The sequence below is a fragment of the Apodemus sylvaticus genome, chromosome 6 (genome assembly GCF_947179515.1).
Source record: "Apodemus sylvaticus chromosome 6, mApoSyl1.1, whole genome shotgun sequence".
NCBI lineage: Eukaryota > Metazoa > Chordata > Mammalia > Rodentia > Muridae > Apodemus > Apodemus sylvaticus.
Genome location: NC_067477.1, coordinates 87,711,536 through 87,855,714, shown reverse-complemented (window position 1 = coordinate 87,855,714; position 144,179 = coordinate 87,711,536). Strand labels below are relative to the sequence as shown.

The 144,179-nt window shown below is 40.5% G+C and overlaps 3 protein-coding genes across 3 annotated transcripts; 2 read left to right on the top strand and 1 right to left on the bottom strand.

The window, feature by feature from the left end:
- The first annotated feature begins 4,611 nt into the window (after nucleotides 1–4,611).
- On the top strand, nucleotides 4,612–26,859 carry Agr3 (anterior gradient 3, protein disulphide isomerase family member). Its single transcript, XM_052184734.1, has 7 exons — nucleotides 4,612–4,720; nucleotides 16,013–16,076; nucleotides 24,751–24,803; nucleotides 25,459–25,535; nucleotides 25,734–25,797; nucleotides 26,218–26,301; nucleotides 26,810–26,859. Exons 1-7 carry the CDS (start codon nucleotides 4,612–4,614, stop codon nucleotides 26,857–26,859), a joined length of 501 nt encoding a protein of 166 aa, XP_052040694.1.
- Nucleotides 26,860–81,035: 54,176 nt separating this feature from the next.
- Nucleotides 81,036–89,117, top strand: Agr2 (anterior gradient 2, protein disulphide isomerase family member). The gene is made up of 7 exons (XM_052184733.1): nucleotides 81,036–81,174; nucleotides 81,433–81,496; nucleotides 81,613–81,665; nucleotides 83,015–83,088; nucleotides 84,300–84,363; nucleotides 86,943–87,026; nucleotides 89,068–89,117. The coding sequence occupies exons 1-7, from the start codon at nucleotides 81,036–81,038 to the stop codon at nucleotides 89,115–89,117; spliced, it is 528 nt and encodes a 175-aa protein (XP_052040693.1).
- A 12,029-nt stretch (nucleotides 89,118–101,146) lies between these two features.
- Tspan13 (tetraspanin 13) lies at nucleotides 101,147–128,717 on the bottom strand. Its single transcript, XM_052185931.1, has 6 exons — nucleotides 128,455–128,717; nucleotides 110,246–110,413; nucleotides 109,064–109,144; nucleotides 108,189–108,302; nucleotides 106,889–107,002; nucleotides 101,147–102,363 (listed from the first exon to the last, which is right to left on the bottom strand). Exons 1-6 carry the CDS (start codon nucleotides 128,515–128,517, stop codon nucleotides 102,289–102,291), a joined length of 615 nt encoding a protein of 204 aa, XP_052041891.1. The 5' UTR covers nucleotides 128,518–128,717; the 3' UTR covers nucleotides 101,147–102,288.
- Between the last annotated feature and the right edge of the window lie 15,462 nt (nucleotides 128,718–144,179).

Here is a 144,179-nt window from a genome sequence, read left to right as displayed (position 1 = left end):
AATCATGGAAGTACCACCTTTCTCAATATCCTCAAATAAGATAAATTATCTTGGGGTAACTATAAACAAGCAAGCTATATGATAAAAACTTTCAAGTATTTGAAAAAAGAAATTGAAGAAATCAGAAGCTATAAAGATCTCCCTTGGTCAAGAATCAGTAGAATTAACATAGTAAAGCATTGTCATCCTACCAGAAGCAATCTACAGACTCAATGCAAGCTCCACAGAAATTCCAACAAAAATTTTTACAGCCCTTTAAAGGGCTGTTCTCAACTTAAAATGGAAACAAACAAACAAACAAAAAGCAAGACAGCTAAAACAACCTTGAACAATAAAAGAACTATTGAAGGTATCATCATTCCTGATTTCAAGCTTTATTACAGAGCTATAGTAATACCAATAACATGATATAAAACAGGCATAAAAACAGATATATTGATCAATGGAATTGAATTACTGATGCAGACATAAATCTGCACACCTGACTTTTGATGAAGAACCCAGAAACATACACTGCAAAAAAGACAGCCTCTTCAACAAATGGTACTGGTCAAACTGGATGGCTGCACATAGAAGGCGGCAAATAAATCCATATTTATCACACTGATAAAATTCAAGTCCAAGTGGATCAAAGACCACAACATAAAACCAGACACACTGAACCTGGTAGAAAAGAAAGTGGAAAATAGCTTGAATGCATCGGCACAGGAGACAACTTCCTGAAAAGAACACCAACATCTCAGGCACTAAGTTCAACAATTAATACATGAAACCTCAGGAAACTTAAAAACTTCTGTCAGGCAAAGGAAACCTTTGATAGAAAAAAAAAAATAAGCAGCAGCCTAAACAATGGGTGAAGATATTCACTAATTTCAATCTGATAAAAGGAGGATATCCAAAATATATAAAGAACTCAAGAAGCTAGATATCAATCAATAAATAATCCAGTTTAAACATTGGATACGGAACTAAACAGAGTTCTCGATAGAAAAGTCTCCAATAGCTGGAAAATATGTAAAGAAGTGTTCAATATTCTTTGTCATCAGGGTCACTCTCATAGATTACAGGGAGTTTCTCCTGTGCTAGATGGTCCTTGAAATGCCACTCAGTTCCAGTAATCTTGCCCATTTATCTCCCTCCATTCCTTGCTCCCTCCTGTCTCCATCTGTTCCTGCTGGCTGCCCATTCCAGGACATCCTCGTCGAGCTTGAACTGAACTGAAAGCTTCTATCCCCAAGTATTCTAAAAGAAACTTTCAAGACTTGCTGTCTCCAGTTAGCCAGTGTTACAAAATGGACAGTGTCGTCATACTAGAGACTGGAGGGACAGATGGCATTGGGGAGCTCACCTGCCCACACACTGATCTCATTGTTCAGCTTTCAAGAATTTCACTGCAAGTCAGTGGGACACAGCTATTCTCTAAAACTATATGAGATAAAATCACAGTAAATAACAATATTAAAAAACAAACAAACAAGGGTTGTAGAAAATAACTAAATCATTATTTGGATATCAAAACATTAAAAAATTTTAAAACATCTCTCTCTCTCAGCAAACACGAAGGAAGGAAAGAAAGCAACCCTGATCTCTTTAGCTCCGTATTACATTCCTGCAATCCGAGGCACCCTAAAGAATTTCTCTTTTCATTGGGTGTCATCCGCAAAGCTTGCTGAACTCCCACTGGGAACAATGGTGTACACACGGGTTTCTGCATTCATCACCCTGCCCCTGCCTTTTCGCCCGTTTTCTTTCCTTTTTCTCGCAGTGCTGAAATCCAGCCAAATGTCCAATTACTTCGGAAAGTAAAAGGCAGAGAGAGAGAGAAAAAAGTACAAAGAAGTCTTTGGTGTCATCTTATGAAGACATGTGATCTTAATTTAGAGCGACGAACGCTTCCCCCTGCAAAGCATGAGACCTGGAAAGTGGCCAAGTTCTCTGGCCAACCCTCTGTTTGTGAGCACAGGTGACAGCGCTCTGGTTGCCATGCAGGTGAAGCTGTAGGTCAGGTGTGTGCGTCTATAAATCCACACCCCTTTGCAACGAGTAACATCCAAAACACGTTTCTAAGCAGAGCGCTGGGCAGCTCAGGTAAGCAGGCAAAACTTCTAGACTACTCTTTGTTCAATCTCGCAGCCTCTGCTGTATCTAAACGATCGATTTTTTTCTATTTAAAAGTAAGATTCCTAAGAAAGTGAGGAATATGAAGCGATGCTGCTGCTGCTACTTATTCGGCTTCCTGGGCTGGCTTCACAGTTGTACTCTCAATTTGTATTAATAATAAAATAAACGACTTAATCTAAAACGATCTCTTAAAAATCTGGATGCTAACAACAATGCTTCCTTGTAATTTTTAAGGTTTTATTTTATTTTTTAATACTTTGTTTTTTATTTACTTACCTTTATTTCATGTGAACTGGTGTTTTGCCTGCTTGTATGTCTGTGTGAGGGTGTTAGATGCCCCTGGAACTGAGAGGTGTGAGCTGCCTTGTGGGTGTTGGGAACTGAACCCAGCAGGTTTTGGAGAAGAGCAGCCAGTCCTCTCTCAGCCACTGCACCATCTCTCTCAGCCCTAACGTTTTACTTTAAAATACAGATAATTTCAATATTGAAGTAAATGGATTGTGTTAAATTACTTTTCAAAATTACAAACATATGTTAGAAAGTGCTAATTGGTCAATGCTGATAAAGCCCATTGGTAGAAGGCAAGGTTGGTGCTTCCTAATGCATCTGCTGCTGCTGTAATGTAAAAGTCATCTGAATTCTTCCCAATGCCTGTCCCTCCAATGAGAACTTAATGACTCTCAGCAAGACACACTCAGACCAAGGAAAGCATCGCAGATCCCAAACAACAGGAAACAAACCACATTGGTTTGAATACTGTCAGTATGGTTTTTTTTTTTTGCAACATCTAACAAAGTTTCTTTGAATATAAAAATGTGCTTGACAATAGTACACAGATATGCAATAAATACATAACTACTAGAAATTAGGGATTATTGGGTTCATCTGCAACCATGAACTTGACCTAAAATAGCACAAATTATGACGTTGTACATCTCTCTCTTTTCTTGATATAGATTCTGCCTGTTCATCTCTGTTTGTAACATCAAGAACTTTCCAACTATTTTCTGCAAATTAACTCTCTTTAACTCTTCCTTCTAAGATCCTAAAAGAATCTAAAGTAGTTTTGGACCTTCTCAAGGAAGGATGACAAGACAATCTCTGGGATTTTTTTTTCCCCACATGTAGCTCCTTTGTAGACCTTCTAGAAGCTGGTAGGACTTTCTTGTAGGTAGTTTTTCAACATCACTACTGCACCTTGCAGCCTGACTGAAGCTGACCCTCCCAAGTTGGCCTTGTTAGCCCAGGCTGTCCTGTTCCCTGCTAACACCTACCATTGCTTTCATTTCATTGTTCAAGTGCAAAATGACCAAACTGTAAAAGAACAAGATGACATTCTGAAATGTTTTATGCCTTAATAATGTATAAGAACTGAAATTGATAGTGTTATCAGACATGGTTACTGTTTAACATGTTTTTAGACCCTACATACAAAGAAGGCAGTAAATGGTTCTGCTGGCAATTATGGATTGAAGTATTTTCAATAAGACTAACATGGGGTGGCAAACATCATTGATTCAACAGGGACATTACTGAAAATGAAAACATATGAGGAGCAGGACAAATAAAGTATCTGGAGAAACCAGGGCCTATAAACCTCTATTGAGCTGTTGCCCTACAAGATCTCAGATACTGTTTTGCAGTTACCATCATAGTCACCTCTTGTTTACCTGGGACCAAATTATTGTATCTTGTGAATCTTTCCATTTTCCTCACTTCTTACTGGAACTAAATATAGCCACATTCAAGCAGAATGGGAAAGCAGTTGTTGATTAGATTTGGGCTAGGAAATGACATTATTATGGTGGCATTCACTACCAAATGACACAAATCTACAGTCAAAATGTTTTAAGAAATTTTGAACAAGCACGGAGGATATCTGTGCAACAATGTCTACTCTGTTATCCCTAAGTGTCATTTCAGTAATGTGATAATGCTTGGCATTTTTTAAAGAGAAGAATTTTAAATAGAAGGCTAAGCGACTGTTGGAGCTATGCGCCTACAGAGCACCAAAAACAAGAGGCAATCGCTGGGATTGTCCATAGCTACTTTGCTTCTTATCTGTAGCTGAAAAAATAGATGTCCCAGGCCCAGACAGGTGAGAAGACAAAGAATCTCGGTGCTGAGAGTCAATTTTGCTCTGCACACGAAGTCTGAAAGTGATAACGAACAGGAGGATGTTGTTTGAGTTTCACTGTGGAGCTACACACAGCACAGTGACCTCACGGACAGCTCGGTACCTTTAGCCTGCTCTCAAATGTCACTCTGTGTCAGGATTTCCAGGACCTTCACAAACTTAATATCTACTAAGATGGTCCAGTGGGTTTTAAAATGTTTTTTTTTAATGATCCCCTGAGATTATCTAATGTGAAATCTGAAAATGAACTGCCAGTGTAATGATTTTCCAAATATCTTTAAATAATAGACTGTCAAAAATGACCAGTTCTGAAAATTATCTTCTAGCTGACTCCGAGTGACTCTATAGAAGACATGATGCTACACTCCGCTCTGGCCCTCTGCCTCTTGCTGATCACAGTCTCTTCAAACCTTGCCATTGCTATCAAAAAAGAAAAGAGACCTCCTCAGACACTCTCAAGAGGTACGTAATCTCATTGTAGTTTCTAAACTCAGTCATTTCAACTGTTCTCGACATATTTGGTGTATCTGTCTATAGTGTGATGATAAGCAAAAAGAAAGTCTAGATATTTGTTATGTATGACTTTAAAACAAACTTTTCTAAGGGGAGGTCATTGATTTTTAGACAATAAGTAGTCAAATTTCAAAGAAATAACAACACTTTGAGGGTTGGAGTTTCTGTTTTGTTTTTGAAGCAGGGTCTCTCCACGTAGCCTCGGCTCGCTTGGAACTCTGTTATGTATAACAGGCTGGCCTCAAACTCATAGTAATGTGCCTGCTGGAGTCTCCTAATCACTATGCCTGGCTTAATAAAAATGTTTTGATTGATTTTTTTTGTAGATGGTATAAAGAACTGGCTTGATGTGTATAGCTTTGATTATCAGAATCTTAGAAAAAAAATGGCTCTTTGATGCCAAAATGTTGTCCTGACAACAATATAAGACTCTGCAAAGTTTGCTCAAATTTCCAGGTCCTTATGTAAGGCAAGAAAATGACTTATTATTTTATGCAAGGCTACCCAGGAAATCATGCTTTCTCTCATTTTCTGACAACGTTGGATAACCAAGGCTTTCTTAGGACTCCTATAAACAGGTGCACTGGCTTTAGACATTTGCCATTGGTTTTGGCCTCAGAAATTTTTCTATTTTTTTTATACTTTCAGTTTTACTTTGGACTAAGAAAAAAATAAAACCTCATATCCAAAGGGATGACAAAGACATGGTTGCTTCTAGGTTTAGAATTGCTTTTAGGTTTCTAGGGAAACAGTAAATGCTGAGAATTATTTGCCCCAGCATGATAAATTCAAATAAGCAGGATATGCATACAGTGTTTGGCCACTCTTTGAAATGGTGCTTTGAGCAGAATGATCAGTGCATACTGCAGGGTATCTAAAATGCTAAAGCAGACTGGCTTTCGAGCCATTCATTTCTTTGCATATATAGACCACCAACTATGTCTCCATAATTGTTTACCGACGTGAAGTAATTCAACTTTAGCTCAGCAATCGCAATCTAAATGTCTAGAAAGGCAATGTATGCTGCAAAATAAAGGACAAAAATAGTTCCCTGGATATAATTTATCACATAGCTCTGCAAACAAACATAATAGTTATTAAATAAATAGCTTGGTAACTTTAATTTTTTTTTAAAGTTTACCATTTTAAGTTTACCACCCAAGGACATGCTGCTAATTGTTCTTAAAATGCTTCCATAGTGGAGCTGGGTGGCATTGCTATAGCTGATGTCTAAGACATCAGCATCCTGTGAGTTCATTTAGATGTTGATCTAAAACTCTGCAGCAAAGTTTTACTGCATGTATTTATTTACATGCTGAGGTCAGAAGACAATGTGCTGAACTTGCTGAATTCTGTTTTCTCTTCCTCCAATTTGGGTTCCAGGCATCAAATTCAAATTATTAATTTTGGTAGTAGGAGCCTTTACCTGGAAGGGGGCCATGTTTATGGCCCCCTTTCTGGCAAACTTCATGAAAACAAATTGGAGTATATGTGGCTTACTTTGAACAATTTGGTTCTACTACTTCAGTTATTAAGATACTGCTTTAATAGAGAAAAAGACCACTAATATTGAGAGTCACCGTCCTGGGGGTTGGCTTACGTTTGCTGAACCTCTGGCTATCTATTTCTCTGTTAGAAATGGCTGAGAAAGTGAGGATGAAAGGCAGGAACAGGCGGAGGGAGTCAGAGTACTGTGTGCCCAGTGCAGCCCCATAAAGCGAACAACAGTTCCAAACAGTGAAAGACAGAGACCAATTGGAAGAAAACAGAAAATTAGTGAGGAAAAGAAATAGGTGGTTAAAAAAATACCCACACACAAATATTTTGTGACCAAAACATTTCCTAGCATCCTTATCAGTGAGATAAGGATCCTTATTCACTGAGAACTAAAATGAGCATGATGATGCTTACCTAAGGTGCCTCCCAGCACTCACTTTGTGAGTCCAGCATGGGTCATGAAACAACAGAACGCCAGTCAAGTGTCTAGAATGCAGCAGATACTCAATAAATGCATAGCTTATGAGGGAATAAAATAATTCACAGAAAACCAAAAAGCATAGCCAAAGCTAGAGCCAAAACAATAGCAACAAATCCAGACCTGGAAGAGAATGTAAGTTCTGTCACATTTGCCCCACTGTGAGTCTGACCTAGACTCCTTGAGAGCAGTTATGACACAGTATGTCCCCTGCAGAGCTATTGCTATTTGGGAAATTATATTATTCTTCCTTTGTATTCTCAGAGACTAGGGAACTAAAACAGAACAGGTGACGCTCCTTTAATGTCTGTGGAACTAGGCTGAGTAGAAAAGAGAACTGGAATGTTTCCACTGATGAAGCTCTAGTATTTGAGTGGCATTTACCACAGATGGAGGGGCTGGAGAGATGGCTCCACCGTTAAGGTCACTTGCTGCTCTTCCAGGGGAACCTGGGATCACGTCTCAGTACCCACATGGCAGTTCACAACTATTTCTAAATCCAGTTCCAGGGAATCTAATCTAACCTCCATAAGCTCAAGGTACACATGTGGTACATATACATACATGCAAGCAAGTATCACAGGATTCTAATACTGAAGCAATTTCTAGGCTATAAAGGGAGATAGACAAGAACACACAGAAACAGAACACCAGGCTTGCTGCACCCAGTGACGTCAAGAGACAGCAAACTAGAAGCAGGACAAGGATAGAAACTCTCACAGACCAAGGTTCCATGTCCCCAAATTTTCATAACCACAACAAACAGCAGCACCAGCCAAGGACCATCTGTTCAAATGCATCATCCTTGGGGAAAATTCCTTATTGACACAACTATGCTGGGAAGCAGGACTCTTGATTAGCATAGCACACTGTGATTGACACTATTATTTCTGAACAATTGTTCATTCCTGTGATTAAAATCTAAGGTGTAGAATGTTTCAAGTGATACAATTAAAGGTTATGCTGGGCAGATAATCTGCTTATATAGAGGGAGTTAATTTTTGTGAAGAGTTAAAATATTGTTACACTTACAAACATAAATGGATCATAATACATAAGGAAGACAACTTAGCTCCTATAAAAATTTGTCTGCAGGTTGTTGGTTGTTTATTTGCTGTCTTTATTGGTTATTTCATTTATTTACATTTCAAATGTTATCCCCTTTCCTGGTTTCCCCTCTTCAATCTCTTTATCCCATCTCACACACACACACACACACACACACACACACACACACACACTCCCACCTCACTACCCCGGCATTCCCCTATGCTAGGGCATGGCATCGAGCATCCACAGAACCAAGGGCCTCCCCTCCCATTGATATCAGACAAGGCCATCCTCTGCTACTCTGCAACTGAAGCCATGGGTCCCTCCTTGTGTACTCTTTGGTTGGTAGCTTAGTCTGTGGAAGCTCTGGAGGGTCTGGTTGGTTGATAATGTTGTTCTTCCTATGGGGTTGCAAACCCCTTCAGCTCCTTCAGTCCTCCCCCTAACTCTTCAGTTGGGATCCCCAGGCTCAGTTCTGTGGTTGGCTGTGAGTGTCTGCATCTGTATTGATCAAGTGGTGGCAAAGCCTCTCAGGGGACAGCTATACCAGGCTCCTGTCAGCAAGAGCTTCCTGAAATTAGCAATAGTGTCTGAGTTTGGTGTCTGCAGTTGGGATGGATCCCTAGTCTCTTCATGGCCTTTCCTTCAGTCTCTGCTCTGCTCTTTGTCCCTGCACATTCTTTAGACAGGAACACTTCTGGGTTAATATTTTTGAGATGGGTAGGTGGCCCCATCCCTCAACCAGAGGTCATGCCTAACCTCTGCATATAGTATCCACAGGTTCTCTCTCCCCTTTGTTGGGTATTTCAGCTAATGTCATCAACATTGTGTCCTGAGAGCCTCTTGCTTTCCTGGCATCTGGGACTTTCTAGTGGCTACCACGAGTTCCACATCCCCCATTATTACACCCCTATGTTCAAATGTATGACCCTCTGTATATTGTCCTCATCTCCTCCCATACCTGATCCTACCCCCCTTTCCCCCTCCCCTTCCTCTCTTCCTCCCAAGTCCCTCCCACCTTCTACCTCCCATCAGTAGTTTGTTCCCCCTTCTAAGAAGGACTAAAGCATCCACACTTTGGTCCCACTAGCAATGGAGGAGTGTTCCTCTTTCTCCACATCCTCACCAGCATCTGCTGTCACCTGAGTTTTTTATCTTAGCCAATGACTGGTGTGAGGTGGACTCTCAGGGTTGTTTTGATTTGCATTTACCTGATGACTAAGAATGTTGAACATTTCTTTAGGTACTTCGCAACCATTAGCAGTTCCTCAGGTTTTGCTTACTGGCTTGCTTCTCACGGCTTGCTCAATTGGCTTCTTTATAGAACCCAGGACCACCAGCCCAGGGGTGGCACCACCCACAATGGGATGTGCCCCTCTCATCCATAACTAATTAAGAAAATACCTTACAGCTGGACTTTATGGAGACATTTTCTCAATTGAGGTTCCCTGCTTTCTGATAATTCTGACTTGTGTCAAGTAGACATATAACCAGGCAAGATAATTGATCCCATGCCAACTTGATACTCAATCGTCATTGACACAACCTGTCATTGATAAGCCATAATCACTTCTTTCTTGTACAAAAACTGGGCACCTCACTTCCAGAAGATCCTGCTATACCACTCCTGGGCATATACCCAGAGGATTCCCCACCATGTAATAAGGATACATGCTCTACTATGTTCATAGCAGCCCTATTTATAATTGCCAGATGCTGGAAACAACCCAGGTGTCCCTCAACAGAAGAGTGGATGCAAAAAATGTGGTATATCTACACAATGGAGTACTATTCAGCCATTAGAAACAATGAATTCATGAAATTCTTAGGCAAATGGATGGAGCTAGAGAACATCATACTAAGTGAGGTAACCCAGTTCTAAAAGATTAATCATGGTATGCACTCACTAATAAGTAGATATTAGCCTAGAAAATTGGAATACACAAAACATAATCCACACATCAAATGATGTCCAGGAAGAATGGAGGAGTGGCCCCTGGTTATGGAAAGACTCAGTGTAGCAGTATAGGGCAATACCACATTTTTTGTATCCATTCCTCCATTGAGGGACACCTGGGTTCTTTCCAGCTTCTGGCTATTATAAATAGGGCTGCTGTGAACATAGTGGAACAGGTATCCTTATTACATGCTGGGGAATCCTCTGGGTATATGCCCAAGAGTGGTATGACAGGATCCTCCGGAATTGATGTGCCCAGTTTTCTGAGGAGCCAACAGACTGATTTCCAAAGTGGTTGTGCCAATTTGCAACCCCACCTGCAGTGGAGGAGTGTTCCTCTTTCTCCACATCCTCACCAACACCTGTTGTCTCCTGAGTTTTTAATCTTAGCCATTCTGGCTGGTGTAAGGTGAAAGCTCTGGGTTGTTTTGATTTGCATTTCCCTAATGACTAATAATGTTGAGCATTTTTTAAGATGCTTCTCAGCCATCCGAAGTTCTTCCGGGTGAAAATTATTAGTTTAGCTCTGTACCCCATTTTCAATAGGGTTATTTGGTTTTCTGGGGTCTAAATTCTTGAGTTCTTCATATATATTGGATATTAGCCCTCTGTCAGATGTAGGGTTGGTGAAGATCTTTTCCCAATTTGTTGGTTGCTGATTTGTCCTTTTGATGGTGTCCTTTGCCTTACAGAAACTTTGTAATTTTATGAGGTCCCATTTGTCAATTCTTGATCTTAGAGCATAAGCTATTGGTGTTCTGTTCAGGAACTTTCCTCCTGTACTGATGTCCTCAAGGGTTTTCCCCAGTTTCTTTTCTATTAGCTTCAGAATGTCTGGCTTTATGTTGAGGTCCTTGATCCATTTGGAGTTGAGCTTAGTACAAGGAGACAAGGATGGATCAATTCGCATTCTTCTGCATGCTGACCTCCAGTTGAACCAGCACCATTTTTTGAAAAGGCTATCTTTTTTCCATTGGATGTTTTCAGCCCCTTTGATCAAGTGGCCATAGGTGTGTGGGTTCATTTCTGGATCTTCAGTCCTATTCCATTGATCCAGCTACCTGTCCCTGTACCAATACCTTGTAGTTTTTAACACTATTACTCTGTAGTATTTCTTGAGGTCTGGGATACTGATTCCCTCAGAATTTCATCTATTGTTGAGAATAATTTTAGCTATCCTGGGTTTTTTGTTATTCCAGATGAATTTGAGAATTGCTCTTTCTAACTCTATGAATAACTGAGTTGGGATTTTGATGGGTATTACGTTGAATCTGTATATTGCTTTTGGCAAAATGGCCATTTTTAACTATATTAATCCTGCCAATCCATGAGCTTGGGAGATTTTTCCATTTTCTGAGGTCTTCTTCCATTTCCTTCTTCAGAGACTTGAAGTTCTTGTCATACAAATCTTTCACTTGTTTGGTCAGAGTCACACCAAGGTACTTTATATTGTTTGTGGCTATTGTGAAAGGTGTCATTTCCCTAATTTCTTTCTCAGCTAATCCTTTGAGTATAGGAAGGCTACTGATTTGCTTAAGATGATTTTATAACCTGCCACTTTGCTGAAGTTGTTTATCAGCTGGAAGAGTGGAGTTTTTTGGGTCACTTAAAAGTCTTGGAAAGAACAGGAATTCAAGGCCTATATCTAAACCTAGTAAAAGCAATATACAGCAAACCGGTAGCCAACATCAAACTAAATGGAGAGAAACTTGAAGCAATCCCACTGAAATCAGGGACTAAACAAGGCAGCCCCCTCTTTCCATATCTTTTCAATATAGTTCTTGAAGTCCTAGCTAGAGCAATTAGACAACATAAGGAGGTCGAAGGGTTACAAATTGGAAAGGAAGAAGTCAAACTATCAGTATTTGCAGATGATATGATAGTATAATAAAGTGACCCAAAAAACTCTACCAGAGAACTCCTACAGCTGATAAACAACTTCAGCAAAGTGGCTGGTTACAAAATCAACTCAAGCAAATCAGTAACCTTTCTATACTCAAAGGATAAGCAGGCTGAGAAAGAAATTAGGGAAATTACACCCTTCACAATAGCCACAAACAGCATGAAGTATCTTGGGGTGACTCTAACCAAACAAGTAAAAGACCCATACAACAAGAACTTTAGATCTCTGAAGAAGGAAATCAAAGAAGACCTCAGAAACTGGAAAAATCTTCCATGCTCGTGGATTGGCAGGATTAGTATAGTTAAAATGGCCATTTTGCCAAAAGCAATATACAGATTCAACGCAATCCCCATCAAAATCCCAACTTAGTTCTTAATAGAGTTAGCAATTCTCAAATTCATCTGGAATAACAAAAAACCCAGGAGAGCTAAAACTATTCTCAACAGTAAAAGAACTTCTGGGGGAATCAGTATCTCAGACCTCAAACATAACTACAGAGCAATAGTGATAAAAACTGCATGGTATTGCTACAATGTCGGGCAAGTGGATCAATGGAATAGGATTGAAGACCCAGAAATGGACCAACACACCTATGGTCACTTGATCTTTGACAAAGGAGCTAAAAACATCCAGTGGAAAAAAGATAGCCTTTTCAACAAATGGTGCTGGTTCAATTGGAGGTCAGCATGCAGAAGAATGTGAACTGATCCATTCTTATCCCCTTTGTACTAAGCTCAACTGCAAGTGGATCAAGGACCTTCACATAAAACCTGACATACTGAAACTAATAGAAAAGAAACTGGGGAAGACCCTTGAGGACATGGGCACAGGGGGGAAAGTTCCTGAACAGAACACCAATAGCTTATGCTGTAAGATCAAGAATTGACAAATGGGACCTCATAAAATTACAAAGTTTCTGAAAGGAAAAGGACACTGTCAAAAGGACAAAATGTCAACCAACAGATTGGGAAATGATCTTCACCAACCCTACATCTGACAGAGGGCTAATATCTAATATATACAAAGAACTCAAGAAGGTAGACCTCAGAGAACCAAATAACCCTATTAAAAGTGAGGTACAGAGCTAAACAAAGAATTTTCACATGAAGAACTTCAAATGGCTGAGAAGCACCTTAAGAAATGTTCAACATCATTAGTCATTAGGGAAATGCAAATCAAAACAACCCTGAGATTTCACCTTACACCAGTCAGAATGGCTAAGGTTAAAAACTCAGGAGATAGCAGGTGTTGGCGAGGATGTGGAAAAAGAGGAACACTCCTCCACTGCTGGTGGGATTGCAAGATGATACAACCACTTTGGAAATCAGTCTGGCGGTTCCTTAGAAAACTGGGCATGACACTTTCGGAGGACCTTGCTATACCACTCCTGGGCATATACCCAGAAGATTCCCCTGCATGCAATAAGGACACATGCTCCACTATGAATATAGCAGCCCTATTTGTAATAGCCATTAGCTGGAAAGAACCCAGGTGCCCCTCAATGGAGGAATGGATACAAAAAATGTGGTATATTTACACAATGGAGTACTATTCAGCCATTAGAAACAATGAATTCATGACATTCTTAGACAAATGGATGGAGCTGAAGAACATCATACTAAGTGAGGCAACCCAGTCTCAAAGATCAATCATAGTATGCACTCACTGATAAGTGGATATTAGCCTAGAAACTTGGAATACCCAAGACATAATCCACATATTAAATGATGTCCAAGAAAAACAGAAGAGTGGCCCCTGGTTCTGGAAAGACTCAGTGCAGCAGTATAGAGAAATACCAGAACATGGAAGTGGAAAGGGGTGGATGGGGGAACAGGGGGACAGAAGAGGGCTTATGGGACTTTTGGGGAGTGGGAAGCCAGAAAAGGGTAAATCATTTGAAATGTAAATAAAAACATATCTAATAAATAAATAAATTATATATATATACAGTCAGTATCTCAACCCTGGGCTCCTGTAAAATAAAAAACAAATTAAATGCATTCTTACTTCAAGAGGAAAGAACCAGCAACCTGAACAAAGCAAAAACCAACTCCAAACGTGTAAATAACCTGTCCAAATTCATTCACAAACTTCTAGACACCTCCAAATAGCTTGGGTTACTTCTCTAGCTCCACCCTCTACAACACATGTAGTTTGTTGGCTCCAGCTGGCTCCACCCCTCAGCTGCTGATGTTCTTAGTGGTCATTCCATGGCACTGGCATCTCCAAAGTGCTGGGGCCTTCGGATGCAACTGAGCTGCACGCCCAGGCCTCAGCTTTTCATGCCCAGGTCTTCAACTGTCACTGAGCCTGCACCTTCCCCAAAGGCCATTTCTAGCCACGCACAGTGCCCTGCCTCAGTTCTCTCCATAGCTCCTTCATGCCATCCAAACCAGTGCCACTTGGGTGACTCTTACAGTACCAACTTTGGCTGTCAGCACGAGGTACAGCCTTGACCACATTCTATGTGCTGGCTCTCAGGAAACACTTCTCAGAAGATTTCACCTCAAGAGTGCTGGGCTCTTCTTAATCACTGCTAATTTCTCAGCCCCAGCTGACCAGCATGGGGTATCCTAGCAAAGTAAAACTTGATACTTCCGCCCAGCTAACCAGACCACCACAGAATACACACACACACACACACACACACACACACACAACCTGACAAGAGTTGCTGCTTCCCTCTAAAAAGGCCAAGCCTCCATTGTCTATACTGCTCTCAATATTCTTACCTCCCAAGCTCCTACAGAACAGCCCACTGAGGTCTCAGCAGCAGTGACTTTTCTAATCCAAAGTCCCAAAGTCCTTCCACAGTCCTCACCAAAACAAGATAATCTGGTCTGTCACAGCAATGCTGCATTATACTGATACCAACTTCTTTCACTGCCTAAGCCTGGCTCTATGTGATGGAACAATATTAAGCCATAGGAAAGTCATTAACTACTAACACATGACAGAGCATAAACTTTGAAAATGTGCTAAGTGAATAATTCAATCACACAGATCACATAGTGCATATGTGGGCGCTAGTCCACGTACATGAAATGTCCAGAATATGCAAACTACAAGGGTTCAAACTACATTAAGTGTTTCTGAGAGCTGCAAATGATCTAAAAAATAAAGCATGGTTACCAGATAAAGTGCTTAGTGCCAAGCCTGGTGCGTGAATTCCATCCCCAGCATCCTTATATAGGAAGGAGAGAGCCCACATGGTCCAGAAGCCCTCAGACCTCCACATTGGTGCTGAAGCACATTGTGCCCTCGCACCCTCACACACATAAATGAGTGGATAAGCAAATGTAATTAGGTGTTTTTTTTTTAACAAGAGTTTACTTTGAGGTGGTAAAGATTGGAGTGTTGGCCATGTAGCTCTGGGACTAGTATCAAAGTATCATACACTTTCTATGAGTGAGTTGAATAATATGTGAATAATATCTCAATAAAATTGCTATCAAAGAACAAATAAATGAAACAAAAAGAAAGACAAAATCACATGTATCTTAGTATATGGCTCTACTTTTAATTTCTGGTGTTACATATCCGTGGTATCAAATGTAGATGCTGCAATCTGACATTTTATCACACAGTAAAACCTGAGTCTCTAACTCACATATTTCATGTCAGTCTTTCTCATCCGTATCTGGCACAAGTCCTAAACACTCTGCAGTGTTCCTGGATGCCCCGTACATTCTGCTTCCTGAAAGCTTCATTCTTTAATCTCTAGAGTACATTCACAACTACTGCTATCTCCTTTCTAAGGCTAATGATTCTCCCTGTAGTCACAGCTTTCTCTTTTCCTGTATTTCACTGTTTAGAAGTTTCTAGGACACACACACACACACACACACACACACACACACACACACACACACACACACATATACACATTTTCCAAGCAAAAAAAGTGAAAGTAGAATTTGGAATTCCTTTGCCCAAACATACACTACATAGAAGCAGTCAGTCAGCATCCTTTGACACTAAATATTCAAAGGGCACTTGGTAGAATAGTGGAAAGGTTCTTGGCAGTTCTTTGAAAGTATGCTAAGATAACTGTTGTTTCATGTACATTTTAAAAGCTAGAACTCTTACATGACCAGAGATATCTTCTCAGCCACCGCCCACCGATTTTCTGGCCCTCATCAGTGCTGAATATGTTTAAGGCTGGTCTTGAGCTTGGACGTGCATTCCCAAATCCTGTAACATACAATTTGTATCCAGATATAACTTACTATCGTTTATAGTGCATGCCTCTCAAAAGCTTTGGGCTATTATAGGTTTGTAGGTTAATTAATCTATTAAATAAGTCAATAAATTCATCAATCAAAGAAATAATACAAGGATTTATCTCTTCTTCAGGGTGGGGAGATGACATCACATGGGTGCAAACTTATGAAGAAGGTCTCTTTCATGCTCACAAAAGGTAAATTCCCTCTCAATTTCTCTTCACATGCCATCTGTCATGCCTCATGGAAAAACCAGAAAGAGTTATGTTAGCTTCTGAAAGAAAGCCACAGTTCTTGTGTCATATTGTAGACTGTGTGAAATCACAACTGCTATCACAATGCTGTTTTAGCTACTCTTCTCATTACTGTAACCAGACACCTCATGGGAAGCTAAAGGAGGAAGGATTTATTTTGAGTCAGGACTTGGATATAGAATCCATCATAGTGAAGAAGGCACAGCAGTAGGTTCCACTGCGCTGACAGTCAGCAGAGAATGGGGCCAGAACCAGAGTCAGGTATATCCTATGAGGACTGTCCACCAGCCCCAAGTCTCTCCACCTTCTAAACTTTGAAAAGCTATAATACCACCATCTGAGAACAATTGTTCAAATAAACTAGCCTGCAGGTAATATTTCTCATTCAAATTATAACAAGTGGTATTCTTTATCTGTAAAAGTTCTAAATCCCCCAGTATGAATTTCTTTATTACACGGGCAAGCTTTAAATATAAAGTTGTATGAATACAGTGGTGTCACTCACTAAGCACTATGCAAGCTTAGTAGGAAAGCTACTTACAGGAACAGTTCTCCAGAGGTCTGGTGAGCCGGACACCCTGGGGACCTTCATTTCTCACTCATTTTCACAGTTAAACATCCAGGTATTACTCGATCATCCTCTGTTATGTGCCTGGCACTGATCAATAATCAAATGTAACATAATTTTTATCCTTAAAGATTAGAAAATCTCCTGGAGAACTTGTCATATATCTGCAGAAAATTCATTTTCAATTCTCAGATTAAAGTGAAAACACAGGAAATTAAGTGAAAATGGAGTTAAATACTCTCAGAACTGAATAAATATTACAGAAAAAAATTTCATTTCCAAATATGAATGTAAGAAACAGCATATGGACAAATTACAGCTTCAGACCACTAAACATATCCATCCAGGTAGGGTAAGATTTAATATGGAAATTCTGGAATGAATAAAAACTAAAAATTAATCTATTAAATAAGTCAATACTTAGGGCAGCTGATGTGGCCCAGCTAGTAGAGTTCTAGCAGAGGGAGCAAAAAGCCATTGTCCCATAAAATGGATGTGACAGTGCACACATATACTCTCAGGACTCTGGAAGTAGGTGCACGAGGATCACGAGTTCAAGGTTATCCCCACTATATAGTAAATTTAAAGCCAGTCTAAAATCCGTGAGACTTTGTGGAGACAGGTGAGTTCCAGCAGCTCCCTGGACAGCCAGCCTAGATGAATTAGCACATATCCTGTTCTGGGAGATACCCTGCTCAAGAAAATAAAGTAGAGCGTTGATGGAGGTTGACAATGACATCTCGCTTTGGCCTCATCATGAACTACACAGGTGCTTGCAACCATACACTCAGGTGCATAAACTGCACACACATACAACACATACCACTCATGTGCATGTATGTACCATGTACACAACACATACCACACACAGCTTACACACAGGCACCCACAGACACACACAGACACACACACACACACACATATTTATTTATGTGTCAAGTGGGTCTAAAGGATATTAAAAGAGATTTTTAAAAATAATTTTATTAATTTACACTCCGGCTGTTGCTCCCACCCCTCCCACAGTTCCTCCTCCCCCTTACCTCCCAGAGGGTGCCCCCCCACCAGGAATTCCCCTTCCTTGGGGCTTCAAGTCTCTTAAAGATTAAGCCCATATTCTCCCACTAAGGCCTGACCAGGCAGACTTCTGATGCCAGGGGCCTCCAACTGACCTGTGTATGCTCTTGGTTGGTGGCTCAGTCCCTGGGAGCTCCCTAGGGTCTGGGTTAGTTGAGACTGCTGTTCTTCCTATGGGGTCCCTCTCCCTTTCAGCTTCTTCAATCCTTCTCCTAATTCAACTGTAGGGGTCCCTGACTTCAGTCTAGTGGTTGAGTATGTGTCTGTCTCAATCAGCTGCTAGTAGAGCCTCCTAGAGGACAGCCACGCCAGGCTCCTGTCATAAGCACATCAAAGCATCAGTAATAATGTCAGGCCCTGGTGACCTTCCAAGAGCTGGAGCCCAAGCTGAGCTGGTCATTGGACCCCCTTTCCTTCAGTCTCTTCTCCATTTTTGTCCCCACAGTTCTTTTAGACAGCAATAGTTCTGGGTCAGAAATTTTGACTGTGGGTTAGACTGACCCTCCGCTTGAGCCCCTCAATCTATACAGAAGAGGTGGGCTCTTCAAGTTCCCTCTCCCCAATGTTGGGTATTTTGAGCATCAAGTCTTTAGAGTCTCTCACCTCCTGAGTCTCTGGTACTTTCTAGAGGGTTCCCCCACCTCCTACCCCTACCCCCATGTTGCTTATCTCCATTCACTCTCTTGAACCTCTGGGCCTCTCTCCTGTCTCCCCAAATACCTAATTTTTTTGGTCTGTGTTGTCTCACTCAGGGTGATATTCTCTAGTTACATCCATTTACCTGCAAAAATTCCTGATGTACTCATTTTTAATAGCTGAATAGTATTCCATTGTATAAAGGAACCACATTTTCTGTATCCATTCTTCAGTTGAGAGACATCTGGATTGTTTCTGGGTTTGTCTATTACAAATAAGGCTGTTATGAACATGGTGGAGCACCTGTATGTATCCAAGAGTGGTACAGCTGCGTCTTCAGGTAGAACTATGTCCAATTTTCTGAGTAACCGCCAGATTGATTTCCAGGGTGGTTGCACCAGTTTGCAATCCCACCAGCAATGGAGGAGTGTTCCTCTTTCTCCACATCCTCACCAGCATCTATTGTCATCTGATTTTTTTAGATGTCATCTGATTTTTAGATCTTAGCCATTCTGCTTGGTGTGAGGCAGAATCTTGTGGTTGATTTGATTTGCAGTTCACTGATCACTAAGGATTTTGAACATTTCTTTAAGTGCTTCTCAGGCAGGCCATTTAAGATTCTTCTATTGTGAATTCTCTGTTTCCCTCTGTATCCCATTTTTAATTGGGTTGTTTAGTTTTTTAGAGGTTAAGTTCTTGAGTTCTTTATATATTTTGGATATTAGCCTTCTATCGGATGTAGGGTTAGTGAAGTTTTTTCCCAAACTGTAGGTTGCTGATGTGTTCTATTGATGTTGTCTTTTGCCTTACAGAAGCTTTTTAGTTTCATGAGGTCCCATTTATCAATTGTAGATCTTAGAGCCTGAGTCATTGGTGTTCTGCTCAAGAAATTTCCCTCCTATGCCAATGAATTCAAGGCTCTTTCCCAAGTTTTCTTCTAACAGATTTAGTGTATCAGGTTTTATGTTGAGGTCTGTGATCCATTTGGACTTGAACTTTGTGCACGATGATAAATATGGATCCAGTTTCATTCTTCTATATGCAGACTACCAGGTAAATCAACACCATTTGTTGAAGATGCTTTCTTTTTTCCACTGTGTTTTGACATCTCTGTTAAAGATCAAGTGTCCATAGGTGTGTGGATTTTATTTCTGGGACTTCAATTCTATTCCATTGATTAAGCCCTCTGACTCTATAGCAATACCATTCAGTCTTTATCACTATTACTTTGTAGTACAGCTTGATATCAGGGATGGTGATTCTCTCAGATCTTTTATTGTTGAGGACTGTTTTGTATATTTTAGATCTTTGTTTTTCCATATTAAGTTGAAATTTTCTCTTTCCATGCTGGTGAAGAATTGTGTTGGAATTTTGATAGGGACTACATTCAGTCTGTAGATTGCTTTTGGTAGGATTGCCACTTTCATTATGTTTATCCTACCAACCAAAGAGCATGGGAGATCTTTCAATCTTCTGAGATCTTTGATTTCTTTCTGCAGGGATTTGACATTCTTGTCATACAGATTTTTCACTTGCTTGGTAAGAGTTACACCAAGATAATTTATACTATTTGTGGTTATTGTGAAGAGTGTTGTTTCCCTAATTTCTTTCTCAGCCTATTTATCATTTGTATAAAGGAAGGCTACTGATTTGAGTTAATTTTATATCCTGCCATTTTGCCAAACTTGTTTATCAGCTATAGGAGTTCTCTCATGGAATTTTAGAGGTCACTTATGTATACTATCATATCATCTACAAATCATGTAGTTTGACTTCTTCCTTTGCAATTTGTGTACATTTGATCACCTTTTGTTTAATTATTGTAGCTAGAACTTCAAATACTGTATTGAAAAAATAAGAAGAGAGTGAGCTTGTTGAATAAATAAGAAGAGAGTTGTCTTGTTCGTGATTTTAGTGGGATGGCTTCTAGTTTCTCTCCATTTAATTTGATGTTGGCTGTTGATTTGCTATGTATTGCTTTTATTTTGTTTAGGTATATGACATGAATTCCTGACCTCTTCAAGACTTTTAACATGAAGTGGTGTTGTATTTTTTTCTAAGGCTTTTTCAGCATCTAATAAGGTGATCGTGTGACTTTTCCCTATGATTTTGCTTATATAGTGTATTATGTTGATGGAATTTCATATATTGAACCATCCCTGCATCCCTGAATGAATCCTACTTCATGATGGTGAATGATAGTTTTTATGGGTTCTTGGATTCCGTTTGTAAGAATTTTATTGAATATTTTTTTCATCAATATTCACAAACGAAATTGGCCTGAAGTTCTCTTTCTTTGTTGGGTCTTTGTGTGGTTTAGATATCAAAGTAAGTGTAGCTTCATAAAATGAATTAGGTAGTGTTCCTTCTGTTTCTATATTTTGAATACGGTGCCAAATTGCACTGGCTTCTGTTGCTTATGTTCTTTTCTCGCCACCTGGTTATCTCTGGTGTTAACTGATCTGTGTGTCTCTGACTGGAGTGGGCATCCTTGGAGGCAGGTAGAGCCTCCTGGGAGGCTCTGGTTAAGGAGGACCTCCTTTGTCTCTGGTTAGAGCAGGCCTCCTGTGTCTCTGGTTACTACAAGCCTTCTGTGTTCCTGGTTGGGGTAAACCTCCTGTGAGACAGGCAAGCTTTGGGTTCCAGAGCCAGGATCTGCCCCAGGGGCAAATGGAGGTGCAAAGTAGAAGGAGTGTGTCCCTGGCTACTGCAGTCCTCCTGGGAGACAGGCAAGCTATGTCCCTGGTTACTGTAGACCTCCTGGGAGGCAGGCAGACTGTGGGGTATAGGAGGGTATTGAGCTCACAGATCTGACACAGGTGGAGAAGCAGAAGAGAGTTTTTTCATTATTATTGTTTTAAGGAAAATCAAAGAGGAAAGTCAACATTCTAAAACTTATGCAATCCACTGTAAACAGATTAAAACTGGGAATTTTCTGAATAATTACCTTTATTGATATAATGTTTCAATAAATATCTATTTTATCATTTGAAAGAAGAAAGTTTCAAGTAATCTAATATTTTTATCCAGAATTTTAAAAGAATTTCTAAAGTCTTCCATTGCTAGGCATTGGTAGTACATACCTTTTTATCCCTGCACTTGGAAGACATAGTCATATGGATTTCAGGGAGTTTGAGACCAGCCTGGTCTATAGAACAAGTTCCAGGACAACCAGGATAAACTATGTCTCAAATAAATAAATAAATGAATAGATAGATAGATAGATAGATAGATAGATAGATAGATAGATAGATAGATAATTAAAGTCTTCCATTTATCTCATGGCTTAACTGCTAGGTTTTACCAACTTCTAATTTTTTTGTTTATTTTTGAAACAGTATCTTATACATCCCAAAGAATGGCCTCAAATTATGTTCCTGCCTCAGCACCCCAGATGCTGGTTTTATAGCTGAGTGCTAACACTGCCTGCTGTGTATTAAACTATTAAAGAACTAATACTAATCCTGAAATTCATTTAAAAATCAAAGAAAACAATATGTTTCAACTCCTTTATTAAGGGTATCAATACCCAAGTAACAAAGTCAGGTGGACATTATAAGAAAAGAAACTATAGGTTATAGCCTTTGTTGTGCTTTGAATAAAAATGGCCCCCATAGGCTCATAGAAAGTAACACTATTTGAAAGGATAAGGATATATGACCTTCTTGGGGTAGGTGTGGCCTTGTTAGAAGAAGAATGACACTGGGGGGCCTTGAGCTTTAAAAGCTCAAGGTAGGACTAGTGTCTCTCTCATCCTGCTTCCTGTAGACCCAGATCTAGAATTCTCAGCAACTCTCCAGCACCATGACTGCCTGCATGCCCCCCAGCGTGATGATGGCCTAAAACTCTGAAACTGTAAGCAGACCCCAAAAGTTTTCTGTTACAAGAGTTGCCATGGGCTGGAGAGATGTCTGTTCTTAGAACCTATTTTTACTTTACATTTTTGAGAAAATAAAAAAAAAAACAGTATTCTGTAATGTGAAATTGACACTAAACTCACATTTTGGAGTCCACAAATGAAGTTGTGTTGGGACACAAGCACCCTCTTCTTCCCTATAGACTACTTTTAGCTACTTCTATGTGATAATGGCAGAATGAGGAGCTAAAAATGAAAGCACAAACACTCAGGTATTTACCCTCCTTCGCTGAAAAAACACAGCAAAACTCAACTCAAAGCCTTGCTTTAGACTGTTGCTACTTCAACTTCTGCCATCGTCTCCGTCCTTTTCTTTAAATGGAATAACTGCTCATTTAAGAACTGTTGTGAGTAACGTTTTCTAATTGCTGTGATCTGGATCTCCAATGCTGGAGTCAATGTCTTAAGACCGTCCTCAAGCCTGCGTAAGCACGGCTGCCCCTTTCAAGAGGTCTTGAAGGTACTGGGAAGGAGTGATGGCCAGTCAGAAGAGCAGGGTAGCCCATGCCCCTGACAGTGTGTCTCCGGATGCCTACTCCACTGAGCTCAGTCAGAAGAAGAGCCATCTAATAGAAAACTTCCTTGGCTGATGTTTACAAGGCTGAGAGTAGACCTGCCTGATAGAGCATCATTCAACATCTCAGGCTCAGGAGGCCTGAATCTAGTTTGTCCTGCCCATGAAAGCCTCATTGAATACCTTTACTCTTAGCATATTACTCACAAGAAATGGGAATAACATTTCATTCCTCAAACTCAAGTGCACAGTTTTATCAATGTCTGATGTTGGTCTGAAGCTTTCTCTTTTTCCCATAAACCCTAAAGGTAATTTGGAAGAGTTTTATACAAAATGTACTTCTTTTTGTCGCTTTTATTGTTGTTTCATTGTTGTTGTTGTTGTTATTTTGTTTTGTTTTTCAAGACAAAGTTTCTCTGTGCAATTGCACAGTCCTGAAACTCACTCTGTAGATCAGGCTGGCCTTGAACTCAGATCTGCCTTCCTCTACCTCCCAGGTGCTGGGATAAAAGGTGTGTACCACTACCACCTGGCTCCAAAATGTACTTTTAATGTTTGATAAGTTAATAAAGTTATCCATTCAAGGTTGGTACTTTAACCTTTACTAAGACTAAAAAACAATGCTGGATGCAGCATTTTTCTGTAGTTATGTAACAACTGAATTTATATGATTATATTTTGTACTTGGTTTTGAACAGATTGATGCTGCCTGGGAATGTAGCCAACCAGTAGTGTACTTGCCTAGCATGTCCAAAGATTGATTACCGGTATCAGCAAATTAATAAATATTAGATAAAAATTTTTGTTGAATAAGCCTGTGTCCAAAATTTATCTTTTTATGTCTATGATTATCTTAGTATTAAAGCCATATTTGAAAATAATATCCAATATATCTTTCTTAGCCAGTTTCGTGTTGTTAATTATAATCATGAAGTTGGTTTACTTTGTAAACCGAAGACGTTTACTTGGCTCCGGAAGTTCAAGAGCATAGACATCAATATTTGCCTGGCTCTGATGAGGCTTCATAGCAAATAGCATCCCAGGATATGATTGTGTGCAAAGAGGATTAGAAGATCCCAACCTCACAGCAAAGCATCCTTGTGGGAACTGATCTAGTCCCAGGAGACCAGACCATCTCCCAAGAGACATAGTGACATATTCTTGAGGGCACAGCCAGTATCTAACAACCTGCTACCCTTCAAGTTTCCACCACCTCGTCATCCACTAGGGACCTTGCTTCTACCACAAGAACTTTTGGGAAAAGTGTGAAACATAAACCATGAAAATATCTACACCATAATAATTTTATCTCTTCTGCAATTACTATTCTCATTTTATTCTTAGACTAGAATTGGGAAGTGACTTGGTATTACATCTTTGTTCAGGGTTAAAATCAAAATGATCCTGAAAAACATTTTAATAAGGGACTCTGACTTATTTGTAAATTTAGGTTGACACATGAATAAAATGATATGAAATTGATCAAATATGACTCTTTTGTAAAAACTTAAATGAAAAACTAAGAATATTTTAAGTTGACTCTCCTGAAATCATATATCACAGTTTCATTAAAAGTAACTGTTGGTTATATAAGTCATGGAGATAATGTGGTTTTCTAATCATCTATACATACTGTAGTAGACCAAAGTGCCACCTGCTACTTTAAGCTGTGTTTCCTGTAACCCACGCCAACAATCTGATTCAGTATGCTATGCAGCCTGGGAGCTGACACCTATAATATTGTACATGGTGTGTTCTGTGACCTACTGTAGATTTCATTGCCATGAAGTATGAGCCTAAGATATTTGCTTAAGTCTTCTCAATAGTACCAAAACTTTAAATATAATTCCATTTTATAACTTGATCCAGCATTAATTTCACAACTTCACTTTATGTTTTCTCTGTTTAGTAACAAGCCACTGATGGTCATTCACCACCTGGAGGACTGTCAGTACTGTCAAGGTAACTTTAGCTCCTAGGATCTTACTGCACATCCAAATATTAGATAGAAGTTAGCTGGTAAGAATAGTTAAGAAAGAACCTAGAAAAATAACATTTAAAAAATGTTTTAGCATTTGAAATGTAAATGAAGATTATATTCAATAAATAAAATAAAATGAAAAAATGTGATTACTAAAGTACCACCTTTTCTACAAATATGCTTAAAGACCAAGACAGAGCCACCTAGGGGCACTGTCTAGTAACTGCAGCAGAAAGATTATGAATCAGAGGTATAAATCGTTATATTACAATCCAGACAAAAGATTGTAATGGTTGATCAAATCTGCTGAATGTGAAACCACAATATGCACTTCGAGATGTGATATCCACTTCTTAAAAATAAAAATGAGTAGAATATCTTGAGACAGGAGATTTTCTAACCAATGAGTTACTACATAACGTATATGATAAAACTCCTGTGTTCATTAATGTCTGTTGAAATCTCCATAAACAAACTCTAGCTTATTACTTCCCAATGATAGACTAAGCAGTAAAAGGACAGCAAACCATTTATACCCACACCATTGACACAGCTATAGAAAACACACTAATTTTGATATTATATTGACAATGTCTTAACCCTTTAGGCAAACTGACATTTTGTTCTCTTTCACAGCACTAAAAAAGGAATTTGCCAAAAATGAAGAAATACAAGAAATGGCACAAAATGATTTCATCATGCTGAATCTCATGGTACATGAACCCAACAATGTTGTCTTAATGTCATACCTTTATAGAAATGTTGAACTCTTTTATTTCCCCAAAACATTCGGGGTCAAGTATTAGTTACTACAGAATTTTAAAAGACTCGAGTATAACTCCCTGGAACTTTAGCTTCCATAAAGAATGCTACACAATCCAATGACATTCATTTATTTCATCTTCTGCTAGCATGAGACCACAGACAAGAACTTGTCGCCCGATGGGCAGTATGTGCCGAGGATCATGTTTGTTGGTATGTGTCCACGTCAGCTTTGCTAAATTAGTAGGAACCTTAGCATTCTTGCTTTTATTTGCTTTAAGATTCAACTTAAGCACTGTTCTTATTAAAGAGGACCCGTTTCTAACCCAATCAATAACATTATGCTCTTGTTAGATCTACATCAAAATGCATTATGTTGCTAACAAATGTTAAACATTTAAAGGGAATGTATGCTATTAAATCGACTTAATCATGCACTTTCAATGCAATGCCCCAAAATGGAGCCATGCCTCTTTAAAAGAAGTGAAGGCTAATCCATCATGAATTCATATGATGAAAACTGATTTGGCTTAGACATTTTCCTGACCTTGGTCTTAGAGTGGGGAGAAGGAACAACTTTAAGAACATGTTAAGTAATGTTTGAGTGACTTTGTTGTGTGTTGTTTTTGACAGACCCTTCTTTGACTGTCAGGGCTGATATAACTGGAAGATACTTTAACAGACTATATACGTATGAACCCCAGGACTTACCCTTGTGTGAGTAAATTACATCATAAATTACATTAATCAGGGGTGATAGCTGACTCTGATATACCCTAAAAAAGACACGAACATTAGGAGAGATAATGTTTCCTCCTAGTGTCAAAGACCCAATACGGATTTTTTTCTCAGATGACAATAATGATGATTTTGTCTTCCTTAAATGCCTAGAAAATTTACTTAAGACTAATTATTTTTAGTAACAGTCACTATCAGTCATATCCAGATCTCACAATACTGGATTAATTCAATACCTCACTTAAAAGAAAACACTCTCTCAAAGATCCTTTAAAAAAGCTGCTTATTTTCAATGAATTTGATGAACCTCTTCTGATTGATGTAATCCACAAATTTACAAATATTCATTTAGCTTATTAATATGGTATGCTAATGAGCCAACTAATACAAAAACATAAACAATCCAATTTTATTTACTATCATTTAAGTTCTAACACTTACTACTTTCATTTACTAAGAGCACAATATCTGTTTACTCTTATTTCAGTGATAGACAACATGAAGAAAGCACTAAGACTTATCCAGTCAGAGTTGTAGGAAGTGGTGGAAAGATGCTTCCACTCTAAGAGGTCAAACGTGTGACACAAACATCTGGTTCACTAACACCGAATGTGCAAGTACATGGATTTTGTAACATCACTGTTTGGCTTTGTGACATATCTATGATAGTTTATGAAGGTAAAATCATATTTTAATAAACGTTAAACTGTGTCATCATGCTGTAGTTTGATGCTTACCTCGATCTGAAGCAAAGACAGTTTGCCATGAGCTCAGAGTCGCTATGCTTTGTATAGCCAGTATCTTCCCTGCCTCGTGTCTTGATGGCTTGGTTCTCAGATAGAAGAACCAAGAAGGTCTGGAGACTTTAGAAGGTGCGATCTAGCTAGAGGTCATAAGTCATGATGGGTAGCATATTGAGGGTATCTCATCCCTGCACACACACACACATACACACACACACACACAAACACTCCCCACTATAATTGTTCTTCCCAAGTCTATGGTACCAACTGGCCATGGACTAGACCCTCTGAGTCTTCCTACCTTATGTTGCTAAGTCAGACACTTTAGTTACTGCAGAAAGGACCTAGTACATTTCTAGTGGAGGAAGAAGGGCCTCAGTAAGAAGCTGGTGGTTCCTTCGGCTTCCTCAGCTCTCATTCCCTTTGTCCACTGATGTAATTTTACACTTATCCTCTGCAGCATACCACAAATATGCTGTTGTAAATGATAGATGATCTCTTTATTACATATTTAAACCTTTAGAAGAATATTTCAAAGTTAACCACTTATTTTTCCTTTTAAATTAAGATAGGTGATTGAAAGCTAATTCAAATAAACTTAGAATATATTTTAAAATTCAACTACATATTTTTCTTAATTATTAGTAAGAAAATTTTAAATTTTTAATGTTTCCTAAAAAGTGAAATCGTCTCAATAGTATTAAAGAGTTTCTACAAATAATTATCAGGGAAGGGTGGTACTCCCTTCTAATATTATCAGATGACCAATAATTCAGCTTTTCACAAGAATACTGCTAAAAGTATCAGAAGGCTGATAAAATGTTTCATCTTCTTTTAAATAATAAGAAAATTTCTGCCAAAAAGAACCCTACAGTCAGGAAGGGCCAATTATCAGAAAGCAGGGCACATTTGAATAGTTAGCATTCCTAACCTACAGAATCTGGTTGTATTTCTGAGGTGTCTCGAGTCAAAAAACAAACACTGACCATGTGTTGGTCTGATAAATATGTCTGAAGGACCCTGAGATTTGATGAGTCAGAGAGAAATTGCTTCAGGTGTCATTTGATGACCATCCTGTTGGTTTTAAATTATGCTTTCAGGAGCCTGATCTTTGAGTTTGTTTATGTACTGGATTGCATTGATGGATTTCTGTATATTGAACCATCCCTGCATCCCTGGGATGAAGCCTACTTGATCATGGTGAATGATCATTTTGATGTGTTCTTGGATTCAGTTGGCAAGAATTTTATTGAGTATTTTTGCATTGATGTTCATAAGGGAAATTGCCCTGAGGTTCTCTTTGTTGGATCTTTGTGTGGTTTTGGTATCAGCATAATTGTGGCTTTGGAGAACCAGTTGGGTAGTGTTCCTTCTTTTTCTATTTTGTGGAATAGTTTGAAGAGTATTGGTGTTAGGTCTTCTTTGAAGGTGTGATAGAAGTCTGTACTAAAACCATCTGGTTCTGTGCTTTTTTTGGTTGGAAAACTTTCTATGATACCATCTATTTCTTTAGAAGTTATGGTACTGTTTAGATGATCTGTTTGATCCTAATTAGTTTTGGTATTTAGTATCTGTCTAGGAAATTGTCCATTTCCTCCAGATTCTCCAGTTGCATTAAGTATAGGCTTTTGTAGTAGGATCTGATGATTTTGTGAATTTCCTCAGTTTCTGTTGTTATATCTTCCTTTTCATTTCTAATTTTGTTAATTTGGATACTGTCTCTGTGCCCTTTGGTTAGTCTGGTTAAAGGTTTATCTATCTTGTTTTTCTCAAAGAACCAGCTCCTGGTTTTGTTGATTCTTTGTATGGTTCTCTTTGTTTCTACTTGATTGATTTCATCCCTGAGTTTGATGATTTCCTGTCTTCTTCTCCTCCTGAGTGAATTAGCTTCTTTTTGTTCCAGGGCTTTCAGGTGTGCCGTTAAGCTCCTAGTGTATGCTCTCTCCTATTTCTTTTTGGAGGCACTCAGGGCTATGTGTTTTCCTCTTAGCACTGCTTTCATTGTGTCACATATATTTGGGTATGTTGTGCCTTCATTTTCATTAAATTCTAAAAAGTCTTTGTCTTCTTTCTTTATTTCTTCCTTGACCAAGGTATCATTGAGTATTGTTCAGTTTCCTTGTCTATGTGGGCTTTCTGTTGTTTTTGTTGCTATTTAAGACCACTCTTATTCCATAGTGATCTGATAGGATGCATGGGATTAGTTCAATCTTCTTATATCTGTTGAGGTCTGTCTTATGACCAGTTATATGGTCGATAATGGAGAAGGTACCACGAGGTGCTGAGAAAAAGGTATATTCTTTTGCTTTAGGATGAAATGTTCTATGTATATCTGTTAAATCCAATTGGTCCAAAGCTTCAATTAGTTTCACTGTGTCCCTGTTTAGTTTCTGTTTTCCTGATCGGTCCATTGAGGAGAGTGGAGTGTTGAAGTCACCCACAATTATTGTGTTAGGTGCAATATATGCTTTGAGCTTTAGTAAAGTTTCTTTTACAAATGGGGGTGCCCTTGCATTTGGAGCATAGATGTCCAGAAATGAGAGCTCTTCTTCGTGGATTTTTCCTTTGACCAGTAAGAAGTGTCCTTCTGTGTCTCTTTTGATGACTTTAGGTTGAAATTCAGTTTTATCTGATAATAGAATGTCTACTCCAGCTTGTTTCCTGAGACCATTTACTTGTAAAATTGTCTTCCAGCCTCTTACTCTGAGGTAGTATTTGTCTTTGACACTGGAGTGTGTTTCCTGTATGTAGCAAAATGTAGGGTCCTGTTTACATATCCAGTCTGTTAGTCTATGTCTTTTAATTGGGGAATTGAGACTCCAGAGAACCAAATAGCCCTATTAAAAAATGGAGTACAGAGCTAAACAAAGAATGTTCACCTGAAGAACTTCAAATGGCTGAGAAGCACCTTAAGAAATGTTCAACATCATTAGTCATTAGGGAAATGCAAATCAAAACAACCCTGAGATTTCATCTCGCATCAGTCAGAATGGCTAAGATTAAAAACTCAGGAGACAGCAGGTGTTGGTGGAGAAAGACGAACACTCCTCCACTGCTGGTGGGAATACAAGTTGGTACAACCACTCTGGAAATCAGTCTGGCGGTTCCTCAGAAAACTGGGCATGACACTTCTGGAAGACCCTGCTATACCACTCCTGGGCATATACCCAGATGATTCCCCAGCATGCATTAAGGACACATGCTCCACTATGTTCATATCAGCCTTATTTATAATAGCCAGAAGCTGGAAAGAACTCAGATGTCCCTCAATGGAGGAATGGATACAGAAAAATGTGGTATATTTACACAATGGAATACCACTCAGCAATTAAAACAATGAATTCATGAAATTTTTAGGCAAATGGTTGGAACTGGAAAATATCATACTAAGTGAGATAACTCATTCACAAAAGAACACACATGGAATGCAGTCACTGATAAGTGGATATTAGCCCAGAAGCTTTGAATACCCAAGACATAACTCACATATCAACTCATTCCCAACAAGAAGGAAGGAGAGGGTCCTGGTCCTGGAAAGGCTTGATGCAGCATTGTAGGGGATTACCAGGACAAAGAAGTAGGAGGGGGTGATTGAGGAATGGGCGGAGGGCAGAGACTTATGGGACTTATGGGGAGGGGGGGAACCGGGCGAGGGAAAATCATATGGAATGTAAACAAAGAATATAGAAAATAAAAAAGTAAATAAAATAAAATAAGAAAAGGAGCCTGATCTACTTGGATATAAATAGAATTCATGACTTTTAGCACTATATTTCTATGTACACTATCTGTTTATGCAAAAGATATAAACACACATGTCTTAGTCAGGGTTTCTATTCCTGCACAAACATCATGACCAAGAACCAACTTGGGGAGGAAAGGGTTTATTGAGCTTACACTTCCACATTGCAGTTCATCACTAAAGGAAGTCAGGACTGGAACTCAAGCAGGTCAGGAAGCAGGAACTGATGCAGAGGCCATGGAAGTATGTTTCTTATTGGCTTGCTTCCCCTGGCTTGCTCAGCCTGCTCTCTTATAGAACCCAAGAGCACCAGCCCATGGATGGTACCACCCACAAGGGGCCCTCCCCACTTGATCACTAATTGAGAAAATGCTCCACAGTTGGATCTCATGGAGGCACTTCCCCAACTAAAGCTCCTTTCTCTGTGATAACTCCAGCCTGTGTCAAGTTGGCACACAAAACTAGCCAGTACAATTGACCCCTTGTCAACTTGACACACAAACACATCACTATTAAGCCTCAACCCTTACTTTCTTACTCATCTCCAAAATCTAAATAACAGTCTTTACATATTAAAAGTTCAATCACTTTAAAATGTCCAATATCTTTAAAATTCAAAGTCTTTTAAAAATTCAAAGTCTCTTAACTGTGGGCTCAACTAAAATACTTTCTTCCTTCAAGAGGGAAACATATCAAGGCACAGTCACAACCAAAAGTAAAACTCAAACTTCAATGGTTCAATGTCTGGGATCCAACTCACAATCTTCCAGATCCCTCCAAGGGCTTGGGTCACTTTTCCAGCTCTGCCCTTTGTAGCACACAGCTTGTCTTCTAGGCTCCAGCTGCCTGTACTCCACTGCTGCTACTGTTCTTGGTAGTCATCTCATGGTACTGGCATCTCCAAAACGCTGCTATCTTCTACTGTAATTAGGCTTCACCAACAGCCTCTCATAGGCTCTCTTCAGGGTGACAAGCCTCTGCTCCTATGCATGACCCCTTCAAGTCCTGGGTCATCAATTGCAACTGAGGCTGCACCTTCACTAATGGCCTTCCATGGCCTCTCACTGTGCCAAGAGCTTCAGCTGCTCTTCACAACCCCTTCATGCCTTTAAAACCAGTACCATCTGGGCGACTCTTATACAGTACCAGCACAAAATACAGCTGTGGCTATCTCTGGAACACACTCTCTGTGCTCTCAGAAAACACTTCCAAGAAGATTTCATCTCAGTGATGCTGGTCTCTTCTTAATCACCACTAATTTCTTAGCTCCAGCTAACCAGCATCAATAGTCCCAATAACACAAAGGTTTGCTTTAGTGGTTCTGGTATCCTGTTACAGCTGATTCTTCAGCCTCAGCTAACCAAAACCACAGAATCTTCACAATCAAAACATGGCCACTGTAAGAGTCTTTAATCTTCCCTCTGAAATTTCACAAGCCAGGCCTCCATCTTTTGCACTGTTATTAACATTGTCTTCCAAGCTCCTACAGAGCTTTACACTTAGCTCTTAATATTCTAATGGCTTTTCTAACTCAAAGTTCCAAAGTCCTTCCACAGTCCTCCCCAAAACATGGTCAGATTGTCACAGGAATACCCCACTATGCTGGTACCAATTTGTCTTAGTCAGGGTTTCTATTCCTGCACAAACATCATGACCAAGAACCAACTTGGGGAGGAAAGGGTTTATTGAACTTACACTTCCACATTGCAGTTCATCACTAAAGGAAGTCAGGACTGGAACCCAAGCAGATCAGGAAGCAGGAGCTGATGCAGAGGCCATGGAGGTATGTTTCTTACTGGCTTGCTTCCCCTGGCTTGCTCAGCCTGCTCTCTTATAGAACCCAAAAGCACCAGCCCAGGGATAGTACCACCCACAAGGGGCCCTCCCCCACTTGATCACTAATTGAGAAAATGCTCCACAGCTGGATCTCATGGAGGCACTTCCCCAACTAAAGCTCCTTTCTCTGCAATAACTCCAGCCCGTGTCAAGTTGACACACAAAACTAGCCAGTACAACACATATTAATGCTCCCAAATTAGAGAATACCAGTGCATTTTAATATCCTTAGCATTTATTTAAACACTAATTTGACTTTGATCTAAAATTAAAAATAAGATGTAGGATAAAAATAAGATACTTAATATTCTTTTGATAGATAAAGATTAAAGTAATACAGTTGATTAAAGTTATCCATTACTGAATATATAGGAAAGAGAGAAATGTCATGACCTACAGAAGGAATTCATTGGTAACTTAGTCTCTAGAAATAAAAAAGAAGCTTTGTAATTTTATGAGGTCCCATTTGTCAATTCTTGATCTTAGAGCATATGCTATTGGTGTTCTGTTCAGAAACTTTCTCCCTGTACCGATGTCCTCAAGGGTCTTCGCCAGTTTCTTTTCTATTAGCTTCAGGGTGTCTGGCTTTATGTGGAGGTCCTTGATCCATTTGGAGTTGAGCTTAGTACAAGGAGACAAGGATGGATCAATTCGCATTCTTCTGCATGCTGACCTCCAGTTGAACCAGCACCATTTGTTGAAAAGGCTATCTTTTTTCTATTGGATGTTTTCAGCCCCTTTGTCGAGGATCAAGTGGCCATAGGTGTGTGGGTTCATTTCTGGATCTTCAATCCTGTTCCATCGATCTGCCTGCCTGTCATGGTACCAATACCATGCAGTTTTTAACACTAGTGCTCTGTAGTATTGCTTGAAGGTCAGGGATACTGATACCCCCAGAATTTCTTTTGTTGCTGAGAATAGTTTTAGCTATCCTGGGTTTTTTGTAATTCCAGATGAATTTGATAATTGCTCTTTCTAACTCTGTGAAGAATTGAGTTGGGATTTTGATGGGTATTGCATTGAATCTGTATATTGCTTTTGGCAAAATGGCCATTTTAACTATATTGATCCTGCTAATCCATGAGCATGGGAGGTTTTCACATTTTTTGAGGTCTTCTTCCATTTCCTTCTTCAGGGTCTTGAAGTTCTTGTCATACAGATCTTTCACATGTTTGGTAAGAGTCACCCCAAGATACTTTATACTGTTTGTGGCTATTGTGAAGGGGGTCATTTCCCTAATTTCTTTCTCAGCCTGCTTATCCTTTGAGTATAGGAAGGCCATGTAAGGCAAAGGACACCATCAAAAGGACAAATTGGCAACCAACAAATTGGGAAAAGATCTTCACCAATCCTACATCAGATAGAGGGCTAATATCCAATATATATAAAGAACTCAAGAAGTTAGACCCCAGAAAACCAAATAACCCTATGAAAAAATGGGGTACAGAGTTAAACAAAGAATTCTTACCTGAAGAACTTTGGATGGCGGAGAAACATCTTAAAAAATGCTCAACTTCATTAGCCATTAGGGAAATGCAAATCAAAACAACCCTGAGATTTCACCTTACATCAGTCAGAAAGGCTAAGATTAAAAATTCAGGAGACAGCAGGTGTTGGCAAGGATGTGGAGAAAGAGGAACACTCCTCCACTGCTGGTGGGGTTGCAAATTGGTACAACCACTCTGGAAATCAGTGTGGCGGTTCCTCCGAAAACTGGGCACCTCACTTCCAGAAGATCCTGCTATACCACTCCTGGGCATATACCCAAAAGATTCCCCAGCATGTAATAAGGATACATGTTCCACTATGTTCATAGCAGCCCTATTTATAATTGCCAGAAGTTGGAAATAACCCAGGTATCCCTCAACAGAAGAGTGGATGCAAAAAATGTGGTATATCTACACAATGGAGTACTATTCAGCCATTAGAAACAATGAATTCATGAAATTCTTAGGCAAATGAATGGAGCTGGAGAACATCATACTAAGTGAGGTAACCCAGACTCAAAAGATGAATCATGGTATGCACTCACTAATAAGTAGATATTAACCTAGAAAACTGGAATACCCAAAACATAATCCACACATCAAATGAGGTACAAGAAGAACGGAGGAGTGGCCCCTTGTTCTGGAAAGACTCAGTGAAGCAGTATTCAACAAAACCAGAACGGGGAAGTGGGAAGGGCTGGGTGGGAAAACAGGGGGAGGGAAGGGGACTGATGGGACTTTTGGGGAGTGGGGGTCCAGAAAAGGGGAAATCATTTGAAATGTAAATAAATATATCAATAATAAAAAAAAGAAATAAAAAAGAATAGTCACTTGTTTTTATTTAGAGTGAATGGTGAATGTGTCACTGAATAAGGAATTGACTATTCTTTGTAATAAATGTATATTTCTTTATATATTCATATAAAATTGTATTATGCATACATAATAACATTTCAATTTAAATTGTAATTTTGTAAAAATTATATTAGGAAATATAGCTTTGGAATGTGTTATTTCCTCTTAACTCATTTAAGATTTTAAACTCTATAGCCTACTTAATATTTCTATTTAATATCATTATTTCACAAAATGACTTGCTTAGATCCGATCACTTCTGGATTTACTCTTACATTTTATGTTTAGAACTACACACCAGTATTGGGGTGAGGGGACTGCTGGAAGAAGGAAGGTACAAGCATAAACCTCATTCCCATTATTTATGTCTATAACTTCCATTTTTTTCCTTGATATACTCAACATTAAGAAAATATTACTAATATCAACTCTCTGAAACTATGTACAATTCTGTGTGAATGAAATTTGTATAGATGATCTTTCAGGATTCATTTGCATTGCAAAGAGATACAGTAGTCGGAAAGTTAAGTATTCAAAGTTTAAACAGTGGGGTTGTGCTCTAAAGTACAGGGTACCCAGTTAAATTTAGATAAGCCGCTGTTCCAATGGCTATATCTACAAAGCCACTATTATACCTAAAGCTCAGGAATCGTTGCAGAAGGGGGAGTAGAAAGACTGTAAGAACCAATGGATCAGGTAGCTTGCTGTGAGATTATGTCTCCTAGTAACGTTAGAAGCTACACCCATGAAGACTCATCAACATGATTGCTGAACAAGAACAACAGACATGCCAAACTTGATGGAGAAAGCCCATGAGTCTCAATCCCACACAAAGATGTAGACACATCTAAGAAAATCTGGTTGTAGTAAAAATAGTCTCCACAGAAGAACACACCCATCGGTTAACCAACACCAAATGGTCAGCTCTGAAAACGTAAATACAACAAACATCATGCAAACTGAACAGGTTGTATTAATGTATTTAGGAATGTGTGGGGGGGGAGGGAGAGGGAAAGGGAAAGGGAGCAAGGGACAGAGAGAGAGAGACAGACAGAGAGAGAGAGAAATGAAAAAATAGAGAAATAGAGGCCATGAATTTTAGAGAGAGCAAGGAAGTTGCTCCTATTGGAAGGTTTGGAGGGACGTAAGAGAAGTAGAAATGATGTAATTATATTATAATCTGAAAAATAAAGGACATAACTTTCTTCTTTTGCTGAAAATAGATTTTTTCATACAATATATTCTGATTATAATTTCCCTCCCTCTTCTTCCCCCAGTTCCTTTCCACTTCTCTTCTCATCTGGATCCACACCTTTTCTGTGTCTCTCCCTAGAAAATAATAGGCATCCAAGAAATAATAATAAAACTAAACAAATACAAACAAATAAGAAAAGAACAAGACAATCAAACAAACAAAAAAGAACCAGAGGAAAAGCACAGAAAATACATAGAGATTCAGAGGCAGATACACTCACATACATAGGAATCCCATAAAAACACAAAATGGGACATATATACACAGAGGACAAGTAAGATTTAATAATAACAACAATAAAGCCCTGTCTTAACCTTACTCAGTAAAGAACCTCCAAAGATGCTGTTGGATTCCTTTTGTGTTGGACATCTACTGCTGGGAATGGAGCCTACCCTTAAGAGTTGAAGTCATAATTTCTGATTTTGGTACAGAATTTATTTTGATACAGAATCAAGGTTATCATTGGTACAAATTTCTTCTATTGATCCAAAATTTTTAAAGTACAAGGCTTGGACCCAGTTCTTCTGCAATATCACTACAAACTGATCTGAGCTGTTTAAACTCATGAGTTAAGGGCCAAATAGCAAATTCATAGTTCTGAATCTATTGTTAGGGTGTTTTTAGATAATTTAATTAGAAACAGCTGAAAGTATTTAATGGACGCAGTCCAGATTACTTTATAAAGATAGTTGATTTTCAAAAATGTCAGAAATCCACAGAATGTGACATTTAATGTTATTTGTTCTTTTGTTTTTGAGACATATCTGCTCCTAGTAGCTCCCTTTTGTGGATTCAAAGAGAAATTGTCTATCCTGCAGACCTGTACCATTCTTGAGAGGACACAGTTACAGATTAGGGCAGCTTAGTTCTGCAGACAGAATAAGCTAGTCCTTAATAATTCCTGCTTTTCAAAGGTCAGAAGGCTGAAGACTATACTCCAACTTTCTGACTTACTGGAGCTTTACAGGTAGGCAGCTGTCTCTGGAACTTGTCTCAGTTTTGGAAGCTGAGTTATGCTGCCTATAATTTCAGATAATGTTGCTCATTCTCAGATTTCTGACAGGGTTGAAAGACTATTTATAGTCTCATAGCCAATCCAGTCTATTTAATATTGAGAAATATATTTGAGAAGATAGTTCTCAGATAGTATACAAGCTAAGCCAGAACATAACATATGGATTTATAAATCCTTTAAGTTAGGATAGATGACAAAGTGATCTATTTAATTGTCAAAGTTGATGGACTGAATGGTAGGTGTATCTTATACTTTATGAATTACAAAATGGAAAAAAAAGAAAAAAAAGAAATTAGTCTGCATAAGATAGTAAAACAAAACAACAACAAAAAAAGTGGTTTATTTTCCCAGTGAGACTCCCTTGGAGAAAACTGTTTTCATTTGCACATGTCTATCAGTTGGAGATAGTTTCTGGGTCAAGGATGAGGGCTTTTTTTCACATCTACTTTCAGTTCTTGGGTCCCATTTGACCCCATGCAGGCCCTGTACATGCTGCTTCCGTGTCTGAGTTTATATATACCAAGCTCTGTTGTGTCTAAAAGGTCTTGATGGTGTCCTCCATTCCCTCTGATTCTTACACTCTGTCACATCTTTTTTTTTATTGAATATCTTCTTCATTTACATTGCCAATGGTAAAACCTTTCCCAATTTTCCCCCTCCCAAAAGCCCCCCTCCCAAAGATTCCCTTCCCCTCCTCCCACCCTCTGCCTCCATGTATGTGCCCCTCTACCTGACAGACTCCCACCTCCCCCCTCAATCTCCCCCATGTCTGTTTCCCTTTGTTGGGGCCTCTATTGAGCCTTTACCTGACCAAAGACCACTCTTCCCACTGATGCCCAACAAGGCATTCCTCTGCCACATTTTTTGGCTGGAACCATGTGTACCCCTTGGTTGATGGTTCAGTCCCTGGGAGTCTTGGGGTGTCTGGGTGTCTGAAGTCATTGTTCTTCCCATGGGGCTATAAACCCCTTACGTGGAGGTCCTAGATCCACTTGGAGTTGAGCTTAGTACTAGGAGATAAGGATGGATCAATTCACATTCTTCTGCATGCTGACCTCCAGTTGAACCAGCACCATTTGTTGAAAAGGCTGTCTTTTTTCCACTGGATGTTTTCACCTCCTTTGTTGAAGATCAAGTGGCCATAGGTGTGTGGGTTCATTTCTGGATCTACAATCCTATTCCATTGATCTGCCTGCCTATCACTGTAGTTATGGACCAACTGGATCTAACAGATATTTATAGAACATTTCATCCTAAAGCAAAAGAATATACCTTTTTCTCAGCACCTCATGGTACCTTCTCCAAAATTGACCATATAATTTGTCACAAAATAGACTTCAACAGACACAACAATATTAAAATAATTCCATGCCCCCTATCAGATCACCACGTCCTAAGACTGGTCTTAAGCTCAAACAAAAACAATGGAAAATGCACATACACGTGGACTTTGAACAATGCTCTTCTCAACGATAGCTTGGTCAAGGAAGAAATAAAGAAAAACAATCAAAGACTTTCTAGAATTTAATAAAAATTAAGACACATCATAATAAAACTTAGGGAACACAATGAAAGCAGTGCTAAGAGGAAAACCGATAGCTCTAAGTGCCTCCAAAAAGAAAATGGAGAGAGCTTTCCCTAGTAGCTTGACAACACACCTGAAAGCTCTAGAACTAAAAGAAGCAAATACACACAAGAGGTGTAGACAGCAGGAAATAATCAAACTCAGAGCCGAAATTAACCAAATAGAAACAAAAAGAACCATAAAAAGAATCAACAAAACCAGGATCTGGTTCTTTGAGAAAATCAAGAAGATAGATAAATCCTTAGCCAGACTAACCAGAGGGCACAGAGGCACTACCCAAATTAATAAAATCAGAAATGAAAAGGGAGACATAGCAACAGAAACTGTGGAAATTCATAAAATCATCTGATCATACTACAAAAGCTTATACTCAACAAAATTGGAAAATATGAATGAAATGGACAATTTTCTAGACACATACCAGGTACCAATATTAAAACAGGATCAGATTAAACATCTACATAGTCCTGTAAGCCCTGAGGAACTAGAAGCAGTCATTAAGAGTCTCCCAACCAAAAAAATCCCAGGACAAGATGAGTTTAGTGAGGAATTCTATCAGATCTTCAAAAAAGACCTTATACTGATACTCTTCAAACTATTCCACAAAATAGAAACACAAGGAACACTACCCATTTCATTCCATAAAGCCATAATAATGCTTATACCTAAACTAAACAAAGACCAAACAAGAAAACAGAACTTCAGACCAATTTCCCTTATGAACAAAATTACTCAATAAAATTCTTGCCAATTGAATCCAAGAATACATCAAAATGATAATTCACCATGATCAAGTAGGGTTCATCCCAGGGATGCAGGGACAGTTCAATATATGGAAATCCATCAGTGTAATCCACAACATAAACAAAATCAAAGAAAACACATGATCATTTAATTAGATGCTGAAAAAAGCATTTCACAAAATTTAGCATCCCTTCATGTTAAAAGTCTTGGAGAGATCAGGAATTCAAGGGCCACACCTTAACATAGTAAAAGCAATATACAGCAAACCAGTAGACAACATCAAACTAAATTGAGAGAAACTTGAAGCAATCCCACTGAAATTGGGGACCAGACAAGGCTGCCCACTCTCTCCCTATCTATTCAATATAGTACTTGAAGTTGTAGTTAGAGCAATTAGACAACAAAAGGAGGTCAAAGGGATACAAAGTGGAAAGGGAGAAGTCAAAATATCACTATTTGCAGTTGATATGATCATATACTTAAGTGACCCCAAAATTTCCACCAGAGAACTCCTAAAACTGATAAACAACTTCAGATAAGTGGCTGGATATAAAATTAACTCAAACAAATAAGTAGCTTTCCTCTACTCAAAGGATAAACAAGCTGAGAAAGAAATTGGGGAAATGACATCCTTCACAATAGTCACAAATAATATTACATACCTTGGTGTGACTCTAACCAAACAAGTGAAAGATCTGTATGACAAGAACTTCAAGCCTCTGAAGAAAGAGTTCGAAGAAGATCTCAGAAGATAGAAAGATCTCCCATGCTCATGGATTGGCAGGGTTAATATAGTAAAAATGGCCATCTTGCCAAAAGCAATCTACAGATTCAATGCAATCTCCATCAAAATTCCAAATCAATTCTTCATAGAGCTAGAAAGAGCAATCTACAAATTCATTTGGAATAACAAAAAACCCAGGATATCAAAAACTATTCTCCACAACAAAAGAACTTCTGGGGAAATCACCATCCCTGACCTCAAGCTCAACTACAGAGCACTAGTGATAAAAACTGTATGGTATTGGTACAGAGACAGGCAGGAAGATCAATGGAATAGAATTGAAACCCAGAAATGAACCCACACACCAATGATCACTTGATATTTGACAAAGGAGCTAAAAAAGCATCCAGTAGGGAAAAAAGACAGCATTTTTAATAAATGGTGCTGGATCAACTGGAGGTCAGCATGTAGAAAAATGAAAATCAACCCATTTTTATCTTTTTTGTACAATCTCAAGTCAAGTGGATCAAGGACCTCCACATAAAACCAGATACATTGAAGCTTATAGAGAAGAAAGTGGGGAGGAGCCTTGAACACATGGGTACAGGGTAAAATTTCCTGAACAGAATACCAATGGCTTATGCTCTAATAACACGAATCAACAAATGCGACCTCATAAAACTGCAAAGCTTCTGTAAGGCAAAGGACACTGTCAATAGGACAAAACAGCAACCAACAGATTAGGAAAAGATCTTTAGTGAGCCTATATCCCATAGAGGGCTAATATCCAATGTATACAAAGAATTCAAGAAGTTAGACTCCAGAGAGTCAAATAACCCTATTAAAAAATGGGATATAGAGCTAAACAGAGAATTCTCAACTGAGGAAAGTGGAATGGCTGTGAAGCACCTAAAGAAATGTTTAGCACCTTTAATCATCAGGGAAATGCAAATCAAAACAGCCCTGAGATTCCACCTCACACCAGGCAGAATGGCCAAGATTAAAAATTCAGGTGACAGCAAATGTTGGAGAGGATATGGAGAAAGAGGAACACTCCTCCACTGCTGGTAGGGTTGCAAACTGGTACAACCACTCTGGAAATCAGTGTGGCAGTTCCTCAGAAAAATGGACAGTATTACCTGAGGACCCAGGTAATACTCCTGGTCATATACCCAGAAGAAGCTCCAACAGGTAATAAAGACATATACTCCATTATGTTCATAGCAGTCTTATTTATAATAGCCAGAAGCTGGAAAGAACCCAGATGTCCCCCAACAGAGGAATGGATACAGAAAATGTGGTACATTTACACAATGGAGAACTATTCAGTACTCCATCAATTCATGAAATTCTTAGGCAAATGGATGGAGTTAGAAAATATCCTGAGTGATGTAACCTAATCACAAAAGAACACACACAGTATGCCCTTGCTGATAAGTAGATGTTAGTCCAAAAGCCCAGAATACCCAAGATGCAACTCACAGACCACATGAAGTTCAAGAAGAAGGAAGACCAAAATATGGATACTTTGATTCTTATTGGAAAGTGGATCAAAATACCCATGGCCCACAGCTAACCAATAGAATGAGCATAGGGTCCCCAATGGAGCAGCTAGAGAAAGAACCCAGGGAGCTGAAGAGGTTTGCAGCCCTGCAGGGGGAGCAATAATTTGTACCAACCAGTACCCCCAGAGCTCCCAGGGACTAAACCACCAACCAAAGAGTACACATGGAGGGACCCATGGCTCCAGCTACATATGTAGCAGAAGATGATTATTTCAGACATCAATGAGAAGAGAGACCATTGGTGCAGTGAAGGCTTGATTCCCCAGTATAGAGGAATGCAATTCAGGAAATTGGGGGGGGGGGGATAATCAGGAGGATGGGAGATAGGATAGGGAATTTTCAGAGTGGACAAGGGAAAGGGGAGACCATTTGAAATGTAAATAAAGCAAATATCACATTTAAAAAAAAAAACAGTGAATTCATGAAATTCTTAGGCAAATGGGTGGAACTAGAAAGTGTCACATCCTGAGTGAGGCAACCCAATCATAAAAGAAGACATATAGTATGCACTCACTAATAAGTGGATATTATCCCAAAAGCTCAGAATAAACAAGACACAATTCACAGACCACATAAAGCTCAAGAAGAAGGAAATCCAAAGTGTGGGTGCTTCAGTTTTTATGAGGAAGGGAACAAAGTATCACAGGAGCAATTATGGAGACAAAATGTGGGGCAGAGACTGAAGGAAAGGCCATCCAGAGACTGTCCTACCTGTGGATTCATCCTTTGAACAGTCACCAAATCCCGACACTATTGTGGATGTCAAGAAGTGCTTGCTGAAAGGTGCCTGTTACGGCTGTCTCCTGATGAGCCCTGCCAGAGCCTTACAGATACAGAGGCAGAAGCTAGCAGACAATCATTGGACTGAGTGAGAGGTCCGCAATGGAGGAGTTGGAAGGAGGACTGGAGGAGCTAAAGGGGTTTGCAGCCCCATGGGAAGAATGATGATGTCAGACAACCAGACACCCCACTGGGCTCCCAGGGACTAAGCCATCTACTGAGTGGTGCACACCATTCCTGCCACAATTGTGGCAGAAATGCCTTATCTGACATCAGTGGGAGGAGAGGTCCTTGGTCTTAGAAAGGCTCAATAGATGCCCCAGCGTGGTGAAATTGAGGGAGGGTAGGTGGGAGTGGGTTGGGTGGAGAGGCATCTTCTTGGAGGCAGGGGGAGGGAGCATGGATTGGAAGTTTTCTGGGAGGAGAGAAACCGGGAAAGGGAATAGCATTTGAAATGTAAACGAAGAATATATTCAATAAAAAATAGAATTAAAAAATGCATATCATCCCTCATTATCAAGTAGGCTTCATTTCAGAGATGCAGAGATAGTTCAACATCTGAAACAATAAACAGACTGAAAGATAAAAACCACATGGTTGTCACATTGGATGCAGAAAGAAACCTTTAACAAAATCTAATACTCCTTTATGATAAATGTCTGGAAGAGATTAGGGATACAAGGGACATACCTGTATAAAATAAAGCAATTGGCAGCAAGCCCATAGCCAACATCAGCTTAAATGAAGAAAAACTCACAGCAATTCTACTAAAATCAGCAAGAAGACAAAGTTGCCCACTCCTTTTGTATCTATTCTTTATCACACAGTTTTAGCTAAAACAGTAAGTCAAGAGTGAAGGAGATCAAGAGGATACAAATTTGAAAGTAAGAAGTATATTATTTATATATATTTACAGATGATATTATAATATACATAAGAGACCCTAAAAATTTCACCAGGAAACTCCTACAGCTGATAAATGATTTCAGCAAAGTAGCTGGATTAAAAAATTGGCTAACAAAAATCAGTAGCTCTCCTTTATACAAATGACAAATGGACTGAGAAAGAAATAAGGGAAACAAGCACCTTTCACAATAGCCTCAAATAATATGAAATATCTTGAGGTAACTGAAACTACACAAGCGAAAGATTTGTACAATAAAAATCTAAGATATTGAAGAAAGAAATTGAAGAAAATCTCAGAATATAGAAAAACCACCTCCCTGTTCTCCACAAAACAATAATAAGTTCCTATTATTGGAAACAACACGTATACAACTCAATGAACATGGAGAAATTGAGTTGAAGCATATTATAGATCCTTCATCTCTATGTGATGGCATCTTTGGTTCAGAGACACAAGCTCCCAAAGGAGAAATGTAAACACCAATACACCTTCAAATCCTTTGATTTGCAATGGTATCACACTTCCAAGATATGCTAGTGTAATGGTTGCACAAAGCCCGTGTGAGTAACCAACAAATATCTGATTTGACTTAAGACCCACTCAACAAGATGGCATAGATGACACTGGAGAGATGGCTCAGCACTTAAGAGTACTGACTGTCCTCCTAGAGGTCCTGAATTCAATTTCCAGCAACCACATGGTGGCTCACAACAAACTGTAATGAGATCTGATGCTCTCTTTTGGCATGTAGGGGTACAGTGTAAATAGAGTACTTAAATAAACAAATGAATAAGATCTGATGCCCTCTTCTGGCATACAGTTGTACATGCAGATGAAGCATACATAGATAGATAGATAGATAGATAGATAGATAGATAGATAGATGGATGGATGGATGGATGGATGGATGGATGGATGGATGATGGATGGGGATAGATAGATAGATAGATAGATAGATAGATAGATAGATAGATAGATAGATAGATAGATAGACAGAGAGAGAGATAATCTTTTTCAAAATGCTGACATACTTGAGACTTCTTGGTTAGCCAAGGATCTGAGTTTAGACAGGCCAGGGACCTAGGGTAAAACCAAATACTACTGTTCTAAAACAACAATAACAACAAAGAAAGTAAGAAAACGATTCCTGATATTACCCATAGATCTGTGCCATCATCAGAGAAGCTTCCTCCTACAGCCAGTGGGAATAAATACAGGTACCCAGAACTGGACAATGTGCAGAGAGTGAGAGACCTTGAAACAATCAGTGCTAAATGGGATGTCTCCATCAAATCCCTCCCCTTAGGGCTCAAGGAACCTTGCAGAGAGGAGGCAGAAAGAAGGTAGGAGCTGGAGGGGATGAAGGACACTGTGGAGTCCAAGGCCTTCTAGACACAACAGGCCTGACCACCATGTGAACTCAGAGACTGAAGCAGCAGGCATAGGGCCAAAGGGATCTGCACCAGTGGGGTCCTAGAACTGGACAGAGAAGTGGACACATGTCCTGTGCCTAATCCAGAAGCTATTTCTACCCATAACCACCTAGAAATGAAGATTTTCTTTTCTCCAAGGGAATCTTGCTGGGGAAATAAATGACTCTTAAGGGTAGACTGCATGACTGGCAGTACTTGTCCCACACAAAATGAACTCAGGGGCATCTTTGGAGTCTCCTTGTCTCATAATGTGATGTCTAGGCTTGTTTTCTATTATAGTCATATTTTTCTTCTCTCTTTGCAGGAACTTTGCGTAATTATTAGAGCTCCCACTTAGTGTTTGGGTGGAATCCCTGAATGTGCAGATGGTTGGATCTCTGTCTCTCGTGCCTTCTCCTTGGCTCCTCCCTTTCCATTTGTTTGATTTGTCCTGCTCCATCCACTGTGTTAGTTTTTGTTTCTCTTATTTATTTTAGTATTATTTTTTAGAAGTCTGTTTGCTTTCTTGCTTTCTTTTTTGTTGTTGTTGTTGTTGTTGGGTTTTTTTTGTTTTGGTTTTTTGTGTTGTTTTGGGGGGTATTTGTTTGGTTGGTTGGTTTTTGGTTTTTCGAGACAGGGTTTCTCTGTGTAGTTCTGGCTACTCACTCTGTAGACCAGGCTGGCCTCAAACTCAGAAATACGCCTACCTCTGCCTTTCAAATGCTGGGATTAAAGGCATGCACTACCACCACCCGGCTGTCTGTTTTCTAATGAGAGACAGAAAGGGGGTGGATTTAGACAGGAGGAGAGATGGGGAGGAACTGAGTGGAGTAGAGGGATGGAAACCATAATCAGAATGCATGATGTGGAAAAATCAATTTTCAATAAAAGGGGGAAATTTGAGTACAAAGATATTCACACAGAGAATGAATATCAACATCTCAGTCAGAGACTTGCAGTCTCCCACACTGTGAGTCAAATTTTGTTAAAGTCATCCACTGTGTGCTGCTTTGCTTTGACAGTCCTAGAAAACTAACCTAGCTGATTATCCCTCCCCCAGTCCAACCTGCAGAATTTCCACCATGGGTATGGAAATGCCCAAACCTCCCATGACACATTTTGAAAGAAGCCTTGATACAATAAAGCAGCCCTGTCTCACAATAAGTTCATCAGGTTATATTTCTATCCTCCACACACATTTCTGCTCAGTTTTACATTACTGCTGGATCCAGGTTAAATTAGTAAAGTCCATGAAATGCATAAAGCCAATGCTGTAGTTTCAACTCAGAAGCAAAAGTAATTCCAGAGGAGTAGCTGGTTACTCTAGATATCTTTAGACGCAACATTGACTCTTACTATGTTCCAAGCACAATGCTGACGTCTTCCCATGGATTAAAATATTAATATGTTTAATCAAGGAGAAACTGTGTTATCCTCTCTTACCTTGGGAGTTAGTGGGAACTTGACACTGCTCCATCACTTGATTCAAAGGTCACTAATGAGCATATTAGTGGATCCAGGATTCAAATACAGGAAATCTAGATTCTCTGTCCAGGTACTCAACTTGATAGTATTCTGCTTTGAACTTGTATGATATGAGAAGCATAAACTAAACTGATATAGTATATGTATATGTGCAAATGTATGCACATATGGGTATACATATGCAGTTGCCTGTGAAGGTCAGAAAAGGGCAGTGTCCACTGGACCTGTAATCCCAGGATGTTCTGACCCCTAGTGTGGGTGTTAGGAACTGAATCTGGGTCTAAAGAATACATTTAACCCCAAAAGGTGTGTCTCTAGCCTCATTCACCACCTTCTCCTACATCTTTTCCTTGCAAGTCACAAATTGTCCTCATTTAATATCAACCCCTGACCAGCCTCTCCCCTCCACAGACTCACCATCCTTGCCTGCAACTGTCTGCTCTCCTTGGTCTCTCAAGCCATCTGCCCTTTGCCCACCACTCCTTAAAAGGGACTGTGATTGGAGAAGGGATGGAGAAAAGAAGGTTTATGGGACATATGGGGAGGGGGGATCCGGGAAAGGGGAAATCATTTGGAATGTAAACAAAGAATATAGAAAATAAAAATATTTTTAAAAACGTAAGACAAAAAAAAAAAAGAAAGAAATCAGAGAGTAAAACACCAGAATAGCATATTGCCTTACTAAGTAAAATATTCATACTTCATGATGGGCCAACGGCTTCCAACACAGATGTGATATATTACTTACTGATTATTTGTGAACATGAATTAGTTTTATAAAAACAGAATAAATTTACTTTTGATTATATGTTCTCCTTTATCAACACACACATACACAGACACCAGACATACACACACGCCCACACACTCACTCACACACACACACACACACACACACACACACACAGGCAGAGCAACAGAAACCAAGACAGCACATCAGCCATACTACTTGTCAAGGATGCAGAGGGCCTTCTGCTTTAGTCTAGTGATGTCTGTTCAGTATGATCTTGCATTATTCCCTTTCACTGACGATTTGCATACCTTGAGGACTAAAGGTAATGTAGTGGTAAATAATTAATAATAATAAAAAAAGGGACTGTGGTTACAGCAGCTCAGTAGGATGACTGATGCAGGGATTGTGATCAGTGCTGTATCCTTTACAATACCCTGCTTGCTTCTGGTTTGTTGTTGCTCTTATCTGTTTGTTTTTATGACACGGTTTCAGGACTCCTAGGCTGGTCTTGAACTTGCTACACAGCTGCGGATGACCTTGAATTTCTAACCTTCTTGCATCTATCTGCTCCAGAGTGTTGAGATTCTAGGTGCATACTACCACACCCAGTTTATGTAGTGATAAGGATCTAACTCAATGCTTCATGCATGCTAGGCAAGTACCTACCAACTGAGTTACATCCCCAGACTCCATGCTTAACATATAGGAAACCTGGGGTACCAAAGTCTTAGAGGTTTGGGATACCAATACAATAGCTGAATAAAGTTGGAGCCTTTGACTACCTCTCTATAGAGTAGAGTATATACTCTATTATATAAGTAATATATCATACACTCTATAATATATATGTATATACATAATACATTGATATATATCATAGAATATAGTAACTCTAATAAATACTCTTCTATCTGCCTTCATCTAGGTCTGTTACCATGTTGAAATCACATTTTCTTAGTTCTATAAGTCCTATGAAATACTGTTGAATTTCATTTACACTTAGAATTCTTTGGTGTACTTAGAAAGTCTTTCATACTGATTTATCACAAATAATCAAGTCAAGGTTGATGTGTTTTCACACTTGGATTTGACAAAGAACATGTACCAACTTAGAGAAACCAACTGGGAGGAGATCATTTTGTTTCTTAGTTCAGGCATCTTGCTATATTTTTTAATCCCCCTTTAAAATCAATTTTCTGTCTTCATCTTTGGGATTTCCCCCAGAGAAGAAGCATGCTGGAGTTGAGCCTTCCAGGCAATACTGCGCATGTACAGAGCTGAAGACTGTGTCCATTGGAGGCTTCCTTCTGAAAGCAAAGGTAGCTGTTTCAAGGAACAAATCTCCAGTCCAGACTCACTTTCCAGTTCCTGTAAACTCACTCTCAAGTGTCCAGAGCAAACACTTCAGGGTGAGCTGTAAGATTAAGTTAGGTTAAGCATCTACAATTTCAAATGATGGTTACTGATCATTTTAAAGATATACACCACTGTGACTCGAGTGTCTTTTTCTGCTTTCATTCCTCCTGTCTTTGCTAGGAATAGAGCAGTGAAGCTCTCCTCCCCAGAATAGCCGTCCCTTCTAACACTCATAGGGCAATATGCAGAGTTTCTTATTCCATTCTTTACCCTCTGAACGTCAGAACAGAGAATCCACAAAGGCATTGCTTTACCTAAAGCCGATGATAATGCAGCCTCTTTCTGACTCCATTACTGTAGAAAGATTTGTGTAAGAGAACCTGAAAGCAATCTTTATGGGCTGCGACAAATACACACACCCTTTCCGACATTTTATCAGGCATTCTTAGCATGGGGCAGCGCAAACAAACCGGGGCCCCAGAGCGTCAATTGCCTTCTCCCGGAGCAGGAGAAACAGGACACCAGCCTGGATCCGGCTCTTTACAGGTGGGTGTTGGCTCATTGTAAGCAGATGGCGGGTTTATGATTCTAGTGTGCTGTCTATTTCTTAATAGACAAATATTTGCATTGTATCAGAGTAAGTAATGTGGAAAAAAGAACTCCTAGAGCTAAGCTTTCAAAGAATGCCTGAAGTTTAAGGACACCTCAGCATTCAGACGACTGGAGGAAGTGAGTGGTTGAGCCCCAAGCCCTGCCCTTCCTGTTGCTTAGACCTGGAACCTGCCCTGGCAGATAAAAGAAAACATTTGGAAGGCACAAACACAGTGTTTGAGAAGCAATATGTTTCTTCCGTTCAAAGAGATCTGCAAGAAACAGATAGTGCAAGCCTCATAGTTCTAATAAACTATGTTAAGTTACGTTACCAAGTGTACCCGCCAATGTGGCCTATCGAGTTTCTTTCTCTAATACTTAACGCTGTTTCTTTCCATGGTATGATGGTATTCGTTTTTCCCCTGGATATGAATACGCTGCTCAAGAAATCTGAGTAAAGTGTTTAGCTGCTTTATGAGACTTTCTGTTTCCCCTTACACCTTTAGAGCAAGTGTGTGGGCCTGTCTTTTCTAGCTCGTTTTTCTTGTTTTCGTTCTCTGAGCACCTGTAAAAGAGGTGGGCGTTAGTATTTGACCTAGTTTCCCTGTGACATGGGTTTCAGTGGGCGTGGGGATGAGGGCAACATCATGGAAAACACGGGGATCTGATTAACACAGCAATGAAAGAAAAGGAAGATCCAGCCACTGGAATACAGACCTAGTTCATGGATTCAGGGATCGTTTTCATTCCTCTAAAACCTGAAACTGGCTTCTGAAGCTGATAGGTGGGAACTTTTACTTAAAATAAATGTTCTCTCCAAAACCAAAGTCTCTTGAACATAAACATTTTCTCCCAACAAGGCTGAAAAAATTAAAGATAGAAGACAATTTGACTCATCTGTGCTTCTCTGGTTGGGGAGATTCATAAGAGGGAAATAACCAGTGCAGTTTCCAAAAGGTTCCTTGCACTCCCTGAAGAGGTCCAGAGAAATGTAAGACTGAAGTATTTGCATCTGCCTGCCCGGTCCCACTGGGGCATAGCCTTGATCAGTGAACTGCACTGTGTCCCCTGCCCTCCAGTGTCCAGCCCACAACTCTGCCTACATCTCCAATGGCCAGCCTGCACCAGGGATAGCCAGATGGCCAAAGGCCAGCAGCATAAGAACACAATTAACAAAAGTCAGAGCAATATAGCACCACCAGAGCACAGCCATCCTGCTACAGCAAGCTACGGATATCTAACACAGCCAAAGCCTAAGAACACCTGTAACCAATCTTATAAAGATGACAGCTGCATTTAATGAGGAATGAATAAATTCCTTAAAGAAATACAGGAACACACAATCAAACACGTGAAGGAACTGAAAAAAAATATTTAAGACCTGAAAATGGAAATAAAGAAAACACAAATTAAGGGAATCCTGGAGATGGAAAAAAAAAAAAACCTAGGTAAGAATACAAGAACTACAGATGCAAGCCTCACCAACCAAATACAAGAGATGAATGAGAGAATCTCAGGCATGGAAGATATGATTTGAAGAAATCTATACATTGGCCAAAGAAAATGTTAAATCTAAAAAATTCCTGACACAAAATATCCAATAAACCTGGGATATTGTTTTAAAAAAATCAAACATAAGAATTATAGGAATAGAAGAAGATGATTACCAGCTCCCAGGCCCAGGAAATGTTATTAATAAAATCATAGAAGAATATTTCCCCAACCTAAAGAAAGAGATGCCGATAAACATACAAGAAGCTTACAGAACAGAAAATAGAATGGTCCGGAAAGAAAACCCTCCCACTACATAATAATCAAAACACTAAATGTACAGAACAAAAAAAGGAATATTAAAAGCTGCAAGAGAAAAAGGCCAAATACCATATAAAGTCAGACCCATCGTAATTGCACCCGATGACTTCTCAACAGATACTCTAAAAGTCAGAAGGACCTGGTAAGATGTCTTACAGACTCTAACAGACTAGAGATGTCAACCAAGACTACTATACTCAGCAAAACTTTTAATCACCATAGATAGAGAAAACAAGACACTCTGTGACAAAACCAAATTTAAACAATATCTATCCACAAATCCAGCCCTACAGAGGATACAAGAAAAACTCCAGGGGCTGGAGAAATGGCTCAGTAGTTAAGAGCACTGACTGCTCTCCAGAAGGTCCTGAGTTCAATTCCCAGCAGCCACATGGTGGCTCACAACCATCCATAATGAGATTTGATGATGCCCTCTTCTGGTGTTTCATGACAGCAACAGTGTACTCATATATATAAAAAAATAAATAAATCTTAAAAAAAAAAAAAAAGAAAAAAGAAAAAGAAAAACTCCAACCCAAAGAGGTTAACACACACACACACACACACATCACCACCACCACCACCACCACCACCACCACCACCACCACCATCGTCAATGTAAGAGGAATTAACAATCAATTGTCATTAATATCTCTCAATAACAATGGACTCAAGTCCCAAATAAAAAGACACAGTCTAACAGAATGGATAAGAAAACAGGATCCATCATTCTGCTGCATACAAGAAACACACCTTATTCTGACATTAACTTAGTGGAAGGGGCCAGAGAAAGTTTAACAAGTAAATGAACCCAAGAAGCAAGCTGGCATAGCCATTCCAATATTTAATAAAATAGACGTTCAACCAAAAGTAATCAAAAGAGAATGGGGAGGACACTTCATACTCATCAAAGTAAAACTCCATCAAGATTACACTTCATACTCATCAAAGAAAAACACATCACTTCTGACCATCTACACCACAAATACAAGGGAATCCATTTTTATAAAAGAAACATTATAGTGGAAGACTTCAACACCCCACTCTCACCAGTGAGCCGGTTATTGAGACAGAAACTAAACAGAGAAATAATGAAACTAATAGATGTTACAAATCAAATGATATAAGAGATATCTACAGAATAGCCAATATTTAATTAAGTGAAGAGAAACTTAAAGTAATTCCACTGAAATCAAAGACAAGACTGCCCACTATCTCCCTATCTCTTCAATATAGTACTTGAAGTTCTAGCCAGAGCAATAAGACACCTAAAGGAAATCAAGTGGATACAAATTGGAAAGGAAGAAGTCAACATCTTGCTGTTCACTGATGATATGATAGTATAAATGACCCCAAAAATTCTATCACGGATCTCCTACAGCTTATAAACACTTCCACAAAGTGGTTGATACAAAATTAACTCTAAAAATCAGCAGCTCTCCTTTATACACCTGATAAACAAGCTAAGAAAGAAATTCAGGAAACAACACTCTTCACAATAGCCACTAATCCAGCCCTACATACCCTAGCTAAGACTCCTAGCAATAGAGGATCTGGAATCTGAAGTGACCACCTCGTGTAACCAGGCAAGACTTCTAATTAAGGGATGGGGACACCAACCCACCCATTAAACTCAAATTTGTCTTGCTTACAAGATGTGCAGGGATAAGATGAGGGGATGGCCAACCAATGAATGGACAAACTTGCTACCCATTAGACAGAGCCTACCCTAACACTGTTGATGATATTCTGCTATGCTTGCAGACAGGAGCCTAACATAACTGTCCTCTGAAAGGCTTCACCCAGTAGCTGATGGAAATAGATACAGAGACTCACAGCCAAACATTAGGTGGAGCTCAAGGAATCTTGCGGATGTAGGGGAGGAAGGATTGAAGGAGCCAGAGAAGTCAAGAACACCACGAGAAAACCTACAAAATCAACTAAGCTGGGCCCTTAGGGACTCACGGGGACTGAACCACCAACCAAAGAGCAAGTGTGGGATGGACCTATGCTCCCCACACGTATGTGAGTGATGTGCAGCTTGGTCTTCATATGGGTCCTTTAACAACTGGAACAAGGGCTGTCTTTGACTCTCTTGCTTTGCTTTGGATCCTTTCCTCTAATTTGGCTGCCTTGTCTAGTCACAATAGAAGATGCCTGTAGTCTTAACTGCAACTTGATATCCAAGGCAGGTCTTCTTCTGAAGAGAAAGAGAGGGGTAATAGAGGGAGGGGAGGAAGATGGAGGGACTGGGAGGAGAAAAGGGAGGAGAAGCTGTGATCAAGATGTAAATTAATTAATTAATTAATTAATTAATGGAAAAAGAAAAGAAACATAACAAAACAAAGCAAAAACATGTTCTCGTTGGCATACTTCTGTTAACAAGAACAGTTAGCCAAAATCAGAACTACAGAAGAAAAAAATCAAGGTTAGTACATTTAAAGACTTTCTCAGATCTATGAACTTTGAGGGATTATGCCTTTATTTTAAGTTTTGGCAGGAGGTGCTGTCTACATTCTGGGTTCATGATTTGACTGGTATTTTCATCATGGAGTCAGTTATCCTAAAGTCTTGGGGCCTGTTATTAGACTACCACCAGTGAAGGAATGTCTTGGCAACGGAATGGATGAACTTGACAATCAGAATGAAGGCAAGCAGACAAAAAGCAAAAGCTTCCTTCTTCTGAGTGTGTTGAGGTGGGCTGCATCCCCAGAAGGTGTGGCCCAGATGTAGGGTGGGTCTTCACACCTCTAAGAATCCAGTTAAGAAAATCCCTCACAGATGTTTCAAGCTCCTTGGATTTTAGCTGCTTCCAGATGTACTCAAGTTGATCGCCAAGCTCAGCCACCACGGTTGCACATTACAGCTTTGTGTGACACCAGCCAACTAGAAGCATCTTTATATGACTGGTTTCTTCCTTCTGTGTGTGGATGCCATTCTTGTGGCAGCAGTAAATTCTAGCACTCAATGGGTTAGAATTGTAAAAATTGTGTATTCATCAAAATGAGAAAGAGTAGTCTTTTATATGTGACATGAGAAATTAATTAAATGCAATGGTTCAGCTATGACAGATTATCAATCTTAAAAAGCATTCTGACTTTCAAAGCAGATAAAGTGTTGACAAATATGTATCATGAGTAGAAGACAATGTTAATACCAACTTTGACAATTAAATTCAGATTCTGTAATGTACAGTTCCTTGCTCCCAGAAATAGTGCCTATTAAAATTAAAATAACATTTTGTATTTCCTCCTCCACCCTCTCTTCCTCTTTCTATTGGAACCCAGGGTCTGGTACATATCTAGGAAAGTGTCCTCTCACTTAGAAGGACGCCTAGCTGTGCTGTCTTCAGGCCTCCATGTGTGGTAAATGAGCCCCTTCCTGACTGACTTTAGAAACAAAGCTTTTAATTGTACAAATATGGAAGCTTTCTCATAGCTTTAAATGTATGTGTGTTTATACCAACTGAAAAAAAGGAGGCCTAGAAATAAGAGTGCTTGGGGTGGGGTCAATCTTGGTCGTTCAGTTATTTGGTTGAACTATTTGCCTATGTTTTAAACACTTTCCTAAACAACAAACATCTGCACATTAAACACTGGATATTTTAAAGGATATTTACAATTAAGGGTAATCAGTTAAGAATATATTCTTGACTTGGAGAGAGAGCTTGTTGAGTAAGAGTGTTCCCTGCTTAAACAGAAGAACCTGAGTTCAGGTCCCTATAAAAGTCCAACATTGATGTGACCAAACCTGTAGCCCCAGCACCACATGGCATAGAAACAGAAGAACTATGGGACTTTCTGGCAACTAACCCAGCTCCATTAAGAGACCCTAAGTCATAGAGCAAGACATCCTACATCTCCTCTGGCCTTTGTGAGTACATGCAGTGCACACACACATAACACACACAACACACTCAGTGCTTACATACATACATACACACACACACACACACACCTACAACACAGTGGATATATGTTGTTGTCAGTTGCCATCTGAATCTGCCCTCTCCACCAATACCCTTCCCTCCACTCCCATCCTCACCTTATAATGGCCATTAACAAAGTCAGTCCAGTGCTAAGACTTGTTTGACTGATCAACAGATCTAGAACTCCCCTAGATTCCCCTCTCCCCCTCCCCCTGTGAAAATCTCAGCCACTGCATGACTGGAGCGTAAAGTGGGCTACATATAAAGAAACTCAATCCTCAAAATCAGACAGTAACTGAACAAAGTTACCCAACTACCATAAAATCTTCCCATCATGAAGTCTTTCCATCCATCTTCTTTTAATATAGATGATAAACTACCTAAGACACGTTTGTGTCAATCTACTGATGTTTAGTTTTCTTTTAAGCTGTTCAAGTTTTTAATTGGTTTGTTGTCTTTAATTGGTTGAAATCATATTTACTGCCATCTTTTGTCAGAAACTTGCTTTTTCCAACAGCCCACGAAAGCTTAATGTCAACTAGCCAACTATGCATTATCATAAAGTCCAAGTCGATGTTGACAAAGTTCCTTCATAGCAAAATAAAAATCATTGTTTCAAGGTGGGCGTTGGAAAACATCCAGCATCTGGGACTGGTAACACAGACCTAAAATTCCAGGTCCTGAGGAGGCTGAGACAGGAGAATGACAAGTTCAAAGCTTGCCTGGGACACAAAGGGAGTTCAACACCAACCTAGGAAACTTAGTGAAGTCGTTATCAAAACAGGAAGTAAACAGGGCTGAGGCCATCTGTAGCTCACTGATGAAGTATTTTATTGTATGCTTGAGGGGCCATAGATTAAACAAAAATAATAGAGCACTTAACATTTAAGAGGCATTATTAAAAGTGTTCAACTCAAAATTGATTGTTCACCTCTGCCGATCTAACACTTGCCACTGCATTAATTCCACTTCCACACAAACATTATGATTCCAAAATTCATGATTTTCCTTATAGTTGAATAAAATTCATTATGTGTACATATAACATATCCACTGAATATTTAAGTTGATTCCATTTCTTAACTAGTTAAACATTAGAGCAATGAACATGGATCCGCAAGGTATCTCTGTAGTAGGAGATGGAGTCAGCGCTGTATGCCTAGGAGTGGACTAGCTGGTCATATGCTACTTTATCATGAATATTTTGAGAACCCTCCACTCTGATTTCCATGGTGACTAAGCCAGTTTTACTTCCACAAGCAGTAAATAAAGATTTCTCCTTGCCACATGGCTTTGTTTTTTAACATTGACCATTCTCACTGGGAGGAGAAAGAAACTCAGAGCAGTTTTGTGTTTCCCCCATGGCTAAAGATGTCATTTGAGAATACTTTTGTAGAAAGTGTTTGTCCAGTTCATTAACCCATTTATTTCTGCATTTATATTTATTTAAATTTACTTAATTTAGATGTCTGAGTGTTTGATCTGTGTGGTGTGTGCGCGTGCATATGTGTGTGTATGTGTGTGTGTGAGTGTGTGTTTGAGAGAGAGAGAGAGAGAGAGAGAGAGAGAGAGAGAGCATAAGAGGGTATCAGATCCACCAGAATGAGAGTTATAGATTGTTGTGACCCACGAATTGGAACTGAACCCAGGTCCTCTGCAAGATCAATAACTCTTAATTCCCGAGTCATTTCTCCAGCTTCTAGCCCATTTTTGATGTTTAATTTTTGCAAGATTATAGCAGTTAAGGCAACTGTCATAAAGATGATTTAAAATACTTACACTCTTAAACCAAACAGATCAGATAGGATCAGTAAAGAAAGAGAGGAGACAGAAAAGTCACATGGAAATTTTAAAATAATAAACGAAACAAAACCCCCAAAGGGTTGGGCTCAATCAGCAGAATGAAGATCCAGGAAAGAGTTAGTGAATTTAGTAATGAAGGGAGAGCACTCTTATGATTGGCATGTTGAGAAGAAAAGAAAAAGTCAGTACTGAGGAAATTCTAAAAAAAATAGTAATTTAGAAATCTCAAATATTGTAATTGACAGAATAGCATAGATAATTCAAGGAGAAAAGTGCAGAATAAAGCACCAATTGGACAATAATCATATTTCTAAAGACTAGGAGAAAATATTAAAAGCAGAAATAAAACAATGGAACATATTACTTATAAAAGAAAAACAAATGAAATTATAACAGATTTCTTTTCAGAAGGCCTGAGATTAGAGGAAGCAGGTAATAATGATCAAAAGTGAAAAAAATGCATAAACCTATTATCCTGCTGCTTATAAAATAGTCATCAAAAGAAAAACAATTTAAAAGAAGCCAGGCACTCAAGAAGGCAGTGGAGGAGCTAGAGAAAGGTCCCAAGGAGCTGAAGGGGTTTGCAGCCCCGTAGGAGGAACAACAATATGAACCAACCAGTGTCCCCAGAGCTCCCAGGGACTAAACCACCAACCAAAGAGTATACATGGAAGGACTCATGGCTCCAGCCGAATATATAGCAGAGGATGGCCCTGTTGGACATCAATGAGAGGAGAGGCCTTTGGTCCTGTGAATGCTAGTTGCCCCAGGGTAGGGAAATGCCAGGACAGGGAAGTAGGAGCCGGTGGGTTAGTGAGCAGGGGGAGAGGGATGGGATAGGGGGTTTTCTGAGGGGTATCTAGGAAAGGGGATAACATTTGAAATGTAAATAAAGAAATATCTAATAAAATAAATAATAAAAAAGATGATTTTTCCCACACAAATACATGCACAGACACATACACAGAGAGTCAGATTATATAACTTCACATCAAAATCCTGTCTTAAACAAACAAACAAAAGTACATAATTAAAAAGAAGTGTAGACATCATTGTTCAACAAAAGAAACGTAAGAGAACTGGTTGTCTACAGTCAAAAGACTGGCCTTGAACTGGAGACATATTTTCCCAGAGTCCCGGGCTCTGATTTAAGTGAAGTCCTGAGAGCTAAGGCTCTTGAGCTGTGTTGGCTTGTGCTCGAACAACCCCCTACTGTACACAGAGCCAATATTACATTATGCTTTGGTAGAAAGCTATCAACTGTAGTAATGTGAAAACTTCAAAGACATTGTCATACACGTATTACTAACACTAATACCTTTTATTTATTGGACATCTATTACACAGCTGACATCTTATAAATAAATAACCATTAATCCTTAAAACAAGCCCTGTAAGGCAGCTATTACCCAAGCTGTCAGTCCATGCCAGAGGAAGAGATTGTTTCTGACTGGCCCCAACCACTCCGAGAATTTTATTGCTAGATATTAAAACAAAACAAAAAAATAGTTTTCCAGTGTTCTATTAGATCACACTGAGATCTAATAGTGATCTAAGAGGAGATCACAGAAGAAATTCCAGGTTCAAGAATAAACAAATTGATAACGGAATTAGAATGCCCAGAAGAGGCATTTGTGCTAGATGGCTTTTTGTCATCCTGACACAGGCCACAGTCCGTTGGGTAGAGGGAACTTCAATTGAGACTATGCCTCCATCAGATTGGCACGTAGGCAAGACTGATTGGTGAATAATTCAGGAGGGACCAGCACACTGGGGGGCATTGTCACATGAGGGTAGCATAGAAAAGCAAGCTGAGCAAGTCATGGAGAGCTGGCTAGTTAAGGGCATTCCTCCGTGCCCTCTATTTCAGTTCCTGCCTCCAGATTCCTCCTTTGGGTTTCCTTGATGCACTGTACTCCAAAGATGCAAGCCAAAGAAACCTTTCCCTCTCCTTTTGGTCATGGTCTTTATCAAGGCATTGGAAAATTAACTAAGACAGCATTCTAGGCAACCCAAAGTGATTAGTATGTGTGGCTAAGAGAATGGAATCACTGAGAATGGAACAAGAGAGAAATCTCTCTCCCTAGCATGATGTAGGAGAGGAAGAGTCACACTAGCAAGAAATTATTGTACAAGACAACTGTAATCGGCTGAGCCAGTGGTGCCCGCTCATGCCCTGGAACTCATGGGTTGGGAGGGAATTAAACACTTTTGTGGGAAAAAAATATAAAGTGAAGGGTCAAGTTTTACAGGGAGATTTGGATGCAGTGGCTTTGTTTCTCTTCCCTTTCTGGAACAGTCTTCAAATATTTATATAACAGGAACCTTCCTGACCTGACTTGTAACTATCCTGACTCTTTCACTATGGTAGCCTGTCTTGTAGGGTGGAACAAACGATGTGGGGCCTTTCTCGTTTTATTGCTCAAGCAAAAAACGAGACTTTGACAAAACCCCCTTAACTCCTCTGAGTCAGTCTCCCACCCCACACCCTGCAAAATTTGGTACCTAGAATCAACAACATCTAAACTCATTCTCAAGTATAATACCTTAAGATTCCACTAAAAAATACTTTAGAAAAAAACCAGTATGGACATATATTTGAAGACCATCAAGAGTAATCTGTGGATTCCAACAGGATCTAATTGTTTCTATAAATATTAACACAACTTCATATGACCAATTCATAGTTTTTCTAGTTCTTAGCATTTAGTTTTTTTCAACTGCATAGAACACACAACAATGCCACCATTTTCTCACAGGAAAGGTATTTTCCGATTTCAGTTTCCATACAAAGTGGTCTTCCCATGGTAGCTAGATGGTACTTGAGATGCTTTAGATGATGTTTTGTGAGAACCGCCATGGAGGGTGTTGCTAGATCAGCACACACCAGTTTATAATACAACCTGAGCAACCACAGGGCAGAAAGCTACCCTCACACTTGCGGAGCACCGTGGCTGAGCAGCCAGCATGGCTGTGGGTGTCTGAGGAGATGGAGTGACATTGTTTTTTCAAGCTACATTTTCCCTTCCCTGATGTTAAAAAAATAAAAAAGATCATGATGATAGTAACACTATCTTCCCAAGCAATGATCTAGGAATCCAAAAGACAAATGATGATAGTAACACTATCTTTCCAAGCAATGGTCCAGGGATCCAAAAGACAGAATGTGCAAAAGGAAGTGAGGACACTTTGCCATGGGAACATTGAAGGGTTCTACTCCACCCTATGAAAACTGGCTACCATGGAAAAGAAACAGTGGCTGCATTCAACAATGTATCTATTTTGGCTAGATACTGCTGTTCCTGAATTTAAGACATCCTGAAGTTTGTCTCCTGAAATGTTGAATGTTTTATTAAATGACAGTGGTGAAAACACAAACATCTTTTTCATTGCAAATTACCTAACCAAAAGCTTGGCTAAGCAAAGTTAAACAGACTTTCTTCTTGCTGAACTTCAAAGGGCTTTCAATATGCTAATGACCAATCCTCCGCAGGCCTGACTTTAGTCTGTGATTTCCAAGCTCAGTCAGCCATAGAACCAGGTCTCCAGAGGGCATCTCATGGCAGTAATGTCTAGAGAGTGTCCTTTGGGAGGTACAGCACTAATAATCTGTTTTCTTCTGCTTAATTTGCTGAACGAAGCGGAATCTGTCCAATTTGCACCCCAGAGCTGCAATTCCAGACACAAAGAACAGAGGCAGGATAGTAAACATTGAATCCAGCTGGGCTAAGTCTTTTCGTAAAAACATTAAGATAATAGGGCTTCTGGGCAGCAGGTATGTTAGAGAAGAGGCATCTTCGGATCTCCAGGCTTTCATGCAAAGCCGTTAGGTCAGAGTGATTGTCATTCTGTCTAATTAAATTCACTCACACGCATCACCACATCAGTCTGCCTTCTCTTTTCCCACGCATATTCTAGACACCAGTGTTTTGATGGCTTTCTTTTCCTCTCTGTTTTGAAATATAAGATTCTAAACTTCTTGGTAAATAATTGGGAATTTTAATGAAAAGATAGGAAAGGAAAATAAATAAGAACTCACCTTTGAGCCAGATCTCCTTAGTGGAATCCACATCCAGTCTCAGAAGTTGACTGGTTATGTAACCCCAGGAAAAGTCAAATCACTTTCCTGGGCTTCAATATCTTTAGTACAAAGTAAAACAGGATAAGAATTCTCACTATAAAACATCAGTAACTAAGTAAGTCAACAAACTGCTTGCTATCTAAACCCCCGGTGGCCTTTATGTGAAAATCAGGAACCAAGTTGAACTGGGCATTCATTACTCCCCAATTTTTCTGCCCAATGTGAGAGGTTTGATTTGACGGTGAAGGCCCAGCCTGCACGGAGTGCTGGCATTGCTATTAATCTAGTTCATATGGCACAATCTTTCTCCAATGTGTATTTGAAACAGGCCGTTGAAACTATGACTCAGTTTTAAAAGACTTATCTTCACATTTACTTATATATTCATTTGGTTTTTGTAGCGTTCTCTCCTCTCTCTCTCTCTCTCTCTCTCTCTCTCTCTCTCTCTCTCTCTCTTCCTACACCCATCTCTCTCTCAGACACGTAGTCTAGGCTGGCCTGAAGTTCACTGTGCAGCAAGGAAGAATGATCCTCCTCCCACTGGGGTTCCAGGAAGGCAACATCACACACAACATATGCAGTGCTGGGGTGGTGCCCAGGGCTACTGGCATGCTAGTCACGTGCTGTGCTCACTGAGCTACAGCGCCAGAGGATCTTTTTAGGGGAAAAAAAGAATATGAAACTCTCGGCTTGTTGGCCTTGTTTCTGGGCCATCTTTGCAGAATCCTAATTGTAGTGTTTCGGGCAAGGGAGTAACTGAGCTTCCAATTCAACCTTTAGAAAATAAAGAAATACCCATTCTTCATGCTGCATGGGATTGGCAGAGAATAAATGAATCTAAAACTGCCCTGGTAATGGCAATTTGTGGCACTTAAAGATAAGGTCACTCCACTTGAATCATTCTCTTTTTTTCTATTTGTGGGATATAAGCTCAAAATTTCCAGCCCTGATCTCTAAACTCCTATGAAGCCAGGGTCATCTTTGGATGCAGAGGAAACCAGAGAGTTTCACACTAGTTTGTGGACCAGTGATTGCATGGTAGGGTATATTAGAAATAATAGGGCATACTCACAAAAGCAGCCGATATTGAAGGAGCACTATCTAGACTCCCATACTTTGATCCAGCCAGCATGGCAGAATCATGGGTCCTAAGGCTCACTACCTACAGAACTGGATATTTATCAATGGGCATTTCTCCTCCTATTTTGTTGCTGATCCTTATTAAGTTACATACAGTCTGCTCAATTGTCCTTTGTAAAAGTGGCCCTCCACTTCAGAAGAGTATGAGTTTGCATTTCCTCAAAAGGTAAACGTCACTGAAACCCAGCCTATGCTTCGATAATGTATCAGGGGCTGATTTCCAGTGGCAATGCCTGCTTTGTTAGCTGTTCATTTTCCTGTCTCGGAAATTTAATAAACGTTATCTGAAAGGTTATGGGCCCTTCCTGTACAGCAGCACTAAAGGTATTTGTGGAGCCTTTAATATTTAGCCAACCCTTTACAATCTCACTGTTTATTTTCCCCTTAGCAACCTAATGTGGTTTTGTTGCCATCACATTCTTTAGAAATGGTCCCGGCCTCTACACCATTCATTAAGGGCTATCAACAATCTGTCCTTATAGTTCTGGTCAAATGACAAGAAAGACACTAAGTTGAAGAACATTTTAATATTTAAATAGAATTATCCTCTAAATATAACTTACCATGCAAAAACTTAAAAGTAATGGCTCCAAATCTACCACCAGGGTACAATGCAAAACAATCCTATATTAATACAGAAAAAAAAAAACTTTCCTTATTCTACTTTCATTTTTCTTTCCTTCTTATTCTTACTAAATTCTCCTTATTATTTGCTAATTTATGCAAATAATAGGTTGTCATCTTATCTCATACTAATATGGAATCACAAAATTAGGAAATACCCCAGTCACAAAAATCTTAAATTAAAAAAAAAATTAATCTTAAAAAAAAATGGAGGAAGTCAGTCAATGAAGACCACACTCTAGAAATCAAACCAGAAAGCTGGATAGTTGTTGGCTCCTTTCTCCTGAGTCCATCCCCCATCACAACTATCATTTTTTGAATCTTCTCCTGCCAATACCCAATTTCTCCTTAAAATCACCTCCTTTTTGCAAAAGAAGCTAAAGCCCACCTCACTGAAGTACACTGCCTTCCTTCTCGCTCCTCCAAGTTTCTTCCTGCAGGAGAGTTAGTCTATCTTCTTGTTGAGGAAGACCATTTCAGCACATTCTTCCCCTGAATTATTACTGTTCCTGTCCCTTCCATTCTTGCCACCTTTAGGGACCCTTTCTAACTTGAATATTTGTGATTGGATGAGTCTGGATATTGGTTACAAAAAAAGAATTCTGAAAAATACAGTTAGATGTCAGTATGTTATATAGGAATTCAAAGTATGGAGATGTCCTCAAATTAAAGCTTGCCCTCGTAGTAGAAAGCCAGCTACTTCCATCCCTAAGTCGTTTAAGCCACTGACCACAGGACCTTGAATCTTCCCATGCTTTGTCTACTGCCTCTTTGCTCCTTTCTTCCTCACACATGCCTGTTTTCTCTGCAGCTTATCTTTGTTGTGAGTAAAGGAGAGGTGGAAAGTGGGTAATGTATGAAGTGTTTAGAAGAACACGTGAATGAGCACTTACAATGATCTAAGAACAGTGCGTGGAACTCATTACGAACTCAGAAAACCTTACATTTTACCCCAAGCAGTGACTTTACTTCTTCCCCTTTCTGGTCTTCTCATTACACAATGTGATTTCACAATTGCAATTAGAAAGCAATGATAGAAATCCTGGGATATAGGATAGAAGTCACTTGCAAAGAAAGAGATGGACAGACTTATAAAGAAAGTTTCACAGGGCATGTTTCAAACTGTGCTTCAAGTTTCCAGAGGTGACACTGGGGACACCTACCTACAGTCATGTTCTACATCATTAATTCCAAGTACTAGTTTTTTGAAACACTATAGCATTTTTGCCCAGGTTCTCAACAGCTTGGAGATGACAATGTGTGTGTTTTGTTAGACAAGGGCATCTGGGCCTCTTCTAATTCTCTGGTTGTATCTCCAACTCTCCCAGTGTCCAGCTCATATGGCTTCAGCCAAATACCCTGCGCCTAGACACTTCTTCTTCTATCTATCTTTTTCTATCTTTTCTTGTTTTGCATGAAGTCTTCCCAAACATCAACATCTTGAAGAGTCTCCGGAACTTTAAAATTATAGACACAGGGACCCACAGTCAGACGTCATGCACAGAAGACACAAAAGAAAGCAGGGCCTCTAAATCAGCATGAACAAAGCATATATGAACTCACAGAAGCTGGGGCAGAGGGCACCAGGCATGGACCTGCACCAGGCCCTTGTCATTATGTATTATGTATTATGGCTTCCTCTTTTGGGTTTTTGTGGGATTCTTGAGTACACGAACAAGTGGGTGTCTTCTCTTGGGATTTTCCTTTTATTGGTTTTTCTGTCCAACTTCAATGTGATAGGTTTTTTTTAAATTTTGTTTTGTTTTATCCAACTGTATTCTATTTTGTTATGTTTTTAAAATATAAGAACTAAGAGATGCCTCCATTCGTGGTCCTTGCCCATCATCACTTTTCTTTCTGCCGTCTTGCTTGCTCTCCCTAATGTACTACATGTCATACACGTTTGTTTCACTGTCTCTTTCCCATGAGAAACAAGTTCTACAAAGCCAAGGATTTGCCACCTATTTATTGATGAATTTCCTATGCCTAGGAACGTGCCTGGATCGGCAGGCACACACTAATTATCAAATTTCCCTCACCCTTTACTAAATATTCATCAAGCTCTTGCTATACCTCATAAACACATTCATTCATACACACTGGGTGCTATCTGTGGCATATTTTAAAAAAATGGCAAGTTATAAACATTGAGTTTTCCTAAAACCAAGATAATACATCCTGGGTAATATAATTTAACATCTGGATCACTGGCCTATTTTTTTAATGTTTACACTAGTGCAAACATATCCTGACATAACAGCAGGAACTTTCTTCCACTAATACAGGAAGAAGCATGTGCCAATGCAGTCCACCTGCCCTGAGCCAGGCCTCTGCATTGGCACCCATATGCCACTCGGAAGGGCTGCCAGCACCACCTGACTTGCTCGGGCTTACCCACTGGTTCCCCTTATCTGCTCTCCAGCTAGTCTTCCTCTCCACAGTCAATGTGAGCAAGGCCCAGGCAGGGCTGTCCCCACCAAGACTCCAAACAAAGCTACTCCCATGTTCCCATGGAAACAATCGCTCTCCAGACAGCACTCTTCCTGCCATCTTTCTGCTTCCTCCCTTGAAGGGAATAAATACTTAGTTAAGGCAATCACATCAAGAGCTGTATTAACACAAATCAATTCGGGCCTGACTACTACAGGAAACTGCTTTTATGCTCTGATCTACTCAGACTGTCAGTTCCGGAGACTATTCAAGACGTCGATGGAAGACTCAGAATGAAGCATTTGCCTAACAGGAAAAACAGTGGCCTGAATACACACACACACACACACACATACACACACACACACACACACATGAGAGAGAGAGAGAGACAGAGACAGAGAGACAGAGACAGACAGAGACACAGAGACAGAGGAAGGGAGGGTGAGACAGTGGCTGCAATACAAACTCTAACAATGTTCTCTCTCTCTCTCTCTCTCTCCACACACACACACCACACACACACACACACACACAAACACCTCCCACCATGTCCAAAACAAGTTTTTGTGTAATTTTAACAGAAATAAAGTCATAAAAATTAACTTCCTCTCTATTGAAACTATGTATGAAGGGAAGAACCCTAGAAAATTATCTCCTAGTAACTAAGGAAAATGCCCTTTGTAGAAATCTGGGAACACAGTAAGAATACAGTAAGATACATTCTTGTGATAAAACAGTAAAATTCTCAGTCTGTCCTTTGCACAAGTATAGACATGGCACCTTTATGTTCTCCTTACTGTGGAACCAGCTAAAGGAACTGACATATAAATGGCCAGGTACCTGTCTGGGGCTGGCTCAAAGGCGCTATAGAGGGCTGCGACGTGCTTCAGTAGAAGTCTTGCTTGCCTGGAGTACATGAGGTCCTGGGTTCAATCCCCAATACCATACAAAAATAAAAAAATAAACACACACACACATACACACAAGCACACACACAGATACACAAACACACACAGACACACACACACACACCACCACCACCAAGGCTCTCTGGAAACCTGTCTACCACCCAACATATTAGACTCCAACAGAAAAATAATCCTCTAGAGAAGATCACAAACAAAAGGGGTAGGGTACATCAAGAAATATGTCTCCCAAGGAAAGGTAGACAGGAAAATAATGGGTTTCTTAAGACCTACTAATTTAAGTATGTTTAAATGTATGAAGGAAATGCTTATAAGGAAAGAACGACTGTGAAAGATGGTTGTAAAAATAGGCAGGTAGATGCTTCTCCGCCATCCGAAGTTCTTCAGGTGAGAATTCTTTGTTTAACTCTGTACCCCATTTTTTAATAGGGTTGTTTGGTTTTCTGGAGTCTAACTTCTTGAGTTCTTTATATATATTGGATATTAGCCCTCTATCTGATGTAGGATTGGTGAAGATCTTTTCCCAATTTGTTGGTTGCCGATTTGTCCTCTTGATGGTGTCCTTTGCCTTACAGAAACTTTGTAATTTTATGAGGTCCCATTTGTCAATTCTTGCTCTTAGAGCATACGCTATTGGTGTTCTGTTCAGAAACTTTCTCCCTGTACCGATGTCCTCAATGGTCTTCCCCAGTTTTTTTTCTATTAGCTTCAGAGTGTCTGGCTTTATGTGGAGGTCCTTGATCCATTTGGATTTGAGCTTAGTACAAGGAGACAAGGATGGATCAATTTGCATTCTTCTGCATGCTGACCTCCAGTTGAACCAGCACCATTTGTTGAAAAGGCTATCTTTTTTCCATTGGATGTTTTCAGCCTCTTTGTCGAGGATCAAGTGGCCATAGGTGTGTGGGTTCATTTCTGGATCTTCAATCCTGTTCCATTGATCCTCCTGCCTGTCACTGTACCAATACCATGCAGTTTTTAACACTATTGCTCTGTAGTATTGCTTGAGGTCAGGGATACTGATTCCCCCAGATTTCCTTTTGTTGCTGAGAATAGTTTTAGCTATCCTGGGTTTTTTGTTGTTCCAGATGAATTTGATAATTGCTCTTTCTAACTCTGTGAAGAATTGAGTTGGGATTTTGATGGGTATTGCATTGAATCTGTATAGTGCTTTAGGCAAAATGGCCATTTTAAGTATATTGATTCTGCCGATCCATGAGCATGGGAGGTTTTCCCATTTTTTGAGGTCTTCTTCCATTTCCTTCTTCAGAGTCTTGAAGTTCTTGTCATACAGATCTTTCACATGTTTGGTAAGAGTCACCCCAAGATACTTTATACTGTTTGTGGCTATTGTGAAGGGGGTCATTTCCCTAATTTCTTTCTCAGCCTGCTTATCCTTTGAGTATAGGAAGGCCACTGATTTGCTTGAGTTGACTTTATAACCTGCCACTTTGCTGAAGTTGTTTATCAGCTGTAGGAGCTCTCTAGTGGAGTTCTTTGGGTCACTTAGGTAGACGATCATGTCATCTGCAAATAATGATAGTTTGACTTCTTCCTTTCCAATTTGTATCCCTTTGACCTCCTTATGTTGTCGAATTGCCCGAGCTAGTACCTCAAGTACAATATTGAAAAGATAAGGAGAAAGGGGGCAGCCTTGTCTGGTCCCTGATTTCAGTGGGATTGCTTCAAGTTTCTCTCCATTTAGTTTGATGCTGGCTACCGGTTTGCTGTATATTGCTTTTACTATGTTTAGGTATGGGCCTTGAATTCCTGTTCTCTCCAAGACTTTAAGCATGAAGGGATGCTGAATTTTGTCAAATGCTTTTTCAGCATCCAATGAAATGACCATGTGGTTTTGTTCTTTGAGTTTGTTTATGTAGTGGATTGTATTGATGGATTTCCGTATATTGAACCAACCCTCCATTCCCGGGATAAAGCCTACTTGATCATGGTGGATGATCGTTTTGATGTGTTCTTGGATTCGGTTGGCAAGAATTTTATTGAGTATTTTTGCATCGATGTTCATAAGGGAAATTGGTCTGAAGTTCTCTTTCTTTGTTGGATCTTTGTGTGGCTTTGGTATCAGCGTAATTGTGGCTTCGTAGAAGGAATTGGGTAGTGTTCCTTCTGTTTCTATTTTGTGGAATAGTTTGAAGAGTATTGGTGTTAACTCTTCTTTGAAGGTCTGGTAGAATTCTGCACTGAAGCCATCTGGTCCTGTGCTTTTTTTGGTTGGAAGACTTTCTATGACTCCTTCTATTTCTTTAGGCATTATGGGACTGTTTAGATGGTCTAGTTGGTCCTGATTTAATTTTGGTATTTGGTATCTGTCAAGGAAATTGTCCATTTCCTCCAGATTCTCCAGTTGTGTTGAGTATATTAGGGAAATGCAAATCAAAACAACCCTAAGATTTCATCTTACACCAGTCAGAATGGCTAAGATTAAAAATTCAGGAGACAGCAGGTGTTGGAGAGGGTGTGGAGAAAGAGGAACACTCCTCCACTGCTGGTGGGGTTGCAAATTGGTACAACCACTCTGGAAATCAGTCTGGCGGTTCCTCCGAAAACTGGGCACCTTACTTCCAGAAGATCCTGCTATACCACTCCTGGGCATATACCCAGAAGACTCCCCACCATGTAATAAGGATACATGTTCTACTATGTTCATAGCAGCCCTATTTGTAATTGCCAGATGCTGGAAAGAACCCAGGTATCCCTCAACAGAAGAGTGGATGCAAAAAATGTGGTATATCTACACAATGGAGTACTATTCAGCCATTAGAAACAATGAATTCATGAAATTCTTAGGCAAATGGATGGAGCTAGAGAATATCATACTAAGTGAGGTAACCCAGACTCAAAAGGTGAATCATGGTATGCACTCACTAATAAGTGGATATTAACCTAGAAAACTGGAATACCCAAAACATAATCCACACATCAAATGAGGTACAAGAAGAAAGGAGGAGTGGCCCCTGGTTCTGGAAAGACTCAGTGAAACAGTATTCAGCAAAACCAGAACGGGGAAGTGGGAAGGGGTGGGTGGGAGGACAGGGGAAGAGAAGGGGGTTTGCGGGACTTTCGGGGAGTGGGGGGGCTAGAAAAGGGGAAATCATTTGAAATGTAAATAAATTATATCGAATAATAAAAAAAAATAGGCAGGTAGATTGGAAAAGACTCTAGAAATAAAACTGAAACCTTAAATATGTTGAGTAAATCGGTGCAGGTGTTAGGGGAAGAGAAGTCAAAAATGGTTGAGTTGCTAGGAGGACATTTTGCATTTCATGAAAGGGAAACCTTCCTGGACTGTTAGAAAAACAGCATCTTGCTCCAGTTCTAACAATGGTACAGCACAAGAGGTCTCTCCCGAGTTCCAGGGGCAGTGTGATCAGGGATGACCAGCCAGAAGAGTCCTTCCACATTCCTTTGTAACAAGGCACTCTACCTACTGAATGCACAAGGGGCCTCACCAAACAAGCCTCTAAGATAAAAGGTCTAGCAGAGGTGCTGAGAGTGTAAAGACGTCATGGAGCCTCCTTGGGTCTGCTGGAAGCACCATCTTATTTCTCTTCCTTTTGCACTGAGTTCATGCATGATCCTGGAACTACTCTTGTCCTTTGGTGTTCATGTCACAGCTGCTGAACTATGGCTGGAAATGAATTAAATAACTCCTCACACTCCGCCACCCCGCAGATCACTGGGAAACACTCAGCAGACATTGTCCTGTGAGCACCACTTTCATATTGCTAACTTCCTGTTTCTGAGCTTAATAAATCTTTGTGGCATTATTTCTTAACCTGAAATTTTTCTCCACGGTGCCTTGCAAAAGGGAAGCAGATACAAAATCAGAGCATCAGAATGATATGCACAGGTCCTGGGGAAAGATGTCATTCTCCAAAATTGTGTCCTTGTCTTGGTCTTTTGTACCCTTGAAACTTACGGTGTTTCCAAGTGCCAAGATCTGGCAGAATATACTATTGTTCTTATATGACATGCACGGAGGATTCATTTTTAAGTTTACTCTTTTGGATTACACATGCCTGAGTAAATATTAACTGACTTTAGGCATGACTATGGGTTTGTTCCAGCTCAGAACATGTAGTCAGTCAACAAAGGGCAGTGGTCTTGCCAAAATGCAGTGGCATACACCATTCAAAAGGGTTAGGATAGCTATACTGCATACTACAAAATACAAATTTCACTTTTACATCTACCAGTATTTTTTTAGATGAAAATTCTCTTTTGAAATTCATACTCTGCTGTAGAAATGTCAGAGACATTGTTTACATCTTTTCAACCACTCTCCTGTGGTACAATAATGGCCACTTTTCTACACAACTTTAATAGGCATGGAGAAACTTATAATAAAACTTGGAGAAAGCTGGGCAGAGGTAGTGCACACATTAATCCCAGCACTTGGGAGACAGAGGCAGGTGCGTCTCTTAGTTCAAGGCCAGCCTGGTCTACAGAGCAAGTTCCAGGACAGCCAGAGCTGCACAGAGAAACCTTGTCTCAAACAAACAAACAAAACCAAAAACCAAAACAAACAAACCAAAAAAAAAGTACTGAAAAGCCTTGACCATGACATCCAAGTGTCAAGAATAAAAAAATACAAGATATGAATTACCAGTTATTTGTTATATTATTATTCCTAAAAATAATCTCCATAGAGCTGTGTGTATGCATATATATATACATACATACATATCTCCGGTACACATATAGATATCAGTTGTAAGGCATTTGCCTAGAATGCATAAGGCCCTAGTTTCAGTCTCTAATACTAGGGAAAAAAATAAGCACCATGTTAAAAACTCAGAAATCATAGCTTCAGTTCTCTTATAGTTTGTTGTGTTGTGTTGTATTGTGTTGTGTTGTGTTGTGTTGTATTTTATCAGTTTGTTAGTAGACTGGGTCTTACTGTGTAACACAAGCTGGCCCCAGAAGTCATAACTCTCATCACAAGTATGAAAATAGCTATAGATTTTGATAACAATTTGAGACACTGTACACTAGCTTTCAGAAATCCCCAGCCATTTTCACAGTTTATCTGGTTTATTTCTGTTCCTAATCATCTAGAAGTCATTAGACCCGGCTTCCTAAAGAAATCTGAGCTGCAAATGTTACAGGTTGAGGAACAGCCTTTTGAACAAATTCTTAGGATAAAAAGAAAGTGTAGTGTGTGTGTGTATGTGTGTGTGTGTGTGTCACACACAGTGGAATTCTACATAGCCATAAATAAAAATGATATCATGACTTACAGGCAAATGGATGCAACTTGAGGTCATTAGGTTAAGCAAAATAAAGAAGACTGGGGAAAATAAATACTATATGTTTTCTGTTACAAGTAGAACTTAAATTTAAAACTGTGTATATATGCATATAGTGCATGCACACACATATATGCACAGGTGTGTGTTCTCACATATGTATGCTTGCTGGTCATGAAATTAGAGGAGCATGAGAAGCCAAGTAAGATCTTAAAGGAAGTAGGAAATAGAAAAATTATTGAAATCATGCAATAGGGAAGTAGAAAAACACTTGTTTATTTAAAATAAAATTTCTTACCTGGAGTTTGCTGATTAAAAATAACAAAAATATGTTAGTGCTCATTCATTATTTTTTAAAAGAGCTCAATGGAATCGCTTGGTAAATTTATAGAATAACTACATTTTGTGCCATGAAAGTAATCAATCATATTGGCAACCTTAAAAATCTGAGAAATTTATCACACTTCTTAGCAGTTATTGTAATTGGTTAGAATTACATGTTTTTCATGTGGCAACCCAACATAAGATGGTGGAAAGCAGGCTGAACTGTAATGACAACCCACTAAAAAATTACATCCTAAATGTGCCCTGATCAAAACTCATTTCCCCCCTGTCACGCAGAACCTAGCAGAAAGGACGCAGAACCTAGCAGAAAGGACTAACAAACAAATGGGACCTTTTCCTCTACAATGGATAGAGGAAAGTTTAGTCCTAAAATGATGACGAGGTCTTAAAGAAAGTAAATGTGACAAGTTCTGTTTGTTTTCTGGGCTGGCCAACCTCAGAGCCTGTGAGAGGAAGACTGTTACTGAATGACTCATGGAAAACACCGGCAAACAGAAGCATGTTGGGATACGTGTTAGGCTCTCATTGGTATTTGACATCAAGAATACAACACAAAGCCTGGACAATGCAAGAGTTCTGAAAAGATCAATTTGTGAAAAAAAAGAACAGCAATACACAAAAATCACATGTATATGTAGTACTTACCATGTAATGTTTTGGTGTATGCATGCATTACACCATCAGGTTGAATATCTGTTTGGAGTGTTTATTACCTCTGATAGCAACATTCAAAATTCTTTCTCCATGCTTTTTGATACACTCACCAGTGCGGATCTTTAGATTGTGGTTGTACATTGAGTACATCAGACCAAGTTGCAACCTGTCAAACTGGTGAGATGGTTTAGCAGGTAAAGGCATTTGTTGCCAAGTCTGAGGTCCTAAGTTCAATCCCTGGGACCCACATAATGGAAGGGGAGAATAGACTCTTAATATAACTTGTCCTCTTACCTCCACAAGCATACAAGCATGAGCATACACACACACACACACACACACACACACACACAGTAAAATAATAGTTTTCTAAAAAGCAACCAATACCTACTAACTGATTGGTCAATCTTCAAGCTGCAAATATACTACATAACATATCATATTATGTTATAGTTACCCAGGTAGCACTGATGTATGATAGACCTGTTATTTCCATGCTGTGTTGGTATTTATTTACTACTATCTGATAAAACTAGGAGTTTTACTATACAGGAGCTAGATAATACAGAAAACAGAAAATTTTCAGTCATGACCAGAATATATTCAGGTGATACTGGATAAAATTATGACATCTTTTATGGAACAAAGAGAATAGATGAATAGATAATAGGTAGGTAGGTAGATAGATGATAGATGATAGATAGATAGATGATAGATAGATGATAGATCAATAGATAGATGGATAGATAGATGATAGATAGATAGATAGATAGATGATAGATGATAGATCAATAGATGGATAGATAGATGATAGATAGATGGATAGATAGATGATAGATAGATAGATAGATAGATAGATAGATAGATAGATAGATACCTCATAAAACAAGAGTCAAAGCAAAGTTACATCTCAGTTAGTACTGGCCTTTTCAAAGTTACTGCCAGACATAAAGAAGGAGTCACAGCTCCTGCAGTGACTCTGCTTGTTCAGTGCCCCACCCTAAGGAGTGTATTTGTCTACTAACAACGGTAACGCCAGGGTCAGACTCCAACTGCTAAGGACACGTTACCTTAATTTGTATGACGATGCCTTTCCCATACAGCTAAGGTCATTAATAAACCCAGATTTAAAACAGACAAGCAGCACAACACTCTGGTGGGAACTTCAAGCATTTGTTGAGATGATTTCAAATTATAAAAGATGCTACTTGCCTCTTGTGCAAACACTCAGCTTCAAAAGAGTTCATAGGAAAATTATGTAATGACCCCAGTAACTCACACATTTTAAGTTACTTTTAATTCCTTCTTCCTTTCAATGGGAATCTCCATAGTGATTAAAAGGATTCAAGGCAGGCACCTATGTTCAGGGAAAACAGAGACTTGGAAAGCCATGATAATAACCTTCCAGCTTAGGATAAGGTATAGAGGTTCTGGAAAACTAAGAAAAAATATTAGGTCAGGCTATAAAGCAAGAGAGAGCTGAGTGCCAAACTCTGCAGTTGTAGTATCCTTGAGAATTTTAACATGAGAGCAGGAGTTGGTAACCTTAAAACCAGGATTCAGCAGAGATCCCGGACTTGGTTTGGTACAGAAACAAAGCCAGTGAGGCAGGTAAAAGTGCTTGCTCCCGGGTCTAAAAACCTGAGTTTGATCCCTAGAACCCACATAGTGGAAAAAGAACTGACTCCTGAAAGCTGTCTTTTGATATTCACATCTATGCCCATGGTACATACTTCTACACACACACACACACAATGTAAAAAGAGTTTTAATTTATATGTTATCAAGACTATATTATTGATTGTTGATGTCATGGTACTATTCTAGCCAACAGCAGGCTTAACCTCAGGCCATTCTTGGTTGTCTGGGGTGCATATTACCTTCTTCTTGACCCCCGGTAATACACTATTACATATGAACTGGTCTTCCATTATTTCGACCCACGTTGCATAGTTTTGGACTTACTGTAACTGATTTTTACCCAGGAGAGTACATTCTCATGTGTCGGCTCTAACCCTTGCATCTCACTGGTTACTGCTTTCTGATTCTCAGGTCCACTGAAGCTTGGACGTGGAGCCATAGCGTATCCTGTGGTCTTCCTATCTCAGCTACACTTGTGCTCTGCAAACACTGCTTCTTCTCTCCCTCTCATACGAATGATTATTGCCATAATTTGATGCTGGGCCGTCTGCTCCAAATTCTGCCAGAGGAAACACATCTAGTGGTGCAACACTAACTATTACTTGTTGATGACTAGCTTTTGACTTGTTGATGAGTGACTGTTGCTATGCTGCTGTATATGTATATTTCTGGAGGTCAAGAAGAAGGCAGTCTCCAAATCAAGGAACCTTGATTCACCACAGGAGTAAACCTGTCCCTCTTTCGATTGCCCCAGGTGGCAAAGGGTTGATGATGTCACATCGATAAATGAGGATGTCCTATTAAGCTTTGAAAATATTGCAGTAACTTTGTGTCTATAATCCTGACCTTGAAAGGTGGCTTGATAACCTGAGAGGAATATCTGATTTATCATCAGCAGTTACGGGAACTGTGGATCCTCTCTCAACTCACTAACTCTGTGTCTTTGCCCTACTTGTGGCTAGCTATCTGATCAACTCTTCTTAAAAGAAAGTTACGAAGTCTAGTAAGGATGTACAGCAAATGCTGTTAATGTCTGAGCCTGGCTTTATTTCTTTACAATCTTTTATGTATCCTATAAAGTATGTATTGCTAGCCAACTTCACAAACTGTATGGTCAAAGCACAGAGATTTAGTTATGATCCTAGGTTAATAAGTTGTGTAATGCTGTCCAGCTAGGTTTGAACTCAAATCAATCTGAACCATAGCTTTCCTTTTAACTACCACATACTTTCTATTGAAGGGAAAGTCTAAATAATATATAAACAAATGTAATATATTATTATACATTCATAGTATAGCAAAAGGTCTCACTCGGACAAACAGTGAGACATCTTTCCAACCTTTTATGAGAACTACTCAGACTCCCTCCAGCTAGACTCAGCCAATAAATATCCCATGAATACATTATGCAAAGTCTTCATTACTTTTTCAAAAACATCTTCATTTATAGCATTAATTTGAGCTTGAGTGGACAGCTTTACCTCCTCTGAAAAATAATTCCTGAAGTCTGGACCACTTTCTTGTCTTTGCTTGCATCCTAGTTTTATGTGGATGGTTAATTTTTAGTGTTAATATCCTATTTCTTCAGGCAGATTATTAGAAACTTAAAGCAGGGGTAATATCACCCTGAATTTCAATTATCTATGCCTGTTCCTGACTAACTCAATAATGTACCATAACTTTTCCACCTTTGTATTTTAATGCCTGGCAAAGTATTTGCTGTTTAGCATTGTTGACTATTTGATGAAGGGGGAAACAGGCTGAGATTATGGTTCTGTAGATCAAGGACTTGTCACACAAACCTAGCAACCTGAGTCTTGATCTGTAGAACCTACATAAAATCTGGACATCGTTTCACTGGTATCCACAGTCCCAGAAGGGAGGTAGAGACAAGAGAATCTCAGCAAACTCACAGGCTTGTCATACTCAGCAGTGAAGAAAGGAGACTTTATCTCAAATAAAGTAGAGCCTGCTAACTAGCACCCAAGGTTATCCTATGATCTCACCACAGGCCTTGATGCACCCATACAACAAATGATAAATAAATACTAAACAAAAAATATCCTGGACATTCAATAGTTGCTAGTTATTATTTGTCTCCAGAAAGTATCCAAAATAGGAAATAAACGACTTAGAAATATGGTTGTTTAATAGTCTTTAAACTGACAGCACAGACATTTCAAATACAAGGATCAATATTGTGACAACTCTAAGGATCACTGGTACCATGTGTAGTTCTGTTGATCCAATAGTCCTTTGGAATTATCAAGTCCTACTCATAGAAACCCATTAAAATATTATCAAAACTATATTCCTAGAAGTAGCATACCTTTACCTTTGAAGTAGAGTAAGTTTCCTCCAAAGAGTGTAAAGATACATCAGAGATATTTTCTCATTTCATGTAAACTTTCCTTTTTAGGCAGACAAACTGAAAGCCACTTGCCTCACTGTTCATCCAAATGTCTAGAACCCCCACACACACACACACTCAGTTGTCTAATTACTGAGAATTTTAAAATTGGAACTCAAGTTTTCTCTTTGAAAAATTCAGTTCTGTGGTTTGCTCACAAAGCCATATGCAAAAAAAGTCTGGACAGAGGAATCTTCAACGAGATAGAGCCAGTGGCCTGAGAGGTCTAAAAGGAAACTTCTTAAATGAGTTAACTTTACCAGACCTAAGAATTCTGTGGGCTAATGACTCTTGAAATAATTCCATTTACTTATGCTTCTTAAAAGGTTTACCAAGAACATTTCTTAAAGACGTTTGACCAAAAGCAATGATTTAAGCTAAAGCCTTAACTAGAGTTGCTCTCAGGAAAGCTATCACCATCTAGCCCTTAGTTCTATTCAAACCAGTATTTTACAGATTAGAGACACCAAACAAACGAATGAACAAACAAAAATAGAACAGTCACTAGCTTTCTAAAGGCTCTACAATTAGTTGAGGGAAGAGCTAGGAGGAAAGCCAGGGCTCTTCTACTCCACTACCTTGGACATTGGAAAATGGGTGGGATTGAGGGTCAATTTCAGTCAGCATCCTGTTTCCGCTCACTGGATGACGATATCAGAGGTGCCATTGAACACCCTGAAACTTTAGTTCCCATGCCTGCAATAGTGTTATATGCAACGGTTCTGAGCAACATACTCATGAACATAGAGTAAGCTAAGGAAGGGGAAGAGACTTGGTATGAACGTAGGATCCCTGCTTCAACAGGAACAGCACAGCCTGGGAGGCTGAAGCATCAAAGATTTACCCTCTCTCAATTCTGGAGGCATACAGACCATCAGTGTGTCAGCAGAGTTAGGTTCTGTTCTTGGCCTGTAGATGAAGTCATTATGTGCCTGTGCCTGTGCCTGTGCCTGTGCCTGTGCCTGACTTCTCTTCTGTACCTGTCTCTGACCTAATTTTCTTTCCTATGAGAATAACAGTCAGATTAGATTAGCACCCAGTCTAATGATCTATTTCAATTACTTTCAATTACTTATTCACTTACTTCAACTACTTTCACTTTATTTATGTACTGTGGTACTTAGGATCAAATTCAGAGCCTTGCACATACTTAACAAATACTTGATCATTCCTTAAGACCCTCTCTGTGTATGATCATCTTCTGAGGTCCTGGGGATTCCAACACATGGATTCTTTTGAGACACATCTCAACCATACCTCTTAATAATTAAAAACATCTCTAATTTGCTACAATGCATTATAATGATATAACAACTATCTTGGAGTAGTCCTGTGTCCAATCTTATGCTGGTAAAGATCTTGTTATGGTACAGCAAGAGGGAAGTAATTATTACAACATCCTGCACACATAGGGTGTCTGTGGCATCCTTGGTACATCAGTCCTGAAGTGCAGTCAATGTCTACAGTAGCTTTGAGATGGGTGAGTGAGGGTAGTTCTTTTATGCTGCTAAGGCAATACTGTGTGGTCATTCTTTGTGATCTCCTGATGTGATGCGCGCGCGCACACACACACACACACACACACACACACATTTATACACATATATTCATCATCAGGGTAATTATTAGCTCACAACATTAGCCTATCCTTCCTTTCTTCAAAAACCTCTCCAAGTTTGAAGAGTCCATGGTGATGATTTGGGGGGGTTATACCTATAATTAAAGCACATTTTAAAAAGAAGGAGGAGGAGGAGGATATTGTGGAAAATAATGTGTATGGTGATCAATCACAGCCAGCTGTATTACTGTAAGAAGGGTTAGAACTATGAATCATCTTTTTCTTTTAAAGCTAAATGCAATCTGGCCAAGAAGGAGGAAATTAATATCTATAAACCACAACTTCCATCCAATCACATACAGACAAATCAGCCTTTAGACCAATCAAATGTCTTCATTTAAAGCTTACCTGGATTTGGCACACTGCCCAGCTTTTCCAAAACTACACACAATAATACCTTCAACAACAGTTAAAAATGCTGATATGCAAGCAAAATAAACAGCCTTTTCAATGACTGCTTTAAAAACAAAAAACAAAAAACAAGGGATTTTTTTTTAACCCAGAGAAGACAACTGCTTGGAAGAAGGAAAGTTTGCTTCTGAGTTAGCAGCCTGTGGAAACAGGATTAGTGGGTGGGATTGGGGTGTGTTCTGCGCATAAATACAGGCTCAGAGCTGTGCTGGCACACTCAGAAGCTTGGACGGCAACCCTTGCAGCTCACACGAAGCAGGAGGGTGGGGAGCCCAGGTAAGGCAATTGACAAGCATTGCGCTTGCTAGAGTAAGCTTTGATTGCTGTGCACAGTTGCACAGAGTCAATTGACAAGATGAGAGCAAGGTTCCCAGGGCAGGAAGCAGGATCTGGAAAAAGTATCGCCCAACCTAGTGGCAGCTTGCAGGGGCCTTTCTTTAGCTAAAAGTAGTGGAGGATCACATTCCTGCCTAGGTTCAGTGTGACACTCGCCCCCTCTGGAAACTGGAGATTTGTGAGTGGGAGGGTGAAATCGAGAGTTTTCAAACCTGTTTTAGGGTTCAGAGAATCCTGGGTCAGTCACTGCTCCTCTCCCACTGGATAATGCAAAGGTGCACGGGCTCCTCCACTGTAAAAACTCAGCTAGGATGGCCCCCTGGAAATATATTATTGCAAACCAGGAAACAGTGTTCTTAAGGCTTGCTGCAGTTTTTAAGATTGTCAGAAGGGAGAGCTGGGCACTTTCTGAAGCAACAGCAGCAGAGTCATAGACAGCACCATAGTGGACATTCATTGTTCAAGACAAGCTAGGGACAGAGCAACAGTAAAATGCATCAGTTTCCAGGGGCTAACAGCCCAGAGGTGGGGAGGATGTGTAAATTATCAACGCCCCCCTCCCATGATGTCTTCAGACCTCGGGGCTTTGTGTTTTGAGGTGTTTACAAAGGATGTTTGTAGAGTAGACAGTGTGCAGAATAGAAGGTTTTCATCATGAAAATGCATTAGAAAGGATTTCAGAAAGCCATGATCTCAGAGTGGAATGTTTGTACAGCAGTGTTATATTAGCCTTGATGCATCCTGTCATAAAATGCATGAGACACATCAATAGTTCCAGCCTATAATCTGTAGAGCTATTGCAAGGAGTCCTAAGAGCCATTTATACAGCAACAATTGACAATGGACTAAACACAGAGCTTCGCCACCAATTTACTTTTATATTTTCAACATATGTAAGTGGTGCTATAAACAATATATAGTCAAGTGTTGGTTAATAAAGCCAAGGAAGGCAATCTGTACTCCTGAACCTGCTTGTATTCCAGAAATATTATAATTCTCACATGAAGTACTTCATCCAGCTTTAAAGATTAAACAGAACTCATAATGCTCAGAAGGCTGCTAGGAATTGCTAGATTATAATATACTTTAGTTGGTATAAAATTTTAAACGATAAAAATCATCATTAGCATTCCTTATGAATGTAGAAAAGTATGACATTATATCACTGCTGTGCCTTATATCTTTTCTGAGCCACTGTGTGTCTATATTCTAAAACTTGGATAATGACTGGCCAGTTTAATTGAAGGCATCCGTTGGGATTGGTAACTAAGCAACATCTTTTTTAATCATCTAGTCTAGCAAAGGCTCATATTTTATGAGGGTCTTCCCTCTTCCAAGCACTAAGCCAAGACAATCTATCCTGCTTCCTTTCTAGAGTCTATTTGACTTCATTCACGACCTATACCAAAACTAGAGATGGACACTGTGGTTCTACATTGCTTCCTGGGCAACTTCAGCATTTGGCTTTACCAGACTCTAAGTCTGCAGCAGTCGGTGGGGTGGCCTGTGGGTGACATGAAACACAACCCATGTAGGCTTCCTTCCCCCATTCACACAACATTCTGTGTCATTTATAGCCTATTCATGAACATCCGCTACAGTTTTTCTTGGTAATTAACAGAGGAGAGAAAGGGAATTTAACAAAGAAACACCTTGGGTTTTATTCTTGTTCTCTGGGTCATGTACATCACAGACTTCATCTGGGCACTGGAGTAGATGCCCTCCCCTGCCTGTACAGGCCCAGACGAAGGTCAAAAATGTTCATTTGATGTCTGTTAGTTCAGAGCTAGTACCATGTGAGAAGATGCTCCACTAGGGAGAGGGATGAGTCTTCAGTGGAGTGGGAAAGCTAGTGGGCTCTAAATGAAATAAGAATGTGGCTATGCTATCCGTGCACACTCTTCAATGGCAATGAGCCCATTTCAGTGGAAGGGTAAATAAAGATGTGCATGTTTAGGCCAACTATTTCAGGAAGGGATGTGGGCGTTAGCACTGTAAAATGGAAACATTTGGAAGTCTTAGCTCTGAGCCTATTCCCAAAACCTTTCTATCTCTTTGAACTTGAGTCTTCATCTACATAGTGAGACACTGAAGGGGGGAATAAGAGGTACCCCCAAATTACCTTCGAGTATCTTTTTTAGTATAACTTTTAAATGTGCATTTACTTAACTGAAGCATACACACATTTAACTAGTTGTGTGTTTTCTTAAAATACACCTGTCTATTCTATTGCAAGATAAGATACAACTAATACTCTATATCCACTGATAGATAAAGCAATAGATGATGATGGCATAGACCATGGATGGATCAATACCCATAATAAATATCTCCAGGAAACTCCCACATCCTAGAGAAGGTGACTTTCCACCCCTGCCTGTTGTCTGATTTCAGTGCCACGTGCTTTCCTCCGCTGCGGTAGACTCTGTAATTCTCATTCCTGTTTATTTCCCGTGTAGATTTGCCATGGAGAAATTTTCAGTGTCCGCAATCCTGCTTCTTGTGGCCATCTCTGGTACTCTGGCCAAAGACACCACAGTCAAACCTGGAGCCAAAAAGGACCCAAAGGACTCTCGGCCCAAGCTACCCCAGACCCTGTCCAGAGGTAGGAAGTCCATCTTTCGCTGGCTCTCAGTTGTAGCTTAATTCATAAAGATTCCCTGAATCTTGGTGTCAAGTGGGTATGATGAAGATATATGGGGATTCCCCCACCCCCGATTTAGCAGTTTATAATCAGTTTCTCTCTGGGAGCTTTTGTTCTTTAGTAATGAGTACCCATTATCCAGGTCTCCAGCATTACTGTTCAGCAGGTTTGAGCCTGAAAGTGTGGTGGATTTAAATACACCAATTCCTCTTGTTCTAGGTTGGGGCGATCAGCTCATCTGGACTCAGACATATGAAGAAGCCTTATACAAATCCAAGACAAGGTAAAGCGGAGGGTTACGTGGAGCTCCCTCGAGTTTCTCATGCGCGCCATCTAGTGGTGGCTATCAGATATTCATGACATCCTATTAACAGTCCAATGTCCTTGTCTCTCTCACAGCAACAGACCCTTGATGGTCATTCATCACTTGGACGAATGCCCACACAGTCAAGGTAATTTATCCTTCCGCATTTATTTTATAGGCTTTTATGTAAGGCCATCGTTCGGTTCACTCATCTTTGCATTCCTAGAACCTAGCACTGCTGAACAAGAAAGAATATTTTAAAACAAAAAGAAATTTGCATATTTCCATGTCTTGAATTAACTATTGAATTAACATATTTTGAATTAGAAATCCTGGGGCTCATGTTCAACTTCTTTCATCTTTTTTGATCCAATACATCATCAAATACCATCAGATTTACCATCAAGATATAACTTCAGACCAGCTCTGGTTTCACGAACATGCCACCTGCATGGTTGTACAGGCTCCCACATTTGGTGTAATGGACCTACCGCTGTCTCCACTTAATAACCCTAACATAAGGGCCTCTATGTTTCCATTTCCCAATGGTATCTGTGTATTAGGTAGCCCATCTTGCCTAAATTCAGCCTCCTATTGCCTCAAAACTATCGCCTTAGTCCAAGCCAACATCAGACCTTGTCCACAATACCAAAATAGTCACCTGTGACCGCAAGTCAATGCTCTACCCAGAAGCCAGACTGATGCTGTTCAGTACAAATTAGATCCTGTCACTAAGGTGCCCCAGTGGCTTCTCGTGACAAGTAAAATTAAATCCCCATTCCTAGCCATGGTCATCAGGACTGGACCTGACCTATCCAGTTCATGATTTTTTCTTCCCTGTCAAGATCAAGTATTCTCCCTCTATCCAGCCTGCCTTCATGCTTCTCAACCTTACTAACGAAGGCTATTATTCTTACTATCACCCTTACCCCTCTGCCTGCAGTGACCCATCTCCAATAGTCTTGGCAATCTACCCCCTACCCCCCCACCCCACCCACCCCCCGTGCCCGCAATAAACCACTCCCTGACCTCAGTATCACCTCCTAAAAGATATCTGCCAAGGCAAACTGATAGTTCTTCAAAGCTTTGCTTTATTTTCCTGCTATGTATGTATCTACACATGAAATTACTACATGTACAGTATGCACTGGTTTATGCCGTGGTTCCCACAGAAGCATCTGCACTCTGGAAGCTGCACATAGAATGCTTTTCTATTCCTGGTATTTCCCCTCATGTATAAAACCACATCTGCCACAAAATAGCCATTTGGTAAATATGGTATAAACATAATCAAGGGGTGAGACAGCAAATAAATTAGGGAGTAGAAGGTTCAAAGGCAGGCAACAGTACGGAGACGACATCACAAATCACTTGCTGGAGGAGAAAAGTAGGTCTTGTATTTAAAACACTATTCGACTGAAAAGACAGCAGAAAATAAGGGTTCTAATCAACGCTGAGATAAATGTCCAATATATTATTTTTTTTCTTATATGACAGCTTTAAAGAAAGTGTTTGCTGAAAATAAAGAAATCCAGAAATTGGCAGAGCAGTTTGTTCTCCTCAACTTGGTCGTAAGTCCCCCTCCTCGTCGCTCATGTCTCTTCCCAGTCAATGTCGAGTTCATGTCTTCTAAGTCATGCTGCATTAACTAGAATCTCCTCCAAGTACCATCATATGGACAAGAATCCAAACACATTTTACTTTATTAATAATCTTTTTTTTTTAAAGTTGCATTGCTGGTATTAAGCCCAGGACCTGGCACACGCCAGGGAATTGTCTACCACTCAGCCACACCCTCCGCCCTTTGTTAGTAATTTATGTGGCACACTAAAGTTTTAATGTGGTAGTTAATAATCTTATCTGAAAAATATGCCTCAGTGGTCAAGATCTCTGTATTGCTATAGTAACTGTTTTCTGTGTTTTGCAAATCTCTGCCTTTGCCCATCTCCCTATCAGCCTGTCTCACTAATCCTTGTCATCTCTCCGAGAGAGAGAGAGAGAGAGAGAGAGAGAGAGAGAGAGAGAGAGAGAGAGAGAGAAGGAGAGAGAAGGAGAGAGGAGAGAGAAGGAGAGAGAGAGAGAGAGAGAGAGAGAGAGAGAGAGAGAGAGAGAGAGCGAGAGCGAGCGAGCTCTGGCTGTCCCTATCTACCCATGCGTCTTGTACTTTAGCGTCCTTCCTACCTGCTGTCCCACTTCCTCATCACCAACCCTCCTATCTTAGCGCATGCTCTGTAACAAACCGTCTCCTGCCTCATCCAATCATAGCTTCCAAAATTCGTCCTTCTTGAGTTGTGCTGTTCTTTGGGTACCAATCACATCCTGTACCTGCTTGCCTTATGGCCCGCTTCACACGCTGCTCCTTCTCCATGAAACTTGTCATCTTATCTGTGTCGTGAACTCTCTGTGGAAGAGATTCCCTGACAGTACTCAAGGCCCGTGGTACAATCCTAGATGCATCCTCTTTTCTGATTAGTGTTTTAAATTAGCATGCAGAGTAATGCGTTCCACTGTGGCACTTTCACATGTGTGTATTTGCTACCTCCACCCCCACTAGTCTCTTTGCTTATCCCTAAAGCCCTCCTTCTCTTTATATATTCTGTACCCACCTCTCAACAGCCTCCCACCCACCCTCTCCTAACAACTGTGCTTCTTTCTGGTGGTGCCCTTTCTAATTCCTGGAAGATTTAGTGGACCCACTTTTGTGTTGGCAAGTTTCAGAATACCTAAAAAATAAACTAACAGCTGTTTTTGGTTTTGTTTTGTTTTGTTTTTCTAATCTCAGTATGAAACAACCGACAAGCACCTTTCTCCTGACGGCCAGTACGTCCCCAGAATTTTGTTTGTAGGTAAGTGGAGGTCACAGTGATATAAGACACACTGAAGATGATGCAATTTAAGCCACACCCTGTCTCCCCTCAACATCACACTCCCCATCCATCTCCCCAACCTCACCAACCACTTCCTGACGAACAAGGTCATGTACTTCTAGCAAGGGGTAAGACTCGGGGTGGGACTTAGTGCCAACTAAGTCTCATAATACACATTCACCAGAAAGTTTGAACTATCTCCTCGAAGGACTTCTTTCCTCCTCTGTTCACTTCAGCTCCCGTCTTCTGCTCCAAGCACATCTGCAGAGGGAGTACCAAGTTCTCCTCCTCGCCTGTCCGTCTGTTGCTCGGCTTTTACTCTGCCCTTACTGGGAGATGACGTATTAACATGGTAGAGCTGCATGTATTTCTGCCCACCAACACAGGCCCAGTGTGGGCCTGCAGTAGTTTGTTGTACTAGTGTTTGTTGAGTGGATTAATTCAGTGAAGGGTTTTTTTTCATACTGACTTAAATGGTAATTAAGCCTGCTTCCTAGCAGAGCTCATCAAATGGGCAACTTGGGAAATTCATCAAAACTTGCATTTAAAGTAAAAGGCAGAGCAGAGAGAAGCCAGTGACAGGAGAAACCAGAAGGGCTTAGAAGAGAAGTCTGAGCTCTGAGGGCAATCGGGGGTCATCAAGCAGTTCATGTGTGGGGCTTTTCTTAAAACTCTCCTGGAAGTTCCTGAGCATATCCGTCCCTTGTTGCCTTCAGCCTTAGTACAAACCCTGAGGCACTGAGTCGGGAAGCTCACTGGTCTCCATGCTAACTGCATCCTAGAATCACTGAAGGGTAAAAACCAGGTTGCCCTGGCTGCACCTCGAATCAGTGATGTCAGGCTCTCTAGGGGTGGGAAGCAGGAAGCCAGGTTGTCTGAGTGTACCACAGGTGGGTAAAGTCTTTGTCTTGATCTAATTGCAAGCTTAGACTGTGTCTTAGTATCCGCTCATGTGAGGCATCATCACTGAGTCGTTGTTGAACAAATGAACGTCTGCATCTGCTAATGTTGGTCCTGGTCCAACATTCTGAAGTGACAAAGACGTCCCCTCCAGAATGTATGGCAGGCTGCAAATAGCCTGCCGTTCTCACAGGTCATCTTTGCCATTCCAGGTCCCAACCATCACCTTGTGCATGCTTGGCAAATACTCTACCTTCAAGTCAAGCTCCACCTCAGCCTTCAGGCACCCCCTTTAAGACAAAGTGTCTTATTATCCCCCTCCCTCGCTAACATATATATCTATATCCCTATATATACTTCTATTATAACATATACATGATATATATATAATTATATATTAATTATACCTTCATCTACCCCCTGTTTTGGGGAATGAGCTACACCTTTAAAGTGCCCGTTTTTTTCTCATTAATTGCACAACTTCAACTTACATAAAAATAGGACAGAATGGGCTTATTGTCGGGGAGATGTTGTTTGTTGTCTTTTGCTTTTTTGAGACAAAGTTTCATGTGGTCCAGGCTAGCCTCAAACTCTCTCTGTGTCCAACAAGGACCTTAAACCCCAGATCCTCCTCCCTCCAGGCTCCAAGCACTGAGATTACTGGCGTGCATCACCTTGCCAGCTTCATAGATGGATTTAAACCTAGAGGAATATTTAGAGAGGGATACAAGGGGAGATTTGTAAATCTCTAATTTTAAAGTGCAGCTGATTAACCATACAAAATAAAATTGGAAGGTGTTGTGTGTTCTTAGTTATCTGGCCCTGTTGTGCTTAGGGAGTTGCAGTCTTTTTTTTTTTTTTAGAGGGGGGGGGGGGGAACTGGGGACAGAGCTCAGTCAACAGAGTGCTCAGCCGGTATGCACAAAGTCCTGGCTTTGGTTGCCACACTGTATCAACTGGGCATGGTGACTCTGATCTTAAATTCCAGCACTCAGTAAGTAGGCTAAGGCAGGAAAACTCTACTGAATTCAGGGCTAGCCTAATGAACACAGTGAAATCCCCGCTAGCCTGGGCTACGGAATGAGACTCAATCCAAAACAAACAAACAAAAAACGAGCCAAGAAGACAGAGGAGGAGCCTGGCTGACATTTTGCCCCTCCCCTGAGTCCCTCCCTCAGCGAATCACAAGCTTTATTCCATCCCTCACTTCTCAAACACCTCAGAGGAGGAGAAATAATAGCCGAACACCATGCCAATTACCCAGGTTGTTTCACGCCAGAGCAACAAAGCCACTTAAAAAATCTCACAGTAGTTCAGTGTTAAAGAAACTAACATTTTCACAAGGAAAACCCACAGAATATGCACTGATCTATTTTCAGGGCACTTTAGATAAGAAGTCAGGGTTCGAAATCTTTTCCAAAAACATCACTGTGCAGCTGTTGAATGTTCCCTACACTGCTCTAGACTGCTGGGGTGGGGTGGATGGGGGGATGGGAGTAACTCCCCGGGAGGGGGGGGGTGTCGAGGTAGCAGAACAGACTGGCGGAGCTCCGGAGCTCCGCACTGCCGAAGCAGTTTCTTTCACAGAGCTTCAACACACACACAATATAGGCTCTCTGGAAGCAAAAGCATTCTGTCCTTGTACTTTATCTTTGCAGACCCGTCCCTGACGGTGAGGGCAGACATCACTGGAAGATACTCAAACCGTCTCTATGCTTATGAACCTTCTGACACGGCTCTGTGTAAGTGTTGCCTCCAAGTTAGAAGTTCGAGATACCTATTGTGATAGGGATGTGGCCCCAACTAAGGACAGGCAAGATCTCTGCCCAGGGGTGCCAGAGAATCAGTTTGACCCAGACTAACGTTTTGCCTGTCAGCAAATCACTCCATTACCTGCTTTGTAACCATCTCATTGAAGGACGGAGGTTTGGCTGAGGTTATCTGTTCCACCCGGAGAATCTATCACCACACTGCCTGCCCTTCAAGTTTTCTCCCTGCGCACAAGCCCTTCTGCCACAGAACTGCTGTGGAAGTTGTCACATCAGGCTTGCTTCAAAATCTCCCCCATATAATGAAAAGGGAAATAATACAGTCCATTTTTGCTGTGGTTAAATTCAGGCTCCAGTTAAGGACACAGGCAAATGATCTGAAGAGTTGCTAATTCCTCACGCCAAACAAGAGAGAGGTGGGGAGAGAGAGAGGGGGAGACAGAAAGAGTCTGATTTGAAGAAGACAAGGCCAGAGGGAGGATAAGCTGTCACACATGATTAGTTCTTCTGGAAAGAAATTGGATTTTGCCCTGGGACCGGTCCTAGATGCTTTGAGTGCCTCCTAGAACCTCCGTATCTGCCCTTAGCCATTACCCATATGCTACCTTGGTTTTGGAGTCACACTAACTACACTGCTCAGTATGCACGCTCGAGATACTGCGGTCACCACAGAACATTCTATTGGACTGTGCTGACTTAGAGTAGTAACTACACCGGGGAGGAAAGCCAGGACCTAGTGAACAGGAGAGCTCCCGTGCTCCAAGAGCACTGTCTCCAGAACGCACCTCCAGGACAAAGGGCAGAGCATTTCAAGCACTAGCAGTTCTGAGATTCAGGGTACGTCTTTATAAGATGGAACTCGTTAAGGGCAGGACTTCCATAAAGATCACCATGCCTTCTGGATTTAATAGTTACCTGTAGAAGTGCATACGCAGCGGCTTGTATCTCCTCCTAGATATCTCTGCTTCACCAGTTCCTACTGCTGATAATAATATCTAGAAGTTCAGGCTCTGGAAGAGTAGTTTTATTGCTTGTTAGCTGTGTGGTTTACATTTGAAACTCAGCCTCTCTGAGCCTGACCCACTGTTAAGAAGCAAAGACAAATAGTTTCTGTGGGAACTGACAGTCCTCACTCATGCTCCGCCACCTTCCGAAACACCTGGCAGCAGCTGCACACACCTGACAATATTCCTCATGAGCATGACTTTAAATCCACTTCTTAGCTAGGTGTGGTAGTCCACACGTTTAATACCAGCACTTCAAAGGTAGATAAATCTCTGTGAGTTCAAGGCCATCCTAGTCTACATAGCAAGTTCTAAACCAGCCAGAAGTACATAGTGAGCCTCTGTCCCACGAAATAAGCTAATTCGTTAAGTTAAAAACTAAAATTAAGTTTGCTTCTACATTAGCCACAATAGCTAGATGCTGACAGAGCCTGTGAGGGTTCTTTGGGGAGAAGAAACTGGAGGAGAAACTGCTAAAGAAGAACCGAGAACTGGGTTGACAACAAAATCCTTTTAACTCAGCTAGACAAAGAAATAAGATTATCAGCTATTCACCCTAAGACTATAGGGCACTCTGTCGAACACTGAATCCAGACCCTAAATGTTGGGTCGAACATATCATTGGTATCTGTCTTAGTTAACTGTCTTGCTACAAAGAGACAGCATGACTAAGGCAACCAATTATAGTTTATTAGCAGCTTATTTACAGTTTCAGAGGATGAATTCCTGCCCATCATGGTGGGAGCGTAGCAGCAGGTGGCAGCCAGGCAGGCATAGTGCTGGAGCAATTGCTGAGAGTTACACTGATGTATAAGCAGGAGGCAGGCGAGACTGGGCATGGCTAGCCACCTGCCCACATCCAACAAGGCCACGCCTCCTACTCCTTCCCTAACAGTTCTACTAACGAGGGACCAGGCATGCAAATATTTGAGTGTGTGAGGGACATTCTCACCCAAACCGCACTGTCATTTCTGAGGGTAACATGACTGACCTAACTTTTCACCCACCAGTGCACGACAACATGAAGAAAGCTCTCAAGCTGCTAAAGACAGAACTGTAGAGCCAACCGTGCAACACATCAGGAGATGGGAAGGCAGACGCACCGTGGACTTGCAGAGTACATTACAGTTTAATGTTACAACAGACGTATTTTTTAAACACCCACAGGTGGGGTAAGAATATTGTTATCTACTACAGTGAAGCATGATTTTCTAGAAAATAAAGTCTCATGAGAACTCCAGCTGAAGAGTGTTGTTTCTATTGACGTTTCATAGAAAAGCTCTTTGGACCAGCCTAGTACAGCAGGCAATGGCGGCCATCCCTGTACTGAGGGAGGACCAATGCCCTGAACTGGAGGCAAGCTCCAGCTACAGAGTGAGATACTGTCTCAAAAGTGGAGAAAAATCTTTTTTAATTAAAAAAGATGGAAAGGGGGGGAAGGCTATTTGGTTCTGGTATGTTCACTAAACAGCAACACTGGACTACACAAAATGCTCACAGAGGAATAAGACAAAGCTAATGCAAACGTCGGAGACAGAAGCTGTCAAGGTTGCTGCTGTCATCCTGACATACTATAAGGTCTTTCTGACGCAGGCATGAGCTTACTCTGTAGAAACATTAAAGAGCGCATGTTGTAGTTTAAAAGATTATACAGGAAGTGCCCTTCCCCTACACACACACAAAATAGTATCTCATGTGGAAACGGCCGTTGCCATGCCCGCTAAAAACTCCTAGGTACATAATTAGTAACTCCACTGCATGCAGATTTTGCCTCCCTTAGTGATCTCAGAGAAAGCATCTAGCACATCGGGTGACTGTCTCCAGAAGACTCATCTGAACCAGATGAGACCATTTAGAAAGGTCATGTAAAGATCACCAGCACCTCTCAGGACTTCTTAGAGAAACCAGGAAGTGCCCTTGTCCAGATACCAATCTCAGAAGCCACAAACCAGGCTTAGAGATGGCTGAGACAGACTGCCTTATCTGCATGTGACTGAGAGGAAACCAAAGGGCAGCAAGCGCCTAGGGGTGAGGTAGAGGTCAGAGGTCACTGCTGTTTGCAGAGGTGAGGAGGCGTGGCATCTGGCACTGAGGTAGCTTTGTCTGCTTTAACTCTATTCTGCCTAACCACATCAAATCCCACATCATCATCAGGTGGACTTTCTGTCACCCACCCCCACTAGCCCCCGATGATCGTGGGTGGGTCCCTTGACTAGATAGTTCCTTTTCTGAACAGATGCTTTGACACTGTAGATTGTTTCCCAGGATGCTTTTCTACCTCTCACAGAGATGACTCTGACAAGTCAGAATGAGCACATGTGGGGGAACCTGGTGACAGGAAGCTTAAGCTAAAGTATCACAAAGTCTCACAAGCAGGAAAATTACATGGGCTGAAAAAGAGAACACATTTCCTATAGGAAACTTCAGACAGACAGACAGACAGACAGACAAGGTGGCTCAGCAGGTAAGAGCACCTGCAGCCAAGTCCGGGAATCTGATTCAATCCCTAGGATCCACATGGAGGAAGGAAAAAAATAAACCTCTACAAGTTGTCCCCTGACTGCTACATGGCCCTCTTTCTCTCTCTCTCTCTCTCTATCTCTCTCTCTCTCTCTCTCTCTCTCTCTCTCTCTCACACACACACACACACACACACACACACAAACACACAAATAAACATCTGGGGCTGGAGAGATGGCTCAGAGGTTAAGAGCACCCACTGCTCTTGCAAGAAGACCCAGGTTCAGTTCCTAGTATCTGCAAGGTGGCTCCCAACAGAGTAGAATTCCAGTTCCAAGGTATCTCACAACCTTTTGGTCTCTGTGGACACTGAGCATGTACCTACATGGTGTACTACATACAGGGTACATACCATGTCCATGTATTACCCTATACAGGCAGGCAAAACACTCAGACAGATAAAGTGAAATTAATAAATAGTTGAAATTCTTTTAAAAGTTAAGAATATGGAAAACCAGAAGAGATCACATAAAAAAGAGCAGAAGACTTTCTATCTTATATTTATAGCTACAGGACATGTGTACACACAAGACCTAATGAGCTGGAGAGTCCACTCTGAAAACACTTGTTCCACACGCATGAAAATATTAGCAACATCCACTCATTCTGCCAAATCCAACTCCTGACATTCAGAATCTCCCATTTGTACTCAAATTTCAAGTAAAAATGTCCCTAGATTATTTCATTAATAGAACAATTCAGATCACTACAAGATTGGAGCCAAGGGCGTGGAGAGACAGCTCAGCAGTTAAGAGCACTGACTTCTCTTCCAGAGGTCCTGAGTTCAATTCCCAGCAACCACATGGTGGCTCACAAACATCTGTAGTAGGATTTGATGCCCTCTTCTGGTGTGTCTGAAAACAGCTACAGTATATTCATATAAATATAAAAAAATACATCTTTGCCGGGCAGTAGTGGTACACGCCTTTACTCCCAGCACTTGGGAGGCAAAGGTAGGCAGATTTCTGAGTTCGAGGCCAGCCTGGTCTACAGAATAAGTTCCAGGACAGCCAGGACTACATGGAGAAACCCTGTCTCAAAAAAACCAAAAAAAAAAAAAAAAAAAAAAAAAAAAAGCCTGAAGCCAATGAAGAATATTATGTCTAAGAGCTGAAGAAAATGGAAAATGTCCATAGTGCCCATAGCATGGGAATGCAAAGTTCCCATGAAGAGCAGGACAGTGGGCCTCAAAAGCCTAAGCACATGGTAATAACCTAACCTAGCAATCCACCTCTGCGTGTGCTCAAAAGAACTGAAGCAGAGCCCAGATGGTTCTAAACCCAGCTCATACATGCAATGAGGCCCTGTTCAATGATATGGAGGAAAGAAACCCTGGCCTGTGTTACCAAGTGACTGAAGCATGAAGACACCATGTAAGCTAAGGAAAGCAGGATAGCCATAAAAGAGACAAATACTCCCAAAATTCCACCTAGGTGCCTAGAGCCTCCTCATGGAGAGAGCAAATCTGGTTATTAGGGCCTGGGGAATGGTCGAAGAAATAGGGAGGTCTTACTGTTCAATGGATGTAGTATGTCAAGTCTGCAAAGATAAAATGTGGAAATGAACTGACAGTGTGGAGACTTGACCAACAATAGCCCCAGAGCCTAGTATGTTGGAATACTTGGTCTCTAGCTGAAGAAGCTGTTTAGGGTTAGGAGACATGGCCTTTTTTGGAAAAGGTGTATCACTGAAGTGGGCCTCGGGGTTTCTGAAGACGAGGCCAGGTCAAGTCTGTCTTGGGTAAGATGTGAGCTCTCACCTACTGCTTTATGCCTGCCTGCCTGGTATCCTACACTCCACCATGATGCTCAGGACTCACCCTCTGAAATTGTGAGCGAGTCCCAATGAAATGCTTTCTGTTACATTACCTTGGTCCTGGTGTCTCTTCACATTAGTAAGAATGTAACTAAGACAGATGTTGATATTTGTGAAATAAGTTCTTAATGTTATGAACTGTATGTTTATAGTTGTTAAAAAATTATACTAGATAGATAGATAGATAGATAGATAGATAGATAGATAGATAGATAGATAATAGATAGGTAGGTAGATAGTAGGTAGGGAGAGAGGGAGAGAGAGAGAGAGAGAAAGAGAGAGAGAGAGAGAGAGAGAGAGAGAGATTGATTAGATAGATAGATGGTTTGGTTTGGTTTGGTTTGGTTTGGTTTGGTTTGGTTTGGTTTGGTTTGGCTGTCCGGAAACTCTTTGTAGACCAGGCTGGCTTCAAACTCATAGACTCACCTACTTCTGCCTCCCAAGTGCTAGGATTAAAGGCATGCACTATCATGCCCAGCTACCACAAAAATGTTTTCCAGTTTTATTTTAGACCCCATAGCTGAGAGGGACAAAAAGGAAACTGGCTTTAGTCCCAGCACACGGGAAAAAGTAAGCAGGTCTTCGTGAGTAGGAGACCAGCCTGGTCTTCTCAGTGAGTTCTGGGGAAGTGAGGGATGCATAGAAAAATGCGGTTTCAAAAGGAAAAGAATTGATAGCAGAGACCAGCCAAGTCCACACACTTTGGAACTGATTTTTGCTCAGATGAATATCTAAGACTTTTTTGATTTGGGTCTGTTTACTTTTGTTTCCCCCTTGTACTCAGTAATCATGTACTGATTAAGTGTGTAGCTTTCTCTGGTCTCTCCATCATCTCTGCTGAGAATGGCAGACAGGGAGAATGGAAAAGTTCTAAGCAAGACCAGAACGCTCTCTGTTCAGTTTAAGAAGCTGTGGTCAAGTGAGCTTATAGAAGGCCCCTTGCCAAGTTATGACCTCACCTCTTTGAAAAGAAAGAGACACTGAATGTAAGCAAAGCAGCTCCACCTGCCACACATGGCAAAGGCCATTCTGGGACACATATTTTCACTCCGGCAACTACCTCAGGACTCATTTGAGAACAAAGTTCCAAGCCAGTTTTCCTAGGGAGAATAGTGAGAAGAGACGGATGCACAGTACTGGAATCCACTTACCCCTTTCATCTCTCTCAAAGAAATAGCTCAAGGACTGCTGGGTCCAGGTATGACAGGGCAGTCAAGAAAAACCGTAACACAAGGCTGGGAACTTCAGTTTCCAGTGCCCACATCAGGCAGCTCAGAACTGTCTCTAATCCAGCTCTAGGGAATCTATCACTCTCTTCTGGCCTCCACGGGCTCCCCACTGACATACACATAACCCATAGACAAACACATATACATAATTTAAAATTAGTTTTAAAAATTAAAAGAAAAATGGCAACAGGACTAGCCCTGGACCTTTGCCAACTCTTCTCCCCAAACACTGACTGCATAACACCCCTCACTAACCAGAAGCCTAGTAAAGTTAGTCTTTAATGTCTCTGTCATATCCAGTAAAGCAAAACCATGCCTACATGAGCAGTTAGGTGTGTCTATACAATTAAATGGGCTTTTTTTCTATAAACTACTCTGTAGAAATGAGCTCAGTACTTTCTCAGCTAACTAATAAAACAGTTGTATATAATCAATGTATTTATAAAGGGATGAATAAGCTCAGACAGGGTTAAACAAATATTTACAAACATAGAAGAAGGGTTTGGCTCAAAGAAACCAAGAAGGAAATGCCTGGTTTCCTCTCCCTCTCTGGAGGATTCCATCTGGCATTGCATTTTCCAGGTTGAGCATGCAGAACTGGTTTTCATAGCAAACACTCTGCCTGCCCACAGAGCACAGAGGATCAGAGATGAACTTCACCCACAGTGAGCTCAGATGCCAGAGATTACAGCCAAACCTTTCTCCTTTGCACTAGCTATATTTTCCCAAGCTAAAATTTCACACCTAACATCAAGGCTGACTGAACAAATGTTCTAAGAACATTCCACTAGATGAACATGTAAACAGGGGATCAGAGAACTGCTTAAGTCGTGAGTTCCTTCTTGAAGGAGTTACAAGGTTTGGATGGAAGGGACAGAGGGTTTGCTGTACAACTACATGCTGTAGCTTGAGACTGCCCACTCCTCTACCCCAGGCATCACACACTGTGACAGAATGTTGACCACATGGGCAGTCCCCACCCTGCCATCAGGAGTCTTGCCAGAGTTTTGTAAGCTCACAGCTGGGCCATACACGGAATGGAATGGACGTATTTGGAGGGCTTTGCAGTAGATGCTGAAACACCATGAAATGGCAGATGTGTGTCTATAATCAAAAATAAATGGGGATCACAGCAGCATCCTAGGATAGTCACCACCCTCAGACCCTAGGCAAAAAGAAAGCCAGATTCATTTGATGGAAAAGCCCCAGCTCTTGAAAATGTGCATCCTGACTGGTTAATCATTTATTATTCATTGTTCTCTTATATAATCCTGCAATTTCATAGTCCTAATGATTCATCCTGGGGTGTGGGAGCACATGACTAGGAGAATCACCTTAGGTTAGTATACAACAAAGACCAGCAAATGATGATCATCCACAGAATTAGAAGGAATTCAAATGGTAACCCGTGGATGTTAGAACAGAGAAAATGAAAGAAAGTGTCACTAATTTTGGAATTCATTTGCCATTTGTAAAACAAATCCTGACTTCTTAGGCTATTAAAAATAGAAAAATCCCTCAAGACTGGAAGAATATGACAAAAGCAATATTAGAACCCGGGTCACATTTACAAGGGTTCTTATGGTGGAGAAAAGGTGAAAAAGATAGCACAATAAAATAGAGGCCGAGTTATCAATATTTCTAAAGATCAGCTGCTTAGTGAAAATTATCTTGCTGAGGTAGAGGTTCAGGCTGAATATGATGAAGAAACCTTGACATTATGTCACTTGGCAGCCTTAAATGCCTAGGACAAAGTCACAGAAACAGGGAAAGGACTTGAACCATTTTCTCAAGTCATGCAAGGTCCAAAGAAAACATTCCCTGACTTTTTTCAAAGGTTGACTTCAGCTGTAGAAAGGCATTTTTCAACTCCATCAGCAAAAAAGGCACTAATCGAGTCTTTAGCTTTTGAAAGTACAGAAGTAGTCAGACCATTGAAGGTAAGATCAGCACCAATAGATGAATGGATTAGATATACAATTGATATTAGACCTCATTTGTCTGATATAACCTTAATAGGAGAGGCAGGGCACTGAGAGAAAATCTAAATAAAATATAGAAATGGAGGAATGGATGGAATTTTAGGAAGTCAAATGCTTTGTAAGCAATTGGGTTCTTTGAACACGGGCTCCACAGGAATTCTGCAATTGCTTAGCCTGGCATATGACACTGTAATTTCTTTAAATTGTCTTAATTACCAAAATGCAGAAAGTTATAAGTTTTCTGGTTATAGCATTACAAGTCCTCTATGGGGGAGGTCAAAATAGAACAGACCTAAAGAAAAGGGAAGCTTCTAAATTGAATCAATCTAAACTTTTGATGATTTCGGGTTGCTGGACCAAGGGCATGCTATTTTGGGAAAGAGGCTCTGTATTTGTGTTAACAGGAAAGAAGAAAAGGCTTTGGACCCCTTTCAAAGTGATATGGATCAGATATGATAGATAGGGGAAGAACCCCTGAAGATCTTGGCTACAGACAGAAAAGAAAAATTCAAGAAGATCAAACAGGACAGGTGACATGATTTGGTGATTCCTCACATGGGAACAGCCCTGTCACTGGCTTAGATATAAAAATATCTTTAAGTCAAAACTTCACTTAAAATTAAACAATAAATCTTGTTGTTTACAGAATCCTTAAGACTCATCATGCCATCCTTCACATGGCATGAAGATGTATTACAATTGGTTGTTGATCAAATTAGTTCATAAAAGAGACAGTTGTCTTTCACCTGCTCAAAAAACGGGGCAAAAAAAATAATCCTTAACTGACCTGTGTACCTTGCACAATTCACAAAAATAATAGTACTAAAAAATTGGTTGTAAGATTCATATTGAAGAATGAAACACTAAGATATATCTCTGACAAGATTCATGCTTGCGGATACTGAAATGTTCTGCTGTTCAAGTTCCCTGCCTCCTAATGCTATTTCCAAAGACTTGCTTCCATAGCAGCTTCAGGAATCGCTGTTGATTCCCTGTGACCTCAGATCATTCAGCCTGATCCACTCAGAACTTCAGTCAAGCCCTGCATCTTTTAAGCATACAGACTGAATAACTGATACTAATAATAACTAGACTTTCTTAAATCTAAGCTATTCTCCCCAATTTTCCTACCCTTCCCCACCCCTTAAAAATTACTTACACACACACACACACACACACACTTACATATTCATTGCCCTTATTCAGTAGGAAGAAGCCATGGAGAGTCATCATCCCTATTCTTTGGATGTGAGTGTCTGGTTATGGTTATTTTATAATTATAGATAGTTTGTCATGTTAAATAATAATTTGGAAATGGTTATTATTTTAGACAGGGAGGAAACTAAATAGAAAGCTTAGACTTGGGGATTTCTATCTTTCCACTTCTCATCCTTACTTTCTTAGGTAAAGGAAAGGGGGTTGAAAGCAAAAAAGGAGAATAGAGTGACATTACAAGAAATTAGATATATGGAAATGGATTACCAAATTTATTCTTTTGTGGATCTTTCTTTTTTATTGGACAAAATTTATTCTTAAACAAAGACTTATATAGCCATAATTTTATACTGATAAAAATCTTTATACATTTGATGCAAAATTGAAGCTATATTTTTTACATTGGTTACAGAATTTATATTGATACAGATTCAAGTGGGTTTTCAATCACATGAGTCTTTGTATATTGATACAAAATTTAAAATCATTTTTGTTAGTCTTATATAAGCATATTATATCTATGCAACTCCTTTAAGATTTTAAGACTTAGATCCAGTCCTTTTAATAACTGATATTATGAACTATTTAGGATGACTAATACAATAGTGAGATAGTGAAACTCATGGTCATTAGATTCTAGTTTAGTTAATTGCAACAAGTGGTTTCAAGATTATTTAATTAGTGAGTTGCTAAGAATAATCAATGTTTGACAATTCAGTTATGATAGATTTACAGATAGATAGATAGATAGATAGATAGATAGATAGATAGATAGATAGATAGATAGATAGATAAGTCTTCAACAGTGTCAGAGATTCACAGAATATGGCATTGAATGCCATTTCGTTATTAAAGATCATTTGACTAGACATGTGCGCTCCTGACACTACACCCATTCCACTTCAAGGAAGATATTGAGCATCATTACCTCCATGTAGAGTTGCTTCAATTGTGTCAAGGTAGCTACTGAGCAAGAATTGCCCTAATTCATCTGCAGACAAAAAATACTGCCCAAAAAAGGACAGAGGTGGGATAGTCAACTTCTAACCTCTGCCGAGACAGAGTAAGCTAGTCATTCATAATTCCTGCTTTACTTAAGGTCAGGTGGTTCTGGGCCAGAAAGCTGAAGATGGATGCTCCAATGTTTTATGAGATTAATGGACTGTACAGGCAGCAGCGAGCTGTCTCTACAAGTTGTATAATTTTGGAAGCTAGGTCTTTGTGCTTCCTACATATATATTCAGGTAATATTTAATTCCTTCTCAAATATCTGACAGGGTTGAAGACTATAGTCTCATAACTGAAGTTGTCTAGCATTAAAGAAGTTCCAGATTTGAAAGGATGGATTTCAGATAGTAATACAAGCTAAAATCAACATAATTTAGGCACAGAATTGTAAACTTTTTAAGTTAGGATATATGATGGAGTGCTTTGTCTAAATTGACAAATATGATGGACTGGATGTTAAGTGTATATCATACCTGATTTGCATAATTTAGTTGTACTAAATTTGTATCTGAGAAAAAGATCCTCTTTGATTGGATAAAAAGGGGAAAATGTTGTGGGTTGCCCTGATGATGTTTGTATTCTGATGTTAATTCTGCTTCCTCAAGAGGGGAGTATGTGAGCAATTGATCACATACTCAGGTGATCTCGTGAACCTTCTCCCCATTTTAACTGATCAATAAAGGCTAGAGCCTGTGATTGGGCAGTGGAAGAGAACATTGGGACAGGAGGTCTTAGAGAGGAAAGTATGCAGAGGGAGAAGAATGAGCAAACAAGAGGAGAGGAAGGAAGCCATGGTGGAGCAGAACTACACAATCAGGAGAAACTGCATGTAGCAAAGGGTCTTACAGATGGAGAATAAGTTAGTATAGTGTTAGATCTGCCCAATCTAAGCATATAGCTTATAATAACTGTATTATGTGGTTTTTATATGGGCTTATTGCAGTTGTAAATTCTGGCAACAGGTCTGAGGCTAGCCTGGGCCATAATGAAATCAAAATAAGTTTTGCATACATAGGGAAGACCTTGTCTCAAAAGACAGAAACCAAAACAAACATAAGTGTTCCCCAGGACCAGACCCTAATTTTACAAAACAAAACCAAATTGTGTGTGTGTGTGTGTGTGTGTGTGTGTGTGTGTGTGTGTGTGAAGGTATGCAACATATGTGCAGGGGCCTGAGGATTCCAAAGGTATCAAATCCCCCTGCAGGTAATGGAGTTACAGACCATGGTGAGACACCAATGTAGGTGCTGGGAAAGGAACTCAGGTCCTCCTCAAAAGCAGAATGACTTGCTAATAGCTGAGCCACTTCTCCAAGCCCCTCAGACCCTGATTTTTAACTGTCTGACTCCAGTAAAGCCACTGCAATTAGAGCAAAAACCAAGTTATAGGCAAGTTCTCTGTGCAACCACCTTTCCATCTGCAATCATTTTTCCCAACATGAGTAGGCTAGGATTCCTTAGAACCTCATCGGATATCTTCATCTGAATAAACAGAATAAAATACAGGAAAGAAAACAGACTTCAGCACTCTCGTTCCATGAGACACTTCTCTGCAATTCTGCCCAGGTGGCCATGGTGCTTGGTGTGACACCCTAGAAATAGCACAGTTTTACTTCTGTACAAGACTTACTAGCAGCAGAGCCACAGAAGACTCAGAACAACAAAATGCCCCAAGGTGCATTCCTCTGTGTACTGACCACTTACCAACCTCTTGGCATAAACTATCAATTACCAATAATGTTTCACATGCTACTCAGAACCAAGACAGGAAATTAACTGTCACTAATCGAAAAGAATATGTATACTCTTCCCATATAAAGAGAGGTGGCTTCTTCAAATAAATAAAAACACCTTTTTCATCAGGCAGATAACATTAACCAATGAAATTTTTCAATAAAGCATTTGAGGGTCAACAGATTATTCAGAAGTAACAGGATTTGTCATGAACCTGATGATCTGATTTGTATCCCTGGAACCCATATTATAGGAGAGAACCAATTCTTACAAATTGTTCCCTGACTTACACACACACGCGCACACACACACACACACACACACACACACAATTTTTTTTATATTTTTATTTTCTATATTCTTTGTTCACATTCCAAATGATTTCCCCTTTCCCAGTTCCCCCCTCCCCATATGTCCCATAAACCTTCTTCTCTCCATCCATTCTCCAATCACCTCCCTCCTTTTTCTCTGTCCTTATATTCCCCTCCAATTTTAGATCAAGCCTTTCCAGGATCAGGACCCTCTCCTTACTTCTTCATGGGAGTCATTTGTTTTGCTAATTGTGCCTTGGGTATTCAGAGCTTCTGGGCTAATTAATATCCACTTATCAGAGATTGCATTCCATGTGGATTCTTTTGTGGTTGGATTACCTCACTTAGGATGATATTTTCCAGATCCAACCATTTGCCTAAAAATTTCGTGAATTCATTGTTTTTAATTGCTGAGTAGTATTTCATTGTGTAAATATACATTTTCTATATCCATTCCTCCATTGAGGGACATCTGGGTTCTTTCCAGCTTCTGCCTATTATAAGTAAGGCTGCTATGAACATAATGGAGCATATGTCTTTATTGCATGCCAGGGAATCCTTTGGGTATATACCCAGGAGAGGTATAGCAGGGTCCTCCAGAAGTGTCATGTCCAGTTTTCTGAGGAACCACCAGACTGATTTCCAAAGTGGTTGTACCATCTTACAGCCCCACTAGCAGTGGAGGAGTGTTCCTCTTTCTCCACATCCTCGCCAATACCTACTGTCTCCTGAGTTTTTAACCTTAGCCATTCTGACTGGTGTGAAGTGAACTCTTAGGGTTGCTTTGATTTGCATTTCCCTAATGACTAATGATGTTGAGCATTTAAGGTGCTTTTCAGCCACCCGAATTTCTTCAGGTGAAAATTCTTTGTTTAGATCTGTACCCCATTTTTTAATAGGGTTATTTGGTTTTCTGGAGTCTAACTTCTTGAGTTCTTTGTATATATTGGATATTAGCCCTCTATCAGATGTAGGGTTGGTGAAAAATTTTTCCCAATTTGTTGGTTGCCGTTTTGTCCTTTTGACAGTGTCCTTTGCCTTACAGAAAATTTGTAATTTTATGAGGTCCCATTTGTCACAATAATTTTTTTTAACTTAAGAAAGAATTTGGGAATAACTACCAAAACATATCATTGCTGAGAGTTTATGTCTAAGGCTCGGTTAAATGCCATCTTAAGATATAATAAAAGGCTATGGAAAAGCAGAAGGAAAGATGCTTACTTACCTTGTCAGTGTTTCTAGTACCTTCTTTTGATTCAAGCACCCATATACAATAGAAGGTTTTCAGCTTTTATTTTTTAATGTAATATACAGAACCACAAACACCATTTCTCTCTCAACTTATGGGAGGTAGTACATTCAAATATATCTGGATTTGACAACTTGCTGTCACAACATCAAAAAATGTTATTAAAAAGTTATTTTTTGACAGGTGATGGTGGCATGTGCCTTTAATCCCAGCACTTGGGAGGCAGAGGCAGGCGGATCCCTGAGAGTTCAAGGCCAGCCTGGTCTACAGAGCTAGTTCTAGGACAACCAAGGCTACACAAAAAAACCCTGTCTTGAAAAAAAAAGTTACTTTTTAAAGATAATCAAATATATATTTGTTACATGGGCCTGGGCCAATATATTAATTGCAAGTTGTTTACATATACATTGTTTTGAACTTCATATTTTTTAAAAAAGTCAAATTATGTAGATATACACTCTTGTCTTCCTCAAATTCATCCCATTTTGAGAGCTGAAGATGTTATACACCAAAACATTTTTCCAAATGGTATCTCCTTTGCCCTTGACTAAAAAGGTCAAAAACTAAAACTTCAGTTTCCTAAAGACACAGCTATTTCTAGAATACATGGATGTGATCCTGACAGACTACTAGAACTAAATTATCACTTCTGTGCTAACACTTTTTCACTATAATGTAGCTTTCCCAAAAGACAAAAAGTATCAGGAACTTAGATCTCTCCTAATGAACTGAACACAACAGTCTCTTCCTTTCTGGCTTCATTCATAAAACATTAACTGCCTTGGGTGGGAGCCCCCTGCACAGCACAGGCTCTTGGGAATTAGCCTGGTGAGATGAAGAAGATCTGGGTTCACAATATCTTCTACCCAGGAGTGCCATACACAGTTTACAGCAGGTAAAAAATGCTAAGAAAGGCCACGGTGGACACTGCCAGACACGGACAACAGTAAATTACAGGGACCACTGAGGGTCAGGGGACATGGGGGAACTTCAATTGCTTTTTCAGCAATGGAAACCAAAAGATGTTTGGAGAACCTTAAGAGAAAAGTATTTAATTCCATCGTTGATATAATGTGGTTTTCAGATACTGCATCCTTTGTCATATGAACTTGAGATTAGAGAAAGAGAACAAGATCAACATGGGAAAGCTGCTTCTCCTTGTCTTCTCATCAAAGGAAAGCACTCGGGTTGGCGCGAGGGTCTTTCTGGTTCCGGTATCTGTAGGTCAGCCAAACACCCAGGATCTAGAATTAGGAGAAGGAAAAAACAGTTTTGATAAGATTTAGCTAATCAACAGAATAAATGAAACTTCTGAATTACTTTGTCCTGGGTTTTGTTCAAAGAGGAGATTCAGGCAAATCAAAGAAAGGATAGGCACTAACAAGTAACTCTGAAGTTTGAACACTGTGTTAGGCTGTATACTCCTTTCCCATGTCTGGAACTTGCAAATGTTTCTTTACAAGGCAAAAGGCCTTTGAAGGTGTGGTTCTGTTAGAGAGAGGTTATCCAGGTGGGCTCAAAGGTGCAGTCACTGTAGTGCAGATAAGGAGGAGACAACTGGGACAGAGAGACACAGAGATAAGGTGTACTGAGCGGGCAAGAGCGAGTACTGCACGTTCTGCACAGGCAGCCAGATTTGAAGTTGGAAAAGCAAGCTTGACTTTCCATTTTGATAAATAGCCAAATGTGAACTTCGCATCGTTTTTGCATTCATCTCTCCTGCTTTTAATTATGTGTGTGTGTGAGTGTGTGTGTGCACGTGTGTAGTAGTGTCCCCAAGAGACATTGCAGCCTCTTGTTAGAGGTGACGACTGTTAGAGGTGACTGTGAGCCACCTGACCTGGGTGCTGGAAACCAAGTTTGGGTTGTGAACCTAAATCTTCCTCTCATGATAATGTCCTAAGCAGCAGGTGCTACTAATCCATGAGCCCTGTCAATTTTTTTGGGGGGGGGAGGGGGGCTCAAGACAGAGTTTCCCTGCATAGCCCAGGCTGTCCTGGAACTCACTTTGTAGACCAGGCTGGCCTCGAACTCAGAAATCCGCCTGCCTCTGCCTCCCAAGTGCTGGGATTAAAGGCGTGCGCCACCACCGCCAGGCTCAAATATTTTCAATAACAAAAATTTCTAGAGTTAGTTATTAAATCAAATGTTGGTAAATTTTTCTCAGATGATAGAATTTAATTTATTGTTGTTTTGTTCCTGTCTTTGTTTGACAGGCTCTCACTATGTACACCAGGCTAGCCTGGAACTCAAGAGTGAACCACCCGTCTCTGCTTCCAAAGTGCTACAATTAAAGATGGACATCAGCAACCCCAGCTTACCAAAATCTCTTGACTATTCCCATACTACGGCTCATTTTATACCTGGAAATGCATCCCAAGGGGAAAGTGGGGAGAATGGGAATGGTGGTCCACACACAGGAGGCAACTGTGTAAATATTTACATATCAAAAGGAATTACTGATCTGCCTGACTCGGCAGGTAGAGGTCCTTGCTAGAGCCTCCAGACCTAAGCTCCTGACTTGATTCCCAGGACCTGCATAGTAAGAAGAGAAAACACTCCCAAAAGTTGTCCTCTGACCTCCACACATGCATCGTGGAACACGCCACCCACACCAGGTAAATACACAAGTTTAACTTTGTTAAAGGTGGGGTGAGGTGGCTTGGAAGGTAAAGCCGGTGTTGCAAAGCCAGAGTCCACCATTCAGAAACTACAAAGGGGGGAGAGAACAAATTCCAGAGGACGCCCTTGTGCTCCTGACCCACCCCTATTATGGCATATGCATGTTGGGCCCCAACGCACACAATAGATAAATGTAATTTTTAAAAAATAAAACTAAATGGTCAACAGATTAAGTGATCCCACTAATGGTTAAATTCTAACCATATAAATCGCAGAATTTGTGCAATTTGGTACGGACATATGTGGCTCTTGTAAGCCGCCTACTGTGCTTCCATTGCTATACATACAAACTCAGCTAAAATAATTATTTGACTCATATTCTTCTGTTATCTATTTAAAGCAGAAGTGTGATATGGACATCTCATGTGTCAATAATAAGACCCACTGTCTTTTTTCAATAGGGCATAATATATTGTATATTAATAAATTTATCAATGGCTACAAAACAATAACTAGCCCCCCCTTATCCTGAGTACTGCTCAAAGCATTCTAAATTTTACATGCACTGGCTCCTTTAGTCATAGCACTGGGAAGCAGCTACCTGTTGTTGTTCTTCTTAGACGGTGAGACAGATCTGAAGGAGCTGTGTGAGGGCTAGCAAGATTAAACGCCTTGCCTCAGAGGCCACAGTTAGTGAGCAGGTGCACTCCGTTTTCAACCCTGCTTCATTTTCTCCTTCAGGGTCATACATCGCGACCCAACCAGTATATTGTCAAGAAGTAAAAGGTACCCAAATACAAAAATAAATGTCCCGAGGGCTAGAGAGACTGCTCTGCAGTTAGGAGAGTACTTGGCAGAGCATTAGAGTTTGCTTCCCACATCTAGTGACTCACCACCGTCTGCACCTGCAGATTCCGAAGTCCTGACACCCTCTTCTGGCTTCCCCTAACATCCACACTCGTGCACATTCCTACTACACAGACACATATTCTTATACATAATCAAAAATAAATCTTTAAAAGCTGCTTATAAATAGCTTTGTGTATCCACCTTATGTTGTTATACAATTATTACAATGAAATAAAGTAATATGCATGGAATTTTCTTAGATAAAACAGAATTTTGGGCAGCTTACACCTTTAACACTAGCACCCAGGAGGCTAAGATAAAGGGAATATATGATCATCAGGGGTTATTGTCTTGATACTTATTACCAATTCAGTATTGAAAATTTAATACAGAATATAAAATTAGCATTCTGGTTTTGCTTACAAATATATAAAAGCTTATTCAGTAGTAAAATATATTAATGCAATATAAACATATACAAATAATAACAGTAGTTACCTGTAGGTTTTAGAAAGGTAGTAATAAGAAAATGGGAGATGATTTCAGTCTTTTTTCAAATATGAAAGTAACATATTTTTATACTTCTTTTATTTTTACTTTTATTAATATTTTATAATTGCATTTATTTCCTTCTTTTCTCTCTCCAAACCCTCCTATGTATTTTCTTTAAATTCATGGCATTTCCTTATATTAATTATTACTGCATGCATAAATATATACATATATGCATGTATATTCCTAAGTATAACCTTCTGAGTCCATATAATATTATTTCTGTGTATGTTTTCTGAGCTGCCCATTAGGTATTGGATAATCAATTAGTGTGCTCTTCTCTGGAAAAGACCAACTCATCTCTCCTGTCCCCAGATTTCCTCAGCTACCAGCCTTTTCTTTTTCTCCAAGACAGGGTTTCTCTATGTAGCCAGGCTATCCTCTGTAGACTAGGCTGTCCTCAACTCAAGAGATCCATCAGCCTCTGCCTCTTGAGTGCTGGGATTAAAGGCATGCACCCACCAACATCCAGCAACAAAGGCAATTCTTAAAAGCAATATGCATGGTGTGTATATTATGTTAAAATATATTAATATATAACACATTATATATTAACATATTAACATATATTAACATGTACTCCTTGATATAAAACCTAACTATAACTTATTGTGTAACTCTAGAAAGCAAAGTCCAGAGCTAATCTACACTAATTTAATTTCATTCATTATAATTTACACGACCAACAATGTCACCCCACCATTATAAAGTTCATGCCAAATTTGTCAGATGTCCTGATTCTAAGCTAAGGGTGCTCCCATCACACCAAGGGATCTCAAGGAAAATGAGCACTGACACCTTTCAAGTAACATGTTTTATGCTGCAGTACAATGCTATGTCTTCTAGCCATACAACACTGAACTCCGTCTGAGTGTTAATCCCAGGTGTGGCACGTGGGGCTGCTTCAGACTGTCCACGGCAGCTGACTATGATATGCCTCATGCTCTAGCACAGGAGGCACGATGCTGCCAGCTGCAGACAGATTCTGCAAGTACGTGACATTTGGGATTCTAGGGCGTTTACAGAGGGGATATAAATGCTAGGACCCTGAGAGGCAGGGTGGGTTGTCGGTTGCTGTGCTTATAGTTTGTTACATCGCTGTGCACAAAGAAACGACAAGAAGAAGAAATTAGACATCCTGAGGGTGAAGATCAAACTTGCCCAGAGGAACTCGATGCTCTGATCATCAGGAAGTAGTCTAATGATAATGTCACTGATAGGTATTCTCCTCTGATGAAAGGAGCCAATTCAGGCCAAATTAAAGTATAAAGGCAGGTTCACTGGGGAGAAGCTCTCAGGCAGGTTTACCAGTCCCAAGAAATGAGGCCAGGAAGTCAACACTGAGGGAGACAGACAGGAGGGGATAAGAGCGGAGATAGGGAAAGAGAGGGCGAGGGAGGGAGGGAGGGAGTGGAGGGAAATGAAAATGTCTGGATTATATAGGAAAGAGCTTTTGGGGTTAGCCTAGCCCCTGGGCTGGGAAGTTCAGTATAGAGGACAGGTATCAGTCACGTCCTGTAACCCATAGGGCCTGAGGGATGCTGGGAGAACCAGGAGGTCAGGTCCACTTTGGTACGTTAAATGTGCACCTCAGCTGCTTGATCCAGGTCTGAAACCCAGGTCACCCCTTTCTCCTCTATTCATTTTTTGTCTCCTATCTAGTATTGAGGGGTTGAAAAGGTAAAAAGGGTTAGAAAGAGTGGAAGAAAGAAAAACCCCCAAAGTAACCAAAGTCCAGCTACATACCTCTGTAAAACTGAAGAAGAGGCCAATGCCACCAACAAATCTCAAAACCTCTCCAGCGTACTCTCCAATTATGGGGGCGCATGAGGAGCACTTCTCGGAACTTTTAGCACAGCTCTATATCAAAAAAAGAAAAGGTGTGTTACTTCAGAGTACTTTTACAAAAACATAAAAACACAGCCAAGATTCAGGTCTAGGGTGCTCCTATCCAATTTGAATACAAATTTTAAATTGTGTGCAAGCTTCTGAGATGGTCACCTCCTGTATATGCTCTATAGGATCCATCAGTCCATCCCCTTCTAGAAACGGAATATGATTGGTAGATGTCTAGAGTGCACTGTGTAAAATTGCTTTCTAGGAACAAAGATTCTCATGCAAACTTACTTACTTTGTAAGCTCATATATTTAAATGCTTGCTTACAAGGGAGTGTAACTGTTTGAAAGGATTACAAGGATTCGGGGTTATGGTCTTGTATGAATAAGTGTGTCACCGGGTTTGAGGTTTCAAACGTCTATACTAAGCCTAGGATTGGTTCATATTCATTCATTCTCATTTTCTCTCTCTCTCTCTCTCTCTCTCTCTCTCTCTCTCTCTCTCTCTCACACACACACACACACACACACACACAAAAACTGCCTGTAGATCCAAATATCCAAATACAGCTCTCAACCACGTTTCCAGCACCCTGTCTGTATGCTGTGTTGCCCCCCTCCGTGATGACAATGGAAAACCTCTGATACAATAAGAAAACCCCCCAATTAAACGCCTTCTCTCATAAGAGTTGTCTTAGTCATGGTGTTTCTTCACAGGAATACTAGTTAATTGGTGACAATTAATGGTTGCCAAAACACCAAACACCAGCTGATGGCCACTAGGCAAACAGTGCTTGAAATCCTACAACTACAGTGAGTCAGGGTCTACAGAGAACCACCGAGCAAGGCAGAGGACCGCAAGCCTTAGGGGAACTTCAGTCTCCAGAGACTCTGGTGTGATGGCCACTGTCAACTATCAGCGTGAGAAAAATCTAGAATCACCCGAGAGACAGGCCTCTGTGCAGTGGTTGTTTTATAGTGTATTATTATTATTATTATTATTATTAATATAATGTAATGGTACATTACATTACAATGTAATGTCTTACTGGACATAGACAAACAAGTGTGGCAATCGTCCATGTGAGAAAAACAACAGAGGCATACATCAAACAATTTTGAAACATAATTCCACATCAGAAAGACCACTTCTCTGTTAATCATTATTAAACTGTATGTATAACATTGAAGAAAATGTTTCTGGACTTACAGCCGGACAGGTGTCATTTGGGTTATAACTTCGGAAGCCACAGCAGTTCAAATTCCTCTGGATGTCATTTCGAGCGCTTGCTGTATTGTTCCAACCGACTTCCAACAGCTGACCCTAAGAAATTAAAACATATCATCATCCCTACGTAACATACAGAGGCCAGCCTGCAGCCGGGAGCAGAGCACATACAAAATCAATAGCCTCAAAACTATTACAATTTCTCAAAAGCTTATCCCTTGATATAAAACAACAACAACAATAAAGGTATTATTTCTAGCTGACAAATAAAAAAGTCCTATTTTTTTTCCAACCAATTTAAAAACAGGACTTGGTTCAAAGGCATAAATGTAAACAACACAGAATTTCAGTTGCTCCAAGACAGAAACCCATATTTTCTTTATAAAGTAGAAAGAATCCACAGACCCTCCAGCAACTGCACAGCAGTGGGGAAAGACAGGAGCCATCTTTTAACAGCAGAAAATCTTACCCAGTGAAAGTTATGTCTTATTTATGGATACAAATTACCAAGACCTGATGTCATCTTTCCCTGCAGTCATTTCCACCAGCCACTTAGCAGTAAGAGTCTTAGCTAAGGGAGTAAAATGGCATTCTTGACAAGAAGAAATAGTTTTATTCTCTAGAAATTTTTCCCAACATTTTCATATTCATGCTAAGTAGACTCAAATAAAAGCTTCACTTAGCTGGGAATAGTGGTGCATGCCTTTGATACCAGCACTCAGCAGGCAAAGGCAGGTGGAACTCAGTGAATTTGAGGCCAACATGGTCTACATAGTGAGTTCTAGGACAGCCAGAGCTACACAGTGAGAACCTACCTCAAAAACAAAACAAACAATAACAAAAAACCCTTTCCTTACCTGTTGGTCCCGATTCAGAGCTAAGCAAGCACAGGATACCGAAAACTGAACAATAAATACGAGCAGGAGAATAATCATATACTGAGAGTTACAAGTTAAGGACTTTTCTATTATAACCCTTATTTATCCACTGTATGTATGTATGTATGTGTGTGGGATTGGGGCATGTGCACATGAGTATGTATGCATGTGCATTAGGGCACATATGGGCCATGGTGTTCATGCAGAGGACATCTTGCAGAAGCCAGTTCTCTTCTACCACTATGTAGGTACTGGGGATTGAACTCTGGTCATCCGACTTGGCAGCAAGTGACTTTACCTGCTGCCCAGAACATTTGCAAATGCTCTGAAAAAGCATAAAGCTAGAGTGTTGACTTTCAAGTTCACTCCAAGCAATTCACATAAACTAGAACAATGTTACCTAAAGTTCAAAGTGATACTTAATTATTATTTTTGCTGATACGCTATAACTATAAATCCATGTAGAAAAATATAATTACATAGAGCAGGCGTGGTGAGTGACACCTGTAATCCCATGGCCTAAGAAGCAGAGACAGGAGGACTGCCCAAGCCTGGGGTCGGCCTAGTCTACAGGGACCATGTCTCAAAAACAAAGCAAAACAACAATGAAAGGAAGGAAGGAAGGAAGGAAGGAAGGAAGGAAGGAAGGAAGGAAGGAAGGAAGAAGACAGAAAGATAATTTTATTTTGAAAAACCCACATCCAAAATGAAATACAAATTCTAAAATCTGCAAAATAAAAAATACAGACAAATGTATAAGATTTCTCAAAACTAAGACTAGAGAATACACTGTAGAAATGTATATTACAAAAAAATAATATATTTTTTTATATATTACAAAAAAATAATATATTAGGAAGGCCTAGAAGTCACAAAATGAATTCAATTCAACTCTGAATTTGCAAAAGAAAATCAGATCTGTGCCCAACTTGTAGAAAACTTGAAGTCAGGGTGTGATGAGGTAGGGTTGGGGATAAATAAACATAAGGCTTTTTCCTTACAGATATTCCTAAATTGTTTTTCTAGGAGTTGCTTTTGGGCAATGGATTACCTAATGATAATATTAAATTAGTAGCAACCATTGAGACATAAATCACATACTCAATAATGAGAACTTCACCTGATTGAAATTTTAAAAATTCCGATTTTTCAAAAGGATACAAAAAATAGCAACACCTGGTGGTGTTTCACAGCTCCAATCAGCCCCACTAAGGCAATCAGGAACAGGAAGATTCCCACAGCGATGACCACACCCACCACTCGGAGACTGGAGATCAGCCCAAAGCCGATACCCCAAGCAGCGATTCCAATGAGCAGCAGACTGACCAGCTGTGGAGAGATGGGGGAGAGGGGCAGTGTTACAGCACCAGCAGTGTTCAAGTATTCACATCTTCGCAGCTTTCCTGTGATGGCAAGAGTCCCCCAGGGTCCCCAGGGGGTCGGTTGTGGGACCTGCTGCCTACACCCTATTGGGGGGGGGGCAGCGTACTTGTGTATTATTTCTGATATCCTCCTTTAAGCGTCAAACCATCTCTGGGTGACTTGGACTAGCTAGGGCCATGTCAAGGCAAATTGCCTTGCAATGTTTCCCCAAATTGTCAGGGGAATAATGACAAGGAAAAAAAAAATCTTGGCTAATTTTTGATCCAGTTGGTTAAATGCATGAATGTGAAACCCATAGATAAAGCTGACTGAACCCCACAGGGCTCAGTTGATGGTATTGTTTTAATGCATTTAAAGTAATCCTCAATTATGCTTTTTAAAAAGATTAACAATAATCCAGCAAGCAGTCTCAGAGGTCATCTGGATAATGACGCCTACACAGGAGCAACTGTAAGCTAGCCCAGAAACAGCACACGAGAAACTAGCCACCAACACACCTCAGCCCATCCTCCTGATGTGCTTATAACAATTACCTTTCGCTTTACAAGCCAGCTGGCCTGCAGCCCACTCCCTAAAAGGCTGAGCCACTTCACCCCCCACAAGCTGTGCTCCTCAGATGTGAAGCTATTGTTTCTTTTCTTGTTCCACAATCAGCTCCCATATCTGTCTCCAGGAGCCAAAGGCAATTTGAACGTAAGTTCTCCCAAGCTCTAACCTCCACGTATCCTTGGAAGGTATCAGGGCCTGAGCCCTGGAGAACATTTGAAAATTGTTTCCTGTTTTCCTGTATGTCAAAGCATAGACGGGCAAGAGAGCATTAAAGCCGTCAAGATTAAAATAGGGTAGGAGAGGTTGCTATCTGAAATGAAATGGCAGCCGAGCAAGGAGTCATGTTCTATTCCAGTCACTGTATTGATAGGTTCATCATGTACCACCTAAAGAGCTAGTGCACCTGTGTGTAAGAGAGGGCTTGCAAAACACAAAGATGCAATTATTCCTGAAAAAATAAAATAAATGGTAAACCACATAGGGATTATAATTAACCCTAGAAGACATAGATAGCTTAATACAGTTTCAGAGAAGGAGTGGAAGAGGATTTATACAGCAGAATAGTTCTGAGTGCCTTCAGTATGTACACATGTGGTCAACCATCTCTGCAAGTAATGAGGTAGTGTAAGGCCCAGTTTGGAAACATCAAAATTCAAAACTACATTTTTCTAGCATCACAGTACTGAAAGGCCTGGTAAACTCTGTCTAGAAACATATAAATTACTATTTGATTTTTTTCCATGCTCATATGGACCACTGTTGATGTGCAAAGCAATATACACTGATTAAAAAAGGTATTTACATATGCAGAGATATAAACAAAACTGCTAAATACTGTGCATCTGTTTCTATTTTTACCCAAAGCATTTTCTTTTTTGAATCTTGGTCAAAGAGCTAAAACATGGGGGGAGTGGGGGGGGAGGGGAGGGGAGGAGGAAGAAGCCATCTGTGGGACCACAAAGCTAGTTTCAGGTGACACTACCACAGCAACTTATACATTAAAAAAAAGAAAGAAAGAAAAGAAAAGGAACCCGATCCCTCGGTCCCACCTCCCTTCCTCAGCTGCCCCTTGTCAGTTCTGCCTCATCACCTCCTCATAGTCTCCTCACAATTTTAAACAATGGTGAGCTGAGGGGAAGCACTCGGTCCCTTCACAAGTGAGCTTATTTCTCACTTTGTGACACCCAAATGCATCACATTCCCTTTCACAACCAGTAAAAGAAGCCTGAGGGGGGTGGGAGTGAGGAAGGACCTCACCTTTGCCTGGCTTAGCATCACCACAGTATCTTGGTCCAGGCACAGGAGACACTCCACAGGCACACACATCAGAGTAGCTAGCTGCAGCAATTAGTGGTCTCCAGAAAGAGAACCAACACAAAGTATGCACATTTATATACATATGTATGTGTGTATATATTCACATATATATATGTCAAATATCTTTTGATATATACATTTATATATATATATACACACACACACACACACATATACACGCACACACACACACACACGCGCACATACACACACACACACACACACATATAAAGAACTGAGACTCAGACAAGAAGACCAGAGAGATTTTAAAGCTCTGGCCACACACAACCAGGGCCCAACACACTGAAAAGTGAGCAGAACCCCTTTTTCTTCAGGAAACATCACTGGAGATAAAGGTGTCTTACACACACTATGGAGGACAGGCCGATTCGCTTAATCAACTGATTCTAAATGCTGGTTATAGTTCAAAACACCCTTAAAGCAGTATCTAGACTAACATTTGACCAAACAACAGAGGATCCTGTGTCCATGGTAACACAAATAACACATCCCACCTGCTAACATCAAGTTCAGGTAAAGTCATGGGCCGAGACTACCAATCTGCATTTCTCTTAAAATGAGAAATCCTTCTGGGCTAGGAACATGGTTCAGCAGGTAAAAGGACTTGCCACACAAGCCTGACACCAAAGTCTGATCCTGGAACCCAGTAAAATGCCACACTCAGTGGTGTCATCTGTAATCTCAGCACTCCTACAGGGAGACACCAGACAGGAGACAAGAGGGTCGGTGGAAGGGCCCAGGCCAAGCGGCATGGATACACAGCACAGCAACAGAAACCAGACAGTCAGCAAGTGGAAGGTAAGAATAAATCCCCAAAAGCTGTCCCCTGGTCTCCACATGCACACCGGATAGCATACATGAATGTGCATGCATGGCTCTAAAGAATTCTTCCAAAATCATGCCAGATCCTTATTACATTAATGGGATTCTTAAACATTAAGAATGTTAAAAAAAAAAAAAAAAAAAAAGTTGGGGGCTGGAGAGATGGCTCAGAGGTTAAGAGCACTGGCTGCTCTTCCAGAGGTCCTGAGTTCAATTCCCAGCAACCACATGGTGACTCATAGCCATCTATAATGAAATCTGGTGCCCTCTTCTGGCCTGCAGGCATACATAGAGACAGGCCACTGTATACATAATAAGTAAATCTTTAAAAAAAAAAAAAAAGAATGTTAAAAGTTAAATATTCTTAGGCATTAAGTAAATAAACTTTAAATTTTAACTAGTAAGTTAAAGACTTAAAGACAGCACATACCTGTCTCAACAGAAGTCAGAAATTGTTCTTGTCACTTAACCTGGATGTGTACATCACAGCCCCTGCCACGACCTGTCCGATATTGGTACAAATGGAATGACCAGGGCTGGGTTGACCCCTGCCCTGTGTTTTTTCTGTTTGATAGGCTTTGTTTGGCTAACATTTTAACATTTTGCTTGTTTTGTTTTGCTTTGCTTTGCTTTGCTTGTTATTGGTTTGGGGTTAGCATCATTTCTGTTGGAAGGGTTTTAGAGTGATGGAGATGAGGTAAGGTAGCTCAGGCTAGCCTCCAAGTCATGATTCTCTTGTCTTGGCTTCCCAGGTGCAGATGACATGCCTGTGCCACCTCAACCATCAACACCTCCTTCCACACTGTGAAGTCTACATCAATTTTCATGTATCCAAAGTATTTTTCTCCCTTTGATTTTTTTTTCCCTCTACTATTTAAAAAATGTGAATCCAGGCCCAGAAGATGATGAGTCAGCAAGGAAGGGTGGCTGCCGCTGAGCTGGGGGAGTGGAATTCAATCCCGAAACCCACAATGGAGAGAGTCCTACAGTCCTGCAAGCTGACCTCTGGACTCCACACACGCGTGGGGACACACACACACACACACAGAGAGAGAGACAGAGAGACAGAGAGAGAGAGAGAAAATGAAATAAGCTGTTAAAACAAATATCATTTTGTAATGAACTCACAAATAAAAAAACACCATGCATCTGCATTAAGGCAACCACTCAAACAATTTAGTTGTGTGAGTGTGTGTGTGTGTAACCATTCTAGCTAGTATGCTATAACAAAAACCATGGGATAGATTTAGCTTGTTGGCTGTAGTGTACTCTTTGCTTGGAAGTCAGCAGAGAAAAGATTGAAAGCTAACAAGAGGACAAATACAAAGTTTTTTTTCAGAGTATGTCACAGTATAATACAATTAAAACAAAAAAAGTAGGTAAACACAATAAGCCAAAGAATGCAAAGAAAATATAGGCTCACTAAAGAAAGTACATTCCCCTTTATGAGATAAGGTGTCTCTGACTCCCGCGTCCCTCCCAGACTCAAGCAACTGCGTCTGACCACAGGAGTTAACCATGATGCCCAGCTCCAAAGGCTGATGTCCACAAGATGAGTATATCAGATTGACCAAAGGGACTTTGAAGCTGGGATTGGGCTGCAAATCTGAAAACAGGGTGATTCTAAATTATGTGAACAAGATTTAAATAGTCTCAGAGTCCTCTCGAGAGGAAGGAGGGGGATCAGGTCCAAACCCAACTTTGCTGAGGGAAGCAGGACATAGCCTGAGAGGTCTGGCAAAGGCATGCTACCAGTGGCGAAGGCAGAGGAAGAGTTTCTATGGCAAGGAACGCAAGGCTCAGATGCTAGGAAACACACTCCCCTCTCCGAGCAAGTGCAAGCAAAGACCTGCTCCAGACTTCTGACTTCTGGTGTGGAGCACAACCTGTTGTTTTAGGCCATTACACTCGCAGTACTTTGTTAAAAACAGGAAACACTCAGTGCTTTTGAAAGTTTGTCTGGTTAGAATAACGGGAATAGACTGAACATCGGATTACAGACTCGTTAGAATCCAAGGTTAGGGCACAGGCCTTACTTGACTTACCACTGGTGGCTCTGAAGTACTGTGAATTATTCATATCTGGGCATAATGGTCACCCAGGAGGCTGAAGCAGGAGAATTTCCAAGAGTTCAAGACAAACCTGGACTACTTACCAAGAACTAAGCTAACAGGCAGACCTACATTCTAAGACTCCACCTTTGAAAAACAAGAAAGGCATGGGGGATGGAGAGACGGCTCACTCCTTCAGAGCAATTGCTGCTCTTCCAGAGGACCCAGATTTGATTTTCTAGTATCCATCCACGTGGCAGATGGCACGCATCTGTAAGTCCAGTTCCAGGAGATTTCCAATGCCCACTTCTAGGGGTACCTAGCATGCATATGTGGTACACAAACACACATGCAGGCAGAACACTTGAAAAATAAATTAATTAATTAACTAAAACATTTTTAGAGATGAGGGTGGGTGTGGGAGTTGGCTTAGCAGTTAAAAGCTCTTACCTTCTCAAGCCTGAGTTTGTTTGTTTGTTTGTTTATTTGATGTCATTACCTTTATTTTAGAGTTAAATATATTTTCTTTTTTATTATATATTGCTTTATTTACATTTCAAATGGTATCCCTTTCCTCATTACCATTCCAAAAATCCCCTATCCCATCCCCCTTTCCCCTGCTTACCAACCCGCACCCCCACTTTCCTGACCTGGCATTCCCCTATACTGGGGAATCGAGTCTTCACAGGACCATTGACCTCTCCTCTCACTGATGTCTGAAATGGCCATCCTCTGCTACATATGTAGCTGGAGCCAGGGACCCTCCATGTGTACTCTTTGGTTGGTGGTTTAGTCCCTGGGAGCTCTGGGGCATCTGACTGGTTCATAATGTTGGTCCTCCTATGGGGCTGCAAACCTCTTCAGCTCCTTGGGTCCTTTCTCTAACTGCTCCATTGGGGACCCTATGCTCAGTCTATTGGTTGGCTGTGAGCCATGGGTATTTTGATCCACCTTCCAGTAAGGATCAAAGTATCCACACTTTGGTCTTCCTTCTTGAGTTTCATGTGGTCTGTGAGATGTATCTTGGGTATTCTGAGCTTTTGGACTAATATCCATTTATCAGCGAGTGCAATACAGTGTGTGTTCTTTTGTGATTGGGTTACCTCACTCAAGATGATATTTTCTAGCTCCATCCATTTGCCTAAGAATTTCATGAATTCATTGTTTTTAATAACTGAGTAGTACTCCATTGTGTAAATGTAGCACATCTGAGTTTAATCCCTAGACTCCCCAAGGAGTCATGTTGAAGGGTGAAAACAACTCTCAAAAGTTCTCCTAGCACTTGAGCACACTCACACAACATTATAAACATATGCCGATTAACTGAATAACTAATTAAATTCAAGCAACAGTTCTTCCTGCTCAAATATATTTTAAACAAATGAGAAAGGTTTTAGTACACCCAGAGAAACTACAGGAAATCCCACAACTGCCCACCCCCCACTTCATGACCCCTCCACACACATACCAAAGCTAAGAGAACTGAAAGCCTTCACTGTCCTGGCTAAGCTAGCAGGATACAGATGACCTGGGCAGGGGGCTGATAAGGGCAGAGTCTGAAGGCGCATCTGGTTTTAGCCCAAGCAGAACTGGGAAGTGGAACTGAGACCCATGCAAGGCTGGGAACTCCAGAAAGCTCTTTTCTCACGGTAAAGTACTGTGGAAGACTGCAAAGATTTCTGGATACCCTCAAAAGCTACCCGAGAAAAAAGAAACATCAAGCCTTCTAGACACCGAATCCCCACACACCCAGGAATCTGAGGGCCAAACAATTCAGATGTAAGCTGACCACCGACTGTAATGACCGAGGGGCGAGAGAAAAAAACTCAGAGAAGCAAACTAAAATGACTCATGAGAGATACACAAGTCTCAAGCCCCAAACCTGTCCCAGGTTTTAAAATGACAAGCTTAACCATTACCGATCAAAATTCTCAAAACGCCTTAGAGAAAGGAAATCTATGAGAAAGACACAACAGTACCAGGGCTCCCAAGAACCAGCTGCGACAGAGCGAGACAAAGATCGATCGATCGATCGATCGATAGATCGGCATGTTTAAATTATCTAAAGAAGGGCTGAGCATGGTGGGGCAGGCCGAGCTCTGTAGCCTGGTCTACACAGTAAGATCCAGGACAGTCCCAAAATAAAAATTAACTAAAGGGATTTAAAAATAAATAAAAACAAATTGGGGACCCTTATTTTATAGACATAGAATTGAAAAGGAGCTAAATACACCAAAGCAAAAGACAGGAGAGGGGCACAGTGAGTAAAGTCGGCCAAGCTGACAGCCTGGTTTCAGTCCTGGGGAGCCAGCCATGTAGTGGAAGGAGAGAACTAGGAACCACAAGTTGTCCTCTGACCTCCACACGTGCGTAGCAGCACAAACGCCCATACCCAATAAATAAATGTAATTTTAAATTTTAATTCAAACATAGAGATCTTGGGAGGAGGCACGTGGGCGAAAGCAGGCCCCACAGGGCACGGCTGTAGTGGTACACACTTAGAATGCCAGGACTTCAGACGCAGAAGCAGAGGATCAGGAGTTGGCTGGCAGCCATCCTCAGTTAAAAAAAAAAAAAAAAAAAAAAAAAAATACTGAACTAATCAACTTGTCTGTACTCTTGGAGGTTCTGGCAGACAAGCAGCAGGGACAAACATTTTTTTCTTTTTTTTTTTTTTTTTTTTTTGAAAGAAGGAAAAAATAGCGCCCTCCAAACACATTAATTTTGAAGAATAAAGTAAAGCCCACAAAATTTCTCTGATAAAGGACACCTATGAAAACCTAGAGGAAAAAGTCATACTTTTGCTATTTTACGGGGCCAGCCTTCACCTGAATCTCCCCAAGTCCTGAGCCATTCAGGACTTTGAGCTTTCCTCCCAGTGAATAGACTGTCTTTATGAAAGAGACCCCATGCACTTTGCAACCTTCAACGGGAACTACCTGTGCTTACGACAAATCTACAATTCGGCTGCTAAGTTCCAGGACTCTGCCATGTTATCTTCTGTGCACATGGAGCACCTATTTAGCAAACTATGAAATGTTAATGGCACTTTTTATATATGGGCAACAGCCTCAGTTCTTACTACCTCCCAAGCCCAGCACTTCAGTGAAAATAGTTTTGTTAATCTTTCAAATAGTTTCTGTTGACGTCTGCATCTACGAGCCACCAAGTACCATCCACATTCCTTCCTATACTTCGCTTCCACGGAGGAAAAAGGAAAGCTTGCAAACACGAGATGTACACTTGAATGCCACTGGTGATAGCTTCCCGACTCTCCAGGCACACACAGCAGAAGCAGATCCCAGCCGCCGCTCCATGGCAGTACTTGCGCAGTGTGTTTAAGGCCTTAGATTGCCAGCACAAAGATAAACAGATGAACACCTCTAGGTCCATCACACCTGCGCAGTCTGAAATGTGAACCAAGACACCACCCGAGGCCCCTCCCATGCACACACCAGCACAAACACAAATACGCATCATCATTTGTAAAAGATATTCCCAAAAGGAATGGGGACTCAAACTTCTAATGCAAAACAAATTCTGCATCTATTACTACAAACAGTGAAATTGCATGAACATGAACTTAATTGAACTAATCAACTTATCTGATTAAAACCTAAAAATAGGGATTGGAGAGACTGCTCAGCAGTTCAGAGCACCTGCTGTTCTTGCAGAAAACCCAGGTTTGATTCCCACCTAAGAGCTCACAACCGTCTGTAACCCCAGTTCCAAGGGCTCAACACATTCTTTTGGACTTCATAAGCAGATGCATATATACACATGCAGGTAAAACACTCATATATATAAAGCAAAAATAAATAAAAAGTGGCTGAAGAGATGGTTCAACAGTTAAGAGTTAATACTGCTCTTACAAAGGAGCCATGTTCAGTTTCCAGCACCCATATTAGCAGCTTACAACAGGCCCAGGGATCCAATGCCTTCGTCTGGCCTCTACAGGCTCTATGAGAATGTGTACAAATATAAACTCAGACATTTAAACATACATATAACTAAAAATAAAAGTAAATCTTTAAAAAGAAAAAGAAAACCCTCAAATAATTAAAGTCCTTTAATTTAAATGATTTGAAAACAAACAATATATACAATGTATATGCTTGTATGCATCTGGTATTTATAACATATAATTGAAACCTACCAAATAATCACAACTAATGTTTCAATTATATCTAAGTATATTTAGGTATAATTGAATACCTAATAATATCACAATAATAATATAATAATAATACAAATAAATACCTAAAGATATTTAGTGTGCTGATAATATAGGATTATCACTGATTAACATTTACTAAAAAGGAGACATTTCGATAATGAAACAACTTATTTCTCAGCAGTGATAATTAACTATTACCATTGGTTTACAATTTTAAGAATAATGAGATTATATGTCCCAAATTAGTAATCTAAAAATTACAGATTCAAATGAAATTAATTTCAGCTGCATAATTAAAAAGTCTAAATCTGTCACTATGCCTTGGTAGACAAAGCAACTGCAAAGATTCTTTTGTTGAAGAATAATAACAGTTTTCTTAGGAAAGCAACTGTAATAGAAAATAAATTTAGACCTGTGACAAATAGTTTCCTTCCTCTGGGAGGCAGAGTGATGATAGAAACAGATTACAGCCCTGTTAACTCCTTGAGAGTGGTGTTTTTAGGAGCAGGAAGCACCAGCCTTTCCTGTTTTCTCTTTAAAACAAAGAGAACCTGGTGTATCAAAAGAGCTTTAAGAGGGAGTGGAAAGAGCTGTGATGGAAACGGCACACAACAGCAAGCTTATGCAAGTGTCCAAATCGAGCACAGCTTCCCCTCGGTAAGTCCCCAGAGGACTAAGCTGTGACGAGGCCATTGCACCATGAAGAGACACAGAAGTTCTCAGCTAAGGCCCAGCACAGGCCAAAGGACAGCACCACAGTGCTGGTTCAGAGACCTAATTGAAACAGGGCTTTTGAAGGCATCAGGTTAGATGTGGTCCTGAGGAAGGGTCCTGAGGAGCCCACTGCTCTTGTGCCATTTAAGACCTTTCTCTATATAATGATTCAGTGACGTGTCAGCTCCTTGATTTGAACTTTTCACCCTATAGAAACTGTGAGGAGTACCTTTTCCTTAGTAATTAAGCAGTCTCTATTATATTCTATCATGGCAACATAAAATGGAGTAAGATACATAGTAACAAAAGTAACGCATAGGTACTTATCTATTGTTACAATGAGACACTATGACCAAGGTAACAATCTATGGAGGGCTTACATTGTCAGAGGGTGAATCCCTGAACACTGATGGGAAGCAGGAAGGCAGACAGGCAGGGATGGCACTAGAGCAGCAGCTGAGAGCTTACATCCTTATTAGCAAGGAGGAGGTAGAGAGAAAGTGTGTGATAACTGAGAACAGCCAGGGCTTTTGGAACCTCAATGCTCATCCTCTAATGACACACCTCCTCCAACAAGGCCACACCTTCTAATCCTTACCAAGCAGTTCCACCAGCCAGGGACCAGATGTTCAAATATAGGAGTCATTTTCATTCAAACCACCATAGATACTAATATGATGATTAAGGCTTTTAAAGCCAGGACGATTAGCTCATCCCAATGCTGGCATCCTTCCTGCCTTGTTTTTAAGTCTATAGTCCTCTGGTCTTAAGTTCCAAGATAGGAACAGTCTGGAGGTAAATCATTAACTACCACTCCCCAGCCACAGCCATCTCTGTCTTCTTTAGGGAGCCTGCTTCTATACCTCAGGTGTTTGCAGTCAATACTTGTGTTGATTTTATATTCCATGGACTTGGCTAAATGCTTAGAGCAGAAGAGGTGGTCAGTACAAACTGCTGGATGAAGAGTTCTCACTATTCCTCATGAGTGTACTGGGAAAAGCTTATTCTCCAATCTTCACATTATTTCAGGAAAAGAATCTCAGTCCAATCATGTTCCTGACTATTCTTTGTATATGCAATACATAAAATTGTATCATTTCATCAAATATCCACACCATTCAAGCACAAAATGTATGTATATGCAATCCCAGAATTTGGAAGACAGAGGCAATATAGACACCTATATTTGATGCTAGCCTGGTCTACATATTGAATTCCAAGTCAGCCATGATTACTTAGCAAAGCCCTGACTCAAAATATAGGGGAAGGGGGGAGGGGAGAGATGACTCAGTGGTTAAAGAAACATGCTGCTCCTGCAGAAGACCCAGATTTGGTTCCTAGTACCCCACATGATTGGTCAGAACCATCTGGAGAGAACCTGATGTCCTCTTCTGACTTCCTCAGACATCAGGGATGCACATGGTACACAGACATACAAGCAGGCAAAATACCTAGATGCATAATGTAAAAATAAGTTACATTTTAAAATAACTTTAAAAAAATAAAAGGTTGGAACTGTATGAGAACAGCCATGGCTTTTGGAACCTCAAGATTTACCCCCAGGGACACACTGGCATTGGTTAAATGCAGCTGCTGTTCTTCCAGAGAAGCATGTTCAATTCCTGGCATCAAGAGGATGCTGGCTTACATCCTCTATAACTCCAGTTCTAAGGGAGCAGACACCCTATTCTGGGTTCCACAGGCTCCTGCACACATGAGATAAACATATATAAATTCAGGCAGGTGTACATGTGCACACATACACACACTAAAATAAAATAAAATGAAATGAAAACAAAGAAGGAATAAAAAGAGGCCAGTCAGCCAGCCTAGTGTTGTGTCAGGTTAGCCAGAGCTACACATGAGGCCCTGTCTCAAAATAAACAAGCAGTAGTAGTTCTGATGAAGTAGCAGGCAATAAACCTTAAAATATTCTGACCATAGGGCAGTAGTATGGACTGTAGTATGGATCCTGACTTAACTGTTTTCTAGGGTCAATTATTTGAAATGGCAACCATAGCTGCCCACAAAGTCCCACCCCCTTTTCTTCTTTGTAGCAGTTACAAAAAAGAGGTGGGGTTACTGGCAGAACAGCCCATGCTGAATTAGTTCCACATTCGGTAACTAATACTGGGTACTGCATAGGTGGCATAGAGGAAGCACAGCTGCCTCTCAAAAACTAACGCTGGGGTTGCACTGGACATTAGGCAAAGAAAATAATGGGGACATGGTCCTTACTGATGTTACCATTTTAAATTAAAATAGGGTAGAAAGAGGAAAGCTCTTTCCAATGACTGTTCAGTCCAATCATTAGTGCCCAGGAGAAATGGAGCATGATGGGTAGAGTAGCTGCCTACCATGCACCAAGCTCTGAATACCCAGTCCCCAACACTGAATACCCAGGGGAGGTGGTGAGTGCCTGCGCTCAACCGCTAACTTCGTCTTAGTCCCTTCATCAGCACTACTTGACGCACAGGCCCAATCCCATCTCCTGGACACTGTGTTGCATTCAGTTTCTCCAACAACAAACTCTGTTATCAAGTTCTTCTCCTGCTTACACAGATATTCCTTCCTTGGCTCCTTTGCAGAATCCACCTGGTTACCTAGACCTTGTAATATCATTGCTTTGGTCAACAGACCACTGCCCTTCTCGAGCTACTGGCTTACGGATTCATCCAATCACAACTCAGCAAACATTCTCGAGACTCATGGTGCAGTTCTGGTCCCTCCTGGTAGCCCTCTCCCCTGAAGTTCAATGCTACTTGTCTCAAAGGTTTGCTAACAACACTGCCTGCGGATCTCTTGACATCACATCTAATTCTGAACCTTCCGTGGTCCTGTGAAAGCCAATTCTACCTCTCCCGGGGACTGGGCCACAACCAGGAGCCATGTGCCATTTACTTCTTTCTGCAGTATCCCATTTTCAGTCCATTAGACACTGTCGCCATTCCACTCTCAAAACACGGCCAGAATGTGTCTGTTTCTTTGACTCTGGCTAGCGCTCTATCCCAAGCTTCTGTTACGGCAGTAGCTCTGTAAGTCCCCTGCTCTGTAAGTGCTTCTGCCCGCCCATCTTTATGTCACTCTCAAGAGACTAATAGTTTGGAAACAGAAGGGCACCAGAAAAGAAAAACCCTCTCTTTTGGTTTCTGTTTCTTGCTGGCTGACAGCCAGGGATTTTGACATCACTAACCAGAATATTACCGAAGAACTGTACTCCCCTTTCTCAGAAACTTCACAAACTAGAGTGTTACAACAACTAGTGACCTATGCCCGAAGTCCAGCGTCCTCATGATCTAAGGAAGGATAGATATCTCCAACCAGCAAGAGCAGGAGCAGGAACCAACAGGAGGAACAGCGACTCCTGCTCCTCCTCTCCTTCTTCATTCTCCTCCTTCCCTCCCTCTTTCCTCCCCTCTTCTTTTTCTGAGCGCCCCCACCATCCCTCCTTCTTCCTTGGAGCTCTCATCCCTCTCTGGACTCTGGCATTGATACCTTCTCCAGAGTCCTCAGAATAAAACTATCTGCATCTAGCACAATTACGCCCCTGCTAGAGCACACACGAGGCAGTCAGTCAGTTGCTGGGAACAGTCTGAAGCAGCCCTGGGATTAAAACAAAAACACGTTTACATAACATAACTGAGTTTTTAAGGAAACCAAACTCCTCTCTACAGATAGCCTAAAAAATAATAATAAATATTTGGATAGGTGATTTTTGTAAAATAGAATCAAATAGAAATATATGAGCAAAAATGTTCTTTCTGTACTCTGGCCTTTCAGAGTTGCCCTGCTGGGCTGACGGGAGGCAAAGAAAGGCACGTGACAACTAGAGTCAGCTCCCGTGAGCTCACATGGTGGAAGGAAGAAATGGACTCCTCCAAATTCTTCCCTCTCCTTTATAGATATGCTGTGCTATATGTCTCCCCCATACACACAGATACATAAATTAATAAACATTAAAAGAAGCTTGCACTGCCAGCTTCCGGGTGTTAGTTTATTTCAGTTAGCACTTGGGAGGCTGAGGCAGGAGGATGGCCGCAAGTCTGAGGACGATAGCTGTATAGGGAGACCATGTCATACCCTGCCCTAGCCCCAAATAAAAAAGAAAATTGTATGGCCGTTTTATGTCTATAGGAATGGTATGGTTTGTTAATAACCACTTTTTAATTTAAACTATAGGCAAGGTTTGATTTAATATAAACGGTTTAATATATATGGGTTTTAACTTCAGAACAGAACTTATGAAGTTCAAATCAGAAATTTCAGAATTTATAGTTTTGCATGTATAAACATGTTCACTTATCTAAAACTCTTCCCAAGTTTTTCTCTTTTTCTTAATTTGAGAGTCTTCACTGTTTAGCTTCCATTGGTCTTAATCTTGCTATCTTTCTGCTTCAGCCTTCCTATACTAGGGCTGTAGGCATTTCTTACCATGCCTAGCTAAGCATGCATTCTTCTTTTGTTGGTAAGTTGCCCATTTTACCGTTTTCTTTTTTCTTCTACATCAGTGGTTCTCAACCTTCCTAATGTTGTGAGCCTTTAATACAGTTCCTCATGCTGTGATGATCCAGGTTCAATTCCCAGCATGCAACACAGTGACTCACAACCGTCTGTAACTGCAGCACCGAGGGACCCCATTCCTCTTCCAGCACTAAGTACAGACATATTTGTGTATAAACACTCAAACATGTAAATAAACATATAATGTAGAAATATATTATAGAGCCTGGTGGTAGATTTCTGTCATCCTGGCCCTTAAGGAAACTGAGTCCGTGACTTTTGAATACAAGAAGCATTAGAGTAACGATTTTTGAGAATGCTTGTAAATGAAGCATCAGGAACTTTAGATACAGAGGATTCTGAATTTTCCGTTTTCCGTGAAAATCCGAATGGCTGGCATCATAGCTAAGTATCTGAGACCTTCCCTAGCTCTTCCTGTGAAACTGGAAACAGATTTAAAATGCTACCAATTTGAATTTGAGATATATGATAATTCTGTTTCATAACTGAAAGTAAAACTTATCCCTTTACCCTTCATACATTTTGGAATTCTGTATGATAGGAATTTATGTATTTGATTAACCATTTTGATAAACTGCTAAATAATTGAAAGAAAAAAGAAGCCAAGGCAGGAAGATTCCAAGTTTTAGGGCAGCCTGGGCTACATAGTTCAAGGCTAGGCTAGGCAAGACCCTGTCTCAAAATAAATAAATTAATTAATTTCCCAAACTAATTTTAATTTTTATTTGTGTCCTAAAGATATGAAAGAGACTTGCAAACTATCTCTTCACACCTCAAGTCAAACATCCCTTCTTTATTCCTAACTCAGAAAGACATTACTCAGTCCTAAATTTTATGGTGTCTAAAATCATCATTACACATCATTTAATATCCCCAACTAGATCCTTCATACAGGACAAAAAATAGCTTCAATGTGTATTCATTCCCCATGGATTTCAGTAGCGTACAAGATACAACAAAGTTTCCTGGCAAAATACAGTCCTCAAGATCATATGCAGTAAATGAGAAACAGCCTCATGAAAACATACTCACTTTAGAGTCCAGTCTGGCTTGCTAATGCATTTCCAGGCTGAGACTAATGTCATCACCAACCAACACTGTTGACTAAAGAAACTCGTCATCTTTAGATACAGGAAGTTCTGAAGCAAGTGGCTCTCTCCCTTACAACACACCTATTAGGGTTCCCCTTCTCATCTACAGGGACAGACTGTTTACACACAGTACATTAACCCAAGGCTATGTCAGTACTGGGGTTCCCTCAGTTAAGAGATACATTGCAGAAAAGAAAAGTCCATCATTTTCCACTATATGGTCAGTGAATTCCCAAGGCAAATTTGGGGGTGTTCCCCCCAAAATTTCGTTTTAGGGGCCTGCTTTCTATTTCTAGACAGAAATCTCTGGCTCTTTAGATCCCTTGAGGAGGCGCACAGCTTGGTTGATAGAGCCCCCAAGTTCCTCAGGAAATGCTTCAAAGCAACGGCGATGAAGTCTAACACAGGCATGCGTGGGCCTTTCCACTGGCAAGCCTGGTTCTAAGACTTGCAGAAATGACCTCATCTTTATCCCTGCAGCACTGAGCAGAACAGGCAGTTACCAGGGCCAAAGTAGACCCTACAAGGGATCTTTTTATTCCTGCCCTAAAAAAATACCTCCTAATCCTGAAAATTCAACTCTGCTAGCAATCACACCTTTTTTTTTTAATCTTAAAATGTGGAGGGAGAGACAGGGAAGACACAGATGTTTATGTTTAACTACATGCTAAAGATCTAGTCTACGCTTCCTTCTGCTGTTCACCCCCTGATGCTACATCCACTACATTATAACCTATTTGCAATGTTTAGGAGGAAATGTTTAGATAATAACATTTATCTAATTGTCTCTTTGTCTAAAACAGTCTAAAACTTTAAAAGGCTAGCCATATTTATAGTCCCATGAATTTCCAATTAATTTTTACTGCATACCTGATAAAAATCAATAAAACACACTTTGGAGGTCAATAGTTTAAGACAGATATTAAATAATCTTAACACATCCCTTCAGGGTCAACTTTTCTTTCTTCTGGCTTTCACGACATGCTGTAAACACAGCTAGAAATAATGTATCTTGAAAGCAATATTACTTAATTTGAAAAAATACAATCTTCTTTTTAAAAAATGTATATATTACACATTGATGTCTACAGATAGCCGAAGAAGCACGGAAACAGCCGTTGCACATTGTACTGTGTGTAAGCAGACATTGTAAGATGGAGAATCAGGTAAACAGATGACTGAATCACTGAGGGGGGAGGGGGACTCAGGCACAAAATAGAATGTGATGTTCTAAGCAGACCATTCATGTTAATAAAAGAAACTAGTTCAAGAACGGATGGGAATTTACAACACAGCAATGCGGTTAACATGCCTCACAGCAGACAGGTGAACTTCAACAGGAAACTTGACGTGTATCTCCAGTTACAAGGAGCTGTTTCACCGTGTGTTCTAGAATTTTTCTTCCAAGTGGACCATTTGTGAACATGTTGACTGGATTCCTAAGAACTAGCCAGAAAAAAAAAAATACACCTACCATCGATTCCTATTTCTGGCTTGCCTTCAAAGCTTTGCCATCATTTTCAGACACACACAAGGAAAAAAAAATGGTAAAATGCCCGGTGACCTGGTGCCTCTGCCTGTCAACCACAAGCGGCCTCTCTTGTCCACAGATGTAACCTAAGCTGGCCCAGATGGCCTGGCTCTGCTAATGCAGGGAAACTGGGTTTGTTTTCAGGGTGGGTGCTGCAAGCACCAGGTGTATTTATAGAAGAGAACAAGTCTCCGATGGAATGAGATGACCGAAAGGAAGTTTCTTCCACGCAGTAGGGGCAGCTTGTGGAAAGGTCTAGATTCCACAGCTTGGTTCCAGTCTAGACTCACAGACTAGCAGCTATGAAAACTTAGTAAAGCCTTTTTTTGGTCTTTACCATTATAAAATTTAGACAACTCCGCTTGCCACAGATAAATAATAAAATGACAAATGAAAAGGATGGGGGTGGTGAAGGTTTTCAATAAACATCACCTCGTCTTTCTGCTGTCCAGCCACAATTATGCCTCAAAAAAAAAAAAAAACGCAAACTGAGCTTTCCTCGTTAAAACTGGAAGGTATATGCTGATAAGCAGGGAGGAAAAACAACAAAAATAAAAACGACTATATACTAAGGGACTTCGCCTAAAATGGAGCTAGAATGTTGGTAAAGGGGGAGGAAGACGGCATGGGAAAAGCATCAAGTTGCGACCTCACAGGCAGGAACATCAACAAAGAGACTTTATGTAAGCACGAAACAAACTTCGGAAGCCACGGATATCCTGTGAACCTGCTCCATGGCTTCCATTCAAACGACAGCTTTCAGAGTTGAACCAGAAGCGCGCCATCCACAGGCCGCCTGGTCCATTCCAGGCCCCACTATCCGGCAAACCTGTCCCCTAAGCCCGGGCTGCTCTCCAGCCTCCGAACACGCTCCAGATGGGATGGCAAGCCGAGAGCGTGGGGCAAGAGGGATTGAGATGGGAACGTGGGGTGGGATAGGAGATTGGGGATGGACGGCAGAATGGGAAGGGACGCGAAAGTGAAGGGCTGCAGAGAGCAGAGCGAGGGGCGAGCACCACAATGAAGGACGGGCGGAGACTGCGACAAACAGGCTCGGGGTCCCGGGCGGGAGCTGCAGGCGAAGCTGGGGTGTGGGGCGCCCGCAAAGGGGCGCGGGATGGGGCACAGACGAATACTCAAGCGGGGAGGAGGCCGATGGCCCCCGCAGGTGCCACCGGGCGCGGGCTACTCACGGTGTATAGCAGGTTGAGCGCGCACAGGCAGTTCTTGGAGCACGAGAAGCCCCCGCACACCATTGTAGCGCGTGGGCTAGCGGATGCCTGGCGGGTCCAGGCGTCCTCTATGGGGCTGGGCGAGTAGCTGCTGTATCCTGGCCTCTTGAGCCTGTGGCCGGGGCTGGGCTCCAGGCTCGGGTTCGGGGTTCAAGCTCAGGGCTGCAGTGCCGCGCCCGCAGCGGCTCCCACCCGCTCTGCAACCTGCGGCCGCAGCAGATCCGCCGATCGCGCGCCCCGCCCCGCCGCCCTGTCTCGCCCTGCACTCTGATTGGCCGCTGCTAGGGAACAAAGGTAGAGATATGCAAATCAATGCGCTCGCAAGCTGGGATCCGGGAGAGGCGGGGCAGCTCTGTGGAGGAGGAGGAGGGGGCCTGGATCGTCTGGAGGGAGCCGGGCCTCTGGCTCACGAGACTGTGGCCTCTGTGTCATTTCCCCCCTCCCAGGTGAGCAACCGTGGGCGGGGCTCCACGCTGGCAGGAGAAATGACAGCACCTCTCTCCATTCTTGCCCTGTGGGTGACGTGGCACCATTTTGAATGAGATGATAAAACAAATCGAAGCACCTGGCCTCGTTTGAATGAAAGAAAGACGACAAAAATGAAAGATTTACAGAGAACAAGGAAGGAGGCGATAAAAGGAAAAAGCATTAGTGAAAGACTAAAAAGAGCAAATAAAAACCCGTTTCTCTCAACATCGGTAAGAAAGGAAACCTGTAATTGTGACAGATTTCAGATCAAGAGGACTTAGTCTACAAGGATTTTTTTAAATACTAACAAGCCTTATGAATGCATATGTGCAAAAGAAATCAGGGATCTTTATTCTTGTAGTGCGGTCCTGGGTTTTAGCAGCTTATTTTTGCATAAACATGAGCTAGGAAGCCTTTCAATTACAAACTCAATTTATCATCACTTTGCTCGCTGCATCTTGAATCCTGATTCTTCAGCTCTAACTAGACAGACCCTCTGACATAGAATAAAATGTCATATCAGATGCATCAGTCCAGCTGTGATGTGTTTTAAGGCACATCAGTCCAGTGTGATGTGTTTTAAGGCACCCCCTACTATGTTCCAACTGTTAAGCCAGTAGTAAAAACTTGGTTATTTCATGGTATTGTCTACCAATAGAAATTCTACCAATAGGTTTTATAAAGAGATTTTTAAGGTCCTGAAGAATTGGCTTAGCTGTTAAGCACTTACTGCTCTTGCAGAAGACTCCAGCACCCAAATGGCACACACACAATAACTGTAACTCCAGTCCCAGGGGATCCAGTGCCCTCCTCTGATCTTAGCAGGCATCTAGCATGCACATGGTACACACACACACACACACACACACACACACACACACATTCAGGCAAAACACTCGTAAAATAATAAAATAGATCTTTAAAAAAGAGATTTTCAAATTTACCGTACATTGTGAGCCTAAAACTTCTCATGGTTGGGTGAATTTATGTGTTAAAACAAAACAAAACAAAGCAAAAGCATTGAGTTAAGTTAATTAAATACCTTCTCTTCAAATACTCCAGCCTATTCATACTTCCTTTAAACCTCACCATACAAACAAACATTCATGGATTTTATGTCCTTTGTAACCTTTATCAATCTTGTATGTATTTCCAGAAACATTTTTAAAAATTAGTATGGGAAATGACCCTCCACCCCAAACTATACTACTGTACCTTTCTTTTTAAAATCCAGAATTTTAAGGCCTGTGTGGTGATGAATGTCTTCAATTTCATCACTCTGGAGGCAGAGGCAAGCAGATCTCTGTGAGTTCCAGGTTCGTCAATGCAGCACAGGGAGACTATTTTAAACTATATAAATAAAAATTAACTAAGCAGTTTACAAAGAAGTGTCAACAAGAAAATCTGAGACACCAACACCAATATCCCATCCAAATAAAGCGTAACCAGTTCTCGGGGTGGAAGTAACTGCTTCAGTCTCCAGCTTTCCTTTTCTACATACTTCGTGTGTTTTAAACAGTCTGAAAGATCTGGGTACTCAAGAGAATTGTATTTAGAAGTCAAGTTTGATAGTACATAGCTGTAATCTCAACCCTGGGAAAGCAGAGTCAGGAGCATTATGAGTTGGAGACTAGTCTAGACTAAATAACAGAATCTATCTCAAAAAAAAAAAAGGAAAGGAAGGAAGGGAGGGAGGGAGGGAGGGAGGAAGAAAGAGAGAGAGAGAGAGAAAGAAAGAAAGACAGACAGAAAGAAAGAAAGAAAGAAAGAAAGAAAGAAAGAAAGAAAGAAAGAAAGAAAGAAATTACAAACACTTGGCTCAGCAGTTAAGACCACACATGGCCCTTACAGAGGACAGGATTGGACTCCCAGAACTCACAACTCAGGGGATCCATCACTGTGGCTTCAGTGCACACCCGCACTCAAGTGCACATATAGTCACATCACCAGAAATCTCAAAATTTTCAAAAGAAAATCTTTTTAAGTACTAAAAGGAAAGACATCTGGTGTTGAGGAGGTGGAGACAGGCAGATAGATTCCTGGGACTCACTAGCTGGCCAGTCTAGCCCGCGCAGCAAGCTTAGACCACAATGACTGTCGTGGATTACGTGGAAAGTGCCCGACAAATGGTACCTCAGCTTCTCGCCTTGCCTCCTCATGCGTGCACACGTGTGCTTGAACACCTGCATGCATACTTGCTCTAGCACCCAGTCATGCATTCACACTCACAAGTACATATACAAAACACAAAATAAAAACTTGCTTTCAGTCATTGTCTACTGCTTTAAAACTGGTATCTATTACATCAACTGACTTGTTAACTGAAATATGAAGGCAGGTTTCATAAAAAGTGTTTTGGTATGAAGTGCATGATCCTTTCATGAAGAAATAAATGAACTGAATCTTTATGTCGCTCTCAGGAGACCAGTAATGAAGTGATGTGCTAATTCCCTACTACCCAGAAGATGGAGGAGACTGAGCACCCCCGCCACTTCTACCCCCGCCCTTGCTCTCCTGTCTCCTTCCTGCCCGCTTTTCCTTCCTCACTGTCTTTCTTTTCCCCACTTGGTCTTTATTCTTTCTCTCTGTCTAGCATTTGTTGTTATTATTTTAATAATTTAATAATTTAACAATTTGTTGTTATTATTTTGTTTTGTTTTGTTTTTCGGAGACAGAGTTATCTACACATATAGCCCAAGCTAACATCTAACTGAATCCTCCTGCCTCAGCTTCCAGGTGTTGCAAATACAGACATGGGCCACCACCATCAGCTGTTTGGGATGTCATTCTGAGCCATGGCAAAGACAAATTCTTGTGAATCTTCTCAGATCTTCCAAGAGTCTGCATGTCAAGACTGAGCTAACGGTGGAAGAGATTAACTGGAGAGGAAAACTTCAGTGTGGGAGCCAGGAAGAAATAGGAGTCTGGGAGTGCTAACCCAGCAGCACACAAGTGCACCTGTGCAAGAGTGGGGGAGGAGGAGAGGGAAGGGCAGAAAGAAAGGAAGAAAGTCTGACTGTAAGATCTGCAAAGGCAGCTACAAGTTGAATACAGTTTAGTGTCTCCCCAAGATCCCATGGGCTGAAAATTATTCCCCATTGTGAGTTATTATTAAGAAGATGGAAACATAATCTGACTTCACCTTTGGGAGTTGATTCAGATTAGACAACATCGCCGGGATGAAACCTCCATGATTATGCCGTGAGAGCATTATAAAAAGAGTGAAAAACTTTGGTTGTGGGACATAAAGACCTCAAGATCAACTGATCAGAAAACTTCCTCTCCTCTAGATCCTCTAGAGAACTTTGATAGAGCCAGAAAGTGCTACACAGGTTGCTGGAGAAGAAAAGCCAGGAACCATCTTTTCCAGCTGTGATCCCTGTGAGCTGTGTAACCAACCTGCAGACAAGGTGGACAAAGTGCCCACTGATATAAGAGTGATGAGACTGTTGTAGAAGAAAACAATTGTTTGCTGTTGGGTTTGGGCCCTGCTTTCTAAAGGAGGTAATATAAGGCTGGTGTTATTAACTGATCAAAAGTAGGCTGTGAAGCTCCCAGTCCCCAGAGCAGAGAGATGCACTGCAGCTGTAGTTTCCTTAATGGACAAGATGTCCGATCGCCTCCTCCATGTGTATGCTTACTGTAGACTGTGCTGCTTTAACCTTGGTCAGAGAAGCTGCTTTTTACAGTGTGTGACAGTTACTGCAAAGACTGAAACTGGTGAAAGACCTGAGAGTAAGTGACTGTTGAATACTTGCCCTAAATAGGAAACATCTGTATCACCCACGCCTAGGCTCAGGGAATATCACAGAGGAGCAGGCAACAAGAATATAAAAGCCAAAGGATGGTGGGCCAGTGCTGCAAAACACTGTCATCTGAATGTGTCCTGATTGCTCACAGCCGCTGTTGTGACCTGTATAAGCTGGGGCCTCATCCACATTCCACCATGGGTGGGGGATGGGCTTTCAAAGTGACACTGCCCCCTCAGGAGCTGTTGGCAGTTAATGATTGCTGGGGGAGGGGAAATCAAAATATTCAAAGGCAAAATGCCTTGATCTAGTAAAAACCTCCACTACTCACTCGAATGTAAGCAACTATGGGTTAAAGTCGGCTGAAACAAAATAATAATAATAATAAAAATAAAACAATAATAATAATAATGACGATGATGATAAATAAAACTCAGTGGGTCACTACATCAGCAACAAAAGGCCAACTAATTTAAAAAACAAGGGGTTCCTCAGGAGAAAGGGGGAATATATATATACACACACACACACACACACACACACACACACACACACACATATATATATATATATATATATATATATATATATATATCACTTCGGTTTTATATATATGAAATTATCCTATATATGATATTTTATATATTATACATGTATGAAATCATCACAATAAACTCTCTTGTTAAAACTCACCTAGTCTGTGGTGGTGTACTATTGACAACAGAAAATGAATGAATACCAAGGCCATCAGAATGTCTTTGGCCAAACTCAGAAGTCCCACACCTCTGTGAAATGAGTCAGCCATTGGCTGAAAAGTCTCCACAGCACTATCTGTAACTAGTTTCAAATGAGAGCATGGGACTCTCTCTCCTTAGGCTACACACAATGGATCCGAGGAGAACATTGTCTAGAAAAAGAAAGTTAGAGTTTCCATATTTATATACTGCAAATATAGTCACAGTTCAAACCTTCATTCATGTCTGTTGTCATGATTTTATCATGGAAAGAAATCTGTAATCTTGGATTAATCAGATGTTAATAGACCTTACTTAAAAGCACTTCATCATTTAGCCTGATGGTCTCAGAAAATTTTAATAATTATTATTTAAGCTTAAGGAAAGCATTTCTTTTGGTTGTGAATCTTGCCTTAATTGGCTGAGCCACCTCTCCAGCCTGGTCATGATTTCTTTTTAAAGAATTCAACCTCAGCATTTAGTTATACTCAATAAACCCTAAGGAGAGACAGTGAGATGGATGACTCAGTGAGTTAAGGTGCCTGCTCCAATGATGAGCTAAGTTAGGTACCCCAGGACTCATGTTATAGAAGGAAACCCAGTCCGCATGCATGACCATGTATGAACACACATACACACACACAAACACACTGTGGTGGTTAGAATATGCTTGGCCCAGGGTGTGGCACTATTTGGAGGTGTGGCCTTTTGGGGCATGGGCTTTAAGACCCTCTCCCTAGCTGTCTGAAAGCCAGTCTTCTCTATGTTTGCCTTCAGAACATGATGGTGAATGCTCAGCTCCTGCTATACCATGCCTGCCTGGACACGGCTACATTCCCACCTTGATGATAGTGGACTGAACCTATGAACCTGTTGTAAGCCAGACCCAATTAAATGTTGTCCTTATAAGAGTTGCAGTGGTCATGGTATCTGTTCACAGCAGTAAAATCCTAAGACACATACATACACACACACACACACACACACACACACACACACTTTAATTAATAAATGCTAAGCCCCTAGATACCCACATCCAACAGTGCTAACTATGCTTGATACCCCAATGCTTTCTAAGCTTCTCAGAAGTCTGAACACAAAATTAGATAAGCATAAAATTACTCACATACCATTTGTAGTCATGTAACATGTCAATTCTATAGTAACTTCAAATAGTTCCATCTAGAATCTGCTGTGCTGTGTCTAAGTCCCAGTGTACTATTTCCTTAATCCTATACAATACTAATTATTACTAGGCAAATTACCAATGTTTACATGTCCAATGTTTTAAGTGCAATTGATAGGGTTAACTTATTTCTAACAACAAATTTCAGTACAACTTGGAGGCCCATTATTCCTATGATAGTCTCATAAGCAAACAAAAAAGAATATCAAAGTTTGGTTTGTGATGATTGTCAAACTTTCATGTTGAGAGAAACACATGAGTGGGAGGGACTTCCTTGCTGGACAGTGAGACACAGAGGCTAGTAAGTCACCAGCAGTCTCTCTCTTTCCACACCCAGCTCTTGTCTAATTTCTCTGTTATCCTAGACCATTTTTAAAAGATTTATTATATTTGTGTTTCTGTGTGTATATGTGTACAGTGACTGAAAATCCAGAAAAGAGTATTGAATTCTCTATAGCTAGAGTTACAGAAGGTTATGACCCCCCAGATGTGGGCACTGGGAATCTTACTTACTTATTTATTTAAATTACCTTTTATTTTATTGTATGTGTATGAATGTATATAAGGATATCATATCCATGCACCAGATGTCCTGGAACTGAAGTTAGTGATCGCAGAGAGCCACTATGTGGGTGGGTGCCGGGAACCAAACCCAGAACCTCCTCTACAAGAGCAGAAAGTGCTCCGAACTACTTAGCCATCCCTCCAGTCCACCAGCCTTTTTTTTTTTTGATGTTTTGCCAGATTTTAGCAATTAAATGTGACAAATTCCCCATTCTTACAACAATGATCTATCTCCTTTTGCTACACAATATGGTTCACCATTCTTGCCAGAATACTTCGATCCAGAACTTTGTTTTTAAAAATGTTTTCGTTCTACCCACAAATTAAAAGTCAAGTTTTTGCTTTTTCTTCCTTCCTACCTTTCTTTCTTTCTTTCTTTCTTTCTTTCTTTCTTTCTTTCTTTCTTTCTCTCTTTCTTTCTTTCTTTCTTTCTTTCTTTCTTCATTCCTTCCTTTCTTCCTGTGCTTTTTGTCATATGCAAACGTCTCTCCTTTAGTCACTAGAACTAAATCTAAGGTGTACCTGCTGCAGATGATGACCCTGCTGTGTAATGTCAGCATGAACACCTTGCTTCTGACTTTCTGAGTGAGAATTTCTAGCCACAGAGTAACTGCTGAGGGATTACCTGTAACTTGAGGGATGACTTTGGAAATCTGACTTCATGAACAAACAAATCCAGCCTGGTCACTGATCCAGAGCCTTTGATAAGTGGAATGGCTTGAATAAAAGGTAAATACTTATCTCTTTTATCTCTTCTCCACATCTTCCTTTCAGCTCTTCCCTATTCGTGGCAGCAGTACACTGGTGAGAGTACTGGTTAAAGTGAACTGACAATATTCTCAGTACTCTACCACACCTAAACAATTTCCTACCAACATACCCTATTTGAATTCTAAGACCTGAGTCTGTTTCCATTTATGAATTTATTTACTTAACTTATCAGGAAATAAATCTTGGGCCTCCTGCATGCTAGGCAAATGTTCTACCACTGAATACCAACCATCCTTAATCTCTCTCTCTCTCTCTCTTCTCTCTCTCTCACTTTCTCTCTCTGCTCTCTGTCTCTCTCCACTCTGTCTCTCTGCTATCTGTCTCTCTACATTCATCATACATATATACATGCATCATATATATATATACATGCATGCATCATACATACATGCATCGTACACACATACATGCATGTGTCATACATACGTACATGCATCATACATACATACATACATGGATCATACATGCATCATACATACATACATGCATCATACATACATACATACATACATACATACATACATACATATATATACACACATACATAACTTCTTCCCTCTCCCTTCCTTACTTCCCTCCCACTCTTCCTCCCTCCTCCATTTTTCCAATATTTTGAAACAGGGACTCAAGATATACCAGTGGCTGGCCTAGAACTTATGTAAATCATGATCATCTCTGAGAGATCTTCTTGCCTCTGTCTCAGGAGTACTAGGATAAAAGGCATGTACTACCTTGCTCAGATCTTATTCTATTGTTGGTACTGTCGGTTAATAGTTATTAAATTCATTTCTCCAATACCAACTTCAAGAAATACCTTCATTCTTTAATATGAAAGCTAATAACATAAGCTTAATTCACATATAACAGAGAGCAATAGTAAATGATTAGGAACTGGGTATGTGGCTCTATGGTAGAGTGCCTGCCTAACCTGTACAAGGTTCTAAGTTCAGTCCTCTATACTGCATAAAACGATGTCATAGCACATGCCTGTAGTTCCAGCTCTCTGCAGGCTGAAGGAGAATCAAAAACTCGAAACCATCCTTGAGTACTCAATGAGTTCCACTCTCTGCCTTTAAAAGGATCACTGAGGGGGAAGAGCAATCAGGTTGGTGCGTATGAGTCTGTCTGGAGTACTGTCCTGTCTGAAAAAGAAGAAGTGAGACTGGTGCTGACTGAGGATGACTACATATTTTTAAATTTTTGGAAAAAAACTTGGAAAAACAAACCACTAAGAAACATAGTTTAGAAGAAATGTATCATTCTGCCTGTTATCTTTGAACAGCTTAAGCACTGTAGAAATAAGATGGTTGAAGTCTGATTTAGCTCCTGGTGTGCTGGCAGTCCTCCAAGCTAGAAACATCTCAAATATCCATCCACAGCAAAAATCACTAGCCAAATACTGATACGTCCACCCAATGAAAACCTCCACAGTACCAGAACAAGAAAGCACACCACCTCAATATTTTGCCTGTGTCTCTCAAGGCATGGAGTTGAGTAAAAGGAACCAGAGATACAAAGACATGTAATGTATGATTTTGTTCATGTAAAGCTAGAAGTATCAGTATCTAGAGATGAAACCATATTTAATAGTGAGGGGTTGATACTAAAGGCCAGAGAGTAGTGCATATTCGTGGGGAAGGAAATTTGGAAATTATGTCTAGGGAAGGGCTAGAGGGCACTCTGGGGTAATGAGATTGTACCAAGACTATCACCTTGCAATTCCTCTGGAAAAACTGATGGGTGTGTGGAGGGGGCAGGTAGGGATTATCTACAGCCTATTATACCAATAATCTGAGTTTTGGGTCACATGAACAAATGCTATTGTAGGAAAGTAATAATAAGACCACCTGTGTTTTTTCTGACAGTCTCCTAAGCTGATTTTTCTTTAGAACAGTACCTGTTTACTAGGAAATGTCCTAGGTAGATGGCCTTTGTCAAAGTGCCACCTAAATGCCAATTTTGTCTTTGTGATATTTTTGGCAGAGTCTACCTATGTATCTAGGGCAGAGATACATTGCTTTTTGGAAATAAGAGACTATCAGCCCTCAATCATATCCTGTTTACACAATCTCGAGTGTACTGGAACATATTGTTTATTACTTTGCCCAAATGGACTGCTTGCCAAAAATTTTGAGATCTTATTTACCAATTGAGGAATGATTTTAGCCTCCACCCTGGTTTCACTGAGGGTTTTACAGTATATCCAGTTTCTAGGTTGGAAATTATCTCTTGAGCTTTGTTAAAAAGCTTCGTTCTTTATCAGTCCAAAGACACTGTGATAGTTGATACTCCAACTTTTAAAGTCTTTGCCTTCTCCTTTGGAAGATCACAAAATCTTGTCTTTGATTGGAAATTCTTTAAGATGCTCAAAATCAAGATTGGGTACAAAGTAAATACCTTGGCAAAAAAGCCAACAAGTTATAAATGTTTGCAAGTAAGTGATTAAAAACTACAAAATTTCCAAAGCCTTAAAGGATATTAATCCATGGGGGTTTTGTTAGTGTTTGCTTTTTTAATCAGAACATTCACTTTATGACTGACCATTGAACTACTCAAGTTGAATTGCATGCTACGGTAACTCCCCTCCTGGCTTGAGCTGTTGTTCCTTCATGGACTCTACACTGTAAATTGATGATCTTATGCCGACCCTCTCACATACTGGAACTGCAGCTATACACCACCATTTGTGGCTAACAATTATTAGTATTGCTATTGTTGTTATTATTATTTTTTTTTACAGTATCAGGGATTAAACCTAGAACTTTGTGTATGTACTCCACCACTGATAGACATTCCCAGTCACACACCCTTTAATTCCTAACATTAACTTACCTTCTTTCTGCTTTACACTTCGAAGCCACAATCTCTATATGTATGTAATACTATATAAATTTGGGCAAGTCTCATTATTTATCTCTATACTACAATGACCTCTAAATGTTACAGCTTAAAGCTGTAATTCTCCTAGGATAGCTCTTGATTTTCAGCAACACTTGACTATGTGGTTCTTCTACTTCCTATCAGAGTACCAAGAGGGGACTATTCAAGTAACACCCAGGCTGATCTGGACAGTTCCTACTGGGAACTGTGACAATATACATTCCATATGTTCTCAAGACCTCTCAGTAAGGTGGTAGAAAGGCAGACAAACAAGCAACCAAACAACTCACAAACAGTTTGGTCCCTTATTTAGAGAACAGTCTTGCAGAGGGGTGGGTCTCTCTCTGTAAGAGCTAGAGCCTGCTGTTGACTTATAGGTTGGGGTAATTAAAACATAGAATGGAGCAGAAAGAAAGGATATTGAACGCTTCCCTTCTGAAGGCAAGGTTTGGTTGTGGCTAGGAGTGATCCCCAAATAGAGAACAATGGTAAAAGTATATCCCCTGATAAACATTTCTTATGGCCAGCCATTACCAGGGGGCTCTTTGGGTATGTGACCGGAATTGAGGAAAATAAGTATAGAATGCTATCACTATAGTTTCAAGAAATTGTCAGCATTTAATGAAAATGGAGGGATTTTTCAAAATGGTGTGGCTCTAGCTAACCCTCTCTGTATGATCTCTCCATTGAGGTTTCTAGGTTTCCTACATGCAGAGATAAGGCACAAGGGGAAACTCCCCCCCCCCAAAAGTCTTCAATCAGTGTCTGAGTGTCTGAGTGTCTGAGTGTCTGATCAAGAGACACTGCATCTCTTCTTCTGTATTATACTGGCCAGAATGCACATAGTGAGCCAGGACAATAAAGAACATTTTGAGGACATAGGAAGGGAAAGAGTCCCTTCACCCAAAGGCTAGGTAAAGGCCCACTGAGAATCAAGAATTCCAGCACAATGAATGATTGCTGTAAGGACTGCCTCCACAGAGATCATATCCTTTGAATATAAACATACTTTCAAATAAAAATGCTGAAAGGGAAATGATCCATTCCTAAGGCCTGAGCATATGTGGCATTCAGTGCGCCCTTCCCCAGATGCTTCTCAGAAACCACTCATCCAAGATCACCAGCCTTTGTTTACAATGAAAACAACTTCACTCTCCCTGCAAGTCTTGTGATCTAGGGAATGACCTCATCAACTATAATCCTTCTGATCTCAAAGCAGCACCTCATATAGGCCTACATAGCTGTTAAGATGATGCCATACACTCTTGAAAAGAAGCTCTTGTTCATATTCTTGGCTGTCTTACTCTTTCCCTGGTAAGACATCCTGAAATTCCTTTCTGCAGTGAAGTCAAAAATCCAGCTTTACCTAAGTGAGAGATCTCTGGAAATAACTCCTCAGCCTTCAGCTATGGAGTGTGGAGTTGCGTCTCCAGTGGACCCAGGCCACTTCTGATAATAGGTCAGCCCAAATTCCAGGAGATTGGAAGTAGACCCAATGTCTTTAAAACAAAAACAAAAACAAAAACAAACAACAACAGAAAAGAACCCTACTTTTTATTTATTATTTTTTTTAATTTAGTAGGGCTAGAGACCAAACACAGAGCCTTGCCTATGTGAGGTAAGCACTTTGCTAACTGAGCCATATTCCAGCCCTCATTTACTTTTGCAATTGCCAGGGATAGAACACTGGTCTTATAAATGCTAGGCAACCCCATCTTCTAATTACATTCTATGTTCTCTCTTTTACAGATAAGGTCTTATTACAAAACCTAGCCTGGCCTTGAACTCCCAAGAACTTCCACTATTTTCTAAGAAGCAACCCCTTGCTGGGCGTTATAGCAGAGCTTGTGGCCACTGTTATTAACTCTGTGGTGATGTTATTCCAATCCTTCATTGCTACCAATGACCCAGCCCCAAACTCAGAGTTATAAACAAGAGGCTGGGATTGGTGATGCCCGAAGGCTCTCATGGGCTACACATACAAAATCACTTCTTGGCCTTATCCTGGAACCTCAGCCAGGATGGCTAAAACAGCTGGGAGATGTGGGCTCCCTAAGCATGAGTTAAGCCTCCTCCTAGTATAGCAAGATCATGGTAGTTGAACTTCTTATGCATTGGCTGCTTTCTCTACGTTGCACATTGCAAGACATCACTTCATCACTCATATCAAGTTATAGCCAGCATGGAAGGGAAGAATAGAGTACTATTTGAATCAGAAGAAGTCAATGAAGATGATAGAATGGGACACTCAACTTCCTCTTTCTGACTGCCACAACTGCTTATAACACACCACACCACACACACACACACACACACACACATACACACGCACACGCACACGCACACACACAACCTTATACTGTAAGGGTCCATGATTCACATAAGAATGATACCCTGGACTCAAATAATATATAAAAGCTAAGAGTGTTTTATTTTGTAGAAGTTCAGCATGCTGGGGTTTCTCATTCCAAGATGGAGACAACCAAGTGAGCTTGAGGGCCCCATTTAAAGCGTGTTAGGGGAATTCCAGTGGGTAGGTGACCTTTACCTTGCTCCATCTCTAGGGACATTTCAGAGCCATTACCTGGTCATGGGGGGTGGAAACTGTTGCTGACCCATTGCCCTTGCTTCAGGCCAGGTGGCAGGACAGCTTCTGATGGCAGGGAAGTTTCTGATGAGCTTCCTGAGGCCTGGGTATTTTTTCCTAATAACTGACTTGCCTGGGCTTGCCCAGTTCTTAGGCCTAGTCTTCTGAACTGCCAATTTGAAGCCTGTCATGGAATTAGCCTTGCCTTCTCAATCCTTGAAAATTTTCACAAAACTGTGGAAACACTTTTCTAGAACCCCTCTGAGGCCTTGGAAGGGACCTGCTTAAACTCTGCCTACTGCCCTCTACCTCCAGCCTGAGTAGTTATGATCCTTAGGTACGATTTTAATTTCCTCCCATCTATTTCCTACCCAGGATCAAAAAATGATCACTTTAAAGTAAAAGTCATCCCAATTGCCATTCTAATTTAAAATCCTCAACAGCATTTTCCATCATAAAAGTTTCTTAATATGATGCACAAAGCTTTTCAAAGTTCAAATTCTCTTCCTATTGGCCTTTTGATCTAACAGCATTGATATATGTTTAATTATGTGCTATCTTCTAGTCTAATCCTTCCCAACTTCTAGGTCTGTGGTAGGCAGAGTGCCAGTTAGATGTGGTAAACCATACTTTAATAGTAAATTAAATAGTACATATCCTGACACTGCATAGTTGAATAGTGTAAATGTTTACACAAGCACATAAGAAATTGTGCCTTAACAGCTGTCACCCATGTTCCCACCAGCAACCCAAGGAGTGACACAGTGGAGGGTACCTGGGAACACACACATGTTTTTATCCCTCCACTCAAAAGTGGTCTGTGACAGCCTAGGTGTATGGCTCAGTAATACAGTTATTACCTGGCATCTGCACACCTCTGGGTTCAAGCCTAAATACTGGACAGGATAAATCCAATTTATCTTTGCTATACCTTGACTAGAATGAATTCAGTGGCTAGAGTCAGCATAGTGTGGTGATGCAGAAATACAATCCTAGGGCCCAAGAAGCTGGAGCACCCAGGCAGTTCAAATTAGCCTGGCCAACACAGGACTGGGCTACATAGTGAGACAAACAGATATTACTATTACCAAAACAAAACAGAACACAAAATCAAAACCAAAAAAAAGCAAACAATAACCCAACAACAACAACAACAACAACAACAACAACAACAACAAACTCTTTGGATGGGATAATGGGTGATGAGCAGTCTAAGCCTGGTCACACCTGTCACTCTGCTGCACCTGCCAACCTTATATCCTCACCCCATCTCACTGAGTCCCCAGTGCTGCCACTCTTGCACGACCATCTAAAAACATACAAAATTCCACGAAGGAATGAAAGTATATTTGAACGCTTAAGCATTTTGTTCTCTTCTAGTCCCCATCAAGTTGTAGGTAGCGGATGAATGCTTACTGAATAAACACAATATTTGAACATTGAAATGGGCCAATGCGTATCACTGACTTAACCATAATCATCTGAGCAAATTATGAAACTCATTTATATGCATTCCTGCTCCTCCTTTGCTTGTTTTGTTTTATTGAGCTATAGCCAAAGCAGATTTGTGTGCTTGCCTCTGTGTGTGTGTGTGTGTGTGTGTTGTTGTTGTTGTTTTTAACAGAGCCTTGATGTATAGCCCAAATTGGCCATGAAGCTAAGCTCATACCTCATAATCCCATGAGCTAGAGTGACAGGTGTGTGCCACTCCACCTGGTTGTTTTTACTTTTCTTCTATGAGAGTGGTAAGGGCTTCTGTTTTGTTTTGTTTTGTTTTTTTATTATTCGATATATTTTTTTATTTACATTTCAAATGATTTCCCCTTTTCTAGACCCCCACTCCCCGAAAGTCCCATCAGCCCCCTTCCCTCCCCCTGTTTTCCCACCCAACCCTTCCCACTTCCCTGTTCTGGTTTTGCCCTATACTGCTTCACTGAGTCTTTCCAGAACAAGGGGCCACTCCTCCGTTCTTCTTGTACCTCATTTGATGTGTGGATTATGTTTTGGTATCCCAGTTTTCTAGGTTAATATCCACTTATTAGTGAGTGCATACCATGATTCATCTTTTGAGTCTGGGTTACCTCACTTAGTATGAGGTTCTCTAGCTCCATCCATTTGCCTAAGAATTTCATGAATTCATTGTTTCTAATGGCTGAATAGTACTCCATTGTGTATATAGACCACATTTTTTGCATCCACTCTTCTATTGAGGGATACCTGGGTTCTTTCCAGCTTCTGGCAATTATAAATAGGGAGGCTATGAACATAGTGGAACATGTATCCTTATTACATGCTGGGGAATCCTCTGGGTATATGCCCAGGAGTGGTATAGCAGGATCTTCTGGAAGTGAGGTGCCCAGTTTTCTGAGGAACCGCTAGATTGATTTCCAGAGTGGTTGTACCAATTTGCAACCCCACCAGCAGTGGAGGAGTGTTCCTCTTTCTCCACATCCTTGCCAACATCTACTGTCTCCTGAATTTTTAATCTTAGCCATTCTGACTGGTGTAAGGTGAAATCTCGGGGTTGTTTTGATTTGCATTTCCCTAATGACTAATGAAGTTGAGCATTTTTTAAGGTGTTTCTCTGCCATCCGAAGTTCTTCAGATGAAAATTCTTTGTTTAACTCTGTACTCCATTTTTTAATAGGGTTATTTGGTTTTCTGGAGTCTAACTTCTTGAGTTCTTTATATATATTGGATATTAGCCCTCTATCTGATGGAGGGTTGGTGAAGATCTTTTCCCAATT

Coding starts and splice junctions, on each gene's coding strand:
- Agr3 (XM_052184734.1), top strand. CDS start 4,612: ATGATGCTACACTCCGCTCTGGCCCTCTGCCTCTTGCTGATCACAGTC. Junction 25,536..25,733: donor TCATCATGCTGAATCTCATG/GTACATGAACCC, acceptor ATCTTCTGCTAG/CATGAGACCACAGACAAGAA. Junction 26,302..26,809: donor ACCCCAGGACTTACCCTTGT/GTGAGTAAATTA, acceptor CTCTTATTTCAG/TGATAGACAACATGAAGAAA.
- Agr2 (XM_052184733.1), top strand. CDS start 81,036: ATGGAGAAATTTTCAGTGTCCGCAATCCTGCTTCTTGTGGCCATCTCT. Junction 81,666..83,014: donor CGAATGCCCACACAGTCAAG/GTAATTTATCCT, acceptor CTTATATGACAG/CTTTAAAGAAAGTGTTTGCT. Junction 87,027..89,067: donor ACCTTCTGACACGGCTCTGT/GTAAGTGTTGCC, acceptor TTCACCCACCAG/TGCACGACAACATGAAGAAA.
- Tspan13 (XM_052185931.1), bottom strand. CDS start 128,517: ATGGTGTGCGGGGGCTTCTCGTGCTCCAAGAACTGCCTGTGCGCGCTC. Junction 110,414..128,454: donor CGCTCAACCTGCTATACACC/GTGAGTAGCCCG, acceptor ATCTCTCCACAG/CTGGTCAGTCTGCTGCTCAT. Junction 109,145..110,245: donor ACCAGGTGTTGCTATTTTTT/GTATCCTTTTGA, acceptor TGTAACTCTCAG/TATATGATTATTCTCCTGCT.